Source organism: Rhinolophus sinicus, chromosome 16 (genome assembly GCF_057876585.1).
Source record: "Rhinolophus sinicus isolate RSI-liver-muscle chromosome 16, RSI-T2T, whole genome shotgun sequence".
NCBI lineage: Eukaryota > Metazoa > Chordata > Mammalia > Chiroptera > Rhinolophidae > Rhinolophus > Rhinolophus sinicus.
This window is the reverse complement of record NC_142516.1, coordinates 17538895-17671382: the sequence shown is the minus strand read 5'-3', so window position 1 is coordinate 17671382 and position 132488 is coordinate 17538895. Positions and strand designations below refer to the sequence as shown.

At 43.4% G+C, this 132488-nt stretch overlaps 3 protein-coding genes across 9 annotated transcripts; 2 read left to right on the top strand and 1 right to left on the bottom strand.

The window, feature by feature from the left end:
* The first annotated feature begins 27406 nt into the window (after window positions 1–27406).
* Window positions 27407–34744, top strand: ATP6V1G1 (ATPase H+ transporting V1 subunit G1). The gene is made up of 3 exons (XM_019731182.3): window positions 27407–27595; window positions 31276–31376; window positions 33953–34744. Exons 1-3 carry the CDS (start codon window positions 27514–27516, stop codon window positions 34124–34126), a joined length of 357 nt encoding a protein of 118 aa, XP_019586741.2. The 5' UTR covers window positions 27407–27513; the 3' UTR covers window positions 34127–34744.
* Window positions 34745–34878: 134 nt separating this feature from the next.
* Window positions 34879–67316, top strand: TMEM268 (transmembrane protein 268). Of its 7 annotated transcripts, none has more exons than XM_074330919.2 (11): window positions 34879–40767; window positions 41708–41901; window positions 43212–43259; window positions 46404–46586; window positions 49887–49996; window positions 52601–52708; window positions 53718–53867; window positions 58009–58119; window positions 60143–60223; window positions 61130–61318; window positions 64547–67316. In XM_074330919.2, the coding sequence occupies exons 4-11, from the start codon at window positions 46478–46480 to the stop codon at window positions 64724–64726; spliced, it is 1038 nt and encodes a 345-aa protein (XP_074187020.2). In that variant the 5' UTR covers window positions 34879–40767; window positions 41708–41901; window positions 43212–43259; window positions 46404–46477; the 3' UTR covers window positions 64727–67316. The 7 variants fall into 7 exon arrangements, with proteins under 7 accessions (XP_074187020.2, XP_074187017.2, XP_074187019.2 ...); XM_074330916.2 differs by having other exon boundaries at window positions 46400–46586; XM_074330918.2 differs by lacking the exon at window positions 43212–43259 and having other exon boundaries at window positions 46400–46586.
* Window positions 67317–80577: 13261 nt separating this feature from the next.
* On the bottom strand, window positions 80578–84696 carry TEX48 (testis expressed 48). The gene is made up of 4 exons (XM_088793414.1): window positions 84681–84696; window positions 84374–84496; window positions 82272–82400; window positions 80578–81192 (listed from the first exon to the last, which is right to left on the bottom strand). Exons 1-4 carry the CDS (start codon window positions 84694–84696, stop codon window positions 80948–80950), a joined length of 513 nt encoding a protein of 170 aa, XP_088649540.1. The 3' UTR covers window positions 80578–80947.
* Window positions 84697–132488: the final 47792 nt, after the last annotated feature.

The following is a 132488-nucleotide window of genomic DNA, read 5'->3' as shown; positions in this document are numbered from 1 at the left end:
CCCATCAGTGTTTTTTCCTCCCTTCGGAGCTAGACCTGAAAATATAAGGATTTAATTAGATGTCCCTGCTTTCTACTGGGGCCTATCTGATTGCTTCTATTTTGCCCAGGGTTGATTTTTAACTCTTGAAATGTAACTGAAAAGTGGAAAGGAGATAACAGCCCACTAAAATTAATGAATTTCTAAGGCAGGCATTCAACTCGATGCAGATTTCAGTCTCTAGGAGTTATTATAAAGGGAGGACTGAACCAAAAACTAATAACATTCAAAATGTTCCCAAAGGTTTCTTCCCCACCCTCCCACCTCCATGCAAGGGGAAGAAGTGGGAGCAAGTGGGCATTGCAAATGTGATGGGAAATACATGTCCTCCCATCTGCCCTTCCCCCACCTTCCTGACTGTTCTCTCCACCCAAAACTTTTTAAGGGCTCCTTAATGAGTGACAACAACCACAGCCTGAGGATTCATGGAAAGCTTTCCAGGTGAGGTGAAACCTGAGCTGTATCTTGTGGACTGGGAACCATCCACGTCCAGAACGGTGGGAAGGGCTTTGTACACATGAAAACAGCACAGCTAAAGTCACTGAATGGTAAGTCCTGGATAAGTATAGGCAGTGGGAGTGGCCAGAGATAAGGTTGGAAAGAAGTTGTAGAGGTTTATAAAATTTTTTTATGCATCCAGAATTTGTGTGTTTCCTTAATTGCCTAAGTGTAGTTTGCAGAATTTGGTGTTTCTCTAATTGTCCTATGTGGAACATCTGGAACGAGAGCTCCTGGGGTACTTTTAAACAATACCAGTCACAGGCCCCCACTGCACATACACTTGGGATAGAACCTGTTGGGGTGGGGGGCCCACTCTGAATGTGTATCAAGTGCCCCAGGGATTTGGATGCTCACTAAAGTTTATTAACTGCTCTTCTAGTTAATGGGAGAGTGGATCAGTTAAGACTGAGTCCAACTTTGGAAATAGAAACGGAAATGCAATTACTTAACAACACAGAGATTTTTTTTCCTCATGTAACAGGAAGTCTGGAGCCAGACAGTCCTGGGTTATTGTGGCTTCCCCAGGAAGTCATTAAGAAAACAGGCTCCTTCTAGCTTCCTGCTCTACCAACCTTAATGTATGACTTTCATCTTCCTAGTGGCAAGATAATTTCTCCTCCTCCAGGCATCAATCTGTGTCAGACAGAAAAAGGAAAGAAAAAGGTGCGTTCTACTAGTTGAATCCATTCCTTTTCATCAGGAAAACCATGGCTTCCTTAGAAGCTCCACTCCATAGACTTCTGCTTACCTCTCCTTGACCAAAACCTGGTCACAAAGTTTCAACGGAGTCTGGACAATAAGATTTTTTAACTGAGCGCATTGCTGCCCCAAGCAAAACTGGGACGGATTAGAAAAGAAGCAGGAGAGAGTGCACATGAGGTGAGTAGGAAGGAGGTTGTGTAGAGAGCTGTGGAGGACCTGTCAGCAGGAGAGACTCATGGCTGGATGTCGACCATCCTCACTGCAGAGTAGAGAATGGGCTGACAGGGGACAAGGCAGAAGCAGAGGGACCAGGGAGGCTGCTGCAGCCCAGTGGGTGAAAGATGACCATCTGCACAGGGTGGTGGCTTGGCGGATGGCTTCAGGGAATATTGAGCAGATAAAATTCACTCGACTTGATGGATTGTATGGGATCAGGATGGGGGGATGGGCAGGATGACGGATGATACGGGGGTAAAGAGAAAAAGGAGGCCTCAGGGGTATCAGGAAGGCTTCTGGCTTCAATCCCTGAGAGAATGAGGCCATGCATAAATGAATTTGCAGCCACAGAGAGGGGAACATTTAGTTTGGGACAAGCTGCTTTGTCCAGAAATATGAAATCTTAGCACCTCATGTGGGAATTCAAACTCCAGAGGTGACTGAGATTGCCAAGGAGCATAAGGCAAGAAAAGCTGTGGACACAGAATTTATACATCCCCTACTGAGGCTGCTTAGGCCTCCAGACAGAAGTAGAACCATTTTGAATTGTCCTTGAAACCTGTAGCCTGCAGGGAGTAGAAGCAGAAGGTGCCAGCTTCCAAAGCCCCATCTTCTCTCTGGTCCAGGGAGCCACCAAGTGGCTTCCAACCCCTCTGGGAAACCATCTAAGATGTTGTTCTCCTCTGGATTGAAACAACTGATAATAACAGCTCACACTGACTGACTGCTGCCTCGGAGTGATGTGCTAAGTTCATCTCTCGCCTGGTTTAATTCATGCAACTGCTCTCTCATCCTCATTTTACACAAAGAGGAAACCACTGGGAAATACAATGACTTTCCTAAGGACACACAGTTAGTCAAGGCCAGAACCAGTAGGTGAATGCAGGTCTGACTCCAAAGTTCTAAATCTTAACCTCTATGCAATACAACTTTCTAGCCGTAAGCATTTCTTACCATGAGTTCCAATTATTTACGTCCTTGTCTTATATCCCCTATTGAACTGCAACCCTCTCCTAGGAGGTTATCTTAGACCTTCCCTTAATAACTGCTGAATAAAAGAATTAATGAAGGCTCCAAGTTACGGCCCTAGGTTTAAGTGCAGACATGCTTCCTGAACGTTGTGGATTCTTTCATACCCCATCAGCCCTCATACACCCTTCAGGACCAGACTTGATCCTTTTTTCAGTGTATCGCGATTTGTGAAAAGTCTGTTTGTGATGCTCTTGGTTTCGGAGATGAAAAATGGCAAATGCCAGTTTGCTAATGGAACTGCAAGTACGGTTATGAGAAACCGGCGTACCAGGTGGTCACTGATTCAAGCATAAGAATTTTAGTTTTAATGACAATAAAACTACTTTTCTTAAATGAGAGAAGGCAGATCAAGTGGGCTCCTACGCCATAAGGGTGTTGGGGGCATCAACAAGCCCCTAGGTCATAAGTCTCTGCACCACTTGGGCAGGATGGAACAGTGGGGAGCAGACCCTGCTTCTGATGACTGACGCAGGTGAGAAGGGAGAGGTCTTACAAGAAGACTGAAATGTGGACTTTGTCTGAGGCTGCCATGGGGTACATCCTGCTTGCTCAGAGGACGCATTGTGACCTGCCTCAAACTGCTGACTTTCCCTAGGCCTCCAAGAGGACCCTATCAGATGACTGGTCCATGAGTCGTTATGGACATTGCCTGTAACACCAACCACATCAAAATTGAGGAAAGATATCTAAAGGCCAGGAGTTGGAAATTAAGGGCAACTGAGCGGCTGGAGCAACGATTTCCCTTGTTTCAATTGCATATCTCAGATAGATTTCTTTCCCTTTTTAAGTTCTATATCCCATTTGCCCATATAGTTAGCCTGGGAAGGAATGAAATAAGCTTTCTTTCCTGCTTGAATTCCTCCAGCTCATCTGAGAACAACCTCTAGACTCATATGAATTAAACTCTGGTTTGCTCTTCAGAATACCCTTGTTACATTAATTTAGGAAGCATAATAAATCTAGATTGAAATATGTTTGCTGCAAATGCTAATTTGCTTGACGAGAATACCAATTAGATCTCTAAGGGAATAGAAATAATAGCTGTACAGATCTCAAAGGTCACTCTTAACTTGCACCGAAGTAAGAGGATGAGTGGTTATCTGCTGGGGCGGTCTGGGATAGAGTGCTAAAGGTACAAATATTAAATATCAATGAAGTATCAGGTATTGTACTTGGGACTGAAAATTCAGGAATTTCACAGATCCCAGAAACCCACCCGTAGATCCTCATAATCATAACAATAATAACAACAACAATAATGATTTCTACATATTGAGCAATTATCATGTGTTACATCCAAGTATTAATGCATTTAATCCTTACAACAGTTCTATGACATGGGTACTATTATTCTCCTCTGATAGGTGAGGAAATTGAGTTGTAGGGAATTTAAATAATTTTTCTGGCTTCTACTTCTAGCCAAACTGGAGAAATAGGGATCAGATGTACTCTCCTTGCCGAAACAAGTGAAAAAAACCAAACAACAGCTCTCGAGATATTGGATATCAGTCAACAAAGGATGGCGATCCCTGAAAGATGGGGAACAAATGAGGTGAGTGAGCCCCACACATGCTCCAGCCTGTAGCAGTTTCCATTCTGCAGGGCAGATGGGGAGTATAGGCGGAGTTCAGCATGCTCCTTGAGCTGACGACGCAGAAATAGAAGCCCAAGGAAGTCAAGGTGGCTACAGTTTGTAGGGCAGAGTCCCAGAGAGAAGAAAGCTTAACAGAGAGAGAACTCTGGAGCTCTGCAGAGGATTACTCAGTATTCAGTTTACTCATCATTGCATGTGTGTGAGGAAACTGCCAAGACCAGGCGAAAAAAAACACCCAAAAGAATTAGAGGAACATTGCTGAGAGTTCACACAGGACTAGGAATAGTGCCTGTTCCCAACAGCCAGGGTGGAAAACTCATTTTTTGTGGTGCCTCGTTAGTGGGGAACATTAACACCAGACTAAATACTGCTCTGGTCATGCCTAACACAGCTTCAAAGAAAGCCCTGGAAGGATCAAACTGCTTCCAAAGAACTGAACAGCATCCCAGAAAAACAGCTCAAAAACATGTCCTGGAAATATTTATTAATAATTATGACCTTGCCAGATAAAATGTTTAAGTGGATGGGATAAATATGTAAAAAGTTAGAAAGCTATACATTTAATCAGTTCTGCTTATAAGTATACTGAATTCAAATGGTCTCTATTCAAATTTGTCTGTTTGTTTGTTTAATATAACAATGTACACAACAATGTATATAACAATTTTACACAACAAAGTAAAATTTACAATGTCTGGCATCCAATAAAAAATGACTACATAGTACACCTGAAAGTAATATAAAATAATATTGAATGTCAACTATAATTGAAAAAAATAAGTATATGGACATATATATGAGTATTATGTTATTCAAAAAACTTAGGAAAAGAGTGATGAAGCATGCAAAAGCAGCAAAAATAAAGAGAAAAATCAATCAAACCTGATTCAGAAATGACATAGATGATAGAATTAGTATATAAGGACATAAAAACAGTCATTATAACTTTATGCCTCATGTCCTAGAAGCTAGAGGAAAGATTAGACACGTTAAGTAGACTCAAGGATGGCATTTTATAAAACAAACGCCCAAATTGAAGTTCTAGAGGTGAAAACAATAATGTCAGAGATAAAAAAAAACAAAAACAACCTCAGATAAGATTCATGGCATGTTAGACATCAGAGAAGATTAGTGAACTTGATGGCATAGCCATAGAAACTATCCAAAACTAAAGGAAGAAAACCCAAACGAATCTATGACAGAAAGCAGATCCGTGGATTTCTGGGAGGGGCGGGAAGGGCAGGAGGAAAGTTTTGAAAGTGATGGACATGTTCATTATCTTGGTTGTGGTGATAGTTTCACATGTGCTTACAAATGTCAAAGACGACAAAATTGTACACTTTAAACACGTGTCGTTTACATTATGTCACTCATACCTCCAGAAATCTGTTACAAAGCAAGTTTCTAAAAGTCAGACAGTGAATAAATCCCAGTCTCGCAGCAGATGCTACACACGTAAGTAACATTTTATACTGCAAGGTAGTTATTATTATTCCCATTTTCTAGATGAAAGAGTGAGAGTCAAAGAGGTGATGTGATTTCTCCAAGGTCACACAGCTGATAAATGACAGAGCTGGAATTTACACCCATGTCTGTTTTACTCCAAATCAGGCGCACTTTATGTCCCCCTCTATAAGTATTTGCTGTTTATTTGAAGTCTGTAGATGCCATCCACATAGTCTCTGCTCTTCCACAGAACTGAGTCGCCTCCGCCTCATGCTACACCTCTTCCCTCAGATACAAAGCCCACCCTGGATGCTCAGTCCTTACCCATGGATCATTACTCAGCTGCTTATCTTCTCTACCTGGAAACGTGGGAACAAATCAATTTGTAAATGCCTAGGAGAGCTCAGGGCTCTGAGTAATTGCCAATGCATCTTTGTGAAAGCTAGAGCTTGCTGGGCACGTGGAAGGCAGCCCTTGCCTGTTTTAAAGAAATAGGCACTCTGAACCAGACAAACAGACCAGCAGGCACGCAGCACTTAGCATCTAGAGAGCCATTTCTCCTCTCTCATGTCTTTACAGCGACTCAGTAAGCTCTGTCTTCTTGCTCCTCCCCTCCTTTTTTGAGATGAGGCAACTGATGCTGAAATTGTTATGAGGCATGGAAAAACATAATAGCTAAGGCTGCATTCAAACTCATCCTTGTGGGGGGAGGGAGGTTGCTTTGCATTCTAGACCTCATTTAGGTCATAGCAGAGTGAACACCTGACCAATTTTTCTAATATAAGCATGAACTTTATATAATCAAGACTTATTACAACAAAAGGAAAAACCCAGGCCAGCCATCTGGAGTGGGAGGGGGCTTTCTATTACAAGGGAGGTTCCAGCAGAAGCCAGCTGGCTGCTATCAAGAATTAGGCAAAGGAAGATTCCTGCATGGAGTGGGGTCCAGTCCAGAAAACTTCTGAGGTCCCTTCCTGATCTGGTGTTCTCTAAATGACAGGGGTGCTAGCCTCACATTTAGAATGCTGGTACTGTTCTAAGTGAGGTGAAGAGGGATCTCTGCCCTGTCCCCTGTTCTGACGAACTCAGCATTTCTCAGCCACTGGACTGTCTCTACATGTAGTGCAATGCTTTAATCACTACATCAAAAATTTTTTTCTTATGACTGAGAAAAGATTCCACTACATATTGTCTGTTGGATGGAACATGGGGTGGTTATGAGATGCAAGCAGAGCAGGTCACACCTCTTCCTGCACTCCAAGGACACATTTACTGTAAATCTGAAGGTTGTGATATAAAACAGTTAAGTTTTCATTCTGTGTGCAAAATTTGGAGCAACGCAGATTCCCCAAAATTGGGTGTGGGGATGGATGCATCATGAAAAGAATGATTTCCAAACTGGAAAGGGACTGGAATGAATTGTATTCTGGGTTTAACCACTGATTCATGGCTATACCTCGTAAGGAGGTAAACTAAAGTCCCCATTTTCCTTGGTCAGGATCTGTCATGAATCATGCAAGATTTTCAGGAGCCATGTCACTTGCATTGCCTTGTTATGAGGTAAGCAGCAAAGGTCAACATCAAGCCCGTTCCAATGAGGCATTTTGTATTTTCTGGAGCATGGGAGAACTTGGTCTCTAGAGCCGCTTGGTTCCGTAGAAATACATTGTAAACTACATATGTAGATTTAAATTTTCTAGCCCTACTAATACATGTAGAAAGAAACCTGTGGCATTAAGTTTAATAATATAGTTTATTTAACCCGAAGATACTCATCATGTTATTTCAACATGCAATCAATAAGAAAAATGATTTTTGAATATTTTACATTCTTTCTTTCATACTAAATTTTCAGAATCCTGTGTGTATTTTTGTAATTACAGCACATCTCAGTTCAGAACAGCCACATTTCAAGTGCTCAACAGCCACATGTGGCTGGTGGCTACTGTACTGGACAGCTCAGGGCTGGAATACCTAAGGGGCATGGTCAGAGCACAAGAGAAGGTTACTGGGGGAGGGCCACAGTTGTACGGGGTGGTTTATTCCAGGAAATAATGTGATAACTGCCCCCTTAGTTATGTTCTAAGATGTTTCCCTCCTCTTGCAGCCATCATCCTGTGATTACCGCTCCCTTCAGTTTATCGTTTTTAAGTCATTTAATCCCGCCAACTGGCCTGCCCCAAACTCCAGTATTCAAAGGCATCTTCTCACACCAGACTGAGGACCACTGGATACATACTGGACAAGCCACAGTTAGTTAACAATTTTTTAAGACAAACTCCCCAACTGTGGAATGGTGATAATCAGGAACAGCAAGAGGATAACATGGGACGGCTGATGAGAATGGTATAATTTGATTTTTATTATGAATGGTTCAGATCATATTCCTTGGCTGTATGACTATGCATGTTCATGTATAATTTTACCTTTCATCCCACCATCAAAGCAGGTATTTGAACTTAAAGTAACCAAAAACAAACCTAAACAAACACCAAAGTGAACTTCACGGATTTATTGAACCTCCAACCAACCAAATCCAAAATATTTTTTAAAAGTTTAACTGAATATTGAACCAATTCCTTCAAAACAACAGCAACACCAATAAAACAAACAAAAGATCCTGTGCGTCATTTCTAACTCATCTGATATTTTTTGGGGTCCTTCCTCTTTGCTGCCTGATCTCAGTCACAGACCCCTGTCCAGGGTCTCTGTACCCATCACAGGGCATGAAAAACCAATGCATATAGCTCTGGGGGAGGCATGGAGGTATCAGCCAAATAACCATTATTTTTTATGATGTGGATGCAAATGTAATGGGGCTTGTGTTTATTTTACAGAATGTGCAAAAACGAATCATTTCAGAGGCACTTCCAAGCTGCCAGGACGGGGCAGTCTGTCCCCATCAATTACACAACATGTGCAGTTACCCTGACTGAGAACTTGCTTAAAGGAAATTACACTGAGGAGCCATTCAGTACCCTGTTCCTCTCTATCCTGCTCAGAATCAGATTGTTTTCCTCCCATTTGAATGATAGGTTATTATTATGTGCCTGGGAAAAGATTTGAGGCTACTGAACGTGGGTGTCATATCTTATTTTACTCAATGTGATTTAATGAAGAGCAACAAGAATAGCTTTGCTCAATCTCCTTTGCTTAAACAACCAATGGCACGTCTAAGTGCTAAGTTCGATTATTAGTCTTCTGTACGCCAGTGAAAAATTTCATGGGCTTTGGAGTGAGCGATACCTGGTTCACATCCTAGTTTTCCTCAAGCTGTATCTTAGTTTGTCCATCAGCAAAATGGAGATAATCATGGCTGCCCAACAAGGGATAAAACGAGGCCATATACGTAACTTCTTGTTACTTACTCAATAAATACTTTCCCTTTCCAGTTGCCAAGCCAGAATTCCCTTCTCAAGCTAATCTTTCAAGTAATTGCTGAGCATTTTCCAACTGGCACAGCAGATGATAAACTTCTTGACCCTATATAAATCATGACCAACTTTATTACGGCAGCCCTACAAAGGCTTCCCCCAGGCTGGTAACCCACCATCAAACCACCACAAACTAAAGGATTTTCTGCTCTTGTCCCTAAAATAGTGGTAAGATACTATCGGCTCCTCTGACTGTAATGTCTGTCGGTTCTTAGAGGCAAAGTGATCAATGAGAAAATAACGAGGAATTAATGGCAGCTGTGTGAAGATGTGCACGTATTACTGATTAACCCTTGGAATAAAAATTCTAGAAGGAGAATAGTTGGTGAGCAGAGCCTACACATTTAAAAGACTTTTAGAACATTGTAAAAATGAACTCAGGAATATTCCACCAGCAGTGGACGGAAGTGCCCCTTTCCTCACAGCCTCATTAAAACACCAAGTTATTGCCATTTTTCATGTTTACTGACATGAAACATTGAACGGTATAATGTTTAATTTGTAAGGCTTTGTTGCAACATTTTTCCATATAGTTATTGGCCATTCGTGTTTATTATTCTTTGTTTTTTTTGTTTGTGTTTTTAGTCTAATGTTTTTTGGAGGTTAAGTTTTACCTTATTGGTTTATAAAGAAAAATCTTTGTAATATAGATATATATAGTTTATATATAGATATATAGATTATTTATATACACACATATATAGTTTACATATCTATATATATGTATATTTATACACAGAGGGTGCCCAAAAAAATGTGTACACATTTGAAGAAAGGAAAAAAACTGTACTACAATTACACTAATAGTAACCACTTGGAGCACCTCTCGTAATTGCAGAAGTCAAACGTGACTTGTATTCATCTTTAGTTATCGGTATATATTGAGTATTACACTTTTAATACAGTTTTTGACTTTCTTAAAATGTGTATACAAATTTTTGGCATGCTCTGCATATATAAAACACAACTGTTGGGTTTTTTTCCCCAGTGTGCTATTTGACTTTTAAGGTTTATGATTCTGTTCTTCAAAATTGTCTAAAAATTAATGAACAACCATTTATCCATCCAATAAACACTTACTGAGGGCCAACTCTGTGCCAGGCATTAGCATTAGAAGAGAAAAAAACCCAAATCTCTGCCCTCTGAGAGATCACAGTTTAGTGGGGAACAGATGTTTTTTAAAAAGTGCCATGAACACAGTGTAGTGTTGCTATGGTCAAGGGAAGTACTGACAGCAGAGTGAGGGAATCCTAACCCAGCCGGGTAAGGAGTTGGGGCAAGAGCATAGACAAAGATCCCAAGGAATCGAAGAGGCTCAATCTTTTCAGAGATTCCACATAATTCAGAGTGACTGAAGTTTGTGATATCGTGCAGTAAGGGGAGGCTCATTCAAGAAGAGAGATTTGACAGCAACAAAGCTGGACGAGTAGGCAAGGGCCAGATCACAAAGGTCCCTGGATTTCAGGATAAGGAGCTGGAATGTCATCCTGGGGACCATGGGTTGCCAATGAAGGGTTCTGGGCTGAAGGGAAGGGCCCAGGTCATAGTTAGGTATGAATGTTAAGGCATAGACTGGAAGCAAGAATCCAGTTAGCTGAGGAAATGAACCAAGCCAAGAATGAAACTTGGCTTCTAATGGAACAGACAACTTTCCAGTTTTCTCTGAGAGGGTTGTGGGAGAAGCTGGTATCACCCACCCCTCTTTGCGCGCATAATCCTTTCCTGGAAAGATTAACTGCTTGTGCTGATGATAGCCCGGGATCAGATTCCAGAGGCACAAGAGAAAGGCTCATCCTCTGTCTCCCAACTCAGCTTTGGTCAGCCAGGAAAGCTGCAGGCCTGGTTTCTGGATTGCCCATACTGATGGTTAAGAGGCATAGCAAGGAGGTTGAGGTCTGTAATTTGGTTGACTTCCATTCACCGGGCTCTTACCAAGCACCCTCTGCATACAGAACCACAGAGAGGAATAAAGTAAGGTCCTTGCATTTGGGACAGGAATAAGAAAAGCACAAAGGATAAGGTAAAAGTTGGCCTAAGCTTCACACCATGTGCTAAGAACCATACAATTAAGGTCTGAGAACTAGGAAAAGCATCAAGCGGCTTTTGGAAGCTGGCTCTAAAAGGCCAGGTTACATTTCAGTAGTAAGAGAGGTTGGAGAGAGAGAGAGAGAATTCAGAATTTCAGGCAAAGGACAAGATTTTTAGTTCAGGGCGAAAAGTAATCAGAAGCAAACCTGGAAAAGGAGGTGGAGCCCAGTCTGGGGTTTTGTTCTCCAGTCAGGGAGGAGCCACTGATGTTCCTGATGGGACAGCCTAGAGAAGTGCTTTGGGGAGGAGAGTAACTTTGGAAGCATATATGGATAGACTGGGAACCAAGAGGCTAGTTAGGAGGCCACTGCAACATCCAGGCTGCTCTGAGCGGTGGCGATAGGGATGGAGGGGGGCATATATTCCAGGGACATTGTGAAGGTCGAGAGAGCTGAGGGATCTCTGTGTAGGTTATGGCGATGCTCTCTTCCAGAGTTAGGTGAGGGAATTAGCCGGAAGCTCCTGGAATCCAAGGCCACATTGTTGAGTCTTCAAATCGCGGGACATCTGAACTGGCAGAGCCCTTAGAGTTCATTGTGGTAGATTATATATGGCTGCAAATCCTTTGACATTCCTCCTATTGAGAGCTGGGAACTAGGTCCTCTGCTTGAATCTGGGTGGGCTCTGTGATGCTTGACTAATAGCTTACGGTGGACGTTACACTGTGCCAGTTTCTGGACTCAAGACTTGTGGCACGGATAGCTTCCACTTCTCATCTGCTGGAATACTTACTCCTAGAGCACAACTACCATACTGTGGGGAAGTGCAAACAACTCCATGGAGAAGCCCACATGAAACCATATCAAACCTCTGGCCAACTGCCCAGGTGAGTTCCCAGACGACAGACAGCCAGCACCAACTTGCCAACCACGTGAGTGAACCATCTTGGCAGTGGATCCTCCAACCTCGGTTGAGCTTTCCCCACTGATGCTGCCTGGAGCGAAAATAAGCTGTACCTGCATAGTCTGTCCAAATTGTACTAGATTCATGGGCAAAATAAATGATTGCTGTTGTTTTAAGCTGCTAAATGTTCAAGTGGCCTGTCACAGAGCAATAGATAAAGAAAACAATCTACTAGAGGGGTGGCAGACTATGGCCAGGCGGCCAAATTTGGGTCATTGCTTATTTTTGTAAATAAAATGTTACTGGAACACAGTAAAGCCCATTCATTCACATAGTGTCTTTGGTTGTTTTTAAGCTGCAACAGCAGAGTTGAGTAGTTGTGATAAAGACCCTATAGCCCACAAAGCCTGAAATATTTACTATCTGGCTCTTTACAGAAAAGGTTTACCTGAAGGGGGTGGCTGGATGGCTCAGTTGGTTGGAGCGCGAGCTCTGAACAACAGGGTTGCCGGTTCGATTCCCACATGGGCCAGTGAGCTGCGCCCTCCACAACTAGATGGAAGACAATGAGCTGCTGCTGAGCTGCCTGAGGGGCGGCCTGATGGCTCAGTTGGTTAGAGTGTGAGCTCTCAACAACAAGGTTGCCGGTTCAATTCCCACATGAGATGGTGGGCTGTGCCCCATGCAACTAAGATTGAAAATAGAGACTGGACTTGGAGCTGAGCTGCGCCCTCCACAACTAGATTGAAGGACAATGACTTGGAGCTGATGGGCCCTGGAGAAACACACTGTTCCCCAATATTCCCCAATTAAAAAATAAATAAATAAAAAACAAATAAAAACGTTTACTTTTCATGATCATTTAAAAAGTTTACCTGAAATTTATATGCTTTTATTAACCAATGTCACCCCAGTACATATAAATACATACATACATACATACATACATACGTACATACATACATACATACGTAAAGGCAAAAAAAAGAGGCCCAAGGAGAAGGGGGCACTTGCTCAAAGACTACACAAAAGTTAGGGACAGAATCAAGACAAAAACTCAGGATTCTCTAATCCCAGTTCTGTGTTATTTTCATCATTCCACTAAGATGTAGTAAGCATCTTTACAAAAGGTGAGAGGGGTCACAGCTGGTCCCTGAAAGCACATTACCAGTGGGGAAGACAGGCAGGTGAAAAAATAACCATCTAGAAAAACTTACTGTAGAAGAGAGCACAGCACATGACAGCAGCCAGAGCAAGCACTTTTCATTCCCGCTGTGGTGGCTGGGAAGAGCTCCTGAGGGCTTTCCTAGCATCTGGCCCCCTCCTTCTAATAATAGCACCCTAATTTTCCCTTTAAGAAGCCATCTCTATCACGTCAGTTCACATGGTTTGAGAGGGACTGACCTCTCCTTTCAGCTCCAGGCCTGGCCACCGTGCTTCGTTCTGGGATGTCCAAAATGGCACACCTGCCAGTGACATTCTACCCTCAGACACCTGCGGGATCATCTGGGACAAAGGGGAATTCCTTCCTTGGAGGGGCTAAACTGGTAACGCATCAGCCTGGAGCCATTGTTGGCCATCTCTGCCACCACATTGGGAGGGCCTGGCCAAGATGGAAGCTTCCACAGAGGAAAGCAAAACCAAGAGCTGGAGAAAGATTCCTTATGACACTGAATCACATATAACTCTCTGCTCTTCCATCATGCTAGTACATTTCCTTTTTGCTTAAACCATGAGACTCTGTCATTATAACTAAACAATTCCAGCCAATATCTTCTTTTTCCCTAGGCAACTACCACCCAGCTGCTTCTGAATCCTTCCTTCCTGTCCCAACCCTATCTCAGCTGTTTGCTATCTGCACCCACGTCCTCTATCTAGGAATGCAAATTTCAGAAGCCAGCAGTGCCAAAGGCAAGTCTGAGAGGAGCCAGCCAAGTTTGACAATGAATTCCTGTTCACATGGGAGCCATTGCGGGTTATTCAAAAACCCATTCAGGGTTTCTCTCCAGTGATAATAAGCACACTGTTCTTGGGACTGTGTCTGTCACCAGCTAAATGACAGCGATAGTTCCACTCAGGATCTCCTTAGACTTGTGGCTCTGGAAATGATGCCTCTCAGAGGAGACTGACTGGAAGCTCAAGGCACCAAGTGTGTGTGAGCTGAATGTGCTCTGAGCAGCTGGAAGCAGGAGATGGCTGCCCTCTGAGGACCTGCTAAGGTCTGGACCCCATTGTTTTCACAGAGACCTGGCTTCAGAAGGTGTTTCTTTTCCTTAGAAGTAGAGCCTACCTCTTGGAATTAGCATCTGCAATGTGGGCAGTGGGGCAGCTCGGAAGGAAGAGGTTAGCAGCACAGAGTTGGCTCAGATCTTGGGTCTCCAATAACTGTTACTTCAGAATTTCCAGGAGACATTTCTGAAAGTCCAGGCTCTGGTCCCCATGCCCTGCAATGTTCTGGGTCAGTATGTGGTACACAATCCTGGTATTTACAAAGCTCTTTGATGCTAAAGAGCAGCCATGTTGGAGAATTATAGGTATGAGATATCCAGTGGCCAGGGTCCTTCTCCTTCCTCTTCCTAGGGGCCTCCCTTTAGTCCCTTAAGGCACCTCTACTGCCAGCTTCTAAGGTGCCTCACTGGAATCCTTTGCCTCGTGGACTGTCCAGAGTTACATTTGTCCCAGAGTTACCTTGGTGCGATCAGAGGCTATCGGGAACAACAGTGAAAAACACTGATGTTGTGCAACCCTGTAGCTTTCCATTCAAGGAAACCAACCAAGAACCAGAGAGGCCAAATGGGTTTTCCAAGATCACACAGCCAATTCCTGGACTTAACCACTGTGCAAACCAGGGAGACGCAACCGTGAAAACGCCCCTGGGTCTGGTCCTGCACCCTCTGAATTATGGGGGTGAGGTGCTCTCCTTCATCTAGCTCACTCAATGTCCCAAGCTAGACTCTCTGCACCCTGATAGTGAGAGGGAGCTGCCCACTGAGGGAGAGCAAGGGCTTCTCTCAGCTTCCCTATGTATAAGCTTTCAGCTATGCAAAGAAGTTAACAGGGAGCTCCCTGGGTTCTACCGTGTTTCCCTTAAAATAAGACCTAGCCAGACAATCAGCTCTAATGCGTCTTTTGGAACAAAAATTAATATAAGACCTGGTCTTATTTTACTATAAGAGCGGGTATAATATAATATAATAATATAATATAATACCGGGTCTTAATTAAGTTTTGCTCCAAAAGATGCATTAGAGCTGATCGTCTGGCTAGGTCTTAATTTCGGGGAAACACGGTAGTATCTGTAAGTAAATTTCTTTTCCCTCTCCCAGGGTGGGGTGACTCTGGATGGGGAGTACCTGCCCTCCCTCCACCCAGCTCCTTCCTCTGCTCCTGCCCCCAGATTCCAGACACCCACACAACCACTCACTCAGTCCAGCGTGTCGGCAAGAGTGAGCGATGGAGCCCACAGACCATTGTTCAGGGGAGGATGGTGCTGAGTCACTGTGACAGACTCTTTCCAGGAGACAGAATGATAATACCCTTTGGACTGGCCTCTTAAAAATAGAACACAGGGAGCCTGCACCCATGGGAGGAGAAGTCCTGGGAATCGGGTGTCCTGTTCGGTTACAATTCACTGTAGGACACTGGCTCCTGGTTTGCCCAGAGGTAATTGGAGAGTGTTGTCCCAGGAGCTATCTAGGGGCCCACCAAGAGTCACATTAGAATAAACTCAGGTATGATTGAAAAGAGCTTGTTTTGAATAACGAAAGATGTTCTTATCACTCCAGAAATTCCAAGGGTTTTAGGATCTCCACGCCAGAAACCAGGGACAAAGACCAAATATATATTTGTTATTATACACCACAGGCTATTTCACCAAATAGTTACTAAGTAGTCTCAACTTTTTGGAATACAAATAGGCTAAGCAGGACCCTTTTGTGGAAAAAAAGGGGGCACATTGGATGTCCCCTTATAAGAAAAGAGCTTTCTTTATTCCAGTAGGTGCATCAGCTGACACACCCCTTCCCTCTCGCCCCCAGCTTTCCCAGAGTAGTGATCCCATGATATTATTTTGGTAGGATTCTTTAGTTTTACCTTCACTGTGGGTCCAGCTATCCATGGCACCCTGGGCTCTGAAGGTACAGGGACACATGGATCCGCTGCACCTTCAGAGTAGTCAGAGTGGAACTGGGGACAGTCACAGCTCCTGGCCAATAGCCTTGGGACATGAAGATTCAATAAATCCCACTTTTTCTCTGAGGTGTGGAAGTACTGCGTTAGGTTATTGCTGGAGCCTCATTTTGCTGTGTGAGATACAATCCTGTTCATTCAATTAACTCTCCAATTCCAAGTGCAATTAAAACTCTTTTCCTCCTCGTTGGTGTGCAGTTAAGAGTGGCACACAGTGCCATGGGCTTGGCAAGCAGAGCAGGGCTGCATCTGAGCTCTGCTCCCCACCCCCGCTGGGTACCCCTGTGCAGGACACAAAACCTCCACGGCCCTGGGGAGCACAACACCTCGGAAAATGCGCCACAGAGAATGCAGCAAAACCAGTGTCCCTGGACTTGTGTGTCATTGCCCCATTGCCAGCACAATCAGTTCTGCTCTGACATGACATATGTGCTCCTGAAAATCACTGTGCTGTATAAAACTGCAATTAAAACCACAGGGCTTTTGAGAAAAATGGGCTTAGGGCATGACACTCAAACACTCTGTCAGTGACACAGTGAAAAAAAAAACCACACCTAAAGATAGGAACCTAGTAAATATGGTAGCACAGTCTTTCACGGTTAAGAAATACATAAATATCACAACAAATATGTCACCTTACCTTGAGAAAAGACCTGAAGTTTGCTTGTGGAATTGGGGGTAGGGTGACAGCTTATGAGTTATGGTAACGTGCTGGGAGGAGGATTATCTGAGATCAGAGAGACAGCTGTAACCCCAGATGGGGGTAGATGTGGCTCATAACACAAGTGGAGAGCTAAGGGCTGGTGATGTCAGAAGTGCATGCATGTGTGCGTTTTGCATATTCCTACTGATAATATTGAATTTAACTGGAGTCCTGTGATCCTGGAAAGAGTGATGGCTAAAGAAATCTCCTCACCTTTTTGTGTTCCAGCAACAGCTTACTTCCCATGTGACTTAAATAAGACTCATGATGACTTCCTTGTTAACCTACGGCAAGGCCAGACACAAACCTTCCAAATTCCCGTTCTTTGCCTTATACATGAGCAGTTGAATTGTTTTGTCCCACTGATCAATTGGAACAAAATTCTTGTCAACGAAACTTTGGTTTAAAATTCTCTCCTTCGTCCAGGCATCCCAGTTGGCCCAGCCTGAACCTGAACCAGCGTACAGCCCCTCCTTAGGGCCTCCTGAGAGCTGGCTGACATGCTCTGAGCCACTCTGATCACACCAACCTTTGATCATTCTTCCCACACCTGGTTCTTTCTGGCCTTGATTACTTTCTCTCCATAAAAGTAAAACCCATTTGCCTAACACTTGAAAGGCTTGCAGATCTCATGGAGTATGCATTCTCCCTGTCAGGCGGGAGACCCTGCTCGCTGCGCCATTTGTCGTTCGGGGCGGCCTGCGGGGTCTCTGCTCCCGCTCCCCATACAAGAACGCAGGATATGGTGAGGCCAAAAAGGAACACACAAGGAGCCATAGGTAGGGGAGTCATACCACTATATTCTCTCTGGCGGCACTATACTCTCACTGGAGGCTGGATCCACACTGTCCGCAAACCGCCATCCACACTTGCCAGCCCAGCCGCCATCTTCTTGCTAGCCCCCATTCTTCTCTTTTCTCTCTTCCTCCTCTCCTAGCGTAGCCACAGCAGTTATATTAGTGGCCAATGGCTCACTGGTTACAGCTGACGGCCAACTAGCCACAGCTGATGGCCATGCAATCACAGTTGATGGCCATTTACTACCTGAGCCAGCACCTGTCTATGTGAGGCTGAGAGCCTGGAAACTACTTTCTGGGGCTCTGCCCCCACACTCCCCATTGCAATTGCCCCTATCGTGTCCCCTTACCCACCCCCACAGTAAACCTTTCAAAGAAAGTCTCTCCTTGGCTAGGTCCAGATTTGTTTTTTATTTAGTGCTATGCAGTCAGTTCAGGTGAGTGCAGCTTACTGCTTCTACCTAGTGTTTCTCGTGGATGAAACAAAAATTTGCATTATGCCCAAAATGTTCTCCAATATATCATGGACAGTGGAACAAGTCTCATTTTCAAAACAAGTGTTAAAGCGTACCTTAGTGTAGATGTCTGGCCCAGCGGTGGACACAGCTTATTCACACGCAAGGGTTCCAGTCACATAGCAGTTCTTTTAAACGTATGGAAAGAAAGATGCCCAGCTAGTGTTTTGATAACACGTTGGATTCTTTGCAAAAATCCATGACATTTTGATCGTCTCTCATCCTTATCTGTATCTTCAAGTAAAGCTTCTTTTCACAGGCCTTCTTCCTAGAATTGATCTCACCTTCATAAAAATCATAGAATTTTAAGGTGTGAAGAGATTTAAAAATCACTTAGTCCCATGCCTTCATTTTACAACAAAGGAAAATGATGGTGTTGATGGTGAACTCCTCAGGACAGGCCCTGGGCCGGACTCATACCTGAGACCCTCACGCTCAGCCCAGGACCTGGTATGATCAGGTGTTCAGCAGGAATTACAAATCCAAAGGCAGGTGGAGTGAAAGGCAGCGAGGCAGGCAGCTTGCTTGGTGGTCTCTTAAATTACACCAGCTGGCTGTAGGCGACTCTTCCTTCCAAAGCCAACCAACAATTGTTCTCATTCCCACCCTCTAAATGGTCCCCAAACTGCCAAAAATATAGAGGCATCTTCGGGCTCAGGGAGGACTGAATTGGACCTTTCCTATTTTTCCGATTTGATTGTTTTCGCCCATATCACAGTAGATGATATGGGTTATAAATGGTCAGACTACATACTCTAAAATGTGACTCCTCTGGGAATTTTTAATCTATGCAAAACACAGACAAGCACAGCAGGGGAAAGTGAAACTATCTCAGCCTCATTAGAGAAAATGTATGAACTTGCCTAGGGTCGCTATGGTGACCAAAAGACAGGAACTATTTGTAGACCCCAGGACCTACAGAAGATCTCAGGTAAGAGCTACATTATTGACAACAACCTATTTCCCAGGTTGCTTGGCACACATTTCTTTAATCCTAACAAATACCTGTGAGATGGTTGGTATTATCCCATTTAGAACCGAGGAAACCAAGGTGCAGAGGTGCTATGCCATTTGCGGAAGACCACCTAGAATTGATCTGAACTCAGCTGACTCAGCGGGTGGAAGTTGTTATAAAAATGCACAGAGATACGCACGTGCCCAGGGAGCACATCAGTGGGAGTGGCAGAGCCTCCACCAGCCTCCCTCAGGAGGCCCCAGGCCAGCATTCCCAGAATCCAGCTCGTCTGTTGCTGTTTTCTTTTTCCTACTTTACTTTCTTCCTTCTCTGCTCTGGAGAAAAAGAATCAGGTTGCTTTGCTTCATTATAACCATGTACAGAGTAGTGTTCTGGTCAGCCGTGGGGGGCTGTCTTGGATCAAGGCTTCACCCTTGTCTAATCAATTGGGCCTGGGGATTAGTGCGGGTTTTCTGGGAAGCAGACCCTGAAGCAAGGATTTGAGTGCCAGTTTTATTTGGGAGGTGCAGGGAAGACTGGTAGGGGAGTGCAGAAGTGACCCCACAAAGGGGAGGTTGTCATGCGGGAGACCCTGCTCGCTGCGCCATTTGTCGTGCAGGGAGGCCTGCGGGGTCTCTGCTCCCGCTCCCCATACAAGAACGCAGGATATGGTGAGGCCAAAAAGGAACACCCACGGAGCCATAGGTAGGGGAGTCATACCACTATATTCTCGCTGGCGGCACTATACTCTCACTGGAGGCGGGATCCACACTGTCCTCAAACCGCCATCCACACTTGCCAGCCCAGCCACCATCTTCTTGCTAGCCCCCATTCTCCTCTCTCTTCCCCTGCTAGCGTAGCCACAGCAGTTATATTGTGGCCAATGGCTCACTGGTTACAGCTGACGGCCATGCAATCACAGTTGGCCATTTACTACCTGAGCCAGGCACCTGTCTATGTGAGGCCGAGAGCCTGGAAACTACTTTCTGGGGCTCTGCCCCCACAGAGGTGTATTATTAAGCCAGCTGCCACAAGAAGAGTATAGTTAAACCTCTGGGGAAAACCCAGCACAAAACATATACCTCAGAATGATCCCGTCCAAAGGTCAAAAGAAAAGAGGTATTTATATGCCAACTCCCTAGTGTCACTGGTTGAGGGCTGTTCCCTGGGGATGTTAATTCCCAGTCACTTTCGGTGCCTGGGAAGAGTCACCTTTCTCATTCTGAGAGATGCAGATACTGGCAGTTGGAAATGGGCTGGAACCTACTAAAAGGTCACAAGGAATTGGGTGGGGGTAATGACAGCTTTGGCGACACTAGGGTTAAAGGGTCAGATGAACAAAAGCATGATGACCTGTGCACGAGGATCTGCCACTGGCCACTTAGCTCATAAATGAGCTCGAGAGAGTGGCAGACACTGAGTGTGATCTAGATTCTTCTTGTAGACAATGACCTCTCCCTCCTTCCAGAGACCAAACTGTTTTTCTAATATAGTCCATAATAACAACAGGCTAACATTTCATGTATTATCTCATTGACCCCTCCTAACATCCCTGTACGGAGGGCACTGTTATTTTCACTTCAGAGAAGAGAAAACAGAGGCTAAGATAACAGAGATCTTATATACCCAGAGATACCTATCTGGGGATATCTTTTTCAAAAGGTTGTTGTAAGTGCTCAGTGAAAGCTGGGATGACAATTTACTTAAGAAATTAATAGTATATTGCTTCTGGCAGATTTATTTATCCCACAATCTAGTGCCTCACAAAGTGCTTTACACATAGAAGATGCTCGATGAATGGTGTGTTCAACTGGATTGATTCCGTCCTCGCTGCATTACATGTGCCAAGTTCATAGTTTCCAAACCAACAAGTTTTGGTTTTGAAGGTATTTATCTGAACGATGTTGTTAAAGACAAGATGAATGGGGAATTAAGGAGATTATTTTGTTTATGCTATTGCAATAAGGCGAGCCAACCAGATGTGAAGATCAAAGTGTCTGAGGGGGGTGGCTTTTCCTTGGGCTTTTGTAGGGAGGAGAAGACAAGTTACAGGTGGGGTGATGCAGAGTTAGAATTATTTTGCAATCAGAGGAAGTCTCAGCCAGCTGAATAGGAAGTGTTTATCTTTGTGTCTGGCTCGTTTCAGGGGTACGAACAATTCTAATCTTAATCACTCACGAGACAAAGAATGGGTTCATCTGTGTTTGGTCTTGTTACAGATAAACAAGGAATTTGTCATCTGCAAATTTGTGGGAGTCATGACAATGGGGTGGGGGGAGGGATGAAAAAGGTGAAAGGGATTAAAAAGTACAAATTGCCAGTTATAAAAACAGTCATGGTGATGTAAAGTACAGCACAGGGAATATAGACAATAATATTGTAATAACAATGTATCATGCCAGGTGGGTATTAGATGTATTGGGGTGATAACTTCATAAGGTATATAAATGTCTAATCACTATGTTGTACACCTGAAATCTAATATAATGTCCTATGTCAACTGTAAGTGAAACATAAATTTTAAAAAAATCCATGGAGTTCCCTCAACCACCAGAAATGTATCAACCAGTTTCAGGCTACTTCCCATTCCCCTCTCTGCCCAGCCCCTGGCAACTACCATTCTACTTTCTGTCTCTATAACTTTGACTACACTAAGTCTAAATACCTCATATAGGTGGAATGAAACAGTATTTGTCTTTTCGTACCGACTCTTTTCACTTGGTAATGTCCTCAAGGTTAATCCATGTTGTAGCATGTGTCATAATTTCATTCCGTCTTAAGGCTAAATAATATTCCATTGTATGGTTTGTTTCTCCATTCATGGACCCTGGGTTGCTTCCATCCTTTGGTTAGTGTGAATAGTGTTGCTATGAACATGATGGTACAAATATTTCTTCAAGACCCTGCTTTTAATTTTGGGGGGATATATACCCAGAAATGGAACTGCTGGATCATCTGATAATTCTATTTTTAATTTTTTTTTTTTGAGAAACTGCCACTGTTTTCCACAATGGCTGCCTCATTTTATGTTCCCACCAACAATGCACAAGGGTTCCAGTATCTCCTCATTTTCACCAACACTCAATAGTTATTTTCTGTGTTTTTTTTAAATAGTAGCCATCCTAATGGGTATGAAATGATGAAATTAATTTTAATAAGACATTTTATTTAGCCCAGTATATCTACAATATTATCAAGTGTATTTGTAATCAATAAAACATTATTAATGAAATGTTTTACTTTTGGGGGGGTACAAAGTCTTTGAGATCTGCTATGTATTTTATACTTAGAGCACATTTCAATTAGGACTAGCCACATTTTAACTTCTCAAAAGCCACCTGTGGCCAGTGCTTCCATGTTAGACAGCCCAACTGTAGAGGCGTTTACTCAGTTTAATATTATGTATTCATTGGTGGGTATCTCTGTTTGGCTGTCTTCCCCATTCATGCCAAACTCCAGGAGGACAACCAGTGCCACATAACAGCAGCTGGTTGAAGGTTGGCATATATCAGGAACTCAAAACACATTTTTAAATGAATTAATGAAAAGGATTACTGTTAATCTCTCTACTCATAACTTTGTTCAGACTCATTTGTAGTTAATTTCTAGGAATAATTTATAATGCTTTGTTTCCTTCATCAGCTTTCCAGACATGCTCCTGAGCTCCTGGGAAAGCAGAGAAATAAATGTTACTAACCCAGGCAGATGCTGGGTCTGTATCTTTGAAGACATTGAAATAGGAAGTAAATGCTATTGTATGGGAAGAAAAATATCTTTCCTCTATCCAACTTAGGTTCTTGGCTGGGTCTCTATAACAAAAGACAGATTAACAAGAGAAAAGCATCCATATTTATGTGAGATAAGTTGTATGTGACATGGTTGCCTTCATAGGAAATTGAAGACCCAAAGAAGCAGTTAAACCTGAGTGTTTTTATGCTAAGTTTGATGAAGAGTGAAAAGTCATGGGAAACTGTGATAGGACACAATGGGTATGAGTTACTCTAAGTGGAGTAAACGTGGGGACCTTAGCAAGCCCCATTTGTTTCGATTCATCTTTGAGTCCCTTGGTCTTGGAGATAAGAATGTTCCTTTCCTCTGGGTAATGAGAGGGCACATCTCACATGAGAGTCTTATGATCTGCTTCAGGGGAGGTCAAAGAACCCTTCCTGTACATGCCGTCTCAAATTCTTTCAGCTTAAAATACGCAATATGCCAAGATGCCATATTTTAGGGTGGCGGGTCCTGAACTGCGTCACTATCACACTAACACACAGCTAACTGGGTTCCTTGGAGGATAAATATTACCTCTCTAACACTGGTAAGGTTTGAACATATAATCTTGGTCTCTTCATAATTATTTTCAGTATAAATCAAGGGCCAAGAAGGGTTAACTATTAATCATCGGCATTCTAATATGGAAAATGTACAAGCAGTGGCCAAGAAGCTGTCACTCAGGAGGCCCCAGGGGGTGGGGTTATGGGTGGGGGTTAGGCATGTAGTTTCCCCACGAGTTTCTGAGTTTTCCATGAGGCAAGTCAGGCCCTCATCCTGGATTTTGTGGTAGGACTACTACTTGGTCCCAAGGGTCCCTTGAATGAGTTACAAACAGGTGCTTCCTCCGGGCAGAGCAAGTGGAGCATGGGCTGTATTTCAGCAGTCTCACTTTCTTGTGCAGTGAATAACCTGTTTATCCTTATGCAGTGGCCCTGCAAAGTCTCCCTAGGGCAGTCATTTTGTCCGAGGTAAACTTCCACTAACCAAGTACACTAGGTAATATATAAAATTATTTTTTGTTGAGAAGCCACTACCAGGTTTCCCTGAAAATAAGACCTAGCCGGACCATCAGCTCTAATGCGTCTTTTGGAGCAAAAATTAATATAAGACCCAGTCTTATTTTAACATAATATAAGACTGGGTATAATATAATATAATATAATATAATATAATATAATACAATATAATATAAATTAGGTCTTATATAATACAAGACTGGGTATAATAGAATACCAGGTCTTATATTAATTTTTGCTCCAAAAGACTCATTAGAGCTGACCGTCCGGCTAGGTCTTATTTTCGGGGAAACACGGTATCACAGGGATCCAGGTACTATCTGTGTTATAAGTAGTAGTACAGTCTAAGCCAGTTACAGTTAGCTCTCTCTATACGTGGGCTCCCCATCCATGGATTCAACCAACCATGAATTGAAAATACAGAGGGTGCCAAAAAAAAGTATACGCATGTTAAGAAAGGAAAAAACTGTATTCAAATTGTAATACTCAATATAGACCGATAACAGAAGATGAACACAAGTCACGTTTGACTTCTGCAATTACAAAAGGTGCTCAAAGTGGTTACCATCAGTGTACTTTTAATAGCTTTTTCCTTTCTTAAAATGTGTATACATTTTTTTGGCACTCTCTGTATTTGAAAAAAAAATTACATTGCTGATGAGTACATGTCTGTACTAAACATGTACAGATTTTTTCTTGTCATTATTCCCTAAACAATACAGTATAACAAGCATTTATATTGTATTAGGTATTAGAAGTAACTGAAAGATGATTTAAAGTATATGGGAGGATGTGTGTAGGTTATATGCAAATACTACACCATTTTATATAAGAGACTTGAGCATCCTCAGATTTTGGTATCCCCGGGGGGTCCTGGAACCAATATGAGGAGGCTGAGCTCACAGGGGTTAAGTAATTTGCTCAAGGTCACCAGGCAAATAAATGACAGGGCTGGGATTTGAACCCAGACTGTCTAGTTTCCTAAGCCAAGGTAATGAGAGACCCCCACTTCCCTTAGTCTCTGCTGACCTGGGGACTATAAAGATAGCTATTGTTCCTTCTTCTTGAATTCCGGCTTGTATGTCAACAGCCACACCTCAGAATGGGCACATTCTTTCCTTAGCCTAGTTAATCCATTTCCTTTTCAGGGGAATCCACTCTGTGCCCTTCAGATGACTTGGCAAATCTTTGTTCTGCCTCGCTGGCTCAAGACTTCAAGCCTTCCCTTGGAGGGCAATTACTTCACCCTCATTTCCTAGTTATTGCAGAACATCTCCCCAGTGTACCCAAGTTCTGACAAGAAGCACCCACTCAGACAACCAGAAAACCCAAACCAGTTTGAAAATTTCCTAGGACAAATTGTCTAATGTTTCTCTCTTTACACAACAAACTTTTGAAACGCCTTGAAAAAATAAAATTCTGGAATTTGTAGCTATTTCGATGCTTTGAGAAAGCTGGCTGTTAGAGGAATCCTGATGTGATGGCTTTTGTTAAGTGGAGGACCAGATTTGTAAACCAAACCATAACCCCCTGGCCAGATAAAACAACAGCTTCCATTTTCTGGCACTTACTACAGACTGGAAACTGCGCAAGGGCTTCATATCCATTCTCACACTCCCTTTTCATTACAGCTTTCTTGTGACACAATTCATATACTGTATCATTCCCCCTTTTAAAGCACACAATTTGGTGTTTTAAGTATATGTATAAGGGTGTGCGACCATCTCCACTATCTGATTCCAGAACATTCCTATGATCCCTAAAAGAAACCCCATACCAGTTAGCAGTCACTCCTCATTCCCTCTCCCCGAAGCTCCTGGGTAGCCACTAATCTACTTTCTATCTCTACAGATTCGCCTATTCTGAACATGTCATAAAAATGAACTGTAAAATAAGCAGTCTTTTGTGCCTGGCTTCCTTCACTCTGCATAATATTACTGAGGTCCATCTATACTGCACCACGTGTCAGTACCTTATTCCTCTTTACGACTAAATAGTATTCTCTTGTATAGATACGGCACATTTTGTTTGTTCACTTATCAGCTGATGGGCATTTGGGGTGTTTCTACCTCTTGGCATTATCTCTTTTAATTCTCATCCCTCCCTTGGAAGTGTGTATTATTCTCCATTGATTGACTTAGTAAACTATGTTTTCTTAAAACACCAAAAATGACAAATTGTCTCAAGAAATCATTGACTGGATTTAAAAATCCCCGAGACCAGACAATTGCAGGTTCTTGTAGTATCGGGAAAAGATAGGATTTAGCCTCCTTCCCAACCCCAGCCCTAAACTCAATCAAATGAAAATGTTGTGAGTTATGAATCCAGCTCCTTGAATGCAAAGATATTTCTATGAAGAAAAGTTTTGGCATTATTTTATGTTCTCAGTGGTTGGTGGACTCTAAGAGATCATCTGGTCCTTTCCAGGGCCCACAAGATTCTAGCAGAAGATTATGGTGGGTCAGATGTTCCATTCTGCAGCCCTGGCTGGATTCAAATATTCGACAATTAGCAGGGGTATGACTTCGGGCAAGTTAGTTAACCTCTCCAAGCTTCAGTTTGGTCACTACAGACGTGGGTTAATAACACTACTTTGAAGTTGCTGTGAGAAGTTAAGTCAAGTGTTTTAGGACAGTGCCTGTCATATTGCAAATCAACCATTGTCTTCCTATCTCCCTCCTCCTGGTAGGGGATGGCTCTGTGCCAAGTTGCCCAATCCAAGCACCTGGTCCCCTTCCCCTCCAGCCTCCCCCCCTGCCCCCCCCCCCCCCCCACTATTCTTTCCTGGCTAACTTCCCATTCTGCTGATTTCATTTGAAGTGCCACTTTCTTGGGAGGGCCTTCACAGACACCTCCGCTCTCTCCTATTCCTTCTTAAAGCATCATCCTGAGTTTTTCCTTCATTGTTATCACAGTTTGTAATTTGCTATTTTTGTTAATGTTTTTCGGTGTTTTTTCTTTTTTTATGAACTGTGCGCCCCACCTTGTCTTGCTCTCTGCTGTATCCTCCCTACCAACAGTGGTTGAGGATCATAGCAGGCATTCAACAAACATTTATGGAACAGTCCAATCTTTTCCTGAACTTGGGTTCAGAAAGGGAGTGTCTTCCCCCAAATCACACAGCAAGATTAGTGGCAGACTTGAGCTCAAGTCTCCCCATTCCCAGCCCATACTCCATACCCGGAGCCTGGCAAAAATTTTCTTCATCTGTCCCCTAATATATTTTGAGTCCCAAGGAAAGTTCCAGAAAGGGGGAAAACAAAGGAGTGTGCAGGATAGGGGAAAGTGATCGGCCTTGACCCTTCCTCTTTGGACCTTAAGGTGGGCATATTGTAAAGTGAGGAATTACGGCAATAATGACGTGGCAGGGCGGCCACAAGAATCGAACCAGCTAAGGGAGAGGCACCATTAAAAACAGCTTGGGCCGTGAGACCTAAAGACAATGAAGACAAATCCCGGGCAGGCGCAGTCAAGGCGCTCCGTTCCTCCCTCCTCCGCCCCCTCCCACTTACTCACGGGACTCCAAACGCAGTCAGCTGACACAGCGCCGCGGAGGTCACGTGACAGCGGTTGTGGCGCAGGCGCAGATCTGGGGCGGCCGGATCAGCTGACCAACCGAGCGATCGAGCGGATTTAGGCCGCTCACCTCGGCTTCAGAGTCATCGCCGCCATGGCCAGTCAGTCGCAGGGTATTCAGCAGCTGCTGCAGGCCGAGAAGCGGGCCGCCGAGAAGGTGTCGGAGGCCCGCAAGCGTGAGTTTCGGGGTGGGGCGGTCAGGGATGGCGCGAGTCCAAGGAACGCGGCCAGGCCGCTGGCGGTAGTAGGCGGATGAGGCCCGAAACTGCGGGGCGGAGGGCTGGTTACAATCGCGGAAGCTTGTGTATTTGGAAGCTCTATGATGTGAGCCCTTGGAAGGCTTGAAGGTCGATTGGAAGTTGTGTTGTGGGATGGCAGATCGGGCATGGAGACAACAATGGGTGGGTGTCCTTGGTGTCTGGGGAGGGGCGTGTGAAGTGGGCTATCCTAAAGGAACGTGTTGTCTCCCCCTCCCACTTGTTCCTTTGGGGTGCTCCGTCGCAGTGAAGGGAGCCGCCATCTACACAGCTGCTCAGTCTAGAAACACAGAGTTGTCTTTGCCACATCTCCCTCCCTCGTTGGCACTTCAGTCAGTCGTTAAGGTTTATATATCTGTTCACTTCTACCCCGTCCCTACCCCCAGCATCTTAATCCAAGATACCAAGTTCTCTGAGGGTCCTGTAGGAGGCTCATTTCTTAAACTTTTTAAAAATGCGCTTAAGACCTGCCCCCCGGGATGCCCGCTGTATCTGTGGTCTCCACCATCATGGTATTCGGAATCCCAGTGAAGGAAGCAGATACTGGCGAGGTTAATTGCAGGTGAAGTGAGGGCTGAAATTGAGAAACGAGGTTGCTAAAGAATTTAACAGGTGGATCTAGACTGGTGAGTGGTAGAAGTTACCTCCTCCCAGTTGGTCCATTCTCCCCGCTGCAGTTAGTCACCCCTCTAAAATGCGATTATGACTTTTCTTACCGCCTTCACGGCCGGCAAACGTTTAGTGCCTGCAGAATAAAGTCCAAATTCTTTCTTCGGTTGGAGGAGGCACTTTTGGATCTGTCTGTTGCTTTCTTCTCTAATCTCAAAGTTACTCTCCTCCAGACTGTTGAACCACTGGGATTCCTCAAAGGCACCTGAGTTGATTTCCCTGCAAGCCTTTGCCCAGCTGTTTCCTCTGACTAGAAAAGCCTTTTCTCAGTTTCCTCTCTTTGTTCCCTAACCGTTAGTCTTCCTTCAGATCTCGAAATTGAGGCAGCAGTTCTTGCAAGAAGTCTTCCCAGACTTGACCTTCTCCCCTCACACGAGGTTGAGTCCTTCCCAGGTGCTTATTTCTGTCATCGCAATGCAATAACCTGTGCCTTCATCTCGCTCAGTCACTTGACTAAGCATCGGACAATAGGGACTGTGTCTAATTTATGTATTCAGTTTCTTATCTAGTGACATAGATGTTTCTATCTATTTCCCTATTTTACAGGTGGGAAAAATGAGGCTCAGAGAGAAATTTGACTATAGCCTGGGAAGCAGCATGGCTGGGGCTTAGAGGTCTCCTTTCTTGTGCAAGGGTAAAATACCAAGAAATATTAATCTTAGTAATTCCTTGGTGTTTCTCCTAGTGTAAGACTTACACTCTGAATCCATACCCAAGTAAAGGGCTTTTGTAATTTTGTAATTTCTCACTTAAGGGTTGTGTGATACTCGATATTTCATAGAAAAAGCTTTTTTTGAGGGAGTTGGGGATTGGAACCAAGCCTTTTATTCCTGTGGTGACTGGAAAGTTTTGTGTTCTTCATAGAATATTTCTGATTATGCCCTTGATACAGTATTTCCAGAATGACTTCTCATAGTTTGTCCTGTAATGGCTCATCAGTAACGGAAGCAGTATCTGTTGGAAAGCATGTGAGAATATTGGGGGGAAGTGCGGGAACAAATACTTAGAATTTGGTAAGAATAATTCTGAGTGCCTTAGAGAAACGGGTTATGCTTTACACCTTTATCCCATTAAGGCTGGTGCAGGGGCTTGTACATCTCAATAGCTTTTACATATTTACTGAATGAATTTGTTTTAATGGAGTTTATGGCTAATACACATCTCAGAATTTGCAATAACTAGAAACAGAAGTATTGAGAAAGGCTGCAATTTGAAAAAATTATTGCCTTTCTTGATCTGTAATTATAGTTGACTTGCCCTGTTAGGAATTGGAAGAAGCAATACATGATGTGGTAAAATGGTCCAATCCAAATTTTTCATGAAATCATTGCTTTGGACCATATTTTTTAAACATTTGTGATATGGTTTATTTCACTGGAGTGAAACAAAACGTTGGCTCCCATAACGTCAGGCCCATGAAAAACAGGGTTGAGAAGAAATATGCTGTCCTGTACAGGTATTTAGTTTTGGTTTTCAGAGAAGGCTAGTCAAAACTGGACTTTGAAGATGTTTGCTGACAGAATGTATTAGGTTGGTGCAAAAGTAATTGTGGTTTTGCAATTTTTTTTTAACCTTTTAAACTGCAGTTACTTTTGCACCAACCTAATATTATCACAAGTGATTAATTCAGGGAGCCGTGGGAGTTGGGAGTGATCAGGAGAGCAATATTGTGAAATTATATGAAGCTACTGCCCAGTGTTCAGGCCGTAAATATTATTTGTAGATTGTTGGTGTGGAAAAGATTTTTGGCTTTGAAACATAGCTTTGACTATAGCTGATGAGGATAGCATGTAGTGCATTGGGGTACAGGTTGGTTCCCGTGGACAACAGTAGGCTCTAAATAATACTGAAGTACATATATACTTGCAGAAATAGTCCTTGGGGTGCTTAGAGAGAGATCTGTTGATTGTGTCAGACTTGCGTCATGGAGTGTTGATGTCATGGGGTCATCACAGGTCTAAGATCCTTTCTTAATCTTAGGAGGTGGAAGGTTAAATTTAATTTCCTTTATCTACATGGGTTGAATGGGATTTGGGCAGTGAATATATGGTGATAGATAATAAAGCTTACTTTTAAATGCAAGATGTTTTTTTGCTCTGAATTAAATGCTTTGGCTGATTGTCTAGAATCCCCCCTCTCCCCTCCTTTTTTTTTTTTTTTTTTTAAATGTTTGGGTATCTGAGAAGTTTGATTGGTGGGCAGGGAATCAAAGTAAAGAGTATCTGGTTGGTCTTGTGGTCTTGTTTTTATGCAGGTGCCGATAGAACCTAAAGAAGTTTTCCAGTTGTATGTTAAACTAGTCTTTTCTAGAAACTAGACCACCTGTGTCTGTCTCATCGCCCCTTAGATGCTTGTGCAGTCTTACTGTCCAGTGTTCTGCATTTAGGATTCCTTCCCAGCACCACTTTCATTACTTATTTCCTTATGCACAGGCATGGCCTTTAGTTTCCAATATTACATCATCTGTTTCGTTAGAGTTTAGGTTGAGGTCCCTTGGGACCTTATTAGTGTCTGCTAAGCTAAGCAGAGCTCCAGTTGCAATCAGCAGCCTACTTAGGTGTTTACTTCTTGGGAAGAAGAAGAGTTCCTTAGATGGTTAATGTCACCCATTTGATGTTGGTTCTTAGTTAAGATTGGGAGAGTAGTCTCACACTTTCCAGTTTATTTTTCTGTTATTTTTACAGTCTATAGTTTTGGAAGGTAGACCTTTTTATCTATTCACTTTCTATTAATAGTTAAATACAGCCTGTAGGCAGCAAGAACTCACACTCTTAGGTTGCTCTGAATTCCGTCTTGCCAGTGCATGTCTCTTGGGACTTTATCTTAAAACACTTTTCTTTTTTATGTTAGACTTTACCATCTTAGTCTCTGCTTCCTCTTCTACTTGTTTTTTAAGCACTTCCTGATGCGTCTCTTTCCTTTGAAAACAGGAAAGCACCGGAGGCTGAAGCAGGCCAAAGAAGAGGCTCAGGCTGAAATTGAACAGTACCGCCTACAGAGGGAGAAGGAGTTCAAGGCCAAGGAAGCTGCGGTGGGCCCCGTTTGTTCTCACTGCTGCTTTAGTTCCTGAGTGTTCCCTCTCCTTCCCGTCCTTCCAGTCTCAAAATGGCCAGCGTAGCTTGGCAATTTTCCTTCGGGTCAAATTTTGAAATTTTGCTTATTGTGTGTTTTATTTTCTTGCATGCTCAGGTTGAATCTCAGGGTGATCCGTTTTTAACTAACATTGAATCCTAGTCTTCACTTATTCAATCATTTAACACATATCTGTTGACTAGTTAACATGTGCCAGGTTCCTTACCAGGTGTTTGGGGTTGAGCTATAAAGGGAAATAGACATGGTCTTTGCCCTCCTCCTATAGTGTTTAGCTTACAGCCTGGTGGTCAGGGAGACTCAGAAGTGAAATGCAAGTCATGCAAACCTGCAGCTGTGAGAAGTGCAGTGGCAGTCGTACACAGATGTCACACGGAGCCCCACTTTAGTATAGTGGAGATGCAGACACATACCAGTGGTATAGGCTAGACTGCCGTGCGTAAGATGCAGAAAATAATAGTGCAAAAACAGATCACAGCACAAAGGAAGCAAGGAACATTCTGGAAAGGGGAAGGGGTGGAGGAGGGCTTCGCAGAGAAAAGAAAGTCTCAGGACTTTTGGATACAGGTAACAGAAAACAGTTCAAACTGGTTTAAGCAAAGTGGAATTAATTAAAAATCCAGATGAAAGGCTAACTTTATTTTGATCCAGAAGCTTAAATAATAGTCTTAGGATTCTTAGTTCCATCTTGCTACTCTGCCTTTTGCTTTGTGGGCTTCATTCTCAAGTTCTGCATTGTGGCCTCTGCTAGTTCCTGGCACACAGCGTCCCAGGTCCAAGTCCAGTGATTAAGGCTCATGCCTCTCAGCAGTAAGTAGCAGTAGTTTCGTTCATCATTGTTCATCTTAGCACTGGTCAGTGACAGCGTTCTTAAACTTAGTGTTTCGCTAACTCTTAAACTGGGCCAGATTGCTGCTGTAAATTGTCAGACTGCCCACAGAACAGTGTAGAAATACTCTTGTCAGGGCAGCTGTCTCATCTTTTACGTCTCTGCCGCAGTTGCTTATAGAGACTGTATTAGTGTTCCATTGTAGGCATAAGGTCTGAGTTTTTCTAGTAGGTTCCATTGTAACCTCTTCAGTAGTGAGACAACTTACTGGGGTTTGGCAATTATTTATATTCATAGAATAGAGTTAGTATGGGTTTTTTTCCCCCTGAATAGGGTTCATGGACTTTTAAAAATATGAATTAGCAACTGAGCTAACCATGATGAAATGCCCCTGGGTGTTCCTGTAATATGAACAGTCATATAGAGGATGGAGAGCCCTAGGTTTGAATCTTCACATGTTCACCTTGACCTCTTTGAGCCTGGTTTCCTCATTCTTTACAGCCTCCTCATCAGTTATGGAGGAATAGGTAACATCTGAGAGAATGCTTGATAAACCGTATTATACAGACATGAAGGGATATAGTTGTTAACATATGTAATGAAGTGAGAACAATATAGGATAGCAATATTGTTAGGCAATATAAAGGGTTAGACACAAAAAAGTTATATCTTGTTATGAACTTGATAGGTTCTAATAACAGCAGTTAACAAAAAAGCCGGCCATACTGTGAAGACAGTACAAGGTAAAAGGAACTATCGATCGATCAGTGTATTAAATTGTGAATGGAGACTGAAGGGGTGAGACATGCATATAATAAAAACTTCAAGCAATAAAAATAAAATGGGGCAACAATGAAAAGGAGTTTCCCTCACACCCAGATCTGCAGGCCTCCTCAGAGACAGTCACTGTTGGCAGTTTTGTATTCTACTAGAATATTTATATTTGAAAGAACAGATGTTACATATTTATAATATTGGTGAATTCACTGCTGAACGTAAGAGCGAAAACATTAGCCAGTAATGGTGAAACTGTATATTCCTCCTAAATTGTGTCTCCCCTTGTACCCTGTGCTTATTATTTTTTGAGTTTAAAAAATACAAAAACATATATCCCCATTTTAAAAGCCACAGAAGGAAATAACCACACTGATATCATTCTGTACCTTGCCTTTTTTCCCCGTTAAACTGCATATTTTACAGTTCATTTGGTCTTGCTATACACACCTTCCTTATCTTTCTTAATGGCCAAAGAGTGTTCTCTGGTGCAGATGCACCATCATTTGTTTAACCAGCCCTCAGTCTATGGGTCTTTAAGTTCATTCCAGTCTTTGGTTAGTGCTACACATTAGACTCTAGAGAGATGAGAATATACCGCTCTAAAAATATCTAGGATAGTAGAACATCTAGGATAATAATACACATTAGGATAATTTCCTAGCAGTAGAATGCTATGCAATTTACTTTTAGATAAATGTTTTAAGGTTGGCCATCAAAGTGATTGCGTGAGTTTATGCCCCCATTAACGCTGTGGGACTTCCCACGTGCTCTTCAGTCGTGAGGCTCCAGTGCCCACTGCTGCTGATTTGTATTCATTGATGAGCCCAAGTTTCCTCAGAGTTCAAAAGTTGTTCCTGGCTAACCAGAATGTCATCCACTGTTCCCTGTGTGTCATTGCTCCCCGACTCCAGGCTCTGGGATCGCACGGCAGTTGCAGCACTGAAGTGGAGAAGGACACCCAAGAGAAGATGACCATCCTCCAGACCTACTTCCAGCAGAACAGGGATGAAGTCCTGGATAACCTCTTGGCCTTTGTCTGCGACATCCGGCCAGAGATCCACGAAAACTACCGCATAAATGGATAAGGGAAGAAGAAAGAAGCGCCTGTTCCACAGATTGGCCTTTAGACACCTCCGTGGAATATGAAGCTTTAGCAAAGCTTGAGTTATAGTCTTATGAAAGGCATTAAATTATTTCTGTTTATTATATACTAGGTCCTTTTGCTTTTTGGAGAATAGCAAATCTAGCTTCTTTGTATAAACTTAGAGCTTATCCAAAGATTTCATCTTTTTACCTCATGTTTCTTAGAAATTTAAGGGTGTATGTTGTCTGTTTTCCTATGCCTTTTAGCTCAAGCAACATATGTATATCAACACTGACTTTTTCTTTTTTAGATGTAGTACAAAAACAAACTTTTTAAGAAAGAAAGGGATTAAATGTTTTTTCCCCTAAAGCTTTCTTGAAGGTCAGGGGCTTTATCTATGAAAAAGTAGTAAATAGTTATTTGTAACGTGTGTAGAGCAGCAGCCAGCCTTAAATAGTCCTTTTGGCTGAGGGTTAGAACAGTGAATACTAGTATAATTGTTCAGGCGGTTTCTAGTAGTTCTTAATCCAAGTTACTAGATGATAGGATTCAAATACTTGTTACTTGTTATTACTTGGTGTACTGATAATCTTTTAGAAGTAAATGATTTTGTCATGCATTTTCCCCCCCTCTGGTTCATCCTTTTTGATAATATAAAGTGTACTTTGACCCAGATGTCTGCAGAATTTCACTTAGGAAATTAAATTAACGTGTATCACACACACATTTGCACTCATACTTGGAAAATATTCATAGTCTGCATCTTAGCAGGAAGGGAATCACTTGTGATTTCACCCAATGGCTGTTTTGAAAAACAGCAAGCAACTAGTAAGTCAGCAGTTTGCCTTTCCTCTAGAGCACCTGTACTCAGCCTTGGGCAAGTTATGAAGCATATTTCTTTTCTGGCAGGCTAACTGATATGTGTTAATACCTACAGGAACTTCACACTAACCCTTACATGTTAAATGCCCTGTGACCCTATATTAGCGGAAAGTCCTTGGCTAATTTCTGGTAGGTAGAAACAGGTTAAAGAGAACATTGTGGGCTTTCCTTGCTTGTTCTGAAACAGTACGAGAGAATTAGCTGGACTTTAAACTTTCATTTTATATGACTCGGGACTGGTTGATCTCAGGTCACTTCCTGTCTCTAGTTACTGTTCTTTTTTATACTAGAATTCCTCAGGAGTTTTCTATATGAGCATTTCCGTTTTTCACTGTCAGAGCACTCTGATCCGCACTGGCCACTCCATTGAAAGTGCTTGTCAAGGTCAGCAATGGTGACCAGGTTGAGAGGCCCAGTCCTGTTTCTACCTGACCTTCTGCACTGTTTGACGGGGTTGAACCACTGTCTTGGCTTCTGCCGTAATGTGCTACCTTGCTTCTCAGTCTTTTCCTCCTCTTCCTAAGGGTTTGTTCTTGGACTTCACACAAATTCCCTTGCTGAGACCATGTACATTTCCTGGCTTTACCAGGTACATTGAAGACTCAAATTTATATCTTCGACTTAGCTCTCCTAAACCCTGGAGTTCTCAAGTTGCTTATCTGATATTTAGATTTGGACACCTAATAAACATCTCCATGTTAGCATGTCCCCAAACTACCCAGTTTTGTTAGGGCTTTACTCTTGGTATCTCTAAGTGTAGCAACTCCAAGTCTCTGCCTGCTGCAACTACACATTTCCCGAACTGGAAGACCGTGAAGAAGCAACACCTGCATTCACTGCTTTAGACCCAGTGTCTTTAACCTGGGAGACACCAGTATTTGCGTCTCGGATGCATAGGATGGTATTTATGTGACTGACTCTTGACTTGCAGCCAACCAGCTGGATGTTGCTCAAGTCACAGAAGCAACAGAGGGAAATATTTCAAAAGTGCTTTGATAGGTTCAGGTGAGAGGACACGATAAGATCCAAAAAGTAGAGAGCTTGGTTTCCTGGGAGAGGAACCTAAGTGGTTTGAAGCATGAATTGAATGTAGAGTGGAAAAGCACTTGGCTGTGAATGGAAGGAGAGCTGCAGTAGCGCTGATGGAGGAGGTGATTTGAGAGGTGACTATACGTTCAGATGCTGGTGGGAGGGAATAGAGGGAGTGAGACTGGAGAAGGTGTTCTGGGTGGAGTGAGAATCCCTGGGGGCTCTAGAGGCCATGGGATCCAGGGCACAGGTGGTGTAATTCTGTAGTTGTTAATCTTGATTGTACCCAAGGATAAAGGTGGGTGTCAGGCCCCTCCCAGGCTAGTAGGAGTAGGGCCAAGGCTAAGATATTTTAAAAACTCCCTTGGGGACAGGCTTCCATTGTAGTCTGGTATGAAAAAATAGCATCTGTTAGGTTCTGTGAGCACTAAGACAGGTATGTTGGTTTTGATACGGAATGAATTCCAAGATAACACATGCAGAACAATGTGTGTGATTTGTTCCCACTGAGCACAAAAAAGATGATACAATTGCCTATACTTTTATATGCAGAGTATATCTGGAGGACAGAAGAAACCTCAGTAATAGTGATTCTCTTAAAAGATAGGGTCTGGGCTGCCACAGGAGGGTTTCTTTTTGTACATTTAATCTACAGGGATGTTTAGCAGTGTCTCTGGCCTTAACCGTCTAGTAGATGCCAGTAGTACTCCTTGAGTTATGACAACCAAAATTGTCTCCAGACCTTGTCAGATGTCCCTGGGGGTCAAAACCACCCCAAGTTGAGAACCATTGTTATACAGCAACAACAGAATTGTTAAAGTACCACGCATTCCTAGAACATTCTAGGTGCTTTGCAAATGTTTCCTACTTTTCTAAAATTTGCTTTTCGCAATCTAATCATCTGTGATTACGAGTTTACAAGTCCACAATAACAGCGGTTATTGGCCAGTCCGGATAGGATATGCTCTGAAATCTCAGTGGCTGATTACAACAAAGGTGTATTTCTTAGAATGTTCGATACAAGTTGGGTGACTCGGCAGTTCTCCGTGATTCAGCGATTCAGATTACTTCCACTTTGTGGCTCTACCACTTTAGCATGGTTACCATGATTGCAGAGGCAGGAGGAGATAAAGTTGGCAACCGTGCAGCAGCTCCTAATGCTTCAGTCCTGCAATGACACAGCACTGCTTTCCAGCCCACTAACCAGCATGGGTCACATGAGCCAACCTAACTGCATGGGAGGCTAAGAAATTGGAGAGCCTGTGGATATTCTGTGAGTGAAAAATACCTGCTACCGTTACTAACAGCTTTCTCTACACCACCTACTGTTCTAAGAACTTTGGCATTTATATTAACAACTCATAACCACTTTTATTTTGCAGTATATGAAACAGAGAGGTTAAGGAACCAGCCCACAGTTGTGCTGTGGTAGAGTCAAGATGCAGGCGCAGTGTCTGGCGCAGTGTCTGTACTTGACCACTGTGCGTTTGCTCAGTACTGAGCACATCATACACCTTTTATGTATCTCACCCATGTGATTTTTTTTCATCTCCCGAATCCTAGATTGATTGTTCCGGGCAATTTCATGTCCTGTGAACCCATTGTCTAGAGAGAGAAGGATGCCCCCGATATTGCCCATTATAAGCACAGAAACTGACCATTCCATGTGGTGCCATAGCTCAGACCTAGTCGTGTTCTTGAAAGAAGGCACAAAACTTACAGTAAGCCTAACCCTGTGTGCGACATCTTATACAAGTTCCCTAAAGATTTACCACTTCCACTTTCTGAGTGGGAAAAAAACCCTAATGTTCTCAAAGGTGAAGCAACTTGTCAGAGGCATATGTTGAATCTCTGCATGCTTCTAGTGAGGGAGGCCTTTTATGTGCCGGGCACTTGATGTAAATCTCGTTGGGCAGTCTGATCCCACCTCCATGGATGGGAAAGCTGAGGCCCAGAGGCTCATCAAAACAGGTTCTTCCCACCAAATGGCTTTCCCTGACTTCTGAAACCATCACTCTTCTCACAAATTTGCCAAGAAATGGAGAAGGTTAGCTACACAAGGCTAGTGTGAAGGAACTTTTTTTGGTGAGTCTTCCATTCCCCTTGTTTTTCACCTTTAAAACTTTTTTTTTCCTTCAGGGAAATCTGGCAGATCTCAGTGTTTTGTCCTGTCAACTGATCTGATCATTTCCGTGGCTCTGAAATGATGGAAAAAGCTTTTTTCTGCACAGGCAGACAATTCAAGTTTTGCTCCCACATTCCCACCCCTTCCCCTGCAAGTAAGCCAGTCTTCAGAGGCAGGAGAGGCACATTCTCCTGCCAGTGGTTGGGGAGAGGAAGCTGCCAGATCATGTCAACATCTGGCTTTTAAAAAATTTCAAATGACACTGACTGGCTTCTGGGTCAAGCGTGAATTCAAGGCCATAGCTCACTGTGTTCGGGCGAATGATTGATGGGGATTGGTGGGCTTTGAAAGTCAGGGAGCAGACACCCCCCGCCCCCTGCCTTTTTTTCTACTTGAAAATAAAAAGGGAAGAGCGACAGCATTCTAGAACAGATAGCAGCAATTGAAGAAATCTTAAGAGAGGAACTAGGCTGGTTGTTCTGAGAGCATGATTAGGTTGTCTACTATTGTCTTGCGGGTTTTTAAAGGTAAATCAGAGAGCCTAGCTGTCTAGTCAAGAGCCTGATTACTACCTTCAATTGTCCTCTCTCCCAATGAGATGTGAATGCTCTCTCTTTGGACCCACCCCATTTTATTGCCTTTGTATCTGCCCGTGGCTGTTTCTGCACATAGTGTAGAAACAGATTCTTTACATTTCAGGAGGGTTGTTGGCCTCACTGACAGGAATTCAGAGTATTTCTTCTGGTTTTCACAGTTTCCTGACAAATATCATGTGACTTGTCTTACTCCTTGCACATTCCTGGAAAGGACAGTTGTGTGTTTACTCCCAAATTCTGACACGTGTATCTCATACTGGGGTACTCACTACATGATGTGACTTCCAGGATTTGAAATCAATTTAATGGAGCCATTAGCAATGGAACATTCTGTGGGACATGCTTTTAGGAAAAAATTTTAAGATAGCTCTAATTAGTGGCAAAGACTGGATTTGAACCCAGGTCTGTCTGACTTCCCAGCCTGAATTGCTATATGATTTAGTTCAATTTGTTCAGGCCATGGCAAATTTCAAGCAGTATGTTTCTAAAGGAGTTAGGAAGTCAGCTATATCTATAGCTAGCAGACCAGTTCCAAAAAACAAGATCTCATTTTTGATTTTTGATTTTCACTTACTTATCCAGCGGTTCTGAGTCTCTCCCCTGTCCCATCAACTGCCAAGCTTGAAGGTTCTGCCAGGCTGGGAAGACTTTCATTCCTCCTTCATCCAGGTTGCCAGATAGTTGGCAGCTGGCCCTCAAACATGAATCTAACGCTTATCAACACAGCAGGACAGATGGAGCAACTGCTGAGTAAGAATGGCTTTGGGATTTGTGGTTACAGTCAGGCATTGCTTAATGACGCGGATATGTTCTGAGAAATTCGTCATCAGGTGATTTTGTCATTGTGCGAGCATCATAGAATGGACTGACACAAACCTACATGGTATAGCCTACTACATACCTAGGCTCCATTATAATCTTTTGGGACCACTGTCGTACATGCAGTCTGATGTCATGGAGTGCATGACTATATTTGGATTTATGTATAGTTGAGGCCCTGATGATTTCACTCATAGCTATTTATTCCCTAATTCAGATAAATGTGAAAAAACACTGAGGGCAGAGTGCTGTGGGACAGCTATCAGCATGGGTGGAAACAGCCCTATGCCCCATTTCTCTCTTTTTGGGAAATGGCACACTGAACAATGACCATACCTGTGCTAGATGTGGTTGTACGTTAAGCAAGGGTAACTATGAGAACGAGGTACTGGCCTGGGCCCAGGATAGGAAATGGCTCCCAGAAGGGTCCTTTCAGCTGAGACCTAAGAATGTGTCCATCAGGTAATGAGGTGGGGATGTGGTTTGGGGTACCTTCTAGATGGCAAGGCATGGCAACCACTGAGAAGTGAGAGAGGGCATGGGGTGTAGGAGGAACTAAGAGATGGTCTGAATTCTTGGAGCTTAGGGTTTTTAGGGGTTGGGGGACAGTGGGTAAAGATTAGTACAGGGCAGACTGGGTTGGGGAGGGTCTTACGCCCACCAGAGCCTTGTGGATCCATTGAGATATTGCTACTGAAGTCTGCTTTCCAGCACTCTACTAGATATTACTCACCTTTTACTGGATTTTATTCACCTTTCTCCACTCTCCATGGAGTCCCCACTGCCCCATGCTACAGTGCCAGGCCTTGCCATGTGCTGTAGTTCAGAGGTGAAAAAGGCATGACGCCTTGCTGCCCAAGAACAGCAGCTCACTTTTACCGAGTGCTTTCTGCTAAGCACATCATCATCACATTTCATTCTTATAATCTTTCAGTTTAGCAGAAATTCTTATCCTTCTCTCATAAATGAGGCAATTGAAGCTCAGAGAGGTGAACCGACCTGTGCAAGTTCCCGTGCCAGTAAGCGGTGATGCCTGGGCAGCCAGTTCCAAAGGCCCGCATCTTCTGTGCCTCCCTAGCAAAGGAGACTGATGTGTCAACACGTACGTCCTGGAGGGATGAGCAGTGAGAATGCAAAGTGAAGCCAGCCTGGCAGAAATGCAGGAGTACAATTTCCAGCTTCATGGAGGAGGTAGGCCTTGCTAGAGAGGCGGGATTTGGCTAGATGGTGACCCAGGCCACATATGTGTCAACAGATCCCTCTCTCAGCAATCAGTAAAGCTCCAACATCCCATGTGTTTTTTGCTTCCATGCCCCCAAATTGTGTTTTGGGAAATGAGGCAAACTAAACAGGTATGTCTTGGATCTAGTGTGTGCTCAGTGCTTGCCCAGTACCCTGCCTGGCACCGAGCAGGCACCCAATGTCTATCTTCACTTGCCTGGTGAATGAGGACTCCTGGCCAGTATCTGCTGCTCAGATGCTCAATCACTGCTCACGGCCCCCAAGCATTCCGCCTCTGCCTCTGGCCAAACGTGCAGCCAACTAAGTCCTGTGGTTTGAGAGGCCTCCAGCAACTTGGCAGTATCTGTTGAAATTAAAAATGCATCCCCATTCCGACTGTTTTAAGTAGAAATGCAGGCCGTGGCATGCATGCAGCACTGCGGCTGTGACCATTCCAGCAAGGCCTGGGAGCAAGAGTGGGAACCCCGGAGGGACAAAGCAAAGAGAGAGCCTTTTTTCAGTATGTGGAGTTAGTTCTATGAGCCCCTTGAAAAGAAAGGAGGCTGAGTGGGGTGTTCAGGCCTGAGGTGAATGCCAAGGAACTTTGTTTAATGAAAAACTAGGGTGCCCAACAGAATAGACTCCCTTTGGTATAAATACACACGTGTGCATCTGTCCATATGTACTCCGTGGAAAAACAAAACAAAACATTAGCGCTTTCCTTGGGGAGGGGCCACTTTTCACTGTCGACCCCTCTGAAATGCTGAGTGATGAGGGTAGGGGTGGCAATCAAAATCTAGTGAATAGCTACTACGTGTTTGGCAGTTGTGACTACTTCACACAGATTATATCATTAAAGGTTTACACCATCCCATGAAATAGTATAATAATCTATTTTTTTTTTTTACAGAAAATTGAGGTACAGAGAAGTTAAATACTTTACCAAAGATGATCTAAAAAGCGGATCCCCAAACCAATGATCTTAACAATACAGTGCACATTAATTGTTCATTTAAAAACAAGTCCCTGGGAAATTTCTGGTCCCCAATACTGGCTCATCCACCGAGTCCCGTGACTGTGTTAGGCGTGGGCTGGACCTCAGAGGTAAGCCGTGGCTCTTCGGCTGGGCAGACCTAGATTCAGGGAGGGGCGGGAATCTAGGGTTCGGCCCCCCCCAAACCCCCTAGAGCTCTAAAATCGCTGCACGTGGTTGGCAAGCACGGAGGCGCTCCGCGGCGTCCCGGGAGAGAGCCCCGCAGATGAAAGGACGCTCCCAGCTCGGCTTCGCAGCGCACAGCGCGGGGAAAAGCCTTCCCTCTTGGCCCCGAAGCGCGCCCGGCGGGCGGCTCCTACGGGTGGGGTGACCGCGCGGGGCCGACCCGGCCCGGGGGCGGGACCGAGAAGGGTGGCGCGCGCCGCGGACGGCAGGCGGGACGCGCGTGGCGGTGCCGGAGGCTGAGGCGCGGTGGGGCGGCGGCGCCCCCGACCTTCCGCGTTCCGGGGCGGCGGCGGCGGCGGCGGCGGCGTAGCCGGGTGAGTGTGCGCGGGCCCGGGCGCGCCCCTGTGTCTGTGCGCGGGCTCGTGCAGCCCGGAGTCAAGTCTTGAGCCGCGCGGGCCCGGTGCTGCGCGGCCGCTTCGGCGGTCCTCTCTGGCCTGGGGTGGGCGCCGCGATCGCGTCCGCTTCTTCCGGGCGCCTTTGGGCCCCTTTCTCCGCGTGTTGTGCGTGGGAGCTGCTCTCAAGCGGCTTCTGGGAGCCGGTGGCCGGTGGGGGGTGATTTCTTGGGTAAAGGAGACCCCCAGGCAGCAGACCCAGGACCGGACTTGAGGGCAATGACTGGGGCAGGACACATATGCCCAAGGCCAAGGCCAGACGTGGTGGGACATCCCCGGCCTGAATGGGCCCTGTTCCGTTCTGGCTCGGACCCCGACTGGCTCCTTGACCTTGGATAGTTCACTTTCATTTTCTTGGGTCTTAATTTCCTCATCTGTAAAATGGAGAGCTTAGACCCGCTGTTTCTCAAGGTTTTTTTTTTTACCCCAAAACTTCTGTGACAGTCCCTCTTAGGGCCTCTTATTGGGACTTTCCAGTTTAACGAAAACAAAACCTGACTTGTAAAAACAAGGATCTTTCTCTCCCAACCCCCACTCCCCTGCCCCACCCCCCATACCCTCCCTAAATCTCTGTGAAGCACTCGGTTCCTGGGGAGGCTGGGCACTCAGTGTCTGGAGAAATGGAGACATTTGCTCCGCAGGACTTAAGGATATCTTTCTTTGCAGGGAAGGTCTGGGTAAATGCAGTCTGCAAAGGGAACTAAAACTCGGAGAAGCTGGGGAGTAGATGACCAGTTAGTTGCAGGAGCCCAGGGCTGTCCCTCCACCCTGGTGTCTATCTCTTCTTCTCCTGTCCCCCATAGGACTGGTGCTGTGCTGGGGTGAATCCTGGGCCCAGGACACACTGAAAGGTAATGGGTCAGTGTCTGCCCTTGGCCAGTTTTGCTAAACACCCCTCCTGCCCTCTGCAGCCTCCAGGTTGGACAAGGGGCTGCAGGGTGAGTGCAGATTCTGGCTGCCCTGATTGGACCCATCCTGGCCTCTGGGGTGAACCTCTCCCTACTTGGCAGTCCCTTCCCTCCCCTGCACTTTGCCAAGCCTTTCCACCATCCCTCTGCCTTGTTTGATCACTGTCTGTTTCTTATTTCTCTTTCTTTGAGTTTGTCTTTTCTATCAGATGGTGATCCCCAGCAGAGAGGGCTGAAGAGGGACTTAAGATTTAATTTATGGTTTTTATAGTCCAGCAAGCGTGGCACCTGGCACTAGAAGCTTAGGGAATATGTCTGGAGTAAAAATAATGACAGCTATAGTCCTTTCAGTCATTCCTATTTGCCCAGCTCTGCTCTGAGTAATTTACATGGATGAACTCTTTAAGCCTTACAATAACTTAAAGTTATTATTATTTCCATTTACATGTAAAGACGCTGAGGCTGAGAGAAATAATTTGCTCCAGGTCTCACAGGTGGAAAGTGGGAGGACTGTGCAGGTTACTTTTAGCCATTACACTAAACAGCCTTCAGTGGGAAATGGATCTAAAGACTATATTTTCCTGGTGGACCTAGGAGGTGATCCAATGAGGCAGGAAAGGGCTTCAGTGATTGCCAAGTACAAGGCAGACATCCTTGGGTGGTTGTTGCTTTCATGCCTGGGGTGGGGGTAGGGGGTTACAAGATAAGAAGAAGTAAGTAAGGGGTGATACCATTGACTGGTAAATGCTCAACAATATTTGGGAGTGCCTGCTGTGGGCCAGGCGTTGGGCTAGGTGAGGGGGAGATGGTCCCTGCCCTCCAGAGCCCCTCGCAGAGCGCAGCATCTCAGGTGCTGACTGGAATTTGTTGCTAGATCACACCTGGGAAGTGTCTCCCTCGACCTGCGCCTCTCTCTGTCTTTTTCTTTTTAAAGCTAGAGTAAGGAACAGGCTCAGAGACAGCCAGACCTGGGTCCCCAGGCTCCAGGGCATGGGAGTTATGATAGTCTGGGACTCTGGAGCCAGATGGCCTGGATTTACCTCCTGGCTTGACAGCTTCTGGCCACCCTACATTGGGCAGGTCCTTTCACACCATTGACCTTCAATTTTCTGTTCTGTGAAATGAGAAAAACCTGTGAGGAAAGGGGCCTGGTTGGTGAGCAGGGTGCTCAATGTCACACTTATATTTCCTTCTATGATCCCCATAGCAGCTATGCCAAGTAAGCCTCCCTGAACCCATTTTACAGATGAGGACAGCAAGGCTCAGGGAGTTAAATAACTTGACAGTGAATGTCACAGCACATGGGAGTGGCTTAGCAGGTATTCTAGTCCAGGCTGTTTGGTATTAAAGTCCTCGCTCTTCCTAACATTTTGCTGCTTTCTTGCCTCAAAGCCTGATAGAGGGCAGGTTTGTGATACTTGTCAGTGAAAGACTCATTTTTGTATATTCTCGGTTGGTAGAGGGGGCTTCCAAGTGATCTTCTGTAACATAAAGTCAGGACCAGCTCAGGTACATGCAGTCTGTTTAGTCACACAGAGCCTCCCATTTAGGAAGCCCCTCCCCCCCACACACACTTGGTTTGAGGCTGTTGTCACCATCTTGAGATTCTACATTTTTGAACAAGGGGCTCCACATTTTCATTTTGCACTGGGCATCAGAAATAATGTAGCTGGTCCTTTTTAAAGGACTGAGAGAAGTGGAAGTTGGTGAGGGAGTCAGGTTTCCCCCTTTGGGGGACCTGAGCAGTGGCAGTCAGTCCTCAGGCCAACTTGGACTCAAGCAGGTGTGTGCCGACTGGACACTTCCTGTCTGTCTTCATCAGCATCGAGAACATGGCCGCAAAAGATGATTTTCAGTGGGGTTTTTTTTTTTTTTTTTGCAGGACTGATTTATCATCCCAGGGAGTTAGGCATGATTTTCTTTGTGAGGACCGATTCTCAGGCTCCAGATGGACACATCACAGATAAAGTGTGCAGGTTCTAGCTGGAGTGTGTGGCACCGGAAACTCTGTTTTGCCATCAAAGAAATATCCCCAAAAGGCATTTCTGCTCTTGTTGACAAAGTGGCTGAGGGTCATCCCGCTGTGCTGTCACTGATCCAGCTCCCAAGGCTTTGAAAGCATTTCCAAGGTCTTTTAAATCTACGTGCCAGGAGGGTGCATTGCTCCCCTCACCCTGGGTTTTCTTTTTCTCCTTATGGATAACAGGAACTATTTGACAGTGTTTCCATTTTAGCTTTGGCTACCGGGAAGCTCAAAACCAAAGTCTTGGCTCAGGTACAATAACTGTATCAGACCTCAAAACAGCAACAACCAGAGATAGTTTTTATGGCATGTGTCCTTTGTTCCAGATGCTGCTGTCTGTCCTTTATGTGTACCATCACGTCGATTCTTTGTGCAGCAACCCTGGGGGCAAGGTACCACTATTTAAATATAGGAAAGCTGAAGCTCTTTGAGGTTAAACCACTTGCCCAAGCTTACATAACTAATAGGTTGTACAACTGATTTTTAAAGCAGTTAATCTGACCCTGGAATCTGTGTTCTTCAGATTAAACCAGTTAATCTGACCCTGGAATCTACAAACCTCTACCACTTCTGCTTGGGACCCTGATTGCCTGGGTATTTTTATTCTCCATGGTTATCACTTTTATTTTAATTTTTAAACTATCTTTCCTGCCATCCTCATTTCTTTCATTTGTATTTTGCAATGTTTTCTGGGAAGCGACCTGAGATCCTTTGTATAAAAAGTCTCCCCGTGACTGTAGCTGTCCTGCCCTTAGTAAGGGAATGGAAATTTCACGTGCCTGGAGGGGGGCCTGGTTAGCTCCTGGGTGCTTTGGGTCCCTGGATGTGTCTGAGCTGGAGAAGACCCAAGACCGGAAGGGAAGTTTTCATTTGAGGTCTGGGAGGGTTTTAGTTCCTTCTCACTCCTGCTGAGAGTGTTCCTTAGCATGACCAGAAAGACCAAAGTCAGCAGAAAGACTGGGTGGTTCTCCCAGGCCCGGTGATGACTGGCCTGGGAGAAGCCAAGGAGCCCAACCTGTCAGGCCTAGGCCTGAAGTTCTTTCTTTGCTGTTTTCCGAAGGCAGGCGCAACTGATCTGGGGGCCCCAGAATGAACCACAGCCCCAAGAAGGGGAAGTAGACACCTCGCTGGCTCTGCTATGGCTTGTGAACCGCAGATGGACCCAGGTGGGGCAGCCAGCCCCTTGTCTACCTCCTCCCCAGGTTGGAACGCCCTGCCTGTGGGGAGCCCTCCTGGCTGGGGGCAAGGTAAGCTCATGGCCCTGAGTTCCTTTCCTCGCTAGCTATGCCCCCGTCCCCTGCCCCAGGTACTGAGCTGAACTCGCATAGTATGAGGGAGGAGAGTGCATGGGCACAGAAGTGCTTTTAGCTAAGGGTGTGCATTTTGGGATTTGTTTCCAGCCCATTTTCTGTCATTTCTACCTATTCTGTCTGTCTTCACCTCCTTAAATGAAGCCACCATCACCCTCTGCTTTGATCCCTGCTATAGCTTACTAGCTGATCTCTTCTTGCTTCTTCCATCCATTCTGTACATAGCATCCAGAGGGATCTTTCTTAAATTTACAAGCAACAGTCTTACTTTCTGCTTCAGTGTTTCCCATTGGGCTTAGCACAAAGATCTGTCATTCACCAGCTTGCATGGCCTGTCTTAATGACGCCTCCTGCCACTGTTCTTGGTTCTGGCCATGCTGTCCTGCTTTAGGGCCTTTGCATTTGCTGTCCTTCCTTCTGCCTGTTAGGTGCTTTTCCTGCCTCCTTTCCCCTGTGTAATTTCCATTCATCTTCAGAGTTCAGTTCAGATATCCATTCCATGGGAATCCTGTCCTGATGGCCCAGCCTAAGTCGGGACCCTCTGATATATTCCTTCTTCTCTCCATGGCATCTATTACAGTCTGTAATTAAATAATTACCTGTGTAATAAAGTATTGAATGTCCAGTTTTCCTACTAGAATGTAAACTTTACAAGGGCAGAGGCTCTGCTTTGTGTTGTTTCTCTCTGTGTTGAACCAAGGTGCAGTACCTGCACAGAGCTTGGGCCTTAGTAGATGCTCAATAAGTACTTTGTTGAATGAATGAATGAATGGCTGGGAATAGGCAAGAGGAGACGGCATTATCAAGTGTGGGATCCATAGAAATGTGGCTGGTTACTCAACTACTTAGGATTTCTTTTATTACTACTGCTATTAGGAAAGCAAGCACGTGCGCATGTGCACACACACACAGACACAGTAGAATGAAATGGAATGAAATAATTTTTCTTCAGAACTTTGAAGACATTGCTCCATTGATTTTTGGCAAGCCAGTTCTTACTCCTTTGCAGGAAATTGCTCCCATCTCCACACACACACACACACACACACACACACACACACACATTCTCTCTCTCTCTCTCTCTCTCTCTCTCTCTCTCTCTCTCTCTCTCTCTCTCTCTCTCTCGCATACTCTTTGGTAGCTTTTCAGATCCTTTTTCCTAATCTAGGTGTAAAAACAAGTATGTCTAAGTGGAGGACTTGCTATTCTCACTTAGAGGAACAGATGAGAGAGGTGATTGCCAGGAATCCAGGAACTCATGGTCTGGAAGGCAAACAAAGACACTGGAGAATCTTTGCATTGCTTGGGCAAACACTTTGCTCAGTGTGCAAAGAGCCAGCGTGGGGGGCGGTGGGTGTCATATTCTCCATGCCTGCAGTCCAAACCTATATGGGTTTACCATTTAGTGTGTGAGATGGAGAGCTAGTCGGGGCCCCACCCTGCATGATAGCCTACATTGAGAGCACTCACTATCTTTTCTCCTTCTTCTCTTTCTTGCTTTCATTTCCCCTGGTAACATTGGGCACATTTGTTAGCCTTTCAGAGGCTTGTTTCCTTTTCCATGATGTGTCTGGCACCCACCCTCAGGGCTCTTGGAGGATTAAATGAAATCATGACTTAAAGCCTAAGCCCCGTGCCTGGTGCTTAGTGAGAGCTCAATTACTGGAAGTTATTCTTATTTTGTTTTATTTCTGCTTCTGTTTTCTTTTTTTGTTGTTTCCCTCATTTGCCTACTTTTAAATCTAATTTTATAGTTTTCTTTTTTTCATATTTTTAGGAGGTCACTTTAGATCCTTCTTGGAACACCGTGTGGGAGGGTAAAAACAAACACAACTAGATCAGTGTTGCTCTACTGTAACTTTTGAGTTCTGACATACTTGCTTTTAAGTTACGATGATAATAGTTACGACAACAATAGTGGTCAGCTGTTCAGCACCCATTTTGTGCCAAGCGCTTCCTCTGCAGTGGATGTGACCCTCCTCTAAGTCACTGGCCAAGGATTTAGATTGCTTCTTCAAGGTTACTCTTTTAGTGAGAGGCTGAGTTACAGTTTGAATCCCAGACTAGCTAGCTTATGCTTTTGTCCAGAGTCTTTCTACTCAGGACTGAAGGTGGGTTTGGCTTCATTCTGCCACCACTCCTCCCTGGGCCAGACTTGAAGGAATTTTAGCCCGGAGCTCTCAGGCCAGCTGGCCTCAGGTTTACAGTCTGACTTCATCGCACTCTCGCAGGATAAGAGTTTTGATAGCTGTTGTGATCAGCCTGGATTGATGTGGTGTGTTTTCTGAGGTAACATCTAATTCACTTTTGCATTTAAAATGTTGATTGGGTTGTAGATACCCTGGGAGGGGTTACCAGTAAGTCAGCATATGAGTTTTCTATAGTTGCTGTAACAAACTACCACTGACGTAGGGGCTTGCAAAACACACACTTATGCTCTCACACTTCTGTGGGTTGGATATCTGATCCTGGCCTCACTGAACGCAAATCATCTCGGTGTCAGGGCTCTGCATTCCTTCACGAGGCTCAGGGGAGAATCTGTTTTCTATCCTTTTCCAGCTTCCAAAGGCTGCCCACATTCCCTGGCTCATGAATCCTTCCTCCATCTTCAAAGCCAGCCATAATCCCGCTGTCTGCCTTTCTTCCATCCCTGCTGTCTCCCTCTTCCACTTTTAAGGGTCCTTGTGCTTCCATTGGGCCCACCCAGATAATCCAAGATGCTCTCCGGCTGATTAGCAACTTTAATTTCATCTGCAACCTTAATTCTCCTTTGCCATGCACAGGTTCTGGGGAGTAGGGTAGGGCATCTTTGGGGGTCCATGGCTCTGCTTATCACAGTCGGTTATCTCTTAGGCTCTGAGCCCCCTGGGAATGGAAGAGTTACTTGGTTAAGCAATGCAATAATAAATGTCTGTTACATCATCTCCTCAATGTAGTCAATTGTTCACTCTCTGTTTTAATATCCCTTGTGTTGGGGAGCTCACTACCTCCCATTCTATGAGTGGACATCTCTTATTTTGGGTTCTTCCATCGTCTTGCACTGTGTCCTAATAGCCTCAGTTCTGTCTCCTGGGGGGCTTTCCTGTCAAGTCTAGTTCTTTAGGGATTTGAGGACAGCCACCCTGCCCTCCTTGCCATGACGAGGTGCTTGTGGCCAGAGGCGGTGATGCCATCAGGCTCTGGGCTCATCCAGAGTAGGTATTGCTCAGCCAGACGGAGCCCCTGCTCTGCTTTCAGAGCTCCGCAATGGCCAGGTGCTCACGGTTCTCCGCATTGACAACACCTGTGCACCCATCGCCTTCGATCTGGGAGCCGCAGAAGAGCAGCTGCAGACCTGGGGTATTCAGGTGAGTGCTGCTTTTCTTGCGTCCTTACCATTTTTCCTTCCATCCATCTACCTGTCTGTCCATCTATCCTTTCATCCAGTTATTCACGAAATATTTATTAAACACTTACCATGTGCTCAATGTGGTAGGGGATAGAAGGAAGACGTATTCGAACTGTCCTCTCTTCCCAGTTAACTCACTTAAGAGATGTGTGTTTTGGGTGCCCACTCTGTGCCAGGCACACAGGTGGGCACAAGCACAATAGAGGTGAGTGGGCCCCAGTACCTGTACTCACAGGGCTCAGTGGGGGAGATGGCTATGCATCGGCTAAATCAGACAACAAGAGATAAATGCTGCAGTTGAGGACTATAAGGCATGGAAGACCTTCACAGGACAAGATGATACACCTTCCCAGGCGAGGGCACTCGTTGTGAAAGATTTGCAGAGGAGCAAATGCTTGATCTGGGTTCTTGAAAGAAAAACAGGAATGTGCTGGGCCGACAGGCGGAGGGGCCTTGTAGGAGAGGAAAGGGTCCAGGTACGCAGTAGCCGATAGTGCAGTGCCTTCGAGCATAGTGGTTTGGGGTAGAGGCTTCATAGAGCCATAGTTCGGGGAGCACATCTAGCTGTCCTGCCCACTGTCTGCGTGACTACGCAGGTGATTTAACTTCTCTGAGCCACAGTCTCATCTGTAAAGTGAGGACAGTATTAATGCCTATGACAGGGTTTCTGTGAGGATGAAGGGAAATAATGCTTGCGGAACACTTACACTACATGTGGCACGTAGTAATGTTCAAAACATTGTAGCTATTGCTGTTTTTATTAAATACCCATCGGTGTTCTCTCCCCGGAGCCCCCGCATCCTTTCCCTACACTGCCCAGGGAGGGTTGATTACGGATGGCGAAGATACACTCTCATTTTACCCTGAAGATTTTAGAGTTTATCTTTTAAAAAAAAATTTTTTTTAAAATTTGGTAACAGTGTGTTTTTTCCAGGGCCCGCCAGCTCCAAGTCAAGTCATTGCCCTTCAGTCTAGTGGTGGAGGGCGCAGCTCTGCTCCAAGTCCAGTCCCCGTTTTCAATTTAGTTGCAGGGGGCGCAGCCCACCATCCCATAACGGGAATCAAACTGGCAACCTTGTTGCTAAGAGCGCGTGCAACCAACTGAGCCATCCCACTACCCCTAGAGTTTACCTTTTTAAAAACTGAATTGCTTTATTGTTTAAAACCACATATTGTTTAAAACCACATGTTATCACCGTGAAAGTGAAACTTTCCAAATTGATGGTACTAAGTCCACATCAGCAGAACAGCTGGTTTGTCTTCCCAGGTTTCCTTTCAGCCTTTGTTCAGAGCAACATTTTCCTTAAATAGTTGTCTTCAGTAAACGGTTTACATACTATTCTACATGTTCCTAAATAGCATCTTTAATGGTTAAATTCTATTTTCTTAAGCAGTCCACTCCTATGGGGCCTTTATGTGCTACAACATTTTTGTTTGAGCAGTGTCATGCAGGGTGTCATGCGGGGTCTCCAGTCCTACTCCCCGCATAAGAACACAGGATATGGCGAGGCCCAAAAGGAACACCCACAGAGCCATGGATCGGGGGTTCATACCACTATAGTCTCGCTGGTGGCTGGGTTGGAGACACAGGAAGCAGGAGCCACACGATCCGCAATCCGCCATCCGCTTCTCTGCCAACTGACCAACCCCTTGCTAACTGCAATCTGCGCTTGCTAGCTCAGCCGCGGCAGTTATATCAGTGACCAATGGCTAACTGGTTACAGCTGACGGCCATCTACTACCCGAGCCAGCACCTTTCCACGTGAGGCTGAGAGCCTGGAAACTGCTCCCTGGGACTCTACCCACAGGCAGGAAGATGAGAGTTTTCATTCAGTACTTTGGACTTTATGAATAGTTACTGATGTCGCAGTATTGATAATAGTACTTTGTATGAAGTGCTCACTGTGGAACCACCACTGGGCCAGATACACTTAGATACACATATCTATCCAAGTAAAATATAACCGACTGCGGTAGGCAGAACAAAGGACCACAGAGATGTGCAGATTTTATGTATGTACATATTACACGTATGCTTACTGCATGATGCATAGACAAGCAGTATACATGTGTGACCTTATTTCATATGCATACAACCCTTATCAGATGGGTACTCTTACTGTCCTCATTTTACAGAGGAGGAAACAGGCTCAGAGGAGTGGAGTTACTTTCTCCAGTTCACATAGCACGTGAGTGGCAGGGCCAAGGTTTGGACCCAGTGCTGGCCGACTCCCAGGCCTGTGCCTTACCGGTAGTCTGTCCTGGGTCTGCTGTGAGGTACTGAGCCTTGGGCGGCGGGGATCCCTCTGCAGGATGTCCTCCTGGACCTCGAGCTGTCCCACCTTCCCCGTGATGCCTGCCCTTCCTTGCGCGGAAAGCTGAGCCCTGTGGTTGCTGTCAGTGCCTTGAGCTCTGCATCCTGCCCAGCGTGCAGCCGATTCCCCTTCCCCATGACAATGACTGTTGACCACGTGACCTGGAAATGACATGCTTGCTGGCAGGAAGGAGGTGGGGAGGGGTGCTCTGTGGCTGATAGGTCTCTTTCCCTTGGGTGGCCAAGCAGGTCCCAGCGGACCAGTACCGAAGCTTGGCTGAGAGTGCCCTCCTGGAGCCCCAAGTGAGAAGATACATCATCTACAACTCGAGGCCTATGCGGCTGGCATTTGCTGTGGTGAGGAGGCGGTGGGCCCCTGTGGCACTGCTGCACTGGGCATCGGGGCTTGGCGCCTGTTGGTGCGTGTAAGGGGTTTGGGGGCTGGTGGCCTGATTCCTGGAAGAGGGCACGACACAGGGACCTGGAAGTGGTATAAGAAGGAATTTATGGCAGAGAGGTGTAACAAGCTGCCCAGGTAAAGGATGGGAGGCAGGGTTCACTGAGGGCAGAACTCACGATTGGGGATCTGTAGACCCACACCTGAGGCTCTGGACTTAGTGTCTGGCTTTGGTCAAGATTTTCCTCCTCTCTGGGATGTGGTTTCCCCACCTGTTCAACCCATGGGTCCATTTCAGCTCTAATTGTGTGTGTGTATGTGTGTGTACAAATGTATACATATGCATATAAACATACATGTATGGCAGAGCCGGCATTTGAACCCAGACAGTCTGGTTTCAGCATCTGTGCTCTTAACCACTGTGATTTTATGCTCCTCTGTATGGATAAATGGTCAAATAGCACTCCTGACTGCCACGTCCCATTTCTCAGGAAGGGAAAAGGATGGCAACTGGCTTTTATTAATCTTTTAATAAGTGCGAGGCTGTTACATGTGTTATCTTACTCACCCTTATATCAACCCTGTGAGGTAGGCATTATCCCCATTTTACAGGTAAGGAAACTGAGGCTCAGTGAGCTGTTATAACTTGTCTAGGCCACATAACTACTGAAGGATCTATGTGGGCTTCTGTCTCAGCTATCTCTTCCTTCCAAGCTGCCTGCCCTTTTCCTGTTTTATTTAAAATCAGGGCAAGCAGGGATTTGGAGTAACTAACCCTGTTCCTCTAACTTCACTTAGGAGCAGGGAACAAGGGCTCATTCTCACAGGCCCCCATCAGTCTCTTACAGGCCCTGTGAGCTCTGTGAATCCAAGGACGCGTCAGAAGTGTCCCAGGGTGTCCCCTTGAGTAGAGCTGCTTCCCTCGAGGCCTGGCGTTCCTGACTGTGCTCTTGCCCCGGCTTCTCGCAGGTTTTCTACGTGGTGGTGTGGGCCAACATCTACTCTACCAGCCAGATATTCGCCCTGGGGAACCACTGGGTGGGCGTGTTGCTCGTGACCCTGGCCGCGGTGAGCCTGACCCTGACTCTTATGCTCATCTTCGAAAGACATCAGAGGAAGGTGAGACGTCTGGAGACCCCAGCCACGTTCCCTCCAGAAGGGCTGTGTGGGCAGGAGGGTCCCTAATCAGATATTTCTCTTTCCCCTCCTTCAGTGAATTGCTCCAACCATGAAAATTTACACTTGCCCATGTGCCCGGTGACTAAAAGAAATCAAATCTCATGTGTGATTAAATCCTCTCTGTCCTATCTAACCCCTGCAGGGTGTTTTTCTGGAAGCAAGCTGTGTTTTGAGAGAGTCTGGGAGCGGGAGGAGAGCACTGATAGCCAGTATTTGTACAGCACTTGGAGTTTACTGAACCCTTTCAAGCACCGTCTCCCACGGATGCTCACAAGAGTCCCTGAGTGAGGAGGGGGTTACTGAGCACAGGTGCCCGAGGCAGAGGGTTGGGGGAGGTGGGCAGGCCCTGACCGGGTGCTCTGTTGATAATTCTGTCTCATGTAACCCCAGCAACGACCTGTGAGGCAGAGCGTAGGTAGTCAGAGGGGTTAGGTAGCTTGGCCCGTTCCAGTGTGAGTGGCAGAGCAGGGGCTCAAAGCCTGAGCGTCTGATTCCTGATCTCATTCACAAAGGAGATTGATGCCTCTCCTGGCTTATGTGTGGTTCACTAATTGTGTTCTGCTGCTTCAACGTCTGCCTTTTGTTAGTTATTGAGCACTTCATATGCGGTCGGTCTATTAAATGCTTTCCATATGTTAACTCATTAACCTCCACTGCTCCCCCCCCCCCCAATAAATCTCTGGGTAGAGTCTTGCACACTCATTTTGCAGATGAGGAATCCAGGCTCCAAAAGGCTCAAGGAGTAGTCCAAAGTCATGCTGCTAATAAATGGCAGAGCTGGAATTCAAGGCCAGGATGCTTAGATTCCAAGCCACGTCCTCAGTCACTACCCGACAGCCTTGGTGTTCCATAGCTGCTGTAACAGATGACCATAAACGCAGTGGCTTAAAACAACACAGATTTATTATCTTACAGTCCTGCAGTTTAGAAGTTTCACACAGCAGGGCTGCATCCTCTCTGCAGCCTCTTGGGGAGAATCTGTGTCTTTGCCTTTTCTGTCTCCTGGAGGCCACCTGTGTTTCTTGGCTCATGTTCCCTTCCTCCACCTTCAAAGCCAGCAGTGGCGGCTCGAGTCCTTCTCACATCTTTGACTCTGAATCTTCTGCCTCCCTCTTCCACTTCTAAGGCCTCTTGAGATTGCACTGGGCTGCCGGGTTATCTGGGACAATCTCCCTATTTTAAGGCCAGCTAGTTAACAACATTAATTCCACCTACAACCTTCCTTCCCCTTTGCCATGTAATGGACCATATACGCACGTTTTGGGGAGTAGGACTTAGGCATGTTGCAGGGACTCTGTCCTCCCTACCACACCTCTGTCGTCTTCCCAGTGCGTAGGAAGCTCCCCCAGCACGTGGCACAAAGCTGGGTTTTGAGATCTTTAGCAAACACTCCGCTCTTGCCTGACTCAGGAGGAGAGGGCGGGATGTTGGGAAATGTGGCCAGGGTTTGGGGGATGAGTTCCATTTAGTGTCTGTGCACACAGGGACGAATAGGAACTTTATGGCTTAATCATTCTGAAAAGATTATTGTTGAGCTTTGTGGTAAGGCTGACAAAATAATACTGCCTTGGCCTCTGTTGAAGCTTCATGGCCCTTGTGCTTGGCCTATAAAACTTAAATTGAGCTGGCTGCTCCTGCAGCAGGAAATTTCTCTTGGGGAGGGGGTAAAAGCAAAGTATATTCTGCTTTAGCAGGAGCAAAATATCTGGCACCTGGCAGATGCTTCAAGGAGCAGATGTAATGCAGTTCAGGGAATGCCTGCTGTGGCTGTCTGCCGCCTTTCCTCCCTCCCTTCCTTGTTCAGCTGGTATTTATGAAGCCCCTGCAAGTGCCAGACAATGTGCCAGGCACAGGGCACAGAGATGAACAAGACCTATGTCTTTACCCATAGGTGCAGCATGGAGTCCCATGTACACAGTGGCACTTTTGTCATCACTGTTTGCTTATTCAGGAAACCTCTCCAGGGTCCTTTCCTTCCTAGTAAATGACTATCGTTTAATGAGCACCTACTATATGCTTTGTGTTTGGAGCCTGCTATCTATGCCCAACAACCTGATAAGGAGGCAAGATACTTCTGTCATTTGCTAGCTTTGCAACCCCGGGGTAAGTTATTGCTTAACCTCTCAGGGTCGCAGTTTCCTCATCTGTAAAATGGGATAATAATTATAGTTCCCCATAGCATTGTTTGGAGAGTTAAATGACTTAATACATGCAAAGTACTTACAATCGTGCCTGGTATAAAGTAAATGCTCAATAATTATTAACTGTTACAATAATTGACTGTTGGCCAGTGGGAAAACTGAAGCTCAGAGAGGTTAAGTAACCAATCTGTGGTCACACAGCTTCCTTAGGTCTTGCTTCAGCTCAAGGATTTCTTCCTCCTTGGATGCCTTGTCACTCAGGACCATGCAGATTGCCCTTCCTGACCCTTGTTACTGTTAATGTCCTACCTGCATTACATAGCATCTTTGAGAGCCTCACCATTTTGCACACACTGCCTTGTTTTCCCCTTGTTTGGGGCATTAATAGCCTTTCTTAAAATTGGAAGGTTTGTTAGAGCATGAAAGACCCTGCCTTGTATTCCCTACAGAGTAAAGCACGTTGCCAGGGCATGTGGGAATAGTCCTAAAAATATTTGTTTGTGGCCAACATGATACAGTGGAAAACACGATGATTTCAGTTCAATATTATCATGGTAATGATAATCATTACCTAATGTGTATTGAGTGTTTATTTTTCCAAGTGTTCTGTGTGGATGAACTCATTTCATCCTTACTATAACACTTATTAGAAGGGGGTATTATTATCTCCAACCTGGAGGTGAGGAGATGGAGGCAGAGAGACAGTGAGTAATTTGCCCAGGGTTATATAGGTAGTGAGGGATGGAGTTGGGATTTGAACTCTTGGTAATACCGGTTTCTGAAAGGGTGAACTACCCTTATGGACATTCTAGGCAAAACGAAATCATCCCTCGATTGTCATAGTAGTGGCAATCCTGGGAAATTCAGTATATTTTAAACCCATTTTTAAAAAAAACACTTTAGGTTTATATGTAAAATGGAGTTAGGTTAGCCAGTCAGGTAATTCTAAGGAGATTTTTCACATGCATCCTCACCCAGTGGGGCACTGGAGTGCAGGTAAGCTGGGTGACCGTTCTTCTGCACGTGGGATTGTCTCTTGGGGGACATGGCCTTCAGTGGAAGGTACATGAGAGTACATTTAGCATCCCTGGTCCTTCTCCCTAAGTGCCAGCTTTTTCCACCCCATCCCTGTGACAACCAAAAGGGCCTTCTCATATTTTCAAAAGCTCCTTGCAGCGGTCCTATCTTTTGGGAACCATTGTCTTTGACTGGGCTGCCTTCTAATTGCATCTCAAAATCCTTGGGGCAGGGGTGGGGGTGGGGGTGGGGCCGGAGGGTCTCTTCCCTAAATCAGCACTTTGGGTCCCAACACCCTTCCTCTCTCTTCTCTCTGACTTGCTGAGCATCTACTTTATCAACTAAATCCACAGCATCATGGGTTTGGGTGGGAAAAGAAGGAGACAGAGTCCCAGAGGCTCCTTCTGAGGACCAGGCACTGTGGTAGGCGCTATGGAAAGGAGATGCCTTATAGACAGAGTAGGTGCTTTACTTACACAGCAAGTGCTCAAACCCATCTGTCAACCCTCTACCTCCCTCCTCCCACAGGTACTTACGGCACCTGACTGTCCCAGGGCCTGGGTTAAGTGCTTCTCACGCACAGTCTCAATTAAATCTCACCACATTCCTAGGAGGCAGGAACACTCTTTATATTTATTCTACAACTAAAGAAAGCAAGACTCGGGGAAAGGACAGAACGTGTCCAGGGCCACACAGCCGGGAAGTAGTAGAGCTGGGCTTCGTCCCAGGGCTGTCTGACACTACTGAATTGATTGTCCTCACAACTTCACAGTCTCCCTTTATAGGGGAGGAAATGGATATGTCTTGAAGAAAACGGTTGTCCCAAGGTATCAAGGGGTGGGGTAGTGCGTGGCTTTTGTCTGAGCCCAAGAGCTCCCTGGCAGCGTGGAGGTCTGGTCACAGGGCTGGTGTTTGTCTTACAGGCCAACACCAACACAGACCTAAGGCTGGCAGCTGCCAACGGAGCCCTCCAGAGACACCGGGTACTGTTGGGAGTGACAGACACGGTGGAAGGCTGCCAGAGCGTGATTCAGGTACCGCGTCTCAGAGTGACCTCTCCTCGAGGGCCCATTTGTAGCTGGGCTGGTGGGGAGAGGTGGCCCCTGTTCTCCCAGTCTCACAGTGTCGCCCAGAGTCTGCTAATGAGATGGTATCAGCAGCCCTTCTCTTCCTCCCTGCTCTAATGTTCCTTCCTAGAGGCTCCCCTCTGACTGGTAACCAGCCTACAAACTCACGGGGCTGGAACGGTTGCTCAGAGACCATCCAAGCTTCACTCCTCATTCAGCATCTATTCAGCAAACAGATGGGGCATCCTGTGTGCCAAGTACTGAGGGACCCATGTAAGGGCCCTGGAGAGGCAGGTCAGACCCGGAAGGCATTGTCTGCATGGCTTGGTTGTTTTCTTTGCCCTCAGGACAGTGGGGAGATCTTAAGTGACTAGTCCAAGGTCACACAATGTGGGACACAGCTGGGGCTAGATGAGCCCCAGGTCTCCTGATGGTGGCGGGGCTCCCCAAGTGATATTGCTAAATCTCTGTACCACATCTGCCCTCTCACCAGTCGTTGCTCCTTGCACTGTGGGAGCCCAGAGGTGGGTGTGTGGCTGGGACCTGGGAAGAAGCTCTTTGTGCACAGGACCTGTTCATCCTATAGACATTTCCTGAGAGCCTAGTGTGCGCCAGGCACTGTTCTAGGTACTGAGGCTGCAGCAGAGAACAGACAAGTGCAGATCCGTGTTTTTGGAGCCTAGCACACCTGAAGTGGTGTAGGGCGTAAGGGTGTCTTGTGTGGCACCAGGGGGTGAACTTAAAGGCATCACGAGATTTCTGGCCATTCAAGTGTGACATCGGACACTGGGAGCTCCTTGAATCTGGGAGTCCTTTCAGCCTCTGAATCTGAACTTGTCTCTGAAGCCTCTTTCTGGATTGACACATAGGGGTGACTTGGCAAGTATTAGTTGACGGCATGGATGGATGGATGACTCGTGAAAGGACACGTCTTTTAAAATAATTGGGTTCTTTTGGTTTCAAAGTAGTATCTTGGGATGAGGTGATACGATATCTGGATTTAAAAAAAAATAATTGGGGATGGTGTGGGGTGGGGGCTGGAGGTGTCTGGGTTGAATAATAGATGGGGGTAGAGATGAAACAAGAGTCGCCATGAAGTGATAACCATTGAAAGAAGATGATGGGTACCTGGAAGTTAATGACTTTATTTGCTCTACTTTTGTATATGTTTGGAAATTTTCATGATAAAAAGTAGAAAAGAAATTCATTTTTAAAATGTTCCTCTGTCGATGCGACAGCAGGAGAGACTAGTTTGCAAGAGGGATGTGCCCTTGGATCTCACGGGTCAGTCACTGGAGTTCTAGGATCCAGGGGACGTCAGTGGATGGAGGTGTGAGACGGGGCTCCCAGTTTCTTGCAGAGTTTGGGTTGTGACGTGTGGCGGGTATGGACCTGACAAGATGATGTAATGTGTGAACATGGAGGATTTCGGCCTGGCTAGGTGTAATCTGGGCTTCTGGGGACGGTTGAGGTTGTGGAGGAAGGGGAGGTAACAGTGAGGTAAGGACTTCTAACCCCTCTGTCCCCAGAGTATCCGAGTTGATTACCTCTGACCTGGTCCATGGGCCGTAGGGGTGACAGCGCTGAGGGTTTTTTCACTCCTTTGTATGTTGGATTCCAGACAGAAGGGCCCCTGGCCCCTGAAAATGAAGATGGTATCCCCGGATGGATACATGATGTCCAGGATGATTTGGAGTCTGTCAGATGCTTAGTGACTCGTGGGTGATGGGGCTGCAGCCATTTTGAACAGGGTTTGCACACAAAGCCATTTTTCCACCCGCCGTACAAAGCAGACTTACTTCTTCATGTATGGGGACGCTGGGAGAGAAGAGAATGGCATGCTTCCGCCAGAGGCCAGGATAAATCTAGTGGTCCTCAGAAGGGTGGGCCTCCAGCGAGGAGGCAGGAGGTGGAAGAAGGTTCCAGGGACAGAGAGTTCAAGGTCAGGCTAGATTTGAGCCTCAGTGGTCATGGCTTCTTCTCTCCCCAGCTCTGGTTTGTCTACTTTGACCTGGAGAACTGTGTGCAGTTTTTGTCTGATCATGTTCAAGAAATGAAGGCTAACCAGGAGGTAAGAAGATACTTTAAGTGAAAAAACAAACAAAACACTAAGGAGGCCAAATTGTGTAGATTGCATTACCTCAAAGTTAGAAAAATGTCTTAGGGAAAGTTGCTTAGAAGGAAGAACACTTCACTTACGTGCAATCAGTGGGTGTTTTGTCTAAGGAATTAAGTCTTTCTAGCTAATTGCATTTTAACTAATCTCCTTTTTAACTGATTGCACTTTCCACATTTTCTACAGTGAGTATATATTTACTTATAATAATAATAATAATAACAAAGATCCTGGCAGAGGAAAATACCACATATTTAGGCAGCGTTCACTGTTCAAAATGATTTCCTACCATTTATGAAGATCAGGGAGCTCTTGCTCTGATTCCACAGATGAGGAAACTGAGGCTCTGAGAAGTCCTGTCACTACCCTGGGATGGTCACGGAGCTGGTTGGCGATGCCCGGTTTGCCCCCCAGCTCTCCTGTCTTGGAGCCTTGGGCTCCTTCCCTGGGATCAGTCTTTTCCCGGGCCCTGGAAGTGCTGGAGTCAGTCCTGAAGTCAGAGTTGTGGTTTAGCCTTGATCCGGGCCCATTAGCTCCTGTATGGCTTTGGGCAAGACCTTTGAGCTTCAGTATGCTTATCTGCAATGTACAGATAAAGATAACCGTATCTCAGGCTGCTTTGCGGAGTAAATGACAGCATGGAAGGAAAAGTGCTTTAAAAGCTATTACGGACCGCACTTTTGTAGGGAATTACCTGATCTTTCTGATGTGGTTCAGTTCCACATTCTCCCGAGGTCAGTGTCTGAGTCTGTAGAAGGTCCTTCTGTCCTCCATGTGTCTGCAGCTCAGGACAAGACTTGGCGTCCTGTACGCTACGCAACTTAGGACACTACCCGAACCCCCTCTCTTTTTCCTTTGTAGTCCTTGCTGAGAAGCAGATTGAGCCAGCTCTGTGTTGTCATGGAGACTGGGGTGAGCCCCACGACAACGGCGGAGGGGCCTGAGAACCTGCTGGAGGAAGCCCCTCTCCTGCCCAGCAGTCCTCATCCCACAGAGAGACCACTCATGCAGACTGAGCTTCACCAGCTCGTTCCTGACGCTGAGCCGGAGGTAACGGGCACCTGGGCCAGACAGGGCCACCTTCTCTCACGGGATGTTTGTGTCGAGTCTGTGTGGGGCCTCAAGTTGTCAGTTCCACGGAACATGGCTTTACTGAGTTGGTGGAGACCATACAAATCTTCTAGCCTACTAGTTTGCAATATTTTTTCTCCTTATCCCAGCACTTTTAAAAATAGTTCAGAGGAGTCATTTTCTACTTCCTGGGTTATTTCCCCTTTTTTAATATCTTGGATATTCTTTTTGGTAGTTCCACTAGATGTATAGGTGTGTGTTGCTAGATCATAGCCTACCTAACCATGAACATGTAGATGAATATTTAGATCATTTTTTAAATCTATTTATCAATCAATGTATCATCTACCCACCTATCTACTTAAATTGCAATTGGATATTTAAATCTTACGTGCATCTCTTTTGAAGTGCAGTTCCTCCAGAGTTCTTTTGGGTCCTGCCACCTAAGCTGTCCGTGGGGTTTGACCCGAAATCTGACGATAGAGTTTGCAGCTTGTGCTACCGTCTTCTCGCCTTGAGGACAGACCTACTGTCTGGGAGACATGCAGTGAGGGGGGACCTCAGGCATGGTGTGCTGAAGAGCACTTGCATTTTCTTTTCGGCCAACAGATTTGGGGATTAAAGGTCCAAACCAGCCCAGACTTTCTCTTTTGCACTGCTGGGGAGTGGGGGGCCTGCAGATAGGACTACTATAAGAGAAAATGATAAATATTAATGTCTTCACTTGACTTTTTCTGAAGAGCAGAACAGATTGATAAGGTCACGTACTTTATTGCGGCAAGCATGTCTGGGTTTATGGGAAACAGCCTATTAAATATGATGGGTCTTTTAAATTATTTTTCAAATTCATTCAAACCAGTGGTTATACAATTTCCTGTCATGAATATCAAATCCCAGTGTGTGCACACATGTTTTTAAAGTAGCTGCCCTTATAACTTAAGGAAAATATAGCCAGTGCCCAAGTCTCAGCATGGGCCATATTGTTATATTTCAGTAGGAAACCAGTGCCTGTGAAAGATGGTGAAACAGTTATGGCCTCTTACATTTTAACAACTTTTTATCGTGCATAAAATTCTTTAGCATGCTTTCTGAGGCAGAGATTATTTTGTTCTTCTCTGATGGATGAAATAAGCCTCTGAAGAAGTCCACTACTTGCCCAAGGGCACAGAGCAGTGGAGAATGTGGCAAAGCCAAGGACAGAAGCCAGGCTACTAATTCTAAGCAGGTCAATTTTCTCGCCACAGTTCTTTGCTTCTTTTTTTTTTTTTTAAAGATTTTTTTGGGGAAGGGGAACAGGACTTTATTGGGGAACAGTGTGTACTTCCAGGACATTTTTTTTTTTTTTTTTAAGTCAAGTTGTTGTCCTTTCAATCTTAGTTGTGGAGGGTGCTGTTCAGCTTCAAGTTGTTGTCCGTTCAGTCTTAGTTGTGGAGGGCGCAGCTCAGCTCCAGGTTCAGTTGCCGTTGCTAGTTGCAGGGGGCACAGACCACCATCCCTTGCGGGAGTCGAATTGGCAACCTTGTGGTTCACAGGACACGCTCCAACCAACTGAGCCATCTGGGAGCTCAGCAGCAGCTCAGTTCAAGTTCAAGATGCTGTGTTCAATTTTAGTTGCAGGGGGCGCTGCCCACTATCCCTTGTGGGAGTCGAGGAATTGAACTGGCAGCCTTGTGGTTGAGACCCCACTGGCCCATGTGGGAATCGAACTGGCAGCGTTCGGAGTTAGGAGCATGGAGCTCTAACCGCCTGAGCCACTGGGCCGGCCTAGTTCTTTGCTTCTTACATTATTGACTTTAGGGTAAATGGGCAAGAAGACCAATCTGAGTTAGTGAGTGACAGGCTATTTGAAGAATTTTCAGTATTTTCTAGCACAAAGGATAACACTGATCCGACAGAGCGAGGTGGACTTTTTGCTGTTTTGAATAATGATCACGGTAATGATAGTGATGACATTTATTGAGCACTAGGTACAAGGCTTTTTATCCGTTAGTTCCTTTACTCCTCACCCCAGCCTAACCAGGTAGAGAACTAGGATTTCCCCTCTTTTACTGATGAAGAAATGGGCCTAGCAAGGTGCAGTGACTTGCTCTGGGTCCGTCACAAGGTGGCTGAGCTGAAATTTCCACTGGGCTTTTTGATTTGAAAGGCTATTCTTAATCACTAACTCTACCATCATAAATAGCCTGCTGTGACCCACACTTTATTTTATTACATTCAGACTGGACATAGTATGTATCATGAAAGGCCTTCAGTGCCACGGGTAAGGAATTGAAGCATTTTCTATGGAATTCCAACTGCCAGACCAGTGGACAGACCTTAGAGACCAAATGTGTTCATAAGAACACGCGTTAAATCCAATTTTTAAAATTCTTTATTTTATTCTTTTTTACTGTTTAATGTTTTTCATTATAGTGAAGTACACGTAAGGTACAATTTTACCACCTTAACATTTTTAAGTGTACGATTCAGTGGCATTAAGTTTTTCACATTGTTGTGCAACCGTCACCACCTTCCATCTCCAGAACTTTTTCATCTCATCTTGAAACTCTATACCTTTTAAACACGAACTCCCCCTTTCCCAGCCCCTGGGAATCACCATTCTACTTTCTTTCTCTGTGAATTTTTTGCTCCAGGTTCCTCGTGTAAGTGGAATCATACAGCATTTTTCTTTTTGTGATAAATCCAGTTTTTATAAGCAAACTCTTAGTGTAGTAGGAGCACTTGTCTAAAGAAACCAGCAGGTACCGTGTATGAATTGAAGCATCCTGTCACCATGGGGCTATTCCTCCACCCGCCCCCATTCTCTGGTGATTTTCTTCAAGTGTATTACCTTGACCTCGTGCACTTTACAGTCTCACAGACACTGGAAACTGGAAAAAGTGTGTGTGTGTGACTGGCTGGTATAAGTCAATGCTAATTTCTCCAGTACTTTGAGGCTCCATAGCTTTTTTGTGCGTATTATTATCACCTATCAGCAGTTTGGTTACCCACCGCAGAAATGAGGAAACAGGCTCCAGGATCCCCACAGAGTCAGTTGCAGAGCTGGGGTTCTAGACCAGACATCTTCCAAGGGCCCCAGGGGAGGGCCTGGCTGGATGTTTCCCTGTGAGCATTACTGCTGGTCCCTGGGCATGAGGACGGTCTGGCTTCCCCTCGTGGATTAGCTGCATCTCTGTGGCCCTCATTCTGCTTTTGTGCCTCTTCTAGGAAATGGCCCAGCAGCTGCTGGCAGTGTTTGGTGGCTACTACATCCGGCTCCTGGTGACCTCCCAGCTCCCTCACGTAGTGGGGACACGACACACAGACTCTCCAAGGGTTCCATGCCCCTGCCAGCTCATAGAAGCCCACATCCTGGGCACAGGGTGCTGCCCATTCCTGGCCAGGTGACCTAGGGACGAAGGTACTCATCTTCCTCCAAGACTGAAGGTGAGAAGTCAAGGAGGCCTCAGGAGTCCAAGATGGCTGACGGCGAGCCCTAGGTGAGAGAAGCATCTGAAGGGTGTCAGTCGTGTCAGCAACAGGGTGTCGTGCTCACTCCAGGACCCTGCACAAAAATGGCCTGTCGACATCCCATGCTGACCTCAGGCCTTTTCAGAAGCGGGTGGTTGCCGAGCCGGTTGCACTCCAAACTACTCTCCATGCTGCTGAGAACCTGCATGGAAGGGCCACGCTCGCGTTCCTTTCATTGTCCGGACAGCCCAGAAAATGTGAAGATGACCGACTGGGTCAAACGTACCCATAGTTTGGTCCCAGATGATGCTCCCATCTCCAGGCCCTTCAAGTCAGATGGGGAAACGGAGGCTCTTTGTGGCATTGCCCTGGGCCTCTAAAATTATGACTGCCTCTTCCTGATCTGAAGAAAAGAAGTAAATTCCCTGAATGTTCTCCCCTTTTAAGTTTTTCTTGTCCTATACTTGATGAAAAACAGTGCACCTGTGCTGTTGTCTGCTAGTACATAGGCTTCCAGGAGACAGAGGAGACAGAGGGAAGAAGCAAATGGCACGTAACTAACTATTCACAGGACTATTTGGAAAAGACCCATCCTGTCTGATTTGAGGACTTATTTTGTTCAAAGGTCTGTGTGCTGGTGGTTGTGGTTGTGGTTTTATACTACAGATATAGAGCAATAGGCCTGATTCCTGACACTAACTCTGTCCTGGAATGTAGCATCATCTGTCACTTGTGGAGTTCCAGTGAAGAGCTCAGAGGCTTTCAGGTTCTCTGCTCCTGAATAAGTTTGAGGACCCATTATTCCATAGGCCCAAATCAAAAATTTTCCTAGCATTTGAAGGCTCCCCAGTCCCCAAGATCTGGGCTTCATTTGCAATTTTGACTTCATCTCCCATAAGTTGAAACTCCTTCATAAGTTGAAACTATTTCCTGGACTGACATACCTATTTTTTTCTATCTGTTGGACTCCTATGCATGCTTCAAAGCCCAGCTTTCCTTATCCCTCCTTCAAGAAGCTTTTCAACATAGCCAGCTCTGCTCCTCTCTGCCTCCTTTAAATTCTTGATGTAGCTGCTACCTTTACTGATGTTTTGGTATTGATTCTGTTTTCCCGTGCACATGCCTGTTTTTCTAGGTAGACTATAAGCTCCTCAAGGGCAGAGACTGTATTTGATACTTTTGTGCATGACCTGGTCCTGCTAAGGAAGAAAAGAATCCTGTGGATTAATTGCTTTGTCTTCTCCATAGTAGCTGAATGATGAGATTGGCACAGACCTGGCTTCTGGCCCTGAACTGCCACATCTAGCTGTGTAACTTTTCGCTGGTCCTCAGTTTATCCCATCTATATAAAGGGTAGATTGGGTGGTTCTGAATGGCTTTTCCAAAGCCAAAATTCTGGGAATTTTTAGGTTTTTTTACTCCGTTGGCCTGTCTGTCTGTTATGTCTTTATATGTAGAAAGGTTCTGTAGCCCCACACGACTGAAATGGCCCAGACCTGATGCTTCTTTGGACAGAACACTGGCCTAGTAGCAGGAGAGCTGGATTCTCATCCCAGATCTGCTCCTTCCTAGCAGCGTGACCTTGGCTAAATCACGCAACCTTTCTGAGTGTCAGTTTACTCCTTTATAAACGGATCTGGTGAACGTGAAGTGTAATAATGTGGCTGACTTGCTGCGTAAGAGATGAGTCTATCACTTTCTCTGGGCCAGAGAAGAAAAACCGTGTGTAGGCCAGCCCTTGGAAATGGCTGTTTTCGGCATTTCTCTTTTGCCAACTCTGAGGGCAGCTTGGCAACGAGAATTATTCGTGAAGGTAGTTACTGTCTTTGTCACCTGCCACAGAGGAAATAAGGGCTGTGAATGTGATCAGTAGGAGCCCATAGTTATCATCCAAACATAAAACTGTAAGTATAATAACCGAGAATAAAAATGTGTGTGTTAATGACAAAACAGCAGTTTTTCCATTTTAGGGCTTAGTTAAAGAATGCAACCCTTGCTGTATTCTTTCCTGCCTTTCCTCTCTTCAGTTTCTGATGGTCTCACTTGCTGGGAGGGGCATTCAGCTTTGCCCACGTGGTACATGTTCTTTGCATTTGCACCTCAGCTTTCTCATTTAGAAAATTCTGTGATCTTGGTCTTGCCTGCTTCACAGGGTTGCTGTGCAGACCGGATTCCACAAATGAACCAGTAAGCACCGTAAGTTTTAAGGCTCTGTGTTACTGCCAGCCATAGCAGTGGTGAAGGTGGTGCAGTGTCGTGAAGGGGGAGCAAAGGGAGGAAGTAGCTCAGAACTGGGATTCTAGTCACATTGATTCAAACCCTAGTTTTGCCTCTCAGGAGCAGCGAGCGTCCTTCCCATCCTTAGGTCTCACTCCCCATTGTGGAATGGGAATAAGAGAACCTACCTGGCAGGTTATTGTGAAGATTAAAGGATATCAAAAATGTAAAGTGCTTGCAATTTTGAGTAAGATTTCAATAAATTGTTGCTATTTAAAAAAAATAAAAAAACCTCTTACTTTGACTTGTATACTGTAGATGCCCATGTGTATTTTTGTTTAGTAAGTCATTAACAGTTAATGTTTATTCAGTCTGCGTCAGACCTTGGTCGTTCCAGCACCATCGGGTATATTTGTGTGAATTATGATTCTAGTCAAGTCTCTCTGAAACTCAGTACCGGGGGACAGTATAGCAGGGAGGTTAAGAGCAAGCTGGTCACTTTGGGCCAGATGCTCCCCCTCTTTGGTCGTTTTATTCCTCTATTTTCTCGTCTATTAAGGGGTGTGTGATAACAGGTGGCTTAATTGAGGTGAGGGCCCCGTTAGTGATGGTTTTTCTTTTGCAGCTGCTGCCTGCTGTTTTCTACCTGAGTGTTAGTGCAAGCTTTTACCTTGGGTTGTGCAAATCTGTACTTACTGATTTGGGTTGGTTGGTTCTATCTGTGACCAAGCTAGAAAAATCTCCGACTGTGAGTGTAGATTTTGTTTCTCCTTTTAGTTCTAACAAATTTCCTTTTAATTCCATAGTTTAAAAAAATTGTGATATAATTAACATACCATAAAACTCACCATTTTAAAGTGTACAATTCAGAATTTTTTAGTATGTTCATAAGATTGCACGGCCATCACCACTGTTTAATTCTAGAATGTTTTCGTCACCCCTTCCCCCACTACCGTGTGCATTAGCAGTCACTCCCCATTGCTCCCCCCCAGCCCCTGACAACCACTAATCTGCTTTTCTATCTCTGAATTTTATCATTCTGGACATTTCATATAAATGGAATCGTGTAGTATGTAGCCTTCTGTGTCTGGCTTTTTTCCACATAACATAATGTTTTCAAGTTTCACCCATGTTGTAACATGTATCAGTACTTTATTCCTTTTTGATGACTGAATAATATTCCATCGCTTGGCTATACCACCTTTTGTTTACCACATTTTATTCGTCAGTTGGGTTGTTTCTACTTTTTAGTTGTTATGAGTATGCTGTGAATAATTGTGTCCAAGATTTTGTGTGAACATATTTTAATTCATTTCTGACAAGTTTTGCTCTGTTATTACATGCATACAAATTTAGAATTGTTAAATCTTCTTGATAAGTTGACTCTTTTTATATTTATGAAACGTCTCTCTTTACTAGATTTTTGTCTTAAAATCTACTTTGTCTGATATATGATCTTTTTTTTCGATTAGTGATCACATAGTATATCTTTGTTCATACTTTTAGTTTCAACTTATATGTATCCTTATCTTTAAGGTGCCTGTCTATGGGCATATGGGATTTAAAAAAATTTTTCAGTCTCTCTCTTTTTAATGGGAGTATTTACTATGCTATGTCTAGTGTGCTTACTGATATATTCGATAGATCTGGGCTTAAATGTGCCATCTTATTATTTACTTCCTATTGGTCTTCTTTTTCTGTGTTCTTTTTTCTGCACTTTTTTGCCTTCGTTTGCATTAAGGTTTTTAAGGGGTTTTTTCTGTTTTTTTCTTTTTCTTTTTTTTTTTTTTTTAATAATTTCTCATCTCTTAGCCTAGGAGGTATGCATTCTTTTCTTTTAGTGGTTACCCTAGATTTCAACATGGATCCTTGCTGTATTTCAAGTGCGTCCTTCTGCCACTTTCTGGGCAATCCAAAGACCTTAGAACTCTTTCATCTTTCTGTCTGTTGTACTGTTGTTATCATGGGTTCCAATTCTCTGTATTTTAAACCACAACAGACATGATTGTTAATTTTTTTTTAAAGGAGGGGTCAGCTCACAGTGGTCCCTGCCGGGATCCAACCGGCAACCTTGGTGATATCAGCACCAGGTTCTAACCGACTAAGCTAACCGGCCACCCACTATTAATGTTTCATATAGTCAGTTTCATTTAGATTTATTCATATGTTTGCATTTTATTACTCCTTATTTTTCTTACTTTTTGTTTATTCCTGCATTTTCATACATTTATCTAGGATCATTCTCTTTCTAGAACTACCTTTGGAAATTTTTCTTTAGTATAGCATTTAGTATATTTAGAAATACTTTTAGCATTTCCTTCCAGCACAGATCTTCTGGTGACAGACTGAGTGTTTGCTGAAAAGTATCTATTTTGTTTTTATTTTTGAAAGCTATTTTTTGGTAAGTCAAGAATTCTAGGATATTACTGTAATTTTCTTTCAACTTTTGGAAGATGTCATTGGCTTTCGTTGTTTCTGTTGTGAAGTCAGCTCTGAGTCTCATTGCTGTTCTTAAAATGTTTTCTTTGCTTGGGTTTCAGCAATTCTATTTCGATGTGCCAGGTATAGCTTTCTTTATTTTGCTTGGGGTTCATAGAACATGTTGAATCTGTGGTACAATATTTTTCATCATAGCTTCTCCCCTCTTCTCTCTCATCTCCTTCTGGGACTCGAATGGTATGTGTGTTAAGATCTTTTCACTGTATCTCTAAGACTTTGTGTTTTCCCTTCTTTTGGTTCTCCATGATTTGGTTTGACTATTTTCTACTGACTTCCATTCTCCTCCGGTACTCTTGTCCTTGTTTGTGTTTAATCAGTTGTTAACCCTTTCAATTGAGTTCTTAATTTCAGCTATAATATTCAGTCCTATACATTTCAATTGACTTTTAAAAATAGTTTATAGTTCTCAGGTAAATTATCCATTTTCATCTATTTTCTTCAGTATTTTAAAGTCCATGTCTGTTGACTCCAGTATCTGGTTCGTCCGTGGATCTGTTTCTTTTGCTTTTTGGTCAGTTGCTCTTATCTATTCTGGCATTCCTGGTGATTTTTGATTGAGTGCCAGCCATTTAAAAAAAATGAAGCGTATACAAGATTCTGTATATTTCTTCAGAGAGGATTTACTTTTGCTTCTGAGAAAAGTAGGGTTGGGATAGATTTCACTCTGGGTTTTAGGCCTAGTGAGACGGAGCTGGTCTATTTCTGGTTAACCCTGACTTGTCAGGGTTAACCAGAAATAGAGTTATAGAGTTTCAGGGACTTGCCAGGGTTAACCAGAAATAGAATTACAGAGTTTCAGGGATTTTAACTGAAAACCTATTTAAAAAACTTTTTAAAACCAGGACTCCTCCTCCAGGGTAAGCCCTCAACCTCCAATGTTTGTTACTCCAGGCTGTGCGTCTGCTGAAAAATCTGCCCAGTTTTTCAGCCACGTAGACCCTGCTTAGGAATTGGCAGGTCCCTTGAGAGGGTCAGAAGACCTCAATGTTCATTTCATCTCTCTGTACTTCCTTTCTCAAGGGTCTTGGCCCCTCAAGTCCTTATCACATTGGTAGCTCTCTGATGAATTCAAACATATTTAAGGAAAAAAACCCCTAACAACCTCATCTTTTAAAACTGCTCTCACAGAAGGGTTAGTCTGATATAAGCTAGTCTGCCATAGTCAGAGGTAAAGTCCAGTTGTGGCTGTCATTATTTTTTTTACTATTATTACTTCAAAATCTTTCCAAGAAAGATGTCACTCTGAGGCCAAGAGCCCTTTGACAAGTTCATAGGATGTGAGCCTCTTACTATCCCTTCTGTGAAGAGGACTCTTAAGTGATGAGAGCAGGAAGTGACATTTAAGGGGCATCTTTTTTTGTTCCCAACTTTGCTTGTTTTATTCCCTCCTTCTGGGGTACCATTCCCCCTCCTCTTTGCTTGGCTAATTCCCTTTCAACCTTCAGAAAACTCAAGCTTTCTCTTCCAGAAAGCCTTCCCTGAATCCCCAAGTTGGTTGCAAAATGCTTCTCGTCGTTTTGTTCCCAAAGTTGTGGTTCTGTTGTGGAAGTGATCTGCTTCTGTGCTTGGCTCGCTGGTTAAAGCTGAAGACTGCTGGTGTCTTGCATGTTCCTCATGTTTGTGTGCTCTGTGTTCAGCATAAACAAACTGGCTGGGCGTTGCATCCCTCTTGGGCTGCTGGGTGCAGTGTTTGCACAACTTGACCGCTGTTGTCTATGGTCCTGAGCACCAAATGGAGTCCCACAATAGGTGAACAGAATTGTGCCCTCAAGCTCTAGACATTTACCACAGCATCCATTTATAGACGCCCGTTACACTTACCAGCCTCTCCTACACATTTCCTCGCTAGGTTGGTTAGGAGTGCTGAAATGTTTTGGAATGCCAAACCCACATTTCTTGTTAAGATATGAGGCTCTAATTGCTCCGTATCCAAGGGAATCTCAGACGTCGATGGGGAAGGGAAAAGAGGAGGGACACGCTCCTAGGATGCAACCAAGGACTTTAATTGAAAGCAGCTCTTCCTTCAGTGGCTTTTCCAGGATCTTGCTGACGGCGCAGGGATGGCTCAGACGTCTTCTCCTCCAGGGGAGTTTCTGAATCAGTCTTCATGGCCCCTGTTTGCAGCCTTTTCCTCCTGGAAGCACTCCCGCAGCTGTGTAGCCTGGGGTCCCCGACTAGAAAGCTCAGCGTCTGGCAAGAGTACAGGTCTTTATCCGTCTGTTGTTGGAGGAGTAGTGTGGGTGTCTGTGTTGCAAATTATCTTTGCAAAAATCTGGGTTCAGATCTGAAAGAGTGAAGGACAACATTTGTCCTGGGTAAAGTTTTTGAATTTCACATGAATACACAGTCTTGGTTAGATCCCGTTTGGGGGTTGCTAATACTACTAATGGCTTGAAAAAAATTCTGCTTGCTTGAGCTAAGAATAACCCCAAACTGGGTTAAGCAATTGAGATGTGAGAGTTTACTTGTTGTGTCAGCATAGCTGCTTCTGACTGGTACCCATATACACTCACCATCTGTTGAATGCCTTCTTCGTGTGGGGCCATAATCTAGGCACTTAGAGATACTGCCTTATTCTATCCTCCCAACAACCTGAGAAGTAGGTAGTATATTATCATTATCTTCATTTTACAGAGAAGGGTGCTGAAGCTCAGAGAGAGAGGTGCCGTGACATGCGCAAGCTCAGTAAGTGGCTGAGGCAGGATTCAAGCAGGTATGTAGCACTAAAGCCAGTATTAGTATTATCTAATATAGACCTTAGGATGTATTGTTACGGGTTTGGATAATTACTCTCCTCTCACACCCCCAAAAGGCTGAAAGAAATCTGAGGCTGTCCTAGCAGAAGGTGGCTGGGGAGACAGGTCCAGAGAAATAACTCTGACATGCTCGCCAGCCACCATACACCCGCGTCTGGAACCTACCAAAGGACCGTGGCTGGTACACTTGGGGGGTTCTTGGAGTATAGGAGCAAACAGTGTCAGGAGGCCCCTCGCTGGCCTGGCAGCAACAACAGAAGATCTTTGACGCCATGCTTCGGTGGGCTGTGGGAAGAGGAAAGGTCCCCGAGGCATCTGGCTATGCTGCCCCAGTCCCAGAAGCCCTTTGTTATTTAAGCGGTGGGTCATACTGGGCCAGGCTCCCAAGGTGTCACGCCCCTCCCTCCTCCCACACCTTCCCTCGCTCCTCGTGGTCAGCAGGAGGCCCAGGCTCACCTGTGTAGGCTCACCTTTGGCCAGCCCTTCCTCTTCTGCCCAGAGTTCTCTGACCTATGGAAAGGACTCGGAGCCTCCACTCTGACAGTCTACCTGCAGAGGCGTCTTGTTGAATCAGCAGATTTTAAGGTCCAGCACAGTTTTCTCGACAGGGCTGTTTCCTAAACGAACATAAGACTGTGACTGAAAACTGCCAGTTTCTTCTCTGCCAGGTCCTGTGATAGCAGAACCCAGTGCACTTATGCAGCAACGCTCACAGACAAGCCTGTGTTTACAAGTCAGATTTGTTGTTTGCTTTCTAGGTATCTGCTCTTGGGCTGATTTTGTAATCTCTTTGCCCCGCACTTTCCTATCTGGAAAATGGGAATAGTGGTACCCACTGTAGAGGAACAAATGATTAACTGCGCATAATGTGATGGCTGTGATGGCGGGTGCGCATAGGTGCTGGCTCTGCTCATTTCTTCCCATTCCCTTTCCTTTAGGTAGCTTGTTGGCTCCAATCTGTTCCAGTAGGGCCCTGGTCTCATGGGAGCATGATAATGCATCTCAGCCTTGCCGGTTCAAGTCCTGGCTCTGTCACTAACTTGCTGTGTGGCTTTGGGTTAGTCCATGCCTGTCTCTGGGCCTAGGCTCCCATCTGTAACAGGTGGTGGTTGGGCAGCATCATCTTTCCAAGGATCTTTCTGTCTCTGATGATCCAAGGTTCCAAGGTTGTACATCCTTATCTTGTTACTAACCTCCTTTCTCTTTTCCTGGCCCCTGGCCATCTCCCACTCTCATTCCCCTTTCCCTGTGGCCCAAGTGCCACTCTGGGAATTCACATCATGGTGGCTGTATTCACTCACGGCACACTGGGATCACGCCATGGCCTCCCCCTTGGGTACTAGCCTCCCACCCTTTCCAGCCACCACCATCTCTACCTGGATTATTGCAGTGGCCTCCTAACTGGTCTCCCTGCTTCTCCCACCCTGTTCTTCATTACATGCAACATAGCAGAATCCTCTTACTGTGTGAGTCAGATCATGTCACACCTGCTCAGAGTCTCCCAGTGGCATCCCATAGCACGCAGAACAAAAGCCAATATCCTTCTCGGGGCTTCTGAAAAAACTCATAATCCAACCCTTCACTCACTCCTCCCTGTTGTTTTTTTTCTCCCTCACCCCTTTCCTCCATTCTAGCCACACCAAACACGGCTGTCTTTGCAAGGGCTCCACCTTCAGCCTGGAATGCTCTTCCCTAGAGACCTATTCCTTCACCCCCTTCAAGCCTTTGCTTACAGGTCACCTTCTCTAGAGAGGCCTCTGGCCTATTCACCCTATTTAATTCTATTCATCCTGTTTAAACCTCCTCGCCTCCCCCTCCACTCCCTCTTCCCTTCCTCATTTTGTTCTTCTCCATGGCCTTTGTCACCTTTGGGAATAATACAGTTTGTTCAGCATGTTTATTGGGGACCTACTAATGCCAGGTACTACCGTGTTTCCCTGAAAATAAGACCTACCCTGAAAATAAGCCCCACTTAAGGTCATCAGCCAGATGGATGCATATAGTACATTATGACGATGTTCCAGAAGAAGATGACATGACTGTATTTGAATAAATGTAGATTGTTGTACATGAGAAAATAAGACATCCCCTGAAAATATGCCCTAATGCGTCTTTTGGAGCAAAAATTAATATAACACCCGGTCTTATTTTCGGGAAAACGGTATGTGAGGGATAAGGTAGTGAACGTGGGCAAGAACTCCTCTCGGAGAGGCAGGGATGGTTCCAGTTCACCTTTGGATTCCAGAGCTGAGCACGGGCTCTGCACAGACTAGGTGCCCTTTCAGGATCGCATGAATAAGTACATGAGCTGTTCTCTTGGACAACAACAAGCCCAACATTCTCCCCATTCTCCCTTCCTCCACCAACAGCTGCTTTACGCCTTGCTCCTAGAAATGGATGGAAACATTCTGATTCTGGACTTACCTCTTTCTCCCGGTGACTTTAGTCTTAGACGTTAACAAGGGATGAGAAACAGCCAGGGAATCAAGGCCGCTGACAGTCCCCGAGCGTCTTGCACAGGTCCTTTCCCATCTATGTGCTCACTTAATGTGCAGCTACACGCTGCAAGGCTTTGCTCCATTTCTCAGGTGGCGAAATAGCTTCAGAAAGGTGCCTTTCCCGGGCCTTGCAGCCAAGGGTAGCAGCCGGGATTTTAACATAGCTTTGTCTGGTGCCAGAGCCCATGCTGTCTACCGTCTCACCCTATAGGCAATTGCAGGGGAAGAGAGATGTTCTCTTCTGAGACTTGATGGCAGGTGGTTTTCAAATGGAAAGGGTTCCCCTGAAGCTGGGTGGAGCAGTTAAGAGCACACATTTTTTTTTTTTTTTTTTAAATCTTAGTTGCAGGGGGCAGAGCCCACCATCCCTTGGGGGGAGTCAAGGAATCGAACCGGCAACCTTGTGGTTGAGAGTCCACTGGCCCATGTGGGATTCGAACCGGCAGCCTTCGGTGTATGGCCACTGGGCCAGCCCCAAGAGTAGACATTTTTTACTTAGATGGAAGTGGGATGTAATTCTTGCTGTGTCTTGCTGTGTAATCTAGAGCAATTTTACCTCCTTGAACGTCAGTTTTCCTAACTGTAAAATGGGGATGGTAAAACCTTCCCCAGAATGTTGTGAGAATTGAGTGACATAAAGATGTGAAGTGCTTAGCATGTGTCTGGCACATAGTAAGTGCTTAATAATTTTGAATGACTGTGATGAAGGAGAGATCCAGGCGTGGGTGGGGCAGGGTGTGTTATTTCTTGCACTACCAGTGCCCTCTTCTAGATGGAAGCAGGAGCCAAAGCAAAGGGCCCTTGGGTTGTCCCCTGTGGGCTGTGAACTTGAGGTCTCCAGCGACCCCACAGCACTTGGACCAGAACAAGAAAGATGAATTAAGTCAAACAGGAAGGTTTCTGGGGTTGGAGGGGGTCGTAGGGGCCATTTAGCACGGGGGGGGGGGGGGACGGGACTGGGACCCAGAGAGAGAAAAACAGTGGGGATCAAGGTAAGTTAGAGATAATATCTGCTTCCTGTCACAAAGTGAAAAGGTGTCTAGGAGTGATGGAGACAGTGTCCCTTCTTCACTCATGTCTCACCTTTGACCCTCACTCACCTGCAGCTGGCAGAGCAGAGAGGAGGCTGTCTGTGAGGTCACAGAGCCAGGGAACCAGGACTGAGGCACAGAATGTTTCTTCGGTATGTTGGTCAAGGTGACATAGTAATTAGCAGAAAGGATGGATCAGAGGCTGGGGCATTTTAAAGGTTCAGGGTTGATACTGTCCAATCACTTTACAAATGGGTTGTATCACTTTAGTTCCTTCTCGGATGGGACGAAGTGCTGGTGTATTACCTGCTGCTGCCACTTCCCCTCCTGTCCTGGCCTCTGTGCTATGGTGGCAGAAATCTGCCCAGAGCTGGGCTGCAGAGATTCTCCCTATGATTACGTGGGGCCCTCTCAGATGATTGGGAATTATCTCCCCATCTCAAGGTCAGCTGACTAGCAACCTTAATCCATTTTGTAATATAAGGTAACATATTGACAGGTTCTGGGAAATATGACAAAGACATCTTTGCGGGGGGGGGGGGCATTGTTCTGCCTACCACAGTCCTTAAATGCTTGTATCAAGAAAATAAAAGAATGAAATAAACTAGAAAAAGAATATCAAAGTATGACATTCAAAGTAATCAAAAGGAAATACAAGAAAAAAGTACTAAGGAAGTACATAAATAAAGACAAATTACTTATGTATAGTATAAACAGTGGATCCAATTGATAAATCAAAATATTTTTTTGAAAAAAAACACCAAATAGTATGTTATTTAATCAAGAAAAAGGGAGAAAACACAAATATATAAAACTAGAAAGGATAAGGGGAAAATAACCGTTGAGACACATTTAAAAAATCTTGACAGTATGTTATATACCTTTATGCAAATATTTAAAAAAATTCATGAAGTGGGTAATTTCCTAGGAAAATATAGTTTATCAAAATGACTGCATTAAAGATAGAAAATTATATCAATTCCTATAGAAGAAATAGAGAAATTTATCAGGAAGCAACTCTCCCTCCAAAAGCAACAGGCCTAGATGGTTTCACAGGGGAATTCTATCAAACTTTCTTTTATTATTATTTTTTATTTTTTCAATTACAGTTGACATTCAATATTATTTTATATTTGTTTAAGGTGTACAGCATAATGGTTAGACATTTATATAATTTTATGAAGTGATTCTCCCCGATTGGCACCCACCTGTCACTATACATAGTTATTGCAATATTATTGCTATATATTCTCTACACTGCACTTTACATCCCTGTGACTATTTTGTAACTACCAGTTTGTACTTCTTAATCCCTTCACCTTTTTCACGCAGCCTCTAAACCCCCTTCTCATCTGGTAACCATTAGTTTATTTTCTATATCTATGAGTCTGTGTCTATTTCATTTTTTGTTTGTTTGTTTATTTTGTTCTTTAGAGTCCACAAACAAGTGAGATCATATGGTATTTGTCTTTCTCTGTCTGACTTACACATATTTCAATTAGCATAATACACTCTAGGTCCGTCCATGTTGTCGCAAATGGTAAGTTTTTTTTTTCCTATGGCTGAGTAATATTTTATTGTATATATACATATATATGTATATATATATATGCATATATATATATATATATATACACACACACACACACACACACACACATACACACACATACACATACATACATACACATACCACCTCTTCTTTATCCAGTCATCTATTGACGGGCACTTAGGTTGCTTCCATACCTTGACTGTTGTAAATAGTGCTGCAGTGAACATAGGATTGCACATATCTTTTCAAATTAGTGTTTGAATTTCTTCAGATAAATACCAAGAAGTGGAATTGCTGGGTCATAAGGTAGTTATAATTTTAATTTTTTGAGGAACCTCCAAACTGTTTTCCATAGTGGCTGCACTAATTTGCAATCCCACCAACAGTGCATGAGGGTTCCCTTTTCTTCACATCCTCGCCAACACGTGTTTTTTGATTTATTGGTGATAGCCATTCGGACAGGTGTGAAGTGATATCTCATTGTAGTTTTAATTTGCGTTTCTCAGATGATTAGTGATGTTGAGCATCTATCCGTATGTCTATTGGCCATCTGTGTGTCCTCTTTGGAGAAATACCTCTGCCCATTTTTTAATTGGACTGTTTATTTTTTTAATGTTGAATTGTATCTGCTTTTATGCCAGTGCCATGCTGTTTTGATTATTATGGACTTGTAGTATAGTTTAATATCAGGTAGCATGATACCTCCTACTTTGTTCTTTCTCAAAATTGCGATTGCTATTTGGGGGTCTTTTATGGTTCCATATACATTTTATGATTATTGTTCTAGTCCTGTGAAAAATACCATTGGTATTTTAATAGGGATTGCACTGAATCTATAGATTGCTTTGGACATTTAGATTGCTTGTGTAGACATTTTAATGATGTTAAATTTTCCTATCCATGAACATAGGATATGCTTCCATTTATTTGTGTCTTCCATTTCTTTCTTCAATGTCTCGTAATTTTCCAAGACAGGGTTTTTTGCCTCCTTGGTTAAATTTATTCCTAGGTATTTTATTATTTTTTTTGATGCAGTTGTAAATGGGATTGCTTTTTTTTTAAATTTCTCTTTCTGATAATTTGTTATTGATATATAAAAATGCAACCGATTTCTGAATATTAATTTTGTATCCTGCTACTTTACTGAATTTATTTATCAGTTCTAATAGGTTTTTTGGTGGAATCTTTGGGGTTCTCTCTACATAGTATCATGTCATATTCAAATAATGACAATTTTACTTCTTCCTTTCCAATTTGGATGCCTTCATTTCTTTTTCTTGTCTGATTGTTCTGGCTAAGACTTCCAATACCGTGTTGAATAAAAGTCGTGAAAGTGGATATCCTTGTCTTGTTCCTGATCTCAAGCGGAATGGTTTTAGCTTTCCCCATTGAGTATGATGTGGGTTTGTTATATGTGGCCTTTATTATGTTGAGATATGTTTCCTCTATTTCCACTTTGCTGAGATTTTTTATCATAAACTCTTGCTGGATTTTGTCAAATGCTTTTTCTGTATCTGTTGATATGATCATCTGATTTTTATCTTTCATTTTGTTTATGTGGTGTATCACATTAACTAATTTGTGGATATTAAACTAAACTTACATCCCAGGAATAAATCCCACTTGATCATGGTGTATGGTATTTTTTTAATGTGTTGCTGAATTCAGTTTGCTAATATTTTGTTGAGGATGTTTGCATCTGTGTTCATCAGGGATAGTGGCCTGTAGTTTTCTTTTTCTGTAATGTCTTCCTCTGGTTTTGGAATCAGGGTAATGGTGGCTTTATAGAATGAACTTAGAAGACTTCCTTCCACTTGGATTTTTCGAATAGTTTAAGAAGAACAGGTGTTAATTCTTCTTTGAATGTTTGGTAAAATTCACCTGTGAAGCCATCTGGTCCAGGACATTTGTTTGTTAGGAGTTTTTTGATTACTGATTTGATCTCATTAATAGTAATCGGTCGTTTCAAATTTTCTGTTCCTTGATTCAGTCTTGGCTACCAAACTTTCAAAAACTAGATAGTTCCAATGCTACATAAATTGTTCTAGAGCATATACAATGAAAGAAAACTTCCAAGTTATTTTTATAAAGCTTGTATATATAATATTGATAACTAAGTCTGATAAAAACAATAGAAAGAAAATTATAGATATCACCTATTGATACAAAAATATTAAGTAAGATATTAGTGTACTGTATCCAGCTCCCTACTATGAAAATAATATATTATGATCAGGTGGAATTTATTTGTGAAATGGAAATTTGGTTAAATATGAGGAGACATATATGATTTTCCCCCATAGGTGCTGGAGAGAACAAGAAAAGGAAATTGATGGATTTTTTCTTAATATGATATCTCAGTATCTTTGTCTTAAAATGAGCTTCTTCCTTGATGGGCAAATACGTACTAGGAAATCAGGAAAAAGCACAGATATCCACTATCTCCACTATTTAACATTGTACTGATAGTAATAGCTATTGTATTATAATTAGACGAGAAAAATCAGAGATATAAGAATTAGGCAAGGAAGAGGCTAAAGTATCTCTACTTGCAGATGGTATATATAGTATTTCTGGTAAGCCATAGGGAATCAATGACAAAAGTAGCTCAAACAATAATATAGTTCAGAAGGGAAGCAAGACATAAAACAACAGTGACTCAATAGTATTAATATGCACAAGCAATAACTAGTTAACTAAGTATAGCTAGTCGTGATAGAGGGAAAAACCCCGTATACAATGGCAACAAAAAAGATAAAGCACTTAGGAGTAAATTTAATAAATTTGCAAAATTTATATGAAGAACATTTAAAAATAGCCATGAAAGACAACAAAGTAGGTTTGAACAAATGGAAAGCCATTTGTAGACAGGAGGACTCAACCCCACCGAGGTGCTAGGTTAAAGGAGATTAAAGAGACATGCAGTTGAAGGTCTTGGGTTAGATCCTGGACTAGGTGAAAAAGTAGCTATAAGACATTTTTGGGACAATGGGTGAAATTTGAATAGTATTGTATCAGTGTTGAATTCCTTGCTTTTGATATCTGTACTGTAGTTATGTAAGAAAATGTCCTTGTTCTTAGGAAATACACACTGATGTATTTAGGAGTAAAGGGACATGATGTGCACAACTCACTCTCCTATGGCTCAGACAAACGTTAAAGGGAGAGAGAGAAAAGAAATGACCAAGCAAATGCAGGCAATGTAAACAATGGATAAATCTGGGTAAAACGTCAATAGTTTTTTTTACTACTCTTGCAACTTTTCTGTAAGTTTGGAATTATCTCCCCCCCAAAAAAGAAAAAGCTATCCAAAAAGTTAAAAAAAATGTTACGACATTTTTGGGAGATACTCCCTCCTAAGGAGGAAGGGAAAGGAGGAGGGACAGAGTCATGTGACATGACCAAGGACTTTAATTAGAGGCAGCTCTTCCCTCAGCGGCTTTTCCAGGAGCTGAAGGGACTCTTGCTGGCGGCGCAGGGATGGCTCAGACGTCTTCTCCTCCAGGGGAGTTTCTGAAGCAGTCTTCATGGCCCCTGTTCGCCTCCTGCTTCCTCCTGGAGGCGCTCCAGCAGCTGTGCAGCCTGGGGGTCCCCGACTAGAATGCTCAGGGTTTCCCAATGAGGCATGGCTGGAATGGCCAGTGATTCTGGGAGTAGCGGTTTAGGTTTCTCTTATAAAAACCTCTTTGGGAAACATTTGTATTCATATCTGGAAGAAGAAAGGAACAAATTACACTGGGTGCAGCCTTTGCATTGGGCCTGGCTGGACTGTACTGGTCACCTCCATCCCTGCTCATTGAGTCTGGAATACTGTGTGAGCCAGGGAGATGCCAGCCTGGGCTTGAAAGTCATTTTTGATCGGGACAAGCCCCACCCCCTGGGGGCTCCTGGTCAGTGTCAGGACCCCAGCCTTCTGCAGCAGGTTCTGCACTGTACTCCGTCGGTGCATTCAGTGATGGTAGGGTGCCTTGCAAAGTGCAGTGGTCTGGAAAAGGAGAATTAGGCTCATCCTGGTTCTGACAAGGATGCCACTCCCTGGGGACTTTTGGAAAGTTCCTTCTCCCTGTGGGCCTCAGCCTTCCCTATGCAATGAGAGGTGGGGATTTTAAATGGGGTTCCACAGATCCTTTTGGGGAGTGGGAAAGGAAGAGGAAGAGGCTGGGCTAGCTAGTGGGGCTGCAGGCCACCCACCCTCCATTCAAGTAGAGCAGGACCCCTTTGATCTTTTATAGAAATTGGACTTGGCATGAGATTTTTGTCTGCTAAGGAGGGTTGAGCTGTTGTGAGAATCCTGGAATGAGTGGGCTGGATGATGCTTAGCTCTCCACATCAGGCCCCTGGGGGTGGTTGTGAGCTATGTGAGGTCACCCTGGTACAGCACTGGTTCCCATCTGGGGACCTATGTTTCTTCTTCCTGGACTATGCCCACTGGCCAGGATTGGCTTCTGGCCTTCCACAACCCAGAGACATTTCACCTTCTAACTGGACTACGCTCAATCCACAAGCATTTTCTGACATTGTTTACTTGCCATGCACCTAACTGGGTTTGGGGGAACAAAAGTTACGTGGGCCCTGACCTCCTGGAACTTACTGTCTAGGGCCTGAAGCAGACATTCAGCAATCACACAAAATACACATATAAGACAAGGCCGCAGGGCCTAGAAGGGAAGTATGGATGTGTGTTCTTTCTTCCAGGAACTGCTCCTCACGTAATCCTAGCTTGGAAGATCACGCAGGCAGGTCTTGGCCCCTTGGCCCCTCTCTAACATGTTCTAGAATATGGCTACAGCTTCCTGATGGGGGTGGTCCCATCTCTCTCGTCACCCTGCTTAGCTGAGCTCAAATATCAATGTGGTTTGGTCATCATGACAAGGTCTCCTCCTCCCCAGGGGTTCCTGGCCAGTGTTAGGACCCCAATTTGGGACTCACCCTCAAAATCATTGCTGCTTGTGGAGGAGTCTTTATTTTCTGGATGGTTCAAGGGTTGTCCCAAAGGCAAGCGGTAGGCTGTGTTAGCTTGCTTAGGATTTTGTCCGTCAAGCTCATCCTTGCGCAAACCTGACAAGATAATTCCATGCGGTCATGTGGGGAGGCTCAGAGGATATGACAGAAGTGAAGGGCCGCTCGGAAGCAATACGCACAGGCCAGTGGTGGTCACTTATGGGGCGGGGAGCTCCTGAATCTACCTCCTCTCGTCTTCTGAGCATCCCCTCACATGCAGGTGCTGGATTCAAAATATGTGTTCTTTTTAAAACATAAAGTTTGTGTTTTTCCTGTTTATAAAGGTAATGCATATCCATTATAGAATAACTGGGAAATATTGAAGAGTATGAGGTAGGAAAAAAATGCCAAACACCCCTCCCCTCAGATATTATCACAGTTCCAGTTCTGTCCTATGCATATTTTTTATGCAGTCCGTCACATCCTGTACGTTATGAATGCATTTTACTTTATACATTATATCATAAACATTTTTCTCATGTTACTAAATGTTAAGAAACAGTGCTTGTATAAAATTCTATTTTGTGGATAAGTCAAGCTTTATTTAACCAATGTTCTATCATTGGGTGGTTAGACTTTTCAAGTGTCACTACTGTACTGTTGTGATGAACATTGTTGTATATGAGGCTTTGTTTTTTATAGACTTCCAGGTTCCTAAAAGTGTAACAGAATTTTGTCAACAGACTAAGCTGTGTTCTGTGATAGAGTAAGTGGTTCTGTCATCTGTGAGCTGCATATCTTGAGCAAATTGCTTCTCCTCCCTCTGCCTCTGTTTTCAGACCTGCAGAATGATATGTCCATTCTGGATAACCGTTTCCATTTCTTAGAGTTATTGTAGGGGTTAAATAATATCACCTTACTAGTGTAAGATCTCACATTAGAAGATTCATTTGGTCACAGCTTGGTTCCTAGTTCCTAGCATGTAATAGGGGCTCAGTAATTATCATTATTATTATTATTATCTTGTGAAAAGGGGTTGACATTTTTAAGCTTCTTGGATTTTATTATGAAAGTACTTCCAGGGGGAGTATTTTAAAGACCCTCAGCAAGGATTTCTGGGAAAATATGCCATAAGAATTTTTTCCCCTGCCATTGAATTGGCTCATCTGACTGTGACAGATGCCTGACCAACCCTGTTCCCACACTTTCTACCATGTGACTGTCAGTCCTAGGGTTGCCTGATCTTGACAATAACGCTTCTTCTTTTCTGTCTGAAATTGTTGATGTTGATACCCAGTTTTCTCCACTGTGACCTTTTGTCCTGGATCGTCAAGAAGGCTGTAATTACAAACTTCTTCCTCTCTCTTCTCTTGTACATGCAGCCTTGGAAGTCATGTGTTCAGGGGGCCGGGCTAAAGATGGAAACGGGATGGCTGATGTGTACTAGACTTTGCATTTTGTAAACCATTGAGATTTCAAGATTTATGGTTTCAGTAGCAGAGCCTATCCTATCCTGGCCAATACCCATATAGAATTTCCATTCATCGAGTACCTGCTTTGTGCAGGCCCTGGACTAGGTGCTTAAATATATTATCTCATTTAATCTTCCCAATGATCCTGGAAGTAATAATACATTATGAATATGCCCGTTTTACAGGTAAGGACACTGAAGCTCAGAGTGAGAGCTTAAGTGACTTGCCCAATTCTGTGGCAGAGCTGATTAGAATTAGTCAGAGTCTGAAAGGCAGGGCTCCTTTATCGTCTTTAAGTGCTTCTCAAACTGTAATGTACATTCAGAGTTACCTGGGGGTCATGTCAAAATGCAGGTTCTGATTCAGAATGTCTGGAGTGGGGTCTGAATGTACAGTTCTGACAAGTTTCCAGGTAATGCCAGTGGATCACACTTTAAGTATCAAGATTTCAAGCTCTGTTGTGTATTGGTTTGGGTACAGAGCAACCCAGTCCTTACTTCACTTTAGGTTGGAATTATCACTCAGAAGCTGAAGGAAATTCCAGGGTATCTCAGTAGAAGGGGAATGAGCCAAATGAAGTGCAGACAGGCCAGTAGGGTGTTCTTGCCTGGTACCTACCATGGGTCGATGGCTGCTGCTGTAGGGTTTGACTGGAGCTTGTGGAGTCTTCTGTGCTTTTGGACTCCTTGCACTCTCTGCAGCATAAACAGAAGATCTTCGAGGCCAGGTTTTGGTGGACTGCTGCAGGAGGAAAAGGAATGAGGGCCACGGGTTCTGGGATCCGAATTTCAGATGTCCCCTGGAAATTTACTGTGATGGGGGTCACATTGAGTCAGCCTCTCCCAAAGTATAATAGCCTTCCCCTCTCCCAGATTTTCTGTAGCTCCCCACGGCCAGCAGGTTCAGACCTTTCTGCATAGGTTACCTTCTCTTAAGGCCATTTCCCCAATTCTTACATACTTTTCTTACCCATGGGAAGGAATTGAAGCCTCTGCTGTGCCAGCTTTGCCTGCAGGGGGCGCCTTGTTGAATCAGCTGATCTTGAATGTGAGCCCACTTCCCTGGGCAGGGCTGTTTCCTAAATAAACATAAGGCTGTGGCTGAAAAATGCCTGCCCTTTACCTGTGTCACAGTCCAGATAGGACCCCACTCCAGCAAAACCCCAGCTCAGGTAGAAATGCACATAAGGACTCTCATCTTTTAGGTAGATCTGTACTCTACCCCATTTCTAGTTGCCTGTTCTTGGGCAACTTCCTTAACCTTCTTGAGCTTCACTTTTATCGTGGTGCCCGCTTTGCAGAAGTACAAGGTTAAATATATGAAAAACGACCCCTGTGGTGCCAGGGACGCAATAAGTGCCCGATCAGCGTTCATTCCATTTCCTGTTCCTTCCCTTCGTGTGGCTCATTGGCTCCAGATTATTCCATCTGGCCCATGTCCCATGAGAACATGGTGATGCAACATAGTCTTGTAGGTCTAGGTCCTGGTCCTGCTGTGAACTTGCTGAATGGCTTTAGATATGTCTCTCTGTCTCAAGCTTCTCATCAGTCATAAGAGGAATTTAGGCTAGGTGACCTCTCTAAGGATCGTTCTAGTTCTGATGGTTCAGAATTATAAAGCCTTGTTTTAGTCCCAAACTCTTTTCTTTGTGTGTCCTTTCTCTGTCCAAAGTCCTTTCTTTGTCTCTGGATAATCCTATCCTCACTCTCCTTTCTGGGTAAAACCCCCTTTTAGGAAATTCTTATTGTGGTATTGGTTAATATCCCTCACAATACCCAATTTTACTATGTGAGTTATCGCACTCATGGGTACTTGCTTCTCCATTTCTCTACTGCTATGCCTTCGTCCAAGGCACCATCATCTCTTGCCTGAATTATGGCAATAGCTTCCTGTTTTCCCTGTTTGTTTTACCCTTGACTTCTTAATAATTAATACAAAATCTTTAACTTCTTAAACATAAGCTATTCAATATAGCACAATTTATATACTGTGACTGGATACATCCAGCTGACTAGACACACACAGATGTCTCTACTGTGTGGGATCCTTGGACCAAAAGGGTTACAAACGGGGTTCCCTTAGTCCCAATCTCTAATAGTTATTTGGATCTGTTGCCAAGTGATTTTTTCAACATGATTTCAGCTCTGACATATTTCACTGAGCTGTCTTTAATAAATTTATTTTATTTTATTAGGATTTATAAACAAATAGATATTTATATAAGGCAATTAAGATTTTTTTTTGTTTTGGAGATGCATCATTTAGTAAATATGCTTGCCATTAATATGCTTATTTTTCTGCTGCTTGCTTTAGTTTTAGTTTTCTTTATTTACTTATATATACTGTTGCCTCCTGGGATTTTGCCTTGGCTCATGTATGTTGAATGTGGAAGGAAATGTTTCATAAGGAAGGAATGGAAACATAGGCCTGACAAGCCCCACACCACAGGTCAGCCTGAGAACTAATGGTTAGATGTCTGTTTGACAGGTGACCAATTTGTATGAAGATAATTGCCAAACATTTGCCTTGAGTCCCTTCAGACCTTCATGAGTGCACGTTCTGTCTTGTTAATTTAATGAAAGAAGCTCACTTTATTCAGCCTATATTCTGGAGTCAGTGATTTCCAAGTTGTTGATCATATAGACTCTTTTAGGCTCTCCTTGGCCAAGGAATTCAAGACACCATGCATAAGTACAAACTTTTGATCAAGTATAGTTATAGTGTATTCTTTCCTGTTTGTCATGATCTCATCTATACGATAGTTGCTGCCTCTTCCTAGAAAAACTGCTTTGTGTATATACTCTCACTGCATGCAACCTTATGTGCTTATCTTAATAAATGGCAAAATTTTACTAGATGACATGGAATTACAATAACCATTATGAAAAACTTCCAATGTCAAAAATAAGAGATTTAATAAGGGCTCTAGAAAAGAGAGAAGACTAAAAGACCAAACACTCAATAGAGGGCTTCTTTGATTGATATATTTTGGCCTCAAAAAGAAAGAAAAAAACTAAAAAAGATCTCACTCAAACCTTCTGAAACTTACTTTCTTTGCATCTCTCTCTCCACCTAGCTTTATCTTTACCACCTACTTACGGTCCTCTTGTTCCTTTCCATAACTGCATAAATAAACTTTCTTCATGGGCATTTCTCTAGAAAATAATGGTCAACATTGTACAATATTCCCCTAAAGCCCCTATACCAGAAGGTGGATCCAGAGAGGTTGAGTTTAAACCCTGGGTGAGAGCTGAGTTGAGGGCAAATTTAGAATAATCCCAAATTTCAGAATGACAGAAAGTTGCTGTATAATTCAGGATTCTGCCAGTTACTCCATTGCTTATTGTCCTGAACTGTCCTATTTGTGGCAGTTCACTTAATTGTTGACTTTGAACAATGGGAAAATGTTTAAAAGCAGCAGGATGGAAAAGACCAGGAGATTTAAGTAACTCACCTATGCATAAAATTTAAAAAACAGACTTGGGAAGGTAAGAAAAATAGGAAACACGCCACATGAAACTATTTCAGAAGCCTTTTTCTTAAGGGTAGATTGGGCAAAGGTTCAAAATTGCAAATAAAATCAAGATAAATCAGTAGGAGAGTCAATAGACTTTCGGACACTTTCAAAGAATATTCTAGGGCAGGCCAACAGCTTCAGGGAGGCTTTTGTCCTCTTTTTGCAGTGGCTCAGACTTGAAATAGGGGACTTCGATAAAATAAATTGGAATGGGAGATGTCCATGTAAATCTCTTCATTTTCAAAGAGTCCTAAATAATTAACTGGAAATGAAAAGAACGTTGGGGCCTCTTGGATAACACAATTGGCTCCTGAAATAAAAACGGGACCAAAATTTCCTTTGTTCTTAAAGAATATGGAGCTTGTAGATATGGACACTCGTATTTACTGTGAACAGAAAGACCACTGGAAGCATCATGTTCCAAAATGGCAAAAGCACCGCTATCCAGATCTGTCCAGTAATGCAACTGTTAGGAGACCTTAGTGCTCAACGCTTTCCTATCCTTCCTCTGAACGCCCAAGCGGAACTGTTGATCCATAGATGGACAGCGATACCTGTTGCCTATTGACATGCTTTGTTTCTCATGTGGAAATCTGACTCTTGAGTGCCAACTAGGACTAAGACCGATTGTTCTGTGTGACCAATACATGCGCCACTCCAAGTGTAGGACTCCCTAACATCACGGTGGACTGTCTTCTTACACAGCACTGGAAGAAAACAAACGCTTCCTGGGGTTAGCCGTACCTCCAGGTGGAGTGACTTCTGGGGACAGGATCCCTCAACAGGAGCTGGACAACTCAAAGTGGTCATTTTCCTTCGCCTGGGCTAACACAGTAAATAATACAGCCCACGTCCTAGGCTCCAACTGATCAGTTTGAGCCTTAGCTCAAATAATGATGGATATTAGAGTACCTTTGGATTTTTATTTTGGCTAATCAAGGGGAGTATGCACCATTGCCAGCAAGCATGTTGTACCTGGATTAATACCACAGATGAGGTTAATGTAATATATCTACGAGGAAGCCCAAAGACAAGGCAACCTGGCTATTAAAGTGGACTCAGGGAATCATTTGAAATTTAATCTCTTGGTCATGCCTGGGAAATCATGGGTCATGATTCTGCAGTGCCTTCCAGGCTCTAATTAAAATAGTTTTAATTATTAGTTTGTCTCATAGTCAAGTGAGAGTCAAATACTTTTATGCAGTCATTGACTCATATGATTCCACAGATGATTCAAAGACAAAAAACAAGAAAACACCAGGCTAGTTGGTGCTTAAACTGAAAAGATCTCTATAAGTAGAAAAATGGAACTGTGTCTTCAAGGAAAGTCAATGCCAGTGGTGAAGATCTGAACAATCGCTGAGGCTCTCTCCTGCAGCTTTGGTTGAAGGAAGACCAAAAGGGGGAGATTGCGAATAAAAAGTTCCCACACTCCTAAATAATGACAATTGCTCTATAACCATGGTAAGAGCTAGTTACCAGAATCTGTTTTAAACCCATTCAATCCATGAATGAAACTTCGCCTTGGTGACGATTCTGAAAGTACTAATAGACACACGACAGAAGTTACATTCACATTTTCACAGCGGGAGCTGATAGGTTCCCATTCTTAAGTACTCCTGCCTCTGAAATACCACCTGTCCACAAGCCCAACACCTCCCCCAACCCCGTACGTATCCGCCATTAGCTTTGTTCAGAGACTGTCCTAGAAGCATCGTTCTCCCTTGTTTAACCAGAGATACAATTTTTGTTTCACATTGAATGGAGGCCTTTTCCTCTGGAGGCCTCTTCCAAGCAGTTTACGTGCATATACACGTATGCAAACATCTGGGAGACCTTTCCATGTTAGCTGGTGCAGCAGAGATTTTAAAGGTAGGTTTGTCTGAATCTAGTGCTGATGCTGTCCATATTTTTACTTCACCCATAAATTTCATGAGAAAAAGAGGGGAGTAGAACCACTTTCTCCACTGAGTGTTGGTAGCAAAAGAGCTCTGAACTTTCGAACCCTCGTCAGAAATGGAAAGGCTCTTAGGGAGAGCAGTGTAGGTATAACACACATTCTTTGGAGTGTAATTCTTAAAGATCTACCTATTAGCTATGAGCTTTAGAAGAATTTACTTCCCTCGAACCTCAGTTTTCTTATCTGTAAAATGGGGATGAGAATACTAGTAGCTACCCTAGAAGGTGGTTGTGAGGATTAAATAACAATGGAAAGTTATGTGCCACAGCTTTCTGGCACTTTGTAAAGGCTCAATAAATGGAAATGCCAATGTTGACGAAAATACAGAGTTGATGCTGGCTGGGGTAGGGAGGGTGTGGTGTGGTTTTCTTGCACTACCAGTGCCCTCCTCTAGATGGAAGCAAAAGCCAAAGCAAAGGGCCCATGGATTATCACGAGTGGGCTGTGAACTTGGTCTCCAGTGACCCCCTAGCACTTGGACCAGAACAAGAAAGGTCAACGAGGACAAACAGGAAGGTTTCTGGAGCTGGAGGAGCCCTGGGGTCATTTAACACAGGTGGGGAGACTGGGACCTAGAGAGAAAAAACAGTGGGGATCAAGGTAAGTTAGAAGTAATGTCTGCTTCGTGTAGCAAAGTGAAAAGGTGTCCAGGAGGGATGAAGACAGTGTCCCTTTAGTACAAAACAAATACTCCCTCCTGCTCTCAGGTCTAACCTTTGAGCCTCACTCACCTGTGGCTGGCAAAGCAGAGACGAGGCTGTCTGTGATGTCACAGAGTCAGGGAACCAGAGAATGTTGTGGGCAGAGAAGTTTGATTGGACTGCAAATGCAGGGAGAAGGGAGAAGGTGTGTTGACCTCTCTCTCCAGTGGTCCTTTCCTCTGTCCACGAAGCCACTCTGTCTGCCCTGGGGACACTGGAACAGTGTTCTTTGGTGCCTCATGAAGATGGCTGGGCCAGAAGGGGGCAGTACAGCACTTGCCCAAATTCTGTCTCCTACAAGCTAGGTGGTTGGTAACCTTAGCAAAAGGACTCTGCAGCTGGGTTTATTCCTCTTTAAAATGGGAATAATTATAACATTACGGCACATATATATTCAGGTAAACATTTACCATGGTGCTTAGCTGTAGTAAACATTCAAGAAATGGTTGTTGACCTCCAGCTGCTCACGGCAGCCCAGCTCAGGGAGAACTGTTGTTCACCTCGGCATTAGGAGCACCGTGCTCCAACCACCTGAGCCACCGGCCCGGCCCCAGGAAATCACTTTATATTTGAGTCCTCACAAAATCTCTCACCTTCTTGGGCACTCTCTCAATTCCTTTATTTAGGACAGTCAAGTACTTTTTGGGAAGCTAAATTAGATTAAAATGTTCTCAATTAGTGCTATCTTTGGATGCTCATAGAGTCAAGAACAGAAGAAAGCAAAGTTTCAGCAGTTTTAGAAGTCATGGGGGTGACTGGGTAAGGGTTGAGGTGGGAGGGGGATGTGACCCACCCATCACATGTATTTAATGGTGGGTAAAACAGTCTTTTAAACCTCCTTGTTAAGCAATACTCCTAATTGGTAATACTGAAGGTTCTCAGTTCTGGCTGCAAGTGAGATTCATCAGAGGTGTTTTAAAACATAAGAATGCCCTGGGGCCTAACTCCAAACAAATTGGAATCTGGTGGGGAGGAGGGGCGGGTAGGGGCGGGGCAGGGTGGAGCGTGGGTGTCAGTATTTTCACAAAGCTTTCCAGTTTCTTATATAGCAGTTCCTCCTTACCTGCAGTTTCACTTTCTGAGGTTTCAGTTACCCGCGGTCAACCGTGGTCTGAAAATATTAAATGGAAAATTCCAGAAAAAGTCAATATGTTTAAATCATTGGGCTGTGCTGAGTAGCATGATGAAATCTCGCGTGACCCAGGATGTGAATCATTCCTTTGTCCAGCGTATCCATGCTGTAGATGCTCCACTCCTTGGTCATGTAGCAGCCATTTCAGTTATTAGATTTTATCGTCTGTGGTTTGGCAGTGCTTGTGTTCAAGTCACGCTTATTTTATTTCATAATGGCCCAAAAGCGCAAGAACAGTGATACTGGCAGTTTGAAGATGCCAAAGAGAAGTCGTAAAGTACTTCCTTTAAGTGACAAGGTGCAAGTTCTCAATCAGGAAAAGGAAAAATCGTATGCTGAGGTCACTAAGATTTACGGGACGAACAAATCTATTCATGAAATTGTAAAGAAGGAAAAAGAAATTTGTGCTAGTTTTGCTGTCGAACCTCAAACTGCAAAAGCTAGGCCACAGTGCATGCTAAATGCTTAGGATGGAAAAGGCATTAAATTTGTGGGTGAAAGACATGAACAAAAAACAGGTTCTGACTGACGGCGACGGGTTGTGCTAGAAAGCACTGAGCCTATACAGAGACTTCAGCAAGAGGTCCCCTGAAAGGAATGACACCAAGCCACTTACTGCAAGTAAGGGATGGTACACAGATTCAGGAATAGTTTTGGCATCTTATCATCTTACATCATCACAAGAAGAAGTATGAGATATCTCAATAAGATATTTGAAAGAGAGAATGTGAGTACATTCACATAACTTTTGTTAAAGATCATTGTTATAATTGTTCTATTTGATGATTAGTTATTATTACTCTCTTAATGTGCCTAATTTATAAATTAAGCTTTATTATAGGTAAGTATGTGTAGGGAAAAATGTATTTATAGGGTTCAGTACTATCTGTGGTTTCGGGCATCTATTGGGGATCTTGGAACGTATGTCCAGTGGATAAGGGGGAGCTCCTTTATGTAATCAAGACTGAGAACTACGAAGTTACGTTGTGGAAATCTCTAACTATATACTTAAGCAGTGGTTCTCAGCTCAGGTTGTACTTAGAATCATGGAAGGAACTTTATAAAAATGCCACATCCAGTGTCCACTCCAGGCCAGAAAAATCACTACTTCTGGGCATTTGTAGTTTTTAAAGCTCTCCAGGTGATTTTTTTCCCCTTTTACAAAATTGATATGTAATTGACATATACCAATGTGTAAGTTTGAGATGTACGATATGTTGGTTTTATATGTTTATGTATTGCAATACGATTGCTACAGTAGTGTTGGCTAACACCTTTGTCACGTCACATAATTATAATTTCTTTTTTTGTGTTGAGAACAATTAAGATCTAGTCTTTTAACAACTTTAAAGTTTATAATACAATATGATTTTAATTCGCAGCTAGTGTTGAGAACCACTGACGTACAGAGCAAACTGAAAAAAACCTAAATTTTCTTGAAGCTATCCAAGTGGATCTTTTAGCTTTTCAGCATTATATATGGAATCAAAAGGATTATTTTTGAAATAACTTGGAAATGACGATAACATACGCTAGAAACCTGTGTTAGATGAAAACTGTGAAGATGCTGATGGTAAAGATGTGTGTGAAACATTTGAATGAAATTATTTCAGAAAGTGGGCGAGTGAACATAATGATATTTCCAAATTAATATATTTTATATACTATGCCATTATAAACCCATATGACATATTGAATGCTTGTAAATAGATGCTTGGTTGTTTCATCCATAACACTAAACATTTATATGTTCGAGTTGACCAAAATACTTCCAAAACATCTTTGCATGGGGGAAACTGGGGGATTGTCTTGTTTAGAGTGGTTTACTATTCAAGCATATATGGTGTGGTATGCCATTCAAGCATTGCTTCCTTCCCCTTGGGTCTGGGGTAGGAGACTCGTCAGCTGGCTCCTGTACTAATTCCCGGTCCAGGTAGAGAATAATGAAATCTTGAACTAAGGCCCTGGTCTAAGGTAAGTGGGTGTATTTTGAATCTGGTGGTTCTGCAGCACAGGGGCTCTGGAGTCAGACTGCTTCCGTGAGAAGCCTGCCCTCCTAACTTGCCAGATGTGCTTGGCCATAAACATCAACCTCCCCTCTAATCCTCAGTTATTTTACCTTTAAAATGGGAATAATAATAGACTTGATGTGAGGAGTAAATTAAACCAGACATGGAATGCTGGAAGTGTAGTGCCTGCTAGAGAAGAAGCATTCAATAAATATTGCTGCTTCTCTTTCTCCTTATTACCATCATTTGATGTTGAGATTAAGGATAAGGAGGAGTCTGGGCTGAGGCCACATCTGTGGATGTGAAATTATAGAATTCAAAAGGAGGAGCCATTTTGGATGAGGATAAATTTATGGTTAAAAAAAAAAACCCTTTATTTGGAAATAATTACAAATTTACAGGAAGTTACAAAAATGTGCAGAGAAGTCCCATGAACTCTTCACCCATACTCCCCTATGTTAACATTTTGCAACACCAATGATATCAAACCAGAAAATAAACATTGTTATAATCCAGAGTTTATTCAAAGTTCACTAGTTATACATGTACTCATTTGTGTGTGTGTGTGTGTGTGTGTGTGTGTGTGTGTGTGGCTGTATGCAGTTTTATCACATGTGTGGCCTTATGTAATTGCCACCACAATCCAGACACTTAACTACACCACAAGGCTTCTTTGTGTTTTACAGCTACACCCACCTCCTCTCCCCCACCATCTCTAACCCCTGGAAACCACGGATCTTTTCTCCATTTCTATAATTATGTCATTTCATAAATGTTACATAAGTGGAAACATGCAGTGTGTATGTATCATTGAGTTTTTTTTCACTCAGCATAATTTCCTTGAAGTTCATCGAAATTATATATAGAGTATTTCAATCGTTCGTTCCTTTTTATTGCTAACTCGTAACCCATGACTTGGATGTATTGGTTTAACCTTTCATCTATTGAAAAATATTTGAATGGTTTCCAGTTTTAGGTTATTACAAATACAGCTAGCATGAATATTCATGTACTAGTTTCCATGTGAAAATAAGTTTTTATTTCTGTAGGTTAAATGCCCAAGAATGCAATTTCTAGATTGCGTGGTAAATCCATTTTTAGTTTTAAAAGAAAGTGTTAAGTTATTTTCCATAGTGACTGTGCCATTTTAGATTCCCATCAGTGATATATGAATGATTCTGTTTCTCTACATCCTCGCCAGTGTTGTTTTCATTATTTTTTATTTTAGCTATTCTAAGAGGTGTGTTCTGATATCTCAGTGTGATTTTAATGTGTATTTCCCTAATGGCTAATGATGCTGAACATTTTCTATTAGTCACCCATACTCACACATCCTCTTTGGTGAAATGTCTCTTCAGGTCTTTGCCTATTTTCTAATTGGATTGTTTTTTAAGTTCAGTTTCTTTTAAAAAGACAGCTTTATTGAGATATAATTCATATACCATAAATTTACACTTTTAAAGTATACAATTCAGTAGCTTTTAGTATACTCACAGTTGTATAACTATCACCACTATCTAATTCTGAATATTTTCATCACTCAGTAAAGAAACTCAATGCCCGTTGGGAATCACTCTTCATTCACTCTTCCTTCTAGCCCTGGGAAATCGCTAATCTACTTTCTGTCTCTATGGATATGCCTATTCTGAACATTTCACACAAATTGAATCTTACAATATATAGCCTTTTGTGTCTGGTTTCTTTCACTTATCGAAATCTTTTTAGGGTTCAACCATGTCCTAGTGTGTATCAGTTCTTCATTTCTTTTCACTGATAAATAATTCCATTGTATGGATGTACCACATTTAGTTTATTCACCTGTTGATGGGCATTTAGGTTATTTCCATTTTTTGGCTCCATGAATAATGCTGCTATGAATATTTGTGTGCAAGTTTTTGTATGGGCATATGTTTTCATTTCTCTTGGTTATATATACTTGGAAGTGAGATTGCTGAGTCATGTGATAACTCTATGTTTAATATTTTATGAAACTGCCAGCCCTTTTCCAAAGTGATTGCATTATTTTACAATGCTTCCAGCAATATGTGAGGGTTCCAATCTCTTCACATTCTTGACAACACTTGTTATTGTCTGTTTTTAAAATTTCAATCATCTTAGTGGGTGTGAAGTATTTCATGGTTTTTATTTGCATTTTCCTAATGACTAACGATGTTGAGTATCTTTTCATGTATTTGTTGGCCAGCTATACATCTTGTTTGGAGAAATGTCTATTAAAATCCTTTACCCATTTTAAGGTAGAGTAATTTTCTTTCTCTTGTTGAGTTTTAAACATTGTTTTATATATTCTAGAAATAGACCATTATCAGATACATGTTTGCAAATATTTCTTGCATTCTTTTCACTTCCTTGATGGTGTCCCCTGAAGCACAAAATGTTTTAATTTTGATGAAGTTCAACCTGTTGTTTTTCTTTTGTTGTTGTTTGTGTTTTTGATGTCATATTTAGCGAACCAATGTTCTAACCCAAGATCATGAAGATTTACTCATATATTTTCTTCCAAGAGTTTTATAGTTTTAACTCTTACATGTAGGTCTATCATCTATTTTGAGTTACTTTTTGTATGTGAAGTGAGGTAGGGATCGACTTTATTGTTCTGCATGTGGATATCCGGTGGTCCCAGCACCATTTGTTGAAAACACTATTCTTTTCCCATTAAATGCTCTTGGCACCCTTGTGGAGAATCAGTTAGGTTCTTGAATGTAAGAACCTAAATTTTCTTCTGAGCCTGTTGCTTTTAATATTGTAAAGGAGAGTCAAATGAAGGTTTCCAGAAAGGTAAAAAAAGATATATAGTGTGGGAAATGGCACTGTTGGTCCCCATTTTTCACCCCTGCCTGTGGTCATACTTTGTCTGTGGCATCATCATGGTGAAGGTATTTCCCTGCTTTTGATTTTGGACTTGAGTACATGACTTGCTTTGGTCAATGGTTTGTGGAAAGGAGGGATATAGTTTTAGAGTTTCAAGCTTAGACCTTAAAATGCCTTGCATGTTGCCACTTATGTTCTTGTTCTTTTGCCACTGCCATGAAAGAGTATGTCCCCCTTAGCCATTAATCCCAGAAGGAAGATGAGAGACATAGATCAGAGTCACTTCAGACAAGCACCCCAGCTAAGTCCAGCTGAGACCAGCCAACTGCCATGCAACTCACAGACAAGTGAGTGACAACAAGTGATTCACTGAGTTTGGGAGTGGTTTATTACATAGCAGTGGTTAAGTGAGACACAGTGCATGAGGTTTCCTTATATATACAAAGTACTCTCCATATCAGATGAAAAACTGACATGGCTAACTCCGCTTTCTTTCAGTCCACTTTTGTTTGAACAAGAGTGCAGATCAGATCAATTCAAAACCTTGGGGAGTTTGCTAGGTGCAGGACTTATGGTGGGAAGTGAGATGATTTACAGTCAAACATGGGCATGACATTATATAGCATTGAATCTCCTCATGAGAGAGTGACTCCATTTTTAGTCCTTTCAATTACATAAAGGGGGAAGTCCCAGTTAGGGGCTACCCACTCTGTAATGTCTATAAACAGTTGCCGATCTCCCTTTATAACAAAAAGAAAACAGCCTGCAGGCTCAGTCTTTGGCCGGTGACAGCATAAGATCAGCATTTAAACACACTATTTTGTTTTTATTAAGCTTATTTTTGTGTTGACCTTTTCCATTTATGGTTGTGATATGTACATTTTAGTGTAAAAGAATGAGCTGGCTTAAAGAAAAGTATTAAGGAAATAATAGTAGAGATAATAGGCAGTGACAATGATATGTGAATAAATGGATTTTAGGAAATACTGATTTGATATACAATATACCTATGACCTATATATTAAATGTTATAGAATGAGTCTGTTTCCTTTCTAGGGAGCTTATAGAAGGGCATCATTTTGGATGTAAACTCATCTCTTTCCATACTTTTTGAGTTGGAAATTTGGTGTATTCTTTCAGAGGATTTAGGCTTCTCAATTTCTGGGAATCCTAACCCTTGGATTCCCTTCAGAGCCCCAAGGTGTCACAAATAAAACCCTTGTGTGGCTCTTACATAATCAATACTAAGAACCTTTTGAAAAAATCCTCCTCTGTAATCTCACATTCTAAAAATAGGCTTGACTTTTGGATTGTTTCTAAATAAAAACATATTTTTCGATTACACTGGAGACAAAGAAAAAAATTTCCAGTATCATTTTGAGACTTGTGGGAAAATGGAGAGAATAAAAGTTTCACTGTTCTCAGTGAAGGTTTTGGTATTGAAATTTTGTCACAATGGCTGACTTCTGAGTGTGGTCACGATGGGGAAGGTGGGAAGGGTAAATACTGTCACCAGTCATTTAGTATGTCACTTATTACTCAGATCTGGCCCTAAATGCAAAGGCTGCAGCTAGAAGACAGAGTTCGCATCGATGTGCGTGCTGTGATGCAGGAGAACATCTCTGAACCACTCTGGTTTCTCTGAGTAATTACTGACTCATCTCTTTATTACAGTGAAACTTCACAGTGACATTATTTGCTGTGGGACAGAGCCAGAGAGCTTCATTCTGGGCCTGCTTGGGTAGCAACTGAAAGGGCTTGGGTTCCAAAGAGGTGATGCACGCTCCTTTACAAGTCCCTTTCACCTGAGAGGGGCCCCCACAACAATGTCACCATGCAGGTCATTTCTCAGAAACTCCTGGTGGGCAGCCCCTCTCGGCGCTGGATTTTATTCTTCCTCCCTGTCTTTGGGAGCATCTGTAGACAAAGAACGGCCATGGGCACTGTAGGGTAGCACATCATCCAGATTCAAAATGTGGGCCTCCCCCAGTCCTTCCAAGGATGCTTTCCCCTTATCATCAAGTCACCTACTAGGTCCATGGCTCAAAAGGTTACTCACCTTAGGTGGATTCAGACTTCTGCCTTTCCCACTTGGCAAGTCACTTCCCTTCTCTGAGTCCCGTTTGTTCATTTCTGAAATGGGACCCACATGTGGTGTATTGCGGAAGGACATCTGTGCCCTTCCCAATGTCACATCTGGTTGTCTTTATATAGCCACCCACCTCTCTGTGCTCTCCTTGAAAGCATTTCTGCTCTCACAAAGCTCCATCACGTTACCTGACCCAGATGCGGATGAATGTAAATGGGCAAGTGTGAGGCCCCACCCTTTATTTTAGTGTTTTGCTTCGGAGCAGCAGTTAGAAACTGTTTATTATGTCTCTTTATATTACACACACATCCCAGCACAGTGCCGTATATACATAGAGGATGGTGCATAAATATACTTTAATTGGATTTGAGTAAGAATTTATATTTATTGTTGTCTCACTGCTTGAAAAAAGTAAACAGAGGGAATGTAGGAACACGTGCTCTTATATAGTGTCAAGTTGTAGGGGGGACAGGAAATAAGGCAAAGGACAAAGTCTTACAGAAAAAAAAATTACAAAACAGTTGGGAAAGAGAGAGTCAAGGTTTCCACGTCAGTAGATTTACCTACTGGTGTGCCCACTTCCCTTCTTCCAGTATTTTCTCTGTCTGCTGATGGGCAAAGGAGCATAATCAGAAGTAATGATACATCCGTATGTAACATGCAGCAGCTTTCCCATTTCTAACTTCTGGCACCTGAACATGCGTCGTCAGTTGCTTCTTCCACTGAATAAATTAGAAGCTGCTTTTTTTTTTTTTTTTTTTTTTTAAAGATTTTATTGGGGAAGGAAAACAGGACTTTATTGGGGAACAGTGTGTACTTCCAGGACTTTTTTTTCCCCCTAAGTCAAGTTGTTGTCCTTTCAGTCTTAGTTGTGGAGGGCGCAGCTCAGCTCCAGGTCCAGTTGCCGTTGTTAGTTGCAGGGGGCGCAGCCCACCATCCCTTGGGGGAGTCGAACCAGCAACCTTGTGGTTGAAAGGACACGCTCCAACCAACTGAGCCATCCGGGAGGCAGCTCAGCTCAAGGTGCTGTGTTCAATCTTAGTTACAGGGGGCGCTGCCCACCATCCCTTGCGGGACTTGAGGAATTGAACTGGCAACCTTGTGGTTGAGAGCCCACTGGCCCATGTGGGAATCGAACCGGCAGCCTTCGGAGTTAGGAGCATGGAGCTCTAACCGCCTGAGCCACCGAGCCGGTCCCAGAAGCTGCTTTTTGTAAAGAAAAGTTGGAAACGACCAATTTGAGGTGCCCCCTTTTTGTGATGACTCTTCACTTAGCCTTATAACTGATATCAAGGCTAACTCCCCAGGGCTGTGGAAGAGATTATTTTTTTAAGACTGTTCTGATGAAACTCTAAAAAGTGAAATTCAACATTTTCAGAAACCAATAAAATAAGACATTTTCTGACTTCGGCAGGGACGCTGGACCCCTGCAGGAGAGCTTCTGGACTTCTCCCAGGGGAGGGAGTCCATTAGACAATGTGGGTTAGGGGATCCCTAGGACCGCCTCACCCAAGTATAGGTAAGAATCATTTTATGAGGACTCAGCATAATAGTAACATTTATGACTGCTGACTGTGTGCCAGGCTGCATAGTAAGAGCTTGTTCTGGAGCCACAGCCTAGGATGAAATCCTAGCTCAGCTGTGCATCAGCTCTGTGACTTAGACATGTTATGTGGCTTCTCTGAGCTTCGGTGTCTATGCCTATAGATGGGATTATAATTCCTAACTCTCAGAGATTATTAAGGATTCTTTGAGACACTGAACTCAAGTTCTAGGCAAACACTCAATACCTAATGTTTCTGGTTTGTTGTTGTTATTCATACATTTCATACAAAATTCAGGGCAGCTGTGAATTTTGTGGCCGACGGAGCTTTCTGTTGGCCCTGGGCTTCAGTGCCATTTTGAATTTTTTTCCCCCAAGGGGAGAGATAAATATTTGGTTTTAAAGTAAGAGGATTTCTGAGTTGTAAATTAAATGAGTCTGATTTATAAACAGAGAATAATTTTGACCACAAATCCAATAACAATGATTTCAAAATAAATGAAGACAAAGTCAGGACCCAGGCTTATTTTGGAAGATGTTCTTATGTGTATCATTATATGGATGAGATTCTTACGCTACAAGACTTGAAAGCCTGGTGATATGGTCCCAACCTACAAGGGAGTAGGTAGTTTCTTTCATTACAGACTGTAAGGCTTTGCTTATAAGACTTGTAGAAGGCCTTAATTGGACTCTGAGCAAAGAAAAAAAAAGTGCACACATGGGCTATACAATTTGATGGTGGTAAATTAAAATGTATTTGTTCTCTAGTTTCACTCCAAACGGGGCCACATAAATGTTGCCTGGCTGGATTTCGAATATCTGACAGCTCCTTCTCAAATCTTTTTGAATTGTACAGCTTCCTTGTACTGGGCCCATGGTAGGAATTGAGGAGCATAATTACATCTCTGTTCTCTGACCACTACTAGGTACCTAAGGGTTATAGCTGAGGTCAGCTTTTGAAGCTTCTAGGCTCCCAAGGCAGCCATTTCCATGTAAATTGAAAACTAGCAATGAGAGAGCTCAGGTGGAATTCTCTTTTGACCTGACACAGGTTTGGTGTTTGCCCTTTTGTTCACTAAATGCTTTCAGACTGAAGGGGAGATGTCACCTGGGTGTCTAAATAGGTATATAAATACCAGCATCTGATGGAAAGCCAACCCCTTCAGAATCTTCATGTTATGATTCTGGAAAGGAAGGAGCCAGAGCAGATTAAGAGCCCGTGCAGCCCAACTCTCTCTCCCTTGTCCCCATTGTGTAGGAAGGAACACTGAGGCCTAAAGAGGGAAAGAATTTCCCCAACTTTACAAGTTGAGCTGTGATATGGATCTAGGTCTGTTTCATCCAAAACCATTTGGAATTGCAGTGGAAACTACTATTGTTTCCCAATTTCCATCCTCTTTCATCCCCCTTACTAATAGAACCTCCAAATTGTGGCTGGTCATATAACTCTCTGAAATAAAGACTTCTTTTCCTGTCTTCTTTGCAGTAGAAGTGGCTATGAGACTAAGTTCTGGTTAATGACAGATAAGTGGTAGTGTTCTGTGTGACTTTTGGCAACATTCTTTTGTCCTTCTTCCATCCTGCTGGCTGGAATGTGGAGGTGGTGGCTGGAGCTTGAACAGCTGTGAAATGGAGAATGGTGGAGCATCCAGACAGCAGGATCCTGGGTGCCTGACTTTGGAGAACACTATACCAGCCCTGAAATGCCCATCTCTGGGCTTTTTATATGAGAGAATAAAACTATGTTGTTTTTTGAAAAATTTTGTCACACGCCCTTGGACCTTATTTTTACGGATACTCCACTACCTCATTCTGCCTCCAGATGAATTTTCTTGTTGTTAAGAGGACAGAAGTTAGGTCTTGGGAATTCTGTTGGAGGACAGTGGGGCAAGATCCTCTTAGCTAAAGAGGTGCAAAGAAGTGCTTTGTGTGTGTCTTCCTGCAGAATGGGATCCTATGTGGGAAGGACCATGACTGAATTTTCTTTGTGGTGCAGAACCCAGCATAAGACATAGAAGAATACTGGTAAATGTTGGATCTTGTGTCAGTTATTTATTGCCACAATAATGCTGAGTAGCAAATAACCACAAAACCTCAGAGACTTATGGCAATGCCTGTTTATTGCTCATGTGTCTGGGGGGTCAGCTAGGTGGTTCTGCTGAAATTGGCTGGGCCTGGTCACATGTTTGGGGCATATAATGGTTTGGGGAGTTGGCTGGCTACTGGATGATCTGGGGTGCCCGTGGCTGGGATAACTGGGGTGATATGACTCTGCTTCCCATGTCTCTCACATCCAAGCAGGCTAGCCCAGGCCAATGGAGGAGGCCCCAAGTGACAAGTGGAAACATGCAGGTTTCTCTTGCCTCTGCTTTTGTCACGTCTGTCAACATCCCATTGGCCAAAACAAGTTTTATGGCTGGACCCAGAGATAGAGTAGGGGAAAACTTCACTCTTATATGGCAAAGGCCTGGGTATAGGGTGGCATGAGAATTGAAGCCTTAATGGGTTCAGTCTGCTACAGATGCATGACTGAATGAATGGAGGGATGCATGGAAAGAGAAAAAGGGGCAGATGGGGGAGGAAGTTCTATTTGTTGTGTCCAATACAAGGGAAGAGGAGGCACTGGAGAGCAGTTTCCGAAGTGTCTGATGCGCTCTGAGGTTAGCCACTCTGGGGCCATCTTGGCTTGGGGGCTGCACACGGGCCTGGAGCTTTGGTGCTGACCCAGGCTGTGGGGGGTTTATATTATGACTTGCTTCTGTGCTGGGGAATCTTTGCTTCTGAGTGAGTCATTGTGAAAGGCTTCACAGGTTTTACCTAGTGGTTGGGAAGAGTATGTTTTGGAGATGAGATGCCTTTTCAAAGAGAACTAATTCATAGCATGAAGACAGTTGTGCAGTGGCCTGAGAACTGAACCGGGAAGCTAGGGACCTGAGTTTCAGTGCTGCCTCTGCCAAGTCAGAAAAAAGAAAAACACCCCAGAAATATGAGCTTCTCTTGGGCAATTTCTAAGTACTTGTCGGCAAGAGAAAAGGCTGAAAAAAAATGTTTTCTGTTTTTAATCCTCATCCCCTTTGGCATCTATCAGCTTGTTCTCTATATCGATGGGTCTGTTTCTGTTTTGTTTATTCATTTATTGTCTTCTTCTTATTTTTTAGATGCCACATATAAGTGAGATCATACGGTATTTGCCTTTTTCTACTTGGCTTATTTCACTTAGCCTAATATCCTCTAGGTCTATCCATGTTGTTGCAGATGTCAAGATTTCATTCTTTTTATTATTGAATAAGATTCCATTTTATTACTACTGATATATATCTAATATATCTAACATATATATATATATATATATATATATATATATATATATATATATGTTATATGTCAACTACGTCTTCTTTATCCATTCATCTATTGATGGACATCCAGATTGCTTCCATATGTTGGCTATTACTAGTAATGCTGCAGTGAACATAAGGGTGCATATATCTTTTCGAATTAGTGTTTTTGTTTTCTTCAGATAAATACTCAGCAATGGAATTGTTTTTAAAGAAGTTCTAAAGAATACGTTTTCTCCTAGTTTTCATGATTCTTTGAGCTCTTGGTAATACAGAGGGTGCCAAAAAAATGTATACACATTTTAAGAAAGGAAAAAACTGTATTAAAATTGTAATGCTCAATATATACCTATAACAAAAGATGAATACAAGTCATGTGTACACACATTTTGGCACCCCCAGTATATATGTATGTTTGTATATATATATATATATATATATATATATATATATATATATATATATATTTATTAGTTTCAGATATACAAAACAATGTAATGATTAGACATTTACACCCCTCACAAAGTGATTAACCCCCACAAGTCTACTACCCCTCTGACATCATACATAGCTCTTACAAGACCATTGACTATATTCCCTATATGTACATACTTTTTTGAGATGAAAATTCTTCTAGCATTAATAAACTTGATATTTAGTTTTCTGATATATGTATATGTGTATATATATATATATATATATATATATATATATGATCCTTTATCATTATTTGTTTCAAATACTTTCAAAATAATGCTTAAATATGTATGTAAGTCACAAAATGATGGCTAGTGTAAGAATTAACATCATAAAACAATGGTTGGTGTGAAAAGGACATCGTTAACGTGAAAGTTAATGATTCTAAATTTCATAATAGTTGATGCAAGACAGAGATTTAGCAGTAAGTGTAACCACGTTTTCCTCAAATTAAAACTTAATTTGTTTTGATGGAGTTAGGATGAACAACTCACTTGGTCATTTTCCTTCTGTTGTAGAAATAAAAGTCATTCTAGTGATTTTCCTGACTCTTCAACACAAAGTAAATGATTTGTTTGCTTACTTAGCTTGAAGACAAGCAAATTGGATCGAATTCCCTGGCATCTGCAGATCCTGCTCACTTTTCTGGGGTAAGGTCAAGGGTATCGAACCAGACCTATTTCTGAGGAGCACAATTCTAGAAGCCTGAGATGGGTTTTTCTGATGCTACCCCCACTTTAAATTCTGGGGAATACTGAGGCCTGAAAGAGGAAAGAGAATTGCCTGTGCGTGTCTCAGGAGACCACCAGGAAAACTAGATCCTCATTCTGGTTCTCTGCACATTGCGTAGAATCACCTCCTTTCATCCTGCAGAGCTCATGTCCCTTTAAGTGGTGACTCGCCAATTTCTAGAGGCACTATGCAAACCATATTTCTATATCTGCTTTCAGAAGAGAGAAAAAATGTTATATAATGTTGCCCTGGGGTAAAGTGGAGCAATACCTATTTCATTTCCTCATTGCTTAAGTACACTCAGCCTAACCTCCATAAGTTTGTTCAATAGAACCAGGGTTTGTCTTATTCTGTCTCAATCCTTTTATCTTTTCCTCCATGGCTTGCACCTAAATATCGAAGAGATGCTTTCTTTGTCCTGGTGCACGGTTTATGATTTCACTTCATTATGAATTCAGGATGGGCAAGAGATTGAAGGTGTCAGCACTAGACACTGACAGCTGTGAGATGGAAGAGCTCCCAGGAATGCCTCAAATCTTCTTCAGTCAAAAGCCAAATAGATCTTAGAAGGAGGGTGGCCCCGGGATTCTGGTCCTGTCACTTTGATTCACATGGTACAATAATACTTCTGGGCAGAATAATGACTTACGAGTGTAAGAGATGATTTTCAGATTCATCTGCTATTCCTTGTGTCAAAACCTGGCAGCTGGAGTCTTCTTTAGACAGACGCGATGGTCCCTGCCTCACTTGCTGACAGTGGCCAGGATTGGGCATACCTTTGGTATCAAGATTAACAACTACTTCTGCATCAATACTTTGTGTTCTTCCAAATAGGATGAAAATGACTACCTCCAGATTATTGGCTTGGAAGGCATCTGGGGTGCTAAACTTTAGAGAGTCTTCAGAGACTCTAAAATCTCATGGCTTTCTCATTGGAACCTGTACAATTATTTTCCCTTCTCTGACTTCGGTTTCCCCATTGCTAAAACTGATCTCCATGCAGATACTGCCCCAGGGAATTCAGGAAATGCTGAACAGAAAGGGGGCTGGCCTGTTGCTCAGGCTTCAAACAGAGCAGCTCCATTTTTATCAGTTTTGTAAATTGAGAATACATGGGAGATTGTTGTTCAAACAAAGGGTTCTGCTATTGCAGAAGAGGCTTGAACTCTTCCCCAACCCTTTTACAAATGTGGCCCATGCTTGATATTTGAGAACTTTTGTTCTTAAATACTCCCAGGAACATGAGAGGGCATAGTGAGGAAACATAATTCACCAAAGTGTTCATTATCTATAATATCTCAGCAATGAGCAGACTTTGGTAATTTTTGTGTGTGTTTTCTTATAGGTGAATTGTTTTCTTTATATTTCTGGTTTTTGGCCATGGTTTGAACCCCTGACTGTCCCCTGAGTAGTGCTTAGTCTTGGGAGCAGACTCCTTTTGTCCAAGTTTATAAGAGACTGATGTACAAACTAGATGCCATGGTGTCAATGGTGTATAATCTATACATGAGAAATGGTTTGTTTCTCTTGCTGCTTGATACAAAATATTGATTGGATTTAGAGATTATGTTTTGGATGGAATAACCTAAACAACAAACAGTCTTTGTTTCTGTATTAGTCCGTTTTTTCTGCTTGATAATGTTGTATAACAAATACCACCTTCTCTTGAAATATCAATGGCTTATGATAACATATATTTTTCTTACTCACAAATTTGCAGGTCAAATTCATATGACTTTGTTGGGATGAGCAGGTCTTAGTTCTGGGGCGAGGGTCAGTTCAGGTCTGCTTCACATGACTTCATATTAGGACATAAACTGAAGGGGCAGAAACTACTTGGCAGAAGCTCTAATCATGGCTAACAGCAGGAGTACAAGAGAAGTGAGTAGAAACGTGATGCCTCTTAAGGCCCTTGTTTAGAACTGGTACTCTGTCACTTCTGCCCGTGTTCCATTGACTAAACAAGTCTGATGGCCAAGTCCTCTTCTACTCAGAGGTAATGTCAAGTCACAGGCAAAGAGGATTATGTAATCCTAATAATAATTACAGGGCAGAGAAGAATTGGGGATAGTAATCCAGTCTACTACAGAGGCATATGTTAAATTCACTTGGTGGGGAGCACTGGGGAGCAGCTGAAAGAGATCACCATTTATCTCCCTGAGTAGCTGAAATTGAATTCCACTGAGAGCCCATGTTCTACTGCCATGCCGTATCATATAAGACCACAAACAGTACTTTCAAATATGAGTTCTGAATAGAAAATCATAGTGGCAAATACTTCAAAACATAGGTATTGATTTTCAGGTGAGCTGTTTCCTACGTGGCACCTCCATTTACTATACTGCAGGCCTGGTAGCCACAAGTCCCCGTTGACTGCACACTCAAGCTATGAACTTTGTTTTTCTCCAAAAAAGATTGGAATTCATATAAAGATGGCAGATCTCATGAGTTATATGTCCATTTGTTTTAATATTATTCTCAGGCAGTAGGCTGAGCTCTTGATTTGACTATTTTCATCACCTTCCTGTTCTGCCTTTAATAATGCCACTCAACAAAGGGAAAAAGGAGTGAGAATAGAATCCAGACAAGGGCAGGAAATGAAGAGTGACCAGTCTACCTATAATACTCATGGAAGGCATGTGTATATAAGTGTCCTCTTTCCTGCTGAGCTCACGTGCACCCATAGTCTTCTCAACAAAGAACTCCATGCAGCGACTGTCAACACATCCACCTGAGAAGATAAGTATTTGTCATCTTTCTCTAGAATGAAATGTCCATGATGTCACAGACAGAGTTTTTGTCTTCAGAGATCTCCAAGGAGAGAGGCAAGAGGCAAGGGGAGGGATGCGGGTTCCATTCTCAGTCCTGCTGGTTACCTACTCTGTGACCTTAGGCAAGTTGGTTTTCCTTCTCTGACCTCAGTTTCCCCATTGCTACAACTGATATCTATGATGGAAGATATGAGGCTTTTTTAATTTAAATTTTTAAAGTATTTTATTTTATTTTAGTCTTGGTTCAGCTGTGCGTCCCCAGTCAACTCATCTGGGCTTTCAGAACCTCCTTTTTCTCATCTGGTAAAATAGGGTCAAATTTTCTTTGTGACAAGAAAGTGATCTGGAAACTCCAAAGCATCAGAGAAATGTGAAGGGCCTTCTTCCAGGTCTATGTTTTGATCAGTCCTGGAAGAGCTAGGCTTCTGCCCACAGTGGATTTTCCAGTTGCCCTGGTAGAAGGTGGAGAGAGGACTGGACCCCAGAAGCTTTGGGGGGTCCCTTTCTGTCTGCCTTTGATGCTTTTGCAAACTTTCCTCCCAGGAAGGGGAAAGGCCCTATTGCATGTCTGTGTGAGTGTGCATGTTGGAAAAAAACAAAACAAAACCCCACCACTTTCTAGCCTGGGGCCTCTTCTGAATGTCTCTGAAGAGAGAAATCAGGGATGCCCCGAAATTGAGAATGTGACAGAAAACTGAGAGCAAGTTGCTCACAACACGGTTATGTGACGGATGCTCAGTCATTTCAGGACCAGAAGATGCGCAAAGCCCTGCCCTGCGGGCTATTTGAAGGTCACATCGACTCACCTTGCTGGGAAACAAACTCAGTGTCTCTGTCTGCGGGTTCCCTGCGCCAAGGGTACGGTTTGCTATTCCCGCTGCTGCCTGACCACCTCTACCACCCACTCTCTGTCCCCGGCCCCAGAGTTCCTCCTGCTGGGAGCAATTTTTAAACTCAATTTTTTTTTTTGTACTTGCCTCTTTTTCTGTATTTTTCTCAAAATTTGTTATAATCAGGTTGATTTGGCACAGAAAATGCAGCAGTGGGGTGAGGCTGGTCCAATCTAATTGAATCCGGCCAGAAAGAAGTATGTGATTCATCGTAAGCAAGAAGCTGCGGCCTTTATTGTTTTGTGGCAACCCTTTGGGGGAGTGAAAGCTGAATGACCCCTGTCACTGCCCTGGGGTCACAGGGCCACTCAGGAGGGTGAAGCGAAATGATGTCTATAGAGCACCTGCTATGAGGTATTTTATCTAAATCATCCCACTTAAACCTCACAATGCACAGCACAGGGAGAGAGGTTTTATTACAACTCCTATTTTGATGATGTGGAGCAGGGAGGGAAAGAACACATGTCCAGTGGTCACTCACCCTCCCTAGGTCCCTTGGTACCTCATTTTTCAGCCTCTCTGCCATAAGAGGTATGTGCGGTAGAGGAGAATGTGTCATTTCCATTCTGCTCTGTATCTTTAGGAAAATCCCTTTTCCTGTATGGACCTCACTCAGTTTTTGCTTCTATAAAATAAAAGTCTTTGGTATTAGGCCTCTTTGAGCTAAAGGATCTTATATTCCATTGCTTTGTAGTGTTTTCTTTAGTTTTCCCTGGCTCCAGAGTAGGCTGTATAGTATACCTTCCTGGAATGTTGGCATCCATTTCCAGGGGGGATCCCATGAAAACGATGGATCTGGCAGGTAACATGGTAGAGGTATGACCTAGCTGTTGTAGGAAAGATGGTGAATGAATGTGAAGCAAACCAAAAAGATTACTGGGTGTCTTCAATGGAAAACTAGGTGTTTTTATGGGGCCTCTGTGCTTTTTGTTGCTTTTGAGCTATTTCAAAACTCTGTAAGTTGTAGCTAACTGAGAGCAATGCAAATCATTCTTGTCCATAGATATACAAATGATTTTTTTCCAGTGGAAATACAGTTGGTTTACCACACCTCCTGTGGAACAAGCAAATTGTGCATCCATTTGTTAATTCATTTCAGTATTTCTTGTGTGTGTGTGTGTGTGTGTGCGTGTGTGATTCCGTGAACCAATTGTGACATCTCACAAATTAATGAGCTAAATAAAATCCTTGATATGTTGCTTTTATATTTCTAGAAGGGTCATGATTATACCCTCTTAAAAGAAATTGTCCTGTAACAATATATAGCTAACTACAACACAAGCCTTTTTGGCATTATTTGTTTACCCAAGTCTGTTTACCCAAAGGGCTGACTGTGAGGCTATATAAACCTTCGTCTATACTTCCAGCTTAGAAGCTGTTTTTCTGGTCCAAACTGTTTCCCACAAATAATCTGCCTCCCTGAGTTTCTCTCTTTGTGTTTCCTGGAAGGGAACCCATTCTTCCCAGGTCCCCACTTCCAAGCTACCTTAGAAGCCGTGCTAACTTACTACCTACTTCGTTCAGATGTGACCCATTATGATTGGGGTTATATAAATACCTCCCAGGGGACAGTGATGAGGCCTCAGTTAGGTTGCATGGGTCTGAAGGCGTTCAAGGTACCACTTGTCGTGGTCACTCAAGAAATTGGAGCCTTGTGCCTGTCCCATATTTGTTTATGAGAATTGGGCTCGCTCAGCACGAGGCAACTGCTGTCCCCCCATCTGGCCCTTAGCAAGGCTGGTGGAGATGGAAATAAAATGAGATTTATCCTTTAATATCATCCCATGGACAGTGGGAACCCTAGAATGGGGCTCTCCCATTCTCTCTCTCCCTGGTTGCATCAATTAGAATGAATTAGGTACCAGAAAACTCAATTTACAGTGACCCAAAAATGAGGGATTTAGTTTTCTTATATAAGAGTGTGAAGAAACTGTTCAACTCTCCACCATCAGGGTCACAGATCCTATGATTCTCTAGCCTAGCTGTCCAGTAAAGTAGCCACTAGCCACATGCAGCTAATTAAATTCAGATGAATTAAACTTCAAAATAAAAATGAAAAAGGATTGTTTTTCAGTCACACCAGCAGCATTTCAAGGGGCTGGTGGCTGTTGCGTTGGCTCAGTACAGATGTAGAACCTTTCCACCATTGAAAAAGTTCTGTTGGACAACAGCCAAATGGCTCCTGCTGTCCTGGTGCATTGTGTGTGTTCAAAGAAAGAAGAAAGATAGAATGTGATGGTGCTAGCCATGTCTGTTCCTTTTTATGGAGAAGGGTAACATTTTCCCAGAACTCCTACAAGATGTCTACCAGTGTCTTACGCACTGACTCAATGATGTCACATGGCCCTTCCTAGCTCCAAGAGAAAACTGGGAAAATGAAGATCTCGGGTAGGTTTGGGCATTTTGTGGCCCCGAACAGAACTGGGGTTCGGATAGCAAGAAGGAGGGGAAAGGTCTATTGGGCATGCGATTCTGTGGTGGGGAGCGTTTCTGTTCAGTTTGTTCATTCAGTCCCTGGGCTGTCTGCAACACAGCCTCTCTAGGACAGTTTCGAGGGACGTAAAGGGGGCTTGCACTCTAGGAAGGCAGATTGATGCTCGCCTCCGATGTTCCTCGTCTTACTGCACTGTCACGTCATTCTGCCGTCCTGTTTCTCCTCTTACTCCCTCTATGTAGCCATTGCTAGGACTCCCCAGCCTGTAGACCCCCCCAGGTCCCCTTCTTTTATTAAGTAGAACAATGCAGGCTGACACCACAGGCCACCTGTCCTGGGAAACTCCCCTTACACATGCAAAGACTCTGCAAAGCAACGGCAGTCTTCAACACCCCTTGCCGTCTCACTAGTGTAAGAGAACCAGGGAAAGGCTTTGAAACATCAGTCTATTCCTTTCTCTCTCCCTACCAGCTCTGGCCAGACAAGACAGCACTAAGCAGATGTCTATCGTTCCTCTGATAGAAATGATCTTGCCTGTTTCTGGAAGGCAGAAACAACCACAGCTTGTTTTGATTTTAACTAACATTTTCTTCTATTACATCAAATACAGCATTTGCACTACTGAACATTGAGAATGCAATTAATCAAATATTCTGGGTGGTGAACACACAATGTGATGTATGGATGATGTATACAGAATTGTATACTTGAAACCTATGTAATTTTACTAACCATTGTCACCTTAATCAACTTTAACTAAAAAAAATATATATTTTGGTTAGAAACCAGGGCTTAACAGATTTTTGAAGAAATGGAACAAAATATTCTTAATTCTGGAAGCAGAGTGGCCCAGGAGTCAGATCTGAGTATGAGTGACAGTCCTGGTCACTGAGTGACATTGGACAAATATACTTACATGCGGTGGACCTTAGTTTTTCCATCTGTTTAGTGAGATCCACAGACCATGGCTGGCAGGCCAAATTCTGCCATAGGCCTGTTTGTGTATGGCCCCTGTGCTAAGAATAGTCTTTACAATCTTAAAGGGCTTTAGCAAATAAACAAAGAATATATGGCAGAGACTTAATGGAGCTCATCAAACCTAGCATATTTACTGTTTGGCCCTTTACAGGAAAAACTTGCCCATCCCTGGGTTAGATGGCCTCTGAGGGATTTTACAGCTCTCAGGGTCTAGAAGGCTGAGGTCCTGGTAGCCTAGACGCACAGGTCCTTGTGGAGTTCAAATAAAATGGTGGTTTCCCTCATTTCTGGGGTCTCTCCATTCCTATGTCAGAAGGGAAATGGGAGGGGGCCTGACTGACTAAGTGGGCTGGAGCTGGAAGCTACGAGACGATGACGGTAAACCTGCTGACGTGGTCACAGAGAGAGATTTTCCTCTGCAAGCGAGCAGCAGGCATGTACATCAGAGCCTGGAAACTGTGGGGCAGAACGTCATAGCTTTCCAGCCGCAGTCAGGCCTGCTCATCCGGAGCAGATGTCAGCACCTCCAGTTGCAATCAGCTGGGCAGCTCTGACGCCAGGCCCTGGCTCGGGGTGTGTGTGTGTGTGTGTGTGTGTGTGTGTGTGTATGTGTGTGTGTGTGTAGGTGGGAGGTGGGAGGTGGGGGAGTTGGGCTGGGGGAACTGAGTCACATTTACTTCCCCTTGGGGATACTGAGGTCTTGAGCTCCACCCTGGCGGGGGGGACTTTGTATGGGGACTGATACTCTTGGCCTCTCTGGCTCTGAGGCCTGCAAAACCAGCCCTTTAGAGCAGGGCTTGGAAGGGACCTGTTTTCATTTCAATTCAATCCTAGTGTGACCGGGGGCAAGTCACTTCACTTCTCCCAGACTCAGTTTTCTCAACGGTAAAATGGTAATAATGAATACTACCTAATCTGTAGTTTCTTGGACTGTTGAGAGGGCAAGGGAAGAGACTACGTGGAAAATCAGTTACAAACAGAAAAATACTGTAAGGCCTCAAAGGTTCAAGTGGAGCTTTCTTTTTAAAATACCGTTTATTGAACACTTACTATGTGACAGGCACTTGGTTAAGTCCTTTACATAGTTTATTCATTTAACCTCACAATAGCCCTCTGAGACAAGTGAGGGAACTTTGGGTCACCTGCCTTTTAAACTGCAGCACTGGGATTCGAACCCAGGTCTACGGGATGCACGTTCTTGCTCTTAACCACTTTTCCAGATCTAGGAAGTCAACAAACTTCTGAAATTGATGCTGTTAAGTGGCTCTGAGGAGTCTTCATTCCATTTGTGGGAATGCACAGTATTGCTTTTGAGTGGTTTCATGTTTCATAGAACTTCCTTTTGGCTCCTGACAAATCACTTGGATAATTGTTCCTATTAAAGCTCTTAACTGAAGTATTTATATCGCTTGGTAACAGAGAAAAGGAAAAAAGACAAATGTTCCTGGGAAATAAATACCATAAATAGGACTCAACTCAAAACAAAATAATAATAGCAACAAAAAAATAGTTAAGATGAAATTTTGACCTTCGACTTCAAGTGAATTTTGTGCCATTAGAGGTTTCAGAATCCTTTGATTTTTATCTTACCTCTCCCACTGCTATTTTTCATTTCTTTTCTGCCTACATTCTGGGTAATTATGGGTTGAAAGCATTTTAAAATTACAGATGTCCAGTCTCATCTGAATAATGATTATCTTTATGGAGTCAGTTTTCTAACCACTTTTACTTCCATTGTCTTAGTTGAATTTTACAGAAGCCTGCTGAGGTCAAGCAAGCATTGTATTTATTGCCCATAAGAGGAAATGGAGGCCCTGGGAGGTTAAGTGATTTGCTTAGGATCATACAATTACTGCACCACAAAGGCAGAATTGCTAAGACTCACCACGATGAGCCACCTCCTCTGGGGACACAGCTGGCCCTGATTCCACGGTGTAAGATATTAACAGCAGCATCCACCACAAACACTGAGTGACTGCACTTTAATTACTTCTCTTTTGAACTTCACCACAAGCCCCCCAAAACAGGTATTATCATCATCATTTTACAAATGAGGAAACCGAGCCTTAGAGAGGTGGGCACTTCGCCCAAGTACATTCAGCCAATTAGAGGCAGAGGCAGGATTTCAACCCAATTCTGCCTGGCTCCAGAAGCCATGCTCTTGCCCACTATCTTCGGTGCTGTCAGTGCCACAGCCAGGGAAGATGTAAATGAGGGGAAGAGAGGGTGTAGGGTACCTTAGTCTCAAAACCTAGTGCGAGTTTAATGGCCCATTGGAGAGCCAGGGAGTGAGTCTGGGTGACCTTAAAGCAGGTTTGGTGATCAAGACTGAAGGTGTGGCCTGAACTTCCATTGTCAGCAGATTGGTACGTATTATGGCAGCTAAAGGGATCGTCTAAAAAGTCTTGTCAGCTGGGGCAGGGGCTGTGTGTGTGCGTGCATGGGTGTCTTCTCCCTTTTTCTTTCTCAGCTCAGGATTCAGGAGTTAAAATTTATTAAGCCTTTCTTGTATACCTTGACTCACTGCAAGATGTGTATTTATAGCCTCCCTTTTAAAGAGGAGGAAATGGAGCCTGAGAGAGTTGTCGTGACTTGCAGGAGATCACCAAACTGGAAGTAGAGCTGGGATTTACACCCAGGTCTCTCTGGTATTGAGTCACTCCGCCTGCTACCTTTTTATGCAGTCCAGGACCCCTTCTTTTTCAAGAACTCCCTACCATATTTCTAATCTGATTTGTCCCCAGGTCCAGCTTCTGGAGCAGTCCATGCTGGGCTCAGACATCAGAAAACTCAATTCCCAGAGATCCAGGTGCTGCTCTTGTGTATGTGCTCTGCTGGGTCAGCTAGCTCCGATTTTCCATTCCTCCTTACCAACAACATGTGTGACCTGGGCAGGCTGTCCCCGAGTATTAAAAGCAGTAATAGCTAACAGATGCACACTCTTCACATTTGCATTCACTCTCCATATGAACTGGGAAAGTTGAAATACTTCAGGCATGTTATCCCCTTCCAGGCAGCTTCCTGGGTTCTGTTCTAAGCTCTGCCACCAATCTTGGTATGACCTTGGCTCTACGCCTGCCCCTTTCTGGGCCTCAGCTTTTCCATCTATAAATGAGGGAGATCCTTAGAGAACTTCTAAGGGACGAAGCTGAGGCTTCTGTCTTCTGGGTAAAATTCTGTCTTCCTTTGTCCTTCAAGTTTTTGTCTATGTTAGAAGACTTTATTTAATATTGTAGAAACACTCCAAATAAACAACAACTCTCTCAATCCTTCTTTTGTTGGGAGGAGGGCATTTTTTCTTATTATAGTGTGACCTGTGCCCAAATATAATTGGTTATTCTCCTGTACTCCATCCCCAAGAAATGGGGAAGAGAAATTTAGCTTTGAGGCAACACTATTCCTAATCCAGCACACAGGTCATGAGCTGAGTTCCTCACAGTCGAATGAAGACACACACATTTTCCACTCAGGGGACTGTATTTCCGTCGCCAACTTCATCCCTCTCCCCCTCAACGAGTGCTCAGTTCTTGGACAATTTCTAGAGCTCATTTTAGGGAAAAGCCCATTTTTACACCTGACAGCAGAGCTTTCTTTTTGAATCAGGTTTAGAAACTGCAGCTCAGGGAAAAATATTGCTTCCTTTGCTTTGCCAAATGCGTTATCTTTTCCCTTTATGGCTATTTATTTCACGAGCGTCCCTTTACCCGTCACTACCCCACCTTCCCCTCTGCTAACTGGAAGCCTGGATCTAAGATGGTAAATGGGACATCAAAGCTGGGATGATTCTTACCAGGCTGCAAGGAAAGCTGCAAGGTTAGGGGTCTTTGGCTCCGTTCTTGACCACTCTGTCCCTCAGGGCTGCATAGCATCTCCTGGCCAGGATGGGGATGTTTCTTCATCTCCTCTGAAGCTTCTGAAGTCAGCTGCCCCTTCAACCTGCAAACCTCCAGAGCTCAGCTGAGCATAGCTAAGCACTCAGTTATGCTTAGCTGAGCTCTGGAGGTTTGCAGGTTGAAGATTTTCTTTTTGTCCTTAGGAGGTGTCCCCTTGAGCAAGTAGATTTGATTGAAAAAAGTGCAGAGTTGACAAAAAATGGTCTGCTGAGGCCACACTGAAATTACTAATGTGTTGCCTGCACAGCCCAAGAAGTCTGGGGCTGCAAGCTCTTCCGGGTTTGTGCTAACCACCTGGGGCTTTGCAGATCAAAACTAAATTTAGCTACTTGGTCTTGGAGGCCACAGATAACCTGGTAAAATACCATTTTCCTAGTGTCCCTGCTTTGCTCAAGAGTACTCAGTCGTTGCCATAATAGTTTTCTGTTTCTGGGTAACAAATTACCCCCAAACCTAGTGGGCTAGGAATTTGGGAGCAGCTTAGCTGGGTGGGGTTCTGGCCTCCAGTGTGTATCCACACCCGTCAGCTGGGGAGACAAATTCATTAACAAACATGATAGCTACGATTTGTGTTACCAGCTTTGGGTTTAAACATGGTCACAAAAAGTTATTAGGAAATATATTTTAAAAGGAAAAAAGCCTAAAGAATCATGTGAGATGGATGTACCCAACCTATCCTAAGAAACAAAACATTTCTGATACTGTGGGAATCCCTAGGTATCCCTTCCCTATTGCATCTTCCCTATTGCCTCCTCACCAAAAATGTAATCAATTCCTTGAATGAGGTCTTTATCAGTCCCAGTCATTTCTCTCATACTTTTACCGCCCCAGAGTGTATGTATCCTAAGCAACGTATAGCACTGCTTTGTAGACTTTTAAACTACATTAAATTATATCATACTGCATCTGTTTTTCTGCTTTTATTTGTATTTTTTTTTTTTTTTTTTTTCACCCGACATGATATTTTACACATGATTACCCTTGTTCACCCATTTCGCTGCTGTGTAGTATTTCACGGTGTGGATATACTGTAATTTATTCATTCATTTTCTTGTTGATGGATAGCTGGGTTGTTTATAATTTCTTTCAAATGAACTGCAGGCGCTCTCCTTGCCCCAATTAGCTGGAAGTTCCCTAGCTACCCTCTTGACGCTCTACGCTAACCCCCCAAATGGCTAGAAATCTTAGTGATATTTTTAGTCCTAAGAGATAAGTCTGCTCAAGGGTCAAGTGGCTACCCATTCTTCTGTGATAGTTACATGCTGTCACTGCTCAAAACTTGTTCTGTGTGGTCCTTTGTGTCCTTATTCCCTGATATGGTGGCACCCCCAGAAGAACAGCTGAGCTGGTGGGTATGGATTAAAGAGTTGGTACCTGACGTGTGAGCCTGGGCCATTGCAGAATCCATACGGGGGCCCACTCATGAAGGCTGTCCCTGCAGCAGGGCATAGGGACAAAGACCCCCTGACCAGAGTCCCACCAGCCTGGAAAACACTGATCCAGGTAAACTGATCATAGCGGTGGCTATTGCCTCCCTGTGAGATTGCAATTCTGTTGCTGAAGCCTCTAGAAGCAGTTGTTTGTGGGTCAGCATTAATGGAGGCGTACGCTCACTTTTTCACAGCAGTCTCATAGCCTCTGTGTTTTGGTTTCCTAATCTGTAAAGAGTGAATCACCCTCACATGATGAAGAAAATCATAGTCGCTGATTGCTTAGCTGGAGTCAACCTTATCTGGTAGGGGACCCTGGCCCCCACCTGCCCTTCCCCTTCCCGTAGGCAGTAACTGCCTGGGTTTCCCTGTCAGGTAGCTGCTCAGCCTGGATGGAACCTGTCTGATGGAAGGTATGGCCAAAGCTCTGCTCTCAGAATGAGAAGGCCCGGCTTGGGCATCTCTCCTTCCTCGTGTGAGCTGTATGATTTTCTTCACATTGAGCATCTCGGAACCTCAGGCTCCCCATCTGTAAACACAGGGAAAGTCCCCTTTCTCTGCATAGAACTGCTCTGAGGATGAAATGAAACAATGAACTTGAAAGGACTCAAAAAGATGGCATGGGTGGGATGAGGGTGAGGGTGTCCTTAGCTTTGCAGGCAATACATTCTGTTATTGGACAGTTCTGACTCTGCAAACATCTAAGGGCTTGCTTCCCCACTTCAGACTGTGGACAGCCTTTCTTAAATTCAAATACTCCCCCACCGCCACTCCCCACCACCTAGTCTTTGCTTCTCCAGAAAAACTTCCCTAGCTCCTTCACAAATTATATTAGGGGCTACGGTTTCCATAAAACAAAAGAAGGTTGCAGAATATAAACTGCTTACAAAAGTATAAAATACCTCATTCTAAGTTGATAGGATTGCTAATGGCCATTTATGATTATCACAGTGGTGAGAATGACAACCTCCCCTATTGGGTATAGAAGCCACCAATGACTTCCATGTCCCTAAATTCAGTGACACCTTTCAGTCCTCATCTGATCTGATTTCTCACTTGGTCATATTTCTTAACACACACTCTTCCCGGGGCTCCTGAGACACTCCTGGGTTTCCTCCTATTTCACTGACAGCGCCTTCTCAGGCTTCTTTGCTGTCTCTTCTTCTTCAGAGCAGCCCTTAAATATTGTGATCTTCAGAAATATGTCCTGGGCCCTCTAATCTTCCTGCTCACACCATCCCAGGAAGCTCACCTCTGCACATCTACTCCAATGGCTTTAATTACCATTCATGCATTTATGACTTCCAAGGTCATCCACTCTATATTTCTTTCCTGTATACCGGCTTTATAGCTCTAGCTCCCTGTTAAACATCTCAATTTGGATGATAGGCTTGTGTTGTGGGCATGTAATTTTCCTTGAGTCCTTCCCCTCACCCCAAATGTTCTCTTGTTCCTATGTCCTGTATCATAGTGAGAGCCATTGCCAACCACCCAGTTGCCCAAACCAGCAACCTAAGATTTATTCCTGATATTTTTCTTGCCTTCTATTTCACATGTAAAGAATCACCAAGTCTTGTCAACACCATCTGTTTTTCCATTCTCTGTTGCCACTACCTCTGACTGAGAATCAACAGCTCATTACATTTCAATAGCCCTTTATCTAGTCTCAGTCTCCAATATTGCCCACCTTTAATTCAATTTCTACACTGCAGCCAAAGAAATCTTTCTAAAGCCCAATCAAAGCATGGGGATTTCGGGCTGGATGGTTCACTCCACTCCTCCCTGCCTCCCTTCCCACCCCTTCTACCAAAACTTAAACTCTGGAGACACTGTGGCAGGAGATGGAGGCATGCCAAAGAACTAGCATAAAATCCTAGTGGGAAAACTATGAGGAAGATATCCTGCTCAGCATGTGGAGGGAAAATGAGTCAGAGGTAGAGGGGGACAGAAAGCCTCACCAGGACAGGTTTGACTCCTTCCCCCCGCCCCATCCCACTCCTTACCTTGGCCATCAGTGCCATCAACGAGAGGTGTAGCCCCCAAATTTATATGTGGAAGTTCTAATCCCCAAAAACTCAGATTGTGACTGTATTTGGAGATAGAGTCATCAAAGAGATAATTACGTTAAAATAGGGTTCTTAGGGTGGGTTCTCATCCAAAATGACTGGTGTCCTTATAAGAAGAGGAGATTAGGGCACAGATATGCACAGAGGAAAGACTACGTGAAGACACAAGGAAAAGACAGTCATCTACAAGCCAAAGAGAGAGTCTATTGAAGAAACAACCCTACTGACACCTTGATCTCAGACTTCTAGTTTTTAGAATTGTAAGAAAATATATTTTTGCCGTTTAAACCAGCCAGTCTATGGCACTTTGTTATGGCTGCCCTGGCAAACTAATACAGAGGTGTGAAGATTGGAGGAAAGGGATAAAGCTATCATTATTCGCAAGTGCTGTGATCATCTACACAGAAAGGCAACTGAACCAATGGATCTTCTTTTAGATCTAGTAAGAGGATTCAGCAAAATTGCCAGACACAAGATCAACTACGAAAAGCCAATAGCACACACCTCCACACCAGCAAACACCAACCATAAAATACAATGGAAAATATGATGCCATTCACAACAGCTACAAAAGCTATATCTACCTAGCAATTTAGTTTATCAAGAAACAAGTCCTCTATGGAAGAAAAATTTAAATTCAATTTAAGTACATGAAAGGAAGTTTTTTTAAAAAAAGATTTTTATTAAAAATACAGCTAACGTACAATATTATATGAGTTTCAGGGGTACCTCATAGTTATTCAACATTTATATACCTAAAGAAGTGATCCCCATAAGTTCAGCAACCATTTGACACTGGACCATGTTATCACAATATTATTGACTATATTACCCATGATGTACATTACATCCCCGTGACTTCCTTTTTTTTTTTTTTTTTTTTTTATTGGGGAAGGGGGACAGGACTTTTATTGGGGAACAATGTGTACTTCCAGGACTTTTCTTTTTTTTTTCCAAGTCAAGTTGTTGTCCTTTCAATCTTAGTTGTGGAGGGCGCAGCTCAGCTCCAGGTCCAGTTGCCGTTGCTGGTTGCAGGGGGCACAGCCCACCATCCCTTGCAGGAGTCGAGGAATCGAACTGGCAACCTTGTGGTTGAGAGCCCGTGCTCCAACCAACTGAGCCATCCGGGAGGCAGCTCAGCTCAACGTGTCGTGTTCAATCTTAGTTGCAGGGGGCGGAGCCTACCATCCCTTGCGGGAGTTGAGGAATCGAACTGGCAACCTTGTGATTGAGAGCCCACTGGCCCATGTGGGAATTGAAGTGGCAGCCTTCAGAGATAGGAGCATGGAGCTCTCTAACTGCCTGAGACACCGGGCCAGCACCCGACTTATTTGTTTTATACCTGGAAATTGAGACCACTTATTGCCCTTTACCTTCTCCTCCACCCCCACCTTTTAAAATTTATCAATTACAATTGACATTCCATATTATTTTCTATTAATTTCAGGGGTACAGTATAGTGGTTAGACCTTTATATTATTTAAGAAGTGATCCCCCTGACTAGTCTAGTACTCAAGTGGCACTACACATAGTTATTACCATATCATTGACTATATTCCCTATGCTTTACTTTATATCCCCATGACTATTTTGTAACTACCAATTTGTCCTTTTTAATCCCTTCACCTTTTTCACCCTGTCCCCCAACTGTCTCCCATCCATCACCCCAACGAATCTAGTACCCATCTGACACCATATGTAGTTATTACAATATTATTGACTATATTCCTTATGCTATATCCTACTTCCCCATAATTACTGTGTGACAACCAATTTGTACTTTTTAATTTCTTCCCTTGTTTTCGCCCACACTCCCAAACCTTCTACCATCTGGCAACCATCAAAATGTTTTTTGGATCTATGAGAGTGTTTCTGTTTTGTTTGTTAATTTTGTTCTTAGATTCTACATATAAGCGAAATCACATTGCATCTGTCTTTCTCTGTCTGATATACTCCACTCAGCACAGCACCCTCCAGGTCCATCCATGCTGCCACAGATGACAATTACCCATTCTCTTCTATGGCCAAACAATATTCCATTGTATATATGTACCACCTCCTCTTTATCCATTCATCCATCAACAGACACCCAGGCTGCCTCCACATCTTGGCCATTGTAAACAATGCTGCAATGAACAGATGGATGCACACATGCCCTCAAAGTAGCATTTTTGGGTTTCTTCAGATAAATACTCTGAAATGGGATTACTGGGTCCTTCATTGTCTCTTCTTATAGCCTTTATTTTAAAGTCTATTTGGTCTGGTATAGTATTGCTACCCCAGCTTTTTTTTTTTTTTTTTTTTTTTTTTCATTTCCATTTTCATGAAATACCTTTTTCCATCCCTTTACGTTCTGTCTGTGTATGTCTTTCAATCTGAAGTGATTCTCTTGTAGGCAGCATATGTAAGGGGTTTGTTTTTTAATCAATTCATCTCTCCTATGTCTTTTGATTGGAGCATTTAATCCATTTACATTTAAAGTAATTGTTGATAGATATGTAGCTATTGCCATTTTAGTACTTATAATTTTGATTTTTTTTTTCCTCTTAAAGAAGTCCCTCTAACATTTCTTGTAATACTGGTTTGGTGGTGGTGAACTCTAGCTTTTTCTTGTCTGGGAAACTCTTTATCTGTCTTTTGATTTTAAATGATAGCTTTGTTGGGTAGAGTAGTCTTGGTTGTAGGTCCTTGCTTTACATCATGTTGAATATTTTATGCCAGTCCCTACTGGACTGCAAAGTTTCTGTTGAGAAATCAGCTGACAGTCTTGTGGGAGCTCCCTTATAAGACACTAGTTGCCTTTCTCTTGCTGCTTTTAGGATTCTCTCTTTGTCTTTAACCTTTGCCATTTTAATTATAATATGTCTAGGTGTGGGCCTGTTTGGGTACATCCTGTTAGGGACTCTGCACTTCCTGGACTTGTATGTTTATTTCCTTCACCAGGTTAGGAAAGTTTTCAGTCATTATTTCTTTGAATAGTTTCTTGATCTCTTGCCTGGTGCCCCTATGATGCGAAGTCGGTGTGCTTGATGTTGTCCCAGAGGTCTCTTAAACTACCCTTATTTATTTTGGATTGCTTTTTGTTTTGCTGTTCTGATTGGGTGTTTTTTGCTACTTTGTCTTCCAAATTGCTGATTCAATCCTCTGCTTCATCTAGTCTGCTGGTGATTCTTTCTAGTGCAGTCTTCATTTAAATTATTGTATTCTTCACTTCTGACTGGTTCTTTTTATGGTTTCTATGTCTTTTTTTATACTTGCTATTTCTCTGTTGAAGTTCTCACTAAGTTCCTTGAGCATCCTTATAACCACTGTTTCGCACTCTGTGTCTGGTATGTTGCTTGCGTCCATTTTGTTTAGTTCTTTTTTAAGAGTTTTCTCCTGTTCTTTCATATGGGATGCATTTCTTTGTTTCCTCATTTTGGCTGCCTCTTTGTTTCTATGTATTAGGTAGATCTGCTATGTCTCCCATTCTTGGCCAGGTGGCCTTATGTAGTAGGTAGGTGACCTTTGGGGCCCAGTGGCACAATCTCCCTGGTCACCTGAGCCTGGTGCTCCACAAGTATCCCTTGCATGGATTGTGTGTGGCCTTTTGTTATAGTTAAGCTTTGATTACTTTTGGCATGTAAGTGGGTGGGATTGACCCTTAGGCTGACTGGCTGTGGAGTATGGCCTTGTCCACAGCTTATGGGATGCTGTGTTGGAAGCTTACTCCACTCAGTGGGATTTGCCCCACCAGGCTCTGGTGCTTGTTGAGATCAGCCTTTGGGTGTGCTGCTTGTGGGGCTAATTGGACAGTGCTCTGCTCTGCTGTGGTCTGAAGCCAACCTCCAAGTATGTTAGCTCTGGAGCCTCTTGGGAGGGGTTCCAGTGAAGGTCCAGGTTACCAGCCTGTGACCAGGCAGGGGCTATCTGGTAGGAATTACAAAGCAATTTGCAGTTGTTTGTTACCGGTGCTAAACCTGGAGGTGTGTGGGAGAGGCCATGCTGGGAACCGAGGACATCTGCCACCAATACCAAGCCTCGGGTAGCTCCGCAAAAAGTCAGGACACCCCCAGGCCTGCTGCCACCTGCTGGTTTCCTTAAGGTTCAGCCACTGATAGAGCCTCGTGCTGTATGGGAGTTGGGTGAAGCTGAGTCCCAGGGAGTCACTAGAGTGGAAAGAGTTATGGTCAGCAGGTTAATGGAAATTCTGGTTTGGTGCCAGTGCTGAGCCTAAAACTACTCAGCAAAAGTCTCAGAGCACACCAAGGCCAGTTTCCTCCCACCATGGGCCTGCTGGATTCTGATAGTTTTCCAAGAAAGAGTGCAATTCGGGTGGGACTGGCTGCTGGCAGAGAAAGTGCCTCTGGCAGTGTTTGAATTGGGTGGGGCGGGGTCCCAGTGAGTCGGTAGGGAGGAGCAGTGAAGATCACCAGGCCAATCAGATTCAGATTTGGCAGGAGGGGCAGGCTCAACACAGGAAAGATGGTGCCTGCCTGCCTGCCTGCCGCACAGAAAGTGGACCCCTCACCCAGAAAGTGTCGACTGTACCCCAGACCTGCCCCCAAAGTCATACACCTCAGTCTGCTTCCCCCCGTATGTCTCTGAGACCCTCCCCACCCCCCGAGTTACTGTCTCTCTGCTGGAGCCCAAGGTAAGTGCCTGTAAGAGAGTCTGTGCGCAGGCTGGTTAAGAGGACGGCTGGTTTTTCCCGCAGCCTTCCGGCCTACCTGAATGGTCAGAATACCCACTGTTTTTTCACAGCCAGATGTTGTGGGGGCTCCTCAGCACCAGTACTCTGGGCTGGGGAGACTGGTGTGGGGGCCTGGGGTCCCTTGCTCCTCTGGGGGAACCAAGGCAGCTGAGATATCCCTCCTGATTCTCAATTGCCATATGCAGGTGTGGGGCCCAATTCACATCTCAGCTCCTCCTACCAGTCTTGACATGGCTTCTTCTTTATATTTTCAGTTGTAGGGCTTCTTTTTGGCTAGACTTCAGATGGTTCTCCAGGTTGATTGTGCTATAATTTAGTTGTAATTTTAATGTGTTCATGAAAGAACACAGGCACAGTGTTTATCTACTCTGCCATCTTGGATCTCTCCCCAGGAAGTTTTGAATTAAATGGAGAGATATTCTATGTTCATGATAGAATAACATTATCAATTCTCTTCAAATTAATTTAGAAATCTGACTCAATTACAATCAGAATTCCAAATAGATATGTTGAGAAAATTGACAAACTTATTCTGAAATTAATAAGTGTGAAGGTTCACAAATAATTGAACCAACTTTTAAGAAGAGGAGGGACTTGTCTCCTAGATATTAAAATATATTACAAAGTCATAGAAATGGAAGTATTATATGGTTCGATGGAAGGACAGGTAAATAGTGCAATGAAAGAGGATAGAGCACTTAGAGACAGACCACACATATATAGGAACTTGATATATGATAAATACAGCACTGCAGATAAATGGGAAAGGTACCACAGACTTGTAGATGGTTTGGGAAAATGGCTGACTATATATATCAGAATAAACTGTATCCCTACTTTGCCCAGAATACAAAAGTGGACTCCAGATAAATTAAAAACTTAAATGTACAAGGTTAAACAATAAGGCTAATTGAATAAATGTAGGGGAAGATTTTTATGACCTAGCGGTGAGGAGTCTTCTCAAACAAGACCCCAAAACACAAAACATAATATGAAAAATTAAAGAATTTTTAAAACCAGGATAATGAATTTCTAATCAATGGGATTAGATAGCTATAATCCAATGGGAGGGATAACCAATAGATCAATCAATGGTTCTGAACTTGGGGCTATTTTCCCCCCATCCCAGAACATTTGGCAATATCTGGAGACATTTTTGGCTGTCACAACTAGACCAAAGGTGCTACTGGATTCTAGTGGGTAGATGCCAGGGGTTCTGCTAAATATCCTCCAGTGCATAGGACAGCCCCACAACAAAGAATTATTTGGCCCAAATATCGGTAGTACCAAGGTTGAGAAAACCTCCTATAGAAAAATGTCATAAACAGATGCCACATCTAAAACCAACATGTGACCAAAACCTGGAATATTCAAGAAATCCTACAAAGTGTTAAGAAAAAGATAGAGAACCCAATAAAAAATTGGGCAAAGTGTACAAGTAAGCAATTCACAGACGGAGAAATTGAAATGGTTCATAAGTTTATGAAGAGTTACTCAAACTCATGAATAATTAGACAGATGCAAGTTAGCACAACAGCGAGCTAGTACTTCAGACTCACTAGACTGGCAAAAATGAAAAATCTGGATAATGCCAAGTGTTTGCAGGGATATGGGGAACCAGGGACCCTTGCTCACTAGTGGTGTGGTTATAGGCTGGATGGACTAAACAACATAAATTCATTTTCTCACAGCTTTGGAGGCAGGAGGTCCAAGAGCAAGGTCTTGGCAGATTTGGTTTCTCCTGAGGCCTCTCTCCTTGGCTTGTAGTTGGTTGCTTTCTTGCTGTGTCTTCACATGGCCTTTTCTTTGTGCGCATGTCTCTGTGGTGTGTCTACCTCTTCTAAGGACACCAGTCCTATTGGACTAGGGTCCCACTTTATGACCTCATTTAACATTAATTACCTCCTTAAAGGACCAATCTACAAATAACATTAAGAGTTAGAACTGTAACATATACATTTGGGGGAGGGGCACAATTCAGACCGTACAGACCAATTGGTCTGGAAGACGCATGAATAGGCCTTGGGGTGCTCATTCCATTGTTTCCTGCTCCTGCTGTTGTTTACTCAGGTGAGTTTAGTTGGTGAAAATTCATAGACTGAACACTTGTAATTTGTATACTTTTCTGTTGGTATGTTATCCTTCAAAGGAAGTTTTAAAAAAGAGTTGAATTTTAGTAACTGCTTTCACTGATACAATTATATGGGTTTTCTACTTTGATCTTTTATTGTAGTACTGTATTAGTTTGTGAGCGCTGCTATAACAAAGCACCACCGACTGGATGATTTAAACAACAGAAATTTATTTTCTCTGTTCTAGAAGCAGGAAGTCTGAGATCAGAGTGCTGGCATGGTCAGGTTCTGGTGAGAGCTTGCGGATAGTCACCTTCTCCTACGGTGCAGAAAGAGAGTGAGCTCTTTAGTATCTTTTTTTAATAAGGGCACTAATACTATTAAATCAGGGCTCCAACCTTATGGTCTCATGTAACCTTATTACTTCCCTAAAAGCTCTGTCTCAAAATATAGTCACACTGGGGGTTAGGGCTTCAACATATAAATTTGGTGGGGGGATACCATTTACAGCAGGAGGTGGCATGAAAAAGGGAATATAGCAACCCTGCTGGGGGGTCCTGGCATCACACTGAGCCTAGCATACACACTGCTGAGCGTTTCCACTTAGTATCAAGAATCCTGTGTCCAGACCTGCCTTTGTCCCTATTGGAGATGGATTGAACAAGCCTCTTTCCCTCTCAGGTCTCAGTTTTCCTGTGACTGCAATGCAGGAGGGGATGCTATTCTCTTAAATCTCTGGGATACTATCAGGCTGTCACTGCAAAGGGTGAATGCCCCCGGGGGTCAAACAAGAGTTGGATATTTTTTGAACAGGCCCATTGAAGGCAAAAAAAAAAAAAAAAAAAAAGGGGGAGGGAGAAGTGATAGTAAGGTTAGAGGCTTAAGACCCTTTCTTTAGAGTTGGGGTGCCTGTCTCAGTTAACCCTAGAGCAGCCCAGGAAGAAGTTGCCTCCTGCAGGCTTTATGCTTTAATAGAAGAGGGAGGGGGCTGCATTTCCCCCCTCACTCAACTCCATCTCACTCCAAAATACGAACTTGCATAGTGTTTAACTTGAAATTAATTTTGAAAGCCATCATCTTCTCACCAAAAAGGTTTGGCCTTCAAAGCAAAGGCTGACTCCTATATCTTTGCATATTTAATCAGGGGAAGGCTGTTTCCAAGGTGTGACTCTGTGTGTCAGGTTGTCATTCATTCTGCATGCATTCTTCATGATTGGAGCCCATGACTATAGGCTCAGGCCAAGAAAGGGCTCCTGGCAATGGAAGAGATGGAGTGGTAAGGGGTGAGGTTTGGGGAAGCATGAAGGGCAGGAGGAACAGAGAAGAGGGTCATTTAATTGAGCCTGAGGGTGGGGTGAGGTGTGAGAATGCTTTGGGAGGCTTCCTGGAGGAGGTGATATCTGAGCTGGGAACTGGAGAAGTTCTTCAGGTGAGGCTATCCCGGGAAGGGGAGCATTCTAAGCAAAAACCCAGAAGTGAGATAAAAGCTAATATATTTGAACCTGTGCCAGGTTCAGGGAGGAAGATGGGAGGGCTGGCAGAGCAAGAACTCAAAGAATACAGAAGACTGTGGTGAAGAGTTGGCTCTTTTCTGAAGGCAATGGGGTCACTGAAGAGTTTGAACAGGAGAGTGACTTGGTCAGTGTGTTCCTTTGTATGTTTTGAGGAAGTGGGAATTGTGCTTTGGGTGCAGAAAATGTACTTATGGTGTTTATCATCCACCTTTACGAGCGCCTTCTTCTTTTTTCCCTCTTTGATTTACTTTTTGTTGAAGCAATTGAGTTTTTTTTTCTTTTATTGTTTTTTATTTGCCTTCTCTCTTGTTTTGCTTTCCTTTCTTTTTTTCTTTGTTAGCTTCAAGTGTACAAAACAATGTAATAGTTAGACATTTATACCCCTCACAAAATGATAACCCCCCTCAGTCTACTATCTCTCTGATATCATTTATAGCTGTTACAATTCCATTGACTCTATTCCCTATGCTGTGCTCCACATCCTGTGATTATATCTATACCTATACCTATACCTATACCTATCTATCTATCTATCTATCTATCTATCTATCTATCTATCTATCTATCTATCTATCTATCTATCTATATTTAATTATAGTTGACACACAATATTATTCAGCTTCAGCTTCAGGTGTAACTGCAGTGATCAGGCATCTACACTGTCCATAAAGTGGTCTCCCTAATAAGACAAAAGCCCATCTGACCCCCTACAAAATCTTTACAAGATTGTTGATTATATTCCCCAAACTGTATTTCATATCCCTGTAGCTATATTGTGACTACTAATTTGTACTTTCTAATCCATTTATGATAAAAACTCTGAGCAAAGTGGGAATAGAGGGATCATATCTCAACATAATAAAGGCCATATATGATAAACCCACAGCTAACATCACACTCAAAGGGGAAAAGCTAAAACCATTCCCCTTAAGATCAGGACCAAGGCAAGGTTGCCCACTTTCTCCACTTCTATTCAACATAGTGCTGGAAGTCCTAGCCACAGCAATCAGACAAGAAAGAGAAATAAAAGACATCCAAATCGGTGAGGAGGAAGTAAAATTGTCATTATATGCAGATGACATGATGCTATTTAGAGGGAATTCCAAAGACTCCACCAAAAAATATTAGAGCTGATCAATGAATTCAGTAAAGTAGCAGGATACAAAATTAATATTCAGAAACCAATTGCATTTGTATATACCAATAATAAACTATCAGAAGGAGAAACTAAGAAAACAATCCCATTTACAATTTCTTCAAAAACAATAAAATACTTAGGAATAGATTTGATCAAGGAAGTAAAAGACCTGTACTTAGAAAATTATAAGACGAAGAAAGAAATGAAAGAAGATACAAATAAATGGAAACACGTATCATGCTCATGGATAGGAAGAATTCATATAGTTAAAATGTCCATACTGCCTAAGGCAATATGTAGATTCAACGCATTCTGTATCAAATTACCAATGACATTTTTCACAGAGCTAGAACATATAATCCTAAAATTTATATGGAACAATGAAAGACCCTGAATAGCCCCAGCAATCTTGAGGAATAAGAACAAAATGGGAGGTATCATGCTACCTGACATCAAATCAAGGCTATAGTAATCAAAACAGCATGGTATTGGCATAAAAACAGACACATAGATCAATGGAACAGAATAGAGAGCCCAGAAATAAATCCATGACTATATGGTCATTTAATCTATGATAATAGAAGCAAGAATTTACGTTGGGGTAAAGACAATCTATTTAATAAATGAGGCAACTGAGTTTTACTATTCATTTTCACCAAGCCTTCAAGGCACACATAAAATGTGGTTACGGCAGTTATTTGGTAGACTAGAATGAAAAGCAAAAATTACCTATCTCATTGTAACCTATCTCACTTAAGATAGTATAACCTTGATATTTAAACCCTATAAGAATGGCACCATAAAATACAATTTAAAAATCTTATGTAAAATGCCAGCAATTTGAATTCGTCAATAGTTAAAATACCTCATGGTCAAGTATTACCACAAGGATATTCCTCAGGTACAGAGGGAAGAGGTTGTGAAGACGCAGGAAAAAGATGGCCATTTACGAGCCAAAAAGAGAGACTTCAGAGAACAAAAAAGAGAGGCCTCAGGAAAAACCAAGCCTAATGACACCTTGTTCTCAGACTTCTAGCCTCCAGAATTATGAGACAATAGATACCTAACACCTCCTGCTACCTCCTGAACTTTTCTACTTGGATCTCCTGCTGTCAGAGATGGGTATCCTCTCGTTTCTCATGGACCAGAAAACCCACGCCCCTTCCTAACTTCCCTATTTACATCCTTGGCACCCCCACCCCTCACCCATGATGGTTGCACTGCCTTGGAATAAATTTCCAAGGCACCTTGGCCTTCCACTCCCTTCCTCTGGACCAGAGAAGAGTGGGTGTTAGTTGCAGCCTTAGGGAGTGGTTAGCAAAAAACACAGCTCCTCTAACCACAGGATTTGAATACCCAGCAGGAGTGGCCTCTGTGAGTCATGACTGATGAAACCACATGGGCCCCTCACCTCTTGTGTTTTTCTTGGAATCGGGTGTGTGGGTGTGAGCGCCCTCTCACGAAGACCTTTGAAGTGTTGTGTCCTGAAGGAGGCTCACAGCTGACCTGTACAGTGGGCTGTGGAGTTTACACAGCGCTTTCATGCACCTTGACTCATTTCCACTTTGCGACAATCCAGGGAGGTTGCCATGACTATTCCCAGTCAAGAGCTGAAGAAAATGAGCCTCTGAGCGTGGCTTGCTCAAGGTCATCAGATGGGTGGGCTGTGGCTCAAGCCTAGACTCCCGTCCACAGATGGAGGGAAGAACACGCACTGAGCCCCTCTCACGACCAGGCTGTTGTCAGTAGTTACCTCGACACACAAGGGACGTGGCCGCTTAGCTAAGTGGGATGATCTGTTCAGGTCTGTGGCCTACCTTTGCCAAGTTCCTGGCATAGACAGCTATGGTGTGACAGGAGGACACGTCTGTGAGCTCACTGGAGGCAGGCTGCGTGTCTTAAAGGACCGGAGGGGTGAGAGTGCCCAGGTCCAGTTTCTCCAGCTGCCTCTGCTAGATCAAGTGTTACCCTGAGGACAGTTACTTAATACCTTGAAGCATCAATTTCCTCATCAGTAAATCAAGGATAATGACAATGTTTGCCTCCTTCGGGCGGCAGGAGGGCAAGTGACCCGCTGCCTGCCCAGGTGTGCCTGGCCCAGAGCAGGTGCTCACAGATGAAAGCTATTATGATTTTCCCTGTGTTTTTCAATTCCAAGCACTGGGCTTGGGTAATGGGCAGAGTCCAAACTTGGTAAATGCATTTTAGTTGGAATGATGCTTAAATGGGTTTTAAAATTAGGTGGGTGGACCTCAGGTCAAAATTGCAGAGAATTCAGTGGGATGAGGATAAAGAAGAGAGCCCTCACATTAGCGCTTGCTAAGTTGTTCTGTTCTGACAACACCAACATCTCAGAGGCTTACAACAATATGAGTTTGTTTTGCTCACTTTGTAGGTCCTTGTGGGCCTGTTGTGGCTCTGTTCCATGTGCTATCTTCATTCTGGGGTCTGGGCAGAAAGAAGAGGCAGGGGATGGACCCCAAAGCTCCTATGTTGCATACAGTATTACTGCTCATATCCCAAGGCCACACCAATCATGTGGGCAAGCCTGATGTCTGGGGTGGGGTGAGGGCAGGGCTATCCTCCTCCAAGGATGTACTGCCGGTCACAGAGCAATAAGTGGGAATCGATCATTCTCTTCCAGGGAGGACAGCCAATCATTGGGAATAATAATACACTGACCACCCTCTGGTTATTTTGGGGCGTGGTCTGATGCATCCCTTCAGCTCTCTCATTTTGATTCTCCACCCACAAGCCAGAACCATCACCCTGGAAAATTTGAGAGCTGTCAACTAAGATTAGGTACTATAAGTGGTCTGTGAGGGTCTCTTGCTCTGCAAATTTGGTCCACAAGCTGCAACCTTTGAAACTCCCATCATGGCAATGTTACTTATGATAGTGGGAAACTGGCAACCTAAATATCCAGCAATAGGGGAGTGGTAAATGAACAATGGTTTATTCATGCAATGGGATTCTATACTACCATTAAAATAAATAAATTACAGCTAAGCATTAAATTAGAGGAAACTCCAAAACATAATGATTAGTGGAAAAGGCAGATATAGGATGATACTGATATAAAACCATACAGGGTTTTGGACATAGGAAATTCCTCAAAACGTTAAATATAATTATCATATGACCTAGCAATTCCACACTTAGTATACACCCAAGAAAACTGAAAACATTTGTCCACACAAAAACTTACATAAAAATATTTACTCATATAGCAGCATTTTCATAATAGCCAAAAAGGGAAGCAACCTAAATATCCATCAAAAGGTGAATGGATAAACAAATATGATATATCCATAAAATGGAATATTGTTTGGCCATACAAAAAAATGAAGTACGAATACATGGTAACAACACAGATAAACCTTGAAAGCATCATGCTAAATGGAAGAAACCAGTCACAAAAACAGCATGTATTGTGTGATTGCATTTATAAGACATGCCCAGAGCAGGCCAATCTGTAGAAGTATAAATAAGATTAGTGGTTGGTAGCAGCTGGATGGGGGAGGCAGTGACTGCTTAAAGGGTACAGGGTTTCCTCTTGGGGTGATGAAAATGTTCTAGAGCAGGATAGTGGTGATGGTTGCACAACATGAGGAATGTACTAAATGACAGTGGATTTTATGCTTTAAAATGGTTAAAATGGGAAACTGTATTATGTGTGTTTACCACACTAAGAAAAATCACACAGAACAACAGATATACAGTGTATATAAAAACTTGCACAGAACTGTATATACCAATATCATGAGAGTGGTTATCTTAGGGAAGGAGGAAGAGGAATAGAGGTAGTGAAGGGGTTTTAATTGTATCAATGACATTTTATTGTCTTACAATGTCCAAAGTATAGATGACAAAAATGTTAACATTTATTAAATCTGAGTTAGTGTGAGAGCATGTATTATATGGTCCTCTGCATTTTTCTGAATGTTGGAAACATAGCATAATTTAAAGAAAACCCAGCAGCTTTGAAAACTGTTTCTGGGCAGAAAATGTGAGTGTGTCTTCTATCCCATTGCGCGCTGGGAGCAGGTAACTTGAACAGGAAACATTAAGATATCATTGTATTTTTGCTTGGCTGCACCTCATTGTTTTAGATTCTATTGAAATTAATGATGCAGGAACCTTATTTTTTTTCCTCCTAGATTTGGAACTTTAACTCTGATCAATGAATTCCATCTTCTGGAGGCACAGTGATGGGCTGGGATTTTTCTTAATTTTTTTTTTTTTTTTTTTTTTTTTTTATCTCAGGTAATTGCTTTTTCCCCTTTGTTTGGTGGAAGACAGAATTTTCCTTTCAGGCCCTAAGATAAGGCAGTAAACTTGTTTTCTTAGTTTGTGAGTTTTTAAATGAGTTATTCCATCATCATTATAAATAATTCTCCAATCTATAGAACCTCTCAGAGATGATGAAGGGGAAGAGGGAAGAAACGCAGGTGCTAATTTTAGATGTTATTGCTGATGTTGCTGAACAAACAAATTCGGAGAGTATCTCTGGGGATGAGGCAGAAG

Bases quoted from the DNA above. Each gene is read 5' to 3' on its own strand.
- TEX48 (XM_088793414.1), bottom strand. The intron at 82,401-84,373 runs GTAGGTACCAGG...TTATCTTGTCAG, and splicing joins GCAGCAGCCATCGACCCATG to GTTTGCGCAAGGATGAGCTT. The intron at 81,193-82,271 runs GTGAGTCCCAAA...CCGATCAAAAAT, and splicing joins AAGCAGCAATGATTTTGAGG to GACTTTCAAGCCCAGGCTGG.
- ATP6V1G1 (XM_019731182.3), top strand. From the start codon at position 27,514: ATGGCCAGTCAGTCGCAGGGTATTCAGCAGCTGCTGCAGGCCGAGAAG. The intron at 27,596-31,275 runs GTGAGTTTCGGG...CTTTGAAAACAG, and splicing joins GGTGTCGGAGGCCCGCAAGC to GAAAGCACCGGAGGCTGAAG. The intron at 31,377-33,952 runs GTGGGCCCCGTT...CCCCGACTCCAG, and splicing joins TCAAGGCCAAGGAAGCTGCG to GCTCTGGGATCGCACGGCAG.
- TMEM268 (XM_074330918.2), top strand. From the start codon at position 46,478: ATGGCTTGTGAACCGCAGATGGACCCAGGTGGGGCAGCCAGCCCCTTG. The intron at 49,997-52,600 runs GTGAGTGCTGCT...GTGGCCAAGCAG, and splicing joins TGCAGACCTGGGGTATTCAG to GTCCCAGCGGACCAGTACCG. The intron at 58,120-60,142 runs GTACCGCGTCTC...TTCTCTCCCCAG, and splicing joins GCTGCCAGAGCGTGATTCAG to CTCTGGTTTGTCTACTTTGA.